The sequence below is a fragment of the Halichoerus grypus genome, chromosome 7, assembly GCF_964656455.1.
Source record: "Halichoerus grypus chromosome 7, mHalGry1.hap1.1, whole genome shotgun sequence".
In the NCBI taxonomy this organism is placed as follows: domain Eukaryota; kingdom Metazoa; phylum Chordata; class Mammalia; order Carnivora; family Phocidae; genus Halichoerus; species Halichoerus grypus.
The window spans coordinates 153,899,735-154,011,156 of record NC_135718.1 but is presented as its reverse complement, the minus strand read 5'-3'; the positions used below and the strand labels follow the sequence as shown (position 1 = coordinate 154,011,156).

The 111,422-nt window shown below is 58.6% G+C and overlaps 6 protein-coding genes and 1 long non-coding RNA gene across 14 annotated transcripts; 5 read left to right on the top strand and 2 right to left on the bottom strand.

Annotated features, from left to right (window-relative positions):
• Window positions 1-5,857: 5,857 nt before the first annotated feature.
• On the bottom strand, window positions 5,858-48,323 carry IQGAP3 (IQ motif containing GTPase activating protein 3). Its single transcript, XM_036118241.2, has 39 exons — window positions 47,947-48,323; window positions 40,686-41,183; window positions 38,530-38,617; window positions 34,244-34,400; window positions 33,531-33,608; window positions 32,263-32,339; window positions 31,289-31,356; window positions 31,087-31,200; window positions 30,696-30,874; window positions 30,227-30,305; window positions 29,540-29,703; window positions 29,066-29,153; window positions 27,107-27,270; window positions 25,595-25,752; window positions 24,251-24,366; window positions 23,988-24,151; window positions 22,389-22,479; window positions 21,418-21,585; window positions 21,192-21,331; window positions 20,942-21,112; window positions 18,242-18,325; window positions 18,017-18,088; window positions 17,848-17,917; window positions 16,329-16,537; window positions 15,586-15,738; window positions 15,201-15,364; window positions 14,653-14,877; window positions 13,624-13,764; window positions 12,836-12,920; window positions 12,205-12,437; window positions 11,822-11,954; window positions 11,627-11,729; window positions 10,916-11,042; window positions 9,975-10,062; window positions 9,164-9,376; window positions 8,463-8,629; window positions 8,083-8,184; window positions 7,601-7,709; window positions 5,858-6,757 (listed from the first exon to the last, which is right to left on the bottom strand). The coding sequence occupies exons 2-39, from the start codon at window positions 40,720-40,722 to the stop codon at window positions 6,644-6,646; spliced, it is 4,893 nt and encodes a 1,630-aa protein (XP_035974134.2). The 5' UTR covers window positions 40,723-41,183; window positions 47,947-48,323; the 3' UTR covers window positions 5,858-6,643.
• On the top strand, window positions 45,127-50,767 carry TTC24 (tetratricopeptide repeat domain 24). The gene is made up of 9 exons (XM_078078682.1): window positions 45,127-46,500; window positions 46,701-46,904; window positions 47,480-47,608; window positions 47,739-47,851; window positions 48,188-48,286; window positions 48,508-48,635; window positions 48,910-49,587; window positions 49,994-50,314; window positions 50,686-50,767. The coding sequence occupies exons 1-9, from the start codon at window positions 45,795-45,797 to the stop codon at window positions 50,765-50,767; spliced, it is 2,460 nt and encodes an 819-aa protein (XP_077934808.1). The 5' UTR covers window positions 45,127-45,794.
• Window positions 50,768-54,405: 3,638 nt separating this feature from the next.
• NAXE (NAD(P)HX epimerase) lies at window positions 54,406-56,644 on the top strand. Of its 2 annotated transcripts, none has more exons than XM_036118303.2 (6): window positions 54,406-54,614; window positions 54,705-54,813; window positions 54,911-54,994; window positions 55,091-55,204; window positions 55,879-56,026; window positions 56,390-56,644. In XM_036118303.2, exons 1-6 carry the CDS (start codon window positions 54,415-54,417, stop codon window positions 56,590-56,592), a joined length of 858 nt encoding a protein of 285 aa, XP_035974196.1. In that variant the 5' UTR covers window positions 54,406-54,414; the 3' UTR covers window positions 56,593-56,644. The 2 variants fall into 2 exon arrangements, with proteins under 2 accessions (XP_035974196.1, XP_035974195.1); XM_036118302.2 differs by having other exon boundaries at window positions 54,409-54,614; window positions 54,911-55,021.
• On the bottom strand, window positions 56,153-60,406 carry GPATCH4 (G-patch domain containing 4). Of its 2 annotated transcripts, none has more exons than XM_036118289.2 (7): window positions 60,269-60,406; window positions 59,718-59,791; window positions 59,523-59,615; window positions 59,335-59,421; window positions 58,610-58,701; window positions 58,312-58,365; window positions 56,153-58,118 (listed from the first exon to the last, which is right to left on the bottom strand). In XM_036118289.2, the coding sequence occupies exons 1-7, from the start codon at window positions 60,345-60,347 to the stop codon at window positions 57,233-57,235; spliced, it is 1,365 nt and encodes a 454-aa protein (XP_035974182.1). In that variant the 5' UTR covers window positions 60,348-60,406; the 3' UTR covers window positions 56,153-57,232. The 2 variants fall into 2 exon arrangements, with proteins under 2 accessions (XP_035974182.1, XP_035974187.1); XM_036118294.2 differs by having other exon boundaries at window positions 58,312-58,362.
• A 12,307-nt stretch (window positions 60,407-72,713) lies between these two features.
• On the top strand, window positions 72,714-77,225 carry HAPLN2 (hyaluronan and proteoglycan link protein 2). 5 transcript variants are annotated; one of them, XM_078078529.1, is made up of 8 exons: window positions 72,784-72,890; window positions 73,039-73,109; window positions 73,449-73,507; window positions 75,380-75,491; window positions 75,707-76,060; window positions 76,195-76,311; window positions 76,438-76,620; window positions 76,888-77,224. In XM_078078529.1, exons 4-8 carry the CDS (start codon window positions 75,404-75,406, stop codon window positions 77,166-77,168), a joined length of 1,023 nt encoding a protein of 340 aa, XP_077934655.1. In that variant the 5' UTR covers window positions 72,784-72,890; window positions 73,039-73,109; window positions 73,449-73,507; window positions 75,380-75,403; the 3' UTR covers window positions 77,169-77,224. The 5 variants fall into 5 exon arrangements, with proteins under 5 accessions (XP_035974189.1, XP_077934655.1, XP_077934656.1 ...); XM_036118297.2 differs by having other exon boundaries at window positions 72,850-72,890; window positions 73,013-73,109; XM_036118296.2 differs by lacking the exon at window positions 73,449-73,507 and having other exon boundaries at window positions 72,714-72,890; window positions 73,013-73,109; window positions 75,816-76,060; window positions 76,888-77,216.
• A 323-nt stretch (window positions 77,226-77,548) lies between these two features.
• On the top strand, window positions 77,549-80,577 carry LOC144382639 (uncharacterized). Its single transcript, XR_013450005.1, has 2 exons — window positions 77,549-79,735; window positions 80,098-80,577. It is a non-coding gene; the product is annotated as an uncharacterized LOC144382639 (long non-coding RNA).
• An 8,182-nt stretch (window positions 80,578-88,759) lies between these two features.
• BCAN (brevican) lies at window positions 88,760-105,947 on the top strand. 2 transcript variants are annotated; one of them, XM_036118265.2, is made up of 14 exons: window positions 88,760-88,956; window positions 92,711-92,820; window positions 93,404-93,778; window positions 94,078-94,252; window positions 95,347-95,474; window positions 95,964-96,257; window positions 98,242-98,475; window positions 98,975-99,622; window positions 102,888-102,995; window positions 103,528-103,686; window positions 104,228-104,310; window positions 104,613-104,757; window positions 105,024-105,214; window positions 105,502-105,947. In XM_036118265.2, exons 2-14 carry the CDS (start codon window positions 92,730-92,732, stop codon window positions 105,607-105,609), a joined length of 2,739 nt encoding a protein of 912 aa, XP_035974158.1. In that variant the 5' UTR covers window positions 88,760-88,956; window positions 92,711-92,729; the 3' UTR covers window positions 105,610-105,947. The 2 variants fall into 2 exon arrangements, with proteins under 2 accessions (XP_035974158.1, XP_035974159.1); XM_036118266.2 differs by lacking the exon at window positions 88,760-88,956 and adding an exon at window positions 91,970-91,988.
• Window positions 105,948-111,422: the final 5,475 nt, after the last annotated feature.

Sequence of the window (111,422 nt, the reverse complement as noted above, 5' to 3'; positions counted from 1 at the left end):
CACCTTTCTCCAGATAGCAGGACGGCTTCCCACTCCTCCTTCCAAGTCAGGCCTGGATGTCTTTTCCTCGGGGAAGCCTCTCCTGGTCGCACTGATGAAAACTGCAGCCCATCCCTCATTCCTCTCCTTCACCCGTGTTGTCCCTGATCCCGCTCTTTCTCCGAAGCACTTACTGCTTCTGACAGAGTGAAGTATCCGTCTTCCCCTGCCCGCTGTTGCTCCGGGAGGGCGCTGGTCCTCGGCTGCTTGGCTTCCTAACGGATCCCAGCGCCTGAGACAGGGACCTGCACCTAAAGGGCGCCCGGGGGGTCCGTCGGTGAAGCGTCTGCCTTCGGCTCAGGTCGTGATCCCAGGGTCCTGGGACCGAGTCCCTCGTTGGGCTCCCTGCTTGGTGGGGGGTCTGCTTCTCCCTCCGTCCCTCCCCCTGCTCATGATGTCTCTCTCTCTCAAATAAATAAATAAAATCTTAAAAAAAAAGTATTTGTCGAAGGACTGAATTTTTTTTATGGGGGAGGGGAGGGGGAGAGAAAGTCTTTTTTTTTTTTAATTTATTTATTTGACAGAGAGAGACACGGTGAGGGGGAACACAAGCAGGGGAAGTGGTTGGTACAGATTTTTCTGGATGCTACGCCACATGTAAAAAGATCCTTTGTAAAGCACACTTCCCTTTTAGAAATAGAGTCCAAGGAAATACACACGGACACAAAGGTTTAGGTACGAGTATGAATCAGGAAGTAATCTGTGTAAGCGACAAAGCGTCAGGCTCAGGAACGTCAGCAAATGGGGAGCCGTTGGGAGGTGCCCCATGGCATTCAGGTTTGTCAGGTGTGGGATGACCTGACCTGGGGGAGATGACAGTCTGACCCCTCTGGGGATCCTGGTGCCAGAAGCTGGTGGCTGTCTCCGCAGGGTGCTGCGAGCGGGTGACTCAGACGAGCTGGCTTCCCTTCCTGGGTGCCACCCTCAGAATTCAAGTTCCCACGGCCCAGGGGAAGGAAGTCTGAGTGTCTGCTCTGGAGTCCTGGGCCCACGGGCCTGGGCGGTGGGAGGCAGATCCGCTAACCGTCAGCCCCACGGTTGCGTGGAGGGGGGGATCAGTTCCCCAGTCAGGAAGAGACCCAGAGAGGACAACACCACGAAGGGTTTGTCACACAGCATTCTTCTATCGAAACATAAACCTTCTAGATGGTTGGGGTTTTTGTTGTTGTTGTTTTAAGTAGGCTTTATGCCCAACTTGGGGCTTAAACTCAGGACCCTGAGATCAAGAGTCGCCTGCTCTACGGGCTGAGCCAGCCTGGCGCCCCTGGAATACCCCATTTAATATGAGAAAGTGTTTACAATGGAAATGGAAATAAACAGGTTTTAAAATAAGATGCATAGCATGATTCTAATTACAAATATGGTTGAAAGAAAAGACATCAAAGTGTTACAAGTGGTTATCATTTTGTAATGGTATCATGAATTATTCTTACTCCTTTTTTGCTTTATAAATATTTCCCAAACTTTCTACGATGAATATATAATTAGGGGAAAAAAAACCCAATAATTTTTTAAAAGTTCATGCTCAGTGCGCCTGGGTGGCTCAGTCGTTAAGCATCTGCCTTCTGCTCAGGTCATGGTCCCAGGGTCCTGGGATCGAGTCCCACATCGGGCTCCCTGCTCCGCGGGAAGCCTGCTTCTCCCTCTCCCACTCCCCCTGCTTCTGTTCCCTCTCTCGCTGTGTCTCTCTGTCAAATAAATAAATAAAATCTTTTTTTTTTTAAAGATCATGACCTGAGCCGAAGGCAGATGCCCAATGACCGAGCCACCCAGGCGCCCCTAAATAAAATCTTTAAAAAAATAAAAAAAGTTCATGCTCTTTGGGGAGCCCGGCTGGCTCCATCTGGAGAGCATGGGACTCTTGATCTCGGGTTGTAAGTTTGAGCCCCACATTGGGTGTAGAGATTACTTAAATAAATAAATGAACAAACTTTAAAGAAAAAAAAAAGTTCCCCCTCGTTGATCTAGTTATTTCTGTTCTAGCATTCTATTCTAAGGCGATAAGTTAGAAATAGAAAGCTCTCGGACACAGATGGCCATTCCAGACTTTAATAGTGAAACTGGAAACCAGCAGCTTACCATTGCAGGGATGTTAACTGCATTAAACGTATGAGCTCCATCATAGACGTGAAGAAATTTTTTTTTTTAAGATTTTATTTATTTATTTGCGAGAGAGAGAATGAGAGACAGAGAGCATGAGAGGGAGGAGGGTCAGAGGGAGAAGCAGACTCCCTGCTGAGGAGGGAACCCGATGCGGGACTCGATCCAGGGACTCCAGGATCATGACCTGAGCTGAAGGCAGTCGCTTAACCAACTGAGCCACCCAGGCGCCCCAACGTGAAGAAATTTTCTGAAGAAATTTTAAAGACACGGAAAGATGTTTCTGATGGCTGAAGGAACACAGCAGGACGTAAAACTGTGCGGACAGCGTGATCTGCGTGGCCGATCAGCACCGGCTCCGACCCGACAGGGCTCCTTCCTCCGTGGCGCCCCCGGGAGCAGCTGTTCCTCAGACCGTCTGTGGTAAAAGCCGCCTTCCTAAAATTTCCACTGTGACGGACTGATCTGTAGATAGATAGATTTCTGAGTCGGCTCCACGCCCAGCGTGGGGCTCGAACTCACGACCCCGGGATCAAGAGTCACCCACTTCCCCCACACACACACCAGCCAGCCGGGCACCCCTGGATGGGTATTTTTGTGAAATGCCGCAAAAATGAGTTACTAGAAAAATGAAATGAGAAAGACCCATAACATAGGAATGAGCTCGATCTTTAATTTTTAGATTCAGTCTTTTTTAGAGTTTTTTAGATTTTTTAGATTTTTTGGTTCACTGCACGCTGGCTGTAGGGGTCGGGGTGCTTGCTCCCCGTTTCTGCGCGCATCGCGGCTCTGGGACAGGGGCCTGCCGCCCCTCTGCGTGCTCACACCGCAGTTCTAGAGCCCGCGTGTGTGCTTCCCTTTCCCCGAGAGCGACAGAGGCTCACGGGAATAACAGCGCAGAAGGAGATGCCCCCTCATCCCTGCTCCCCAAAGGTGACCCCTGCCACGGTTCTCCTGTGTCCCCCCAAACACACACCGGAAACACTCGCACCTCCGGGCTGCGTGAGGGCCTGTCCTGGGGCCGCTCCCCTGAGACCACTGTGGCCACACACGGTCCCGCAACAGACGCTCCCCGGCTCCCCGCCCCGGCCACGGACGTCCATGGGAAGCCCTCCTCGCTGGGTGCGTGCACCTACGGTTTGAAAACTAACAGCTTGCTTGCTTCTTTTTTTAAAAAAGATTTTATTTATTTGCTTATTTTAGAGAGAATGAGAGAGAGAGTGAGCAGGAGGAGGGGCAGAGGGAGAGGGAGAAGCAGACTCCCCCAGGACTCGGTCCCAGGACCCTGCCTTGTCAGGGGCAGACGCTTACCTGACCGTGACGCCCACACCCGGCAAAGTAACAGTTTTCTTGAAACACAACTCGCATACCACAAAATTCACCCTTTTAAGGTATAAAATGGCGTGTGTTTTACTGCGCTCGGAGTTGTGCAGCCATCACTAAATTACGGAACGTTTCCACTGCCCCGAAACGAAGCCCCACACCCACGCGCTGTCACTCCCTTCTCCCCTCTCCCCAGACCCTGGCGACAGCTAATCTACTCTCCGTTCCTACGAATGTGCCATCCTGGACGTCCGCATAATGGAATCATACATACATGACGTGTGTCTGACCTGCGTGCTGCATGTTTTCAAGTCTCCTCCGTGTTATCGCGGATGTCCTGCTTCATCCCTTTCCATGGCTGAACACTATTCCGTTGGTATGGACACACCACCTTTTGTTGATCCGTCCATCAGCTGATGGACATTTGTGTATAGACTTTTGGGTGGACACAGGCTTCCAATTTTCTTGGGTATATACCTAGGAAGGGGAACGGCTGACTCACAGGTTTAACGTTTGGAGGAAATACCAAATTGTTTTCCAAAGTGGCTCCACCATTTTACAACCAGCCCAGCAAACAGGAGCTCTAATCTCTCCACATCCTCACCAACCCTTGTTATTACCGGTGTTACTTTAGCCATCCTAGTGGGGGAAGAGGTGGTTATCTCATTAAAACCTAATTTGCATTTTGCTAATATCTAATGATGTTGAGCATCTTTTCATGTGCTTATTAGCTATTTGTATGTCTTTTTTTTGAGAAATGGCCATTAAAATTCTTTGCCCATTTAATTGTGTTGACTTTTTGAGTTCTAAGAGCTCTTTATACATTCTAGAAGCAAGTCCCTTATTAAGATAGATGATTTGCAAATATCTTCTCCCACTCTGTCGTTTTCTTTTGTTTTCTTGAAGGTGTCCTTTGAAGCATGAGCTAACTTTGATGGAGTCCGCTTTGTCTAGGTTTTGCCGCTTGTCCCTCTGGTGTCCTCAGAAACCACGGCCTGATCGAAGTCATGAAACTTTAGGTTTTCTTCTAAGAGTTTTATGAGTTTTGGCTCTTACGTTTTGGTCTATGATCCATTTCCATGTTTGTTTATGGTGCGAGGTAGGGGTCCAGCTTTGTTGTTCCCTATGTGGATATTCAGTTGTCCCAACACACATTTGGTAGATAGACCGCTCTTTCCCCGTTAAATGGGCTTGGCAACCTGCATGTACGTTTTTGTTGTCAAATTGTCCTCCAAAGAGATTGCTCTTCCCCCAGAGGAGCTAAGTGCCCGTGTCTCAGATTGGCCATCTACGGTTAGGAAGACCTGATGAACTGACGCTCATCAGGGCCCATCAGTAGGGTTGAGCAGTGGGCTTGAGAGAGAGAGTGGCATGAGAGCGTGGGCTGAAGGAAGTGGAAATGCTTCTCTCAGAAAAGACAAAAATGTGGGGGAATATCTCAGACCGAGCAGGCCCGAGTTTACAGCCCTGCTCTGCCCCTTATCGCCTGTTGCATCCTTGGTCGGTCACCCAAACCTCGGGGTCTCAGTTCCAAAGGGAGGGGCGGCTTACCCTCGTGGGGTTGCTGGGAGGAGTAAGTGCATATAAATACACCAGACGTGACAGGCCCTCGAGGACAGTGGCTACGGTGACGTTTCAGTATGCCGAGTACACGGCGGAGATCATGTGATCACCAGGGAGCGTCACAGAGGGACGGTCCCGGAGCCATTTGGTGAGTGCGAGATTTTCAATGATGACTGCTAACGTGTAGAAACCTGGATCCACTATGTGTCACCGTCACCCAGAGCAAGGCGGTACTTGAAGTCTCTGCCGTGACATGTCACGGGAAAGAGAGGACGTGACAGCGAGACAGATCCTGAGTGACAGGCAGGCGGCACCAGGCAAACTTGGGGGTGCCCACTAGGGACTTCTTGGGAGTTCAGAGGTCAGGGCAGGTGTCTCTGTACTGTCCCCTCCTCCCCAGACTTTGTCCGTGTTCCCTGAGAGCAAGGAGGAAAGGAGGCGGCTTTTGTCATGGAAAGGGGATTTTGACCAGAGTGCAGAAGCTACGATACACTAAGGAGCTTCGCGAGAGCACATCTGGGGTCACCCGAAGCCCGGGAAGAGAACCTGCTGGAAACGTGTGCAGAGTGGGTGGGGCAGAACTCAGACGGGTTTCTCCTCTCCGCTTTAGTCTTCAGAGTGCAGCCACTGGGCATGGAAACCTAAGCATTCCTTCCTCCTCCCTGTCCCCTGGGGGAGCGGCCAGAGGGGGAAAGGCCACATCTCCGGAAGCTTTCGGGAGCGCAGGCAGAGTGGGCCCACGTGGGAGGACACCCCAGCCCTCAGAGAAGAGCCGTCCCACAACTCGGGGGCCTGCTCTGCACGAAATGAAGCCAAGGTTTAATAGCAGATGTGGGGTGATAGCTGCTTTTATTCAAATGACATCAGGGGCAGAGGGACAGGAAGGCGGGTGCAGATGGACTGGAACTGCCCAGAAGAGTCGGAGTCCTGAGGGGGAGAGATGCTCCTTGTACCGTAGGAAGTGGACAGATGGGGTCTTCAACGTGCAGGAGTCCTTCCTGCCCCTGACCCAAGGTGCCCTGACGTTAGTGTGAATGTGGGACACGACAACTCCTCTGAGCTCAAAAAGGTGCACAAATTAAAGCCATGATCAAAGCCGCGCAGTGACGCATGGTGCATGTGCTGGGGGAGAATAAATCCCCGAGGGACCCACAAAGGAATGAAATCTGAGCTTGACGGGGGCCATCCTGACCAAGCCGCCACGGGGGGCGGGCAGCAGGGAGAGGGCGCCCGGCCCTGGCTTGGGGGCATGCAGGGAGAAGGGAGGGGGAGGGAACCCAGGCCCCAGGGCAGTGCGGGTCATACTGGGGTGACCACGGGAGGGCAGCAGCCTCCCCCGGGCAAAGGGCAGGCCCCGACCTCATGCCCTACTGGAGGGAGGCGAGGGCTCTGGGGCTTATCAGCCACACGGCCAGACTCAGGGCGAGGCTCCCGTTAGCGGGACACCCTGCCTGTGACCAGCTGGGGGGGGGGGGGTGGGACTCCAGCGCTCAGCCCCGTCCTGAGCCCCGGGGGTCCTGAGCCCCGGGCGGGGGAGCCGCAGGGAAGTGCAGTGGTGAGTGCGGGTCAGACTAGCATCCAGCAGGGAAGAGGGCTCGGGGAGCGCCCACGGCCTCCGTCACTGCCGCAGGAGTTTCTTGTTGAGGAGGAAGATGAGAAGGTTGACGTTGACCCTGGCCTTGTTGAAGAGTTTCATGACAGCTACACCTTCGTACTGGAGCTGTAGGAGGTCCTGCGGAGAGGGCAGGGGTGGGCAGGGGTGAGGGCTCGTGGTGGCGGCCCTGCCAGGCTCCGGAACGCTCTCATGCGGGAGCCTCCTGGCCCACCCAGCAGCGCTGGCCGCCGAGACCCCACTTCACAGAGGAGGGCACCAAGGACGACAAAGCACGGTGACTTAACCAAATGCAAACTCAAGCACGGGGGCTTGAAATATGTTTTATCGTTCAAAAGGTCAAAGAGCAGAACAAAAAAATTTGGGTTTAAAATCACTGCTTCCAGGGGCACCTGGGTGGTTCAGTCGTTGAGCGTCTGCCTTCAGCTCAGGTCACGATCTTGGGGTCCAGGGATCGAGCCCCGCATTGGGCTCCCTGCTCTGCGGGGAGTCTGATTCTCCCCCTCCCTCTGCCCCCCCCATGCATGTGTGAACATGCGCACTCTCTCTCTCAAATAAAGAAAATCTTAAAAAAAAAAAAATCACTGCTTCCCTGAACTCTGGCCTCTGATGGGCCAGCTTCTTCCCCATCGGCCTCAAAGCCTGTACGATTAGGGTAACGCTGTGGGGCCGTGCGCGGGGTGCATGGGGGAGCGTGCATGGTCACGGGCACGGGCTGGGGCTCCCAGTGCTCGTCCCGCTCTGACATCACTAGCCCGAGCCCCGACCTGCTGCTGCGAGGGGCTGGGGACAGAGGGGCTTGGGCTGCGAGACCCTCAGCCTTCTGTTCAGGAACAGGGTACTGACTGGGAGGCGAGTGGAGCTGGTGTCCTCTGAGGCCTAGGGAAAGGATGCGGGCCTACTGTGCTCGGGCCAGCACCCAAGCCCCGCAGGTGGCTGGCGGGCCCATGGGAGGCCCCTCACCTGGTAGTGAAGCTGAAACCGCTCCATGTCCACACCCAGGAACTTGGCGTTTACTTCGAACTTTCCTGCCTCGTCTCCAGGGGTGATGTCAAAGATCACGTTTCTGAAGCTGTCAGGGTCAGGATTCGAAATGGGGACTCGGGTGCCTCTTTCCAGGGCCCCAGCCTTGCTCCTCCACCCACTGAGGCGCGGCCAGACAGCGCTGTGTGTCCCTGAGCCCAGACTTCCCCTGGGTTCCCACGGGCATGGCGGCCTGTCTTCCCTGATCCCTACGCCGCGGACCCACCATCTACCCACCCTTCTCAGCTGTCCGCTCCTCCAGGAAGTGTCCCCAGCGCCCTCTGCCATGGGCCATCTCGGACTGCGCTGGCTCACGTCCCCCGGCCTTAGCTTTCTGCCTGGACGTGTCCCGTCTCCCTCCCCACCGCCGCCGTCCCCACAGCCCCTCCTCCCTCCCCACGCTGGGACACGGCTGGACGTACTGAGAGGTGGGAAGGTCCTCAATCTCCACCAGGACACCCTTCTCCAGGAGCTGGGCGGCGGTGTAACGGAGCGACGGCTGCTTCTTCCCTTTCCCAGGGCTCCTGATTCAAAAAGGCCGCAGAGGATTCACCTTAGCAAGTCTTCAACTCCAAAGACGCTGGTCCTCTGTGTGTCCGCAGGAAGGGGATCAGAGCCCGAGGACCCTCCCTGGTGGAGGACAAGGGGCTGCGCTCGAGCCCGAGGCTCGAAGGCCACGCTCAGACAGGGACCACGCGGTCCTGGGACGGGGTCCCTTTCAAAGCTGGTGGAATGGGGCAAAGGCCCCATGGGCGGGGGTGACAGGTCCCAGGTAGCCTTGGGAGTGCAGGGCAGCACCTACGAGGAGCGGGGGGCCAGGTGGTCCAGGCAGGCCCGGAGGTACTGGCCGTAGTAGTCGCCCTGCTCCTCGTAGAAGGCCGTCTTGGCGTCCAGGCCCTGCAGCGTGGCCTGCAGCTTCCCCAGCTCTGCCTTCCGCCGCTGCCGGTGCCGGCGCTGGTTGCGGATGTCCTGGGGTCGGGGGACCAAGGCAGGGTGAGTTGGCCCCTCTGACAGCAGAGCCTCAGGGCCTGAGCAAGCCCAGGGCACTCCCCGGGAGCGGCTTCAGGAAAGGCAGGAAGAGGCCAATTTCACAGCTGCTTCTCCTAGGAGGAGGGCAAGCTCAAGGACTCCATCCCAAACCCTCGAGGGACCTCCTCGTGGCCTGGCCGGCGCCGAGCAGTAACTGTTTCGAGCCTCCTTGTTTTTTAGTAAAGGAGAGTTGCAAGAAGAGTCCCCTCCCTGAGACCTTCCCTTCGGAAAGGACCCTGCTGTGTAGGTCTGCTGGCTTCCCTGGCTGGTGACAGGTTTGGGTGGACACCTGCCAGAGGGAGGCCTGCCTTTCAGGCACCTGCCCACCCACCCCAGCCCTGCCCTGCCGACACACCCGCATGCGCCTGCGGTGCACCACTGCCCGGCCCCGCCCACACCTGTCCCGCGCACCCCCGCCCCGCCCCCGCCCCACGCCCTTGCGCTTGTCCCCGGACCCCAGCCCCGGGCCGCTACCTTGGCCAGTCCGTCCACCAGCCCCTGGTAGCCGTCGCGGGCACTGACCAGCCCCAGGCCCTCCAGCCGGCGCAGGTTCCGCAGGACGCGCCGTCGCTTGTCCGCCAGCGGCAGGAGGGCGTGCGCGGTCAGCGAGCGGTGCCGGCGCAGGGCCTCCGGGGTCTGGCTCTCGCAGGCCCGGCGCTGGCACGTCAGCCGCTTGTGGGCCGCTTCCTGGGGGACAGAGGAGCTGGAGGGAGCCAGCCGGCGCTGCCTTTCCGCCCCCCGGGGCAGCCCCCCAGCTCCCGGGGGTGGGGCCGGGCGGAGCGGGTGGCTCGGGAAGAGCAGCGGAGGGCGGCATCAGGGACACAGACAGGCCTGCGGTCAGCGCAGGGGGACCCCAACGCGGCTCCGGGACATTCATTCGGGGGTGTTCCTCGCCTGTGTTTGTCCTGTTTGGGACAAGCTTCTACCTGCCTGCCGGCCTCGCCTTTTCCCTGGGAAGCCCGTCGCTTAGACCTCCACCCACTCACTACCTTCTCCCGCCTCCAGGCCTCCCGGCCCCCTCCCCCCCCCCCCCCCCCGCCTGGCGCCAGCCCTCCCGCGCCGTCCAGGACAGCTGCCCAGACCGCCGCCCCCAGCGCCCAGCGCGGCCGCCCGGGGCAGGTGTCCCCGCGGAGCTCGCTCTAGCTGCAGGGGGAGCCCAGCGTCGTTCCGGGGAGCACAGCTGTCGGCTTGCGGCGGGCTGCGGGTGGGTCCGGGGGAAGGAACGGGCGGGGCTGGTAGGCTGGGGGGTGCACACACAGTGCTTGCGGGCGACCTGGCCGCTCACCTGCTCTCTGGTCGCGGGGAGGGACAGCATCTCCTCGAGGGAGTCCCCAGGCTGGAACTGCATGACGTCGGCTAGCATCTGCTTGGTGCTGCAGGAGGCCGGGAGGGGCAGGGAGGGGGCTGGACGTGGGGCTGGCTGGGAACTGAGAGGGAGTGGACCCTGGCCGCGTCATGGCTGCCAGGGGCGCTCGGGACGTCAGGAGACGTCACGGTGGGCTGAGGGGTCTCCGTGTGCGCGCACCGTGCTGCCTCACCCCTGCCCTCTGCCGAGAGGGCCCTCCCACAGACTGTCACCGCGAGTCCTGGGGCTGAAGGACGCGCTCCCTTGTCTGGGAGACCTTCCCCAGCTCCGATGTCCCTTCTGCTGACGGCCACCTTCCCCCCGGGGGCTCTGGCTGTGTGTTCTCACCTGGCCCCACCCTGCCAGGAGGCCTTCGGTGGTAAGACAAAGCTGACCAGCTGGCTCCCTGGTTTACTGGGTGGATGGGTGCGGGGAGGGGGCTGCCGTGCTGCTGCGGGACTGAGGTGGCTACTTGGCTCCTCTTGTGCCCGGATGGCCAGCCAGCCCTGCTGGGCACCCCCCTCACGCTCACAGAACTGGGGACGGGAAGCTCCAGGCCCCTCTCCTGACCATGACTTCCGGCAGGCCACTTCGCCCCCGTGTCTCTGGACCGTACAGCAGGGAAACCATCCCCAACGTCACAGTTGTCCCTCAGGTCAAACAGTAACACGTGAAAAAGCATTTGGTAGACAGCGCGACAGCACGCCAACATCAGGAGCTACCACATCCCAAGTCTCCCCCGGCCTTCAGCCGAAGCCCAGAGCCAAGGCCGAGGGGACACAGAGGCCCGGCGAGGGCAGCGCCACTGAGGCCTCGGGGAGAAGTGCCCGAGGGACGGCAGCCCAGGAAGACGATGGAGGGGCCGAGGCAGCCTCACCCACCTCAGAAGCAGGCTCCGGGCACTGGTGTCGCCCGCGTCCGTCTCTAGCCCTTCGAACTTGTTGGTGAGCATCAGGGACACCTCCAGCTTGCTCAGGTCCGGGCTCCCATCTGCGGCCACGCCCTCCCCTGAGGTGGGGCGACGGATGAGACCAGCGTGTGTGGATGCGCCCGGACGGCCATGCTAGCCGCCTGCCCCGTGCACCTCCGGCCCGGGAGAGGCGTGTCCACACTGTCCAAGGTGGCACCCTGGCCCTCGGCCCTCAGCCCTCAGCACCGATGGGAGGGCTGTCGCCCAGAGCTCAGCCTCCGACCAACACCTTCAGACCAGGGGCCTGGAGTTCCCGGCTCCCAACCTGTCACCACCCCCACCCTGACCTTCCACCCCTGGACCGTTCCTCTCATTCCACAGCTCCTGTCAGAAACCCTTAGAGACTCAAAACAGACCCGCATTCATCCACGTCTCTCTCATGTGATTTGATCAGCCATTTCCATGACGGCACTGGGTCCCCCTACTGTCTGTCCCCTTTCTTCCTAGCAGCCCACGTCCACGTGTCCATCTTAGGACTGGGGAAGAGAGGAGGGGCACGCGCCGACAGGCTCCCTGGCACGCATCCCCGACTTAACAAGAACTCCAGGCCGGGCGTGCTCACCCGCCTGCCCTCCTCCCTGCAGGCCCCCCAGCCGGCCCCCCGGCCCAGCACGGCACGCACCGATGAGGTCAGGGACGGTGGGCAGCTCCCCGAGGTCCTCCAGGAGCTCGTGCAGCGGGTCGCAGTGGTCGGGGGCGACCCAGTCCTGGTGCTCTAGCAGCAGCTGCAGGTTAGAGCAGCGCAGCAGATGCAGGCCCGAGTGGGGCGTTCCTCCGAGGGCCGGCCCCCCCAGCGACCCCCGGCTGCACCTCTCACCCTGTGCGTGTTGACCAGCTCCCCGACGGTGATGTACACTACGGGCTTGGCCACAGCCACCATGTCCGAGTACTCGTCCATCGCAAAGCGCTCTTCTGGCTCCGGGACCTGGCAGGCTCGGCACACGAACCTCCTATCTCCAGAGGAAGGGTATGGGAGGGGTGGGGCAGGCAGCACCCCCCATGCTCTGTTCCCCCCCGCAGTGCCCAAGAGGCCCCCCCACCCCCCCCAGGGTCCTCTCCAGCCCACTGGGCAGTCCTTCCAACAATCCATTCTCCGGCTCGCTAACTACACGCTTCACCTCCATGCGACGCTTCTTCAAGAACTGCAGAGAGGCAGGTGGGGCACGACAGAAGGCAGGAGGAGGAGGAGAAGGGACAGACCTGAACTTGAGGTGCGTCTCCTCCAGGTAGTCGTTCAAGGCCTGCAGGTGTCGGCTCTCCCCGGAGAAGGCCTTGCCCGCCGCAGCATGCTGCAGGACTTGAGCCACAGCCCCGAGCGCGTGCCGCTGGGAGGTGGCCAGGGCGCCGCCCGCGGCCATGGCCACGATGTCGAAGGCGTCGGGGGCCACGACGGCGGGGTTCAGGAAGCGGTAGTACAGGAGGTTGCCGACCACCTGAGGGCAGAGGAAACCATCCCAGGAGCGCCCTGGGGTCTGCCTTGGCGCCCCTGCCCCACTCCCCAGCTCCCGTGGCTGGGAGGGACCACGTGGGCCAACGCTGTCATGTTCCACGAAACACCCACTCAAAGTCACACCGCAAAACGTGAGCAGGAGCCGGGACCGGAACCCAGACCTCCTGACAAGTCCAGGGCTGCCCGCCCTGTTCGCTCACGGCCCAGCTGCCTTTGCATCTGCCAGCAGAAGGCCTGCTGCTGAGCCGGGGCGGAGAAGGCCATCCCGCTGGGATTTTTACAGCACAGGGTTTTCTATCCTTTTGTCTCAGTCCAGGGGTTCACAGGCACCAGGAGGACAAAGGAGAGCTCTGGAATCTGGGGAGGACAGACGGCACTTGCCTTGTAGACCTCGTTTTCCGAGGCATCAGGGAACCTCTCTGCCAGAGTGGTCTTCAGGACCTTGGCCACATACCGCATCCCGTACCTGGGGACAACGTGTGCGTGCGCTGTGGTCCCGCCATCCCGCCAGAGCTCAGCGCCCACAAGTGCTGCCTCCTTACTTGCCCGGGCCTGGCGCACTGGCCCCCACTATCCACAGCCAGTACCCGGGGCTGGTGTGCAGCCTGCGGCCTGGCCTGAGGGCCTTGGCTTTGCCTCTCTCCAGTGTCTCCTGGGGACACCCCAGAGCCCCGGATTCGGCCTGCCTTCCCCCACAGTGGCACCTTCAGCGTGTCCCCTGGGCATGTGACACAGCCAGAACCATGTCTCAGGACGGCCTGGGAGCCTCCGAGGAGGCCAGCCTTGTCTCATCACACAGCACCCGGGAGGGGCAGGGAGGGGCTGCAGGCAGGACGTGAGGACAAGCAGGGACCGGAGTAGGAGCTCCAGTCCTGCCTCCACCGCGAACCAGATGGCGGCTTACAAGACTCACTTCCCCTGCAGGTTTGCTCCCTGCTCTGGAAAACCGAGGCCAGCGTTCTTACTCTCTTTCTAGCTCTGGGTTTTTGTGAGAATCTAGTGAAATGATGTTTGTGGAAGTAGCGTATAATGGTACAGTGATATCCAGACGTGCTAGACTTTATTATCACGATTCCTATTATGGATGTGCCACCGACAAATTCAATCTCCTTCCACCTCCCAGGGTTCAGCTCCCAGGGGCCTGGCTGGGGCGGGGCGGATGCACGTACGGGATCTGCTCCACAGAGGACACGATGGCCACAAGGAACTTGTCAGTCATGGCGAGGAGGCTGCGGAGGGAGATGTCCAATCGTCTCTGGACCTCGGGGTGGCTCAAGGCCTGCTCTGGGGTGACATCGTAGGGGAGGTGGCTGTGGGCAGAGAGCCAAGGTATCAGCCAGAGCCCCTCCCACAGCCTCCCCTCCCGAAGCCCCACCCCCCTGAACTCTTCACCTAATAGCAGGACCCCCCCCGACGCACGTGCACACATGCACACAAATGCACACGCAGACATGTGCACACCCACATGCACACACCCACTAAGGGCAGCCCAGCGTGCTCAAGGGGACCAGGCCAGACCAAGAGAAAGGTCTCCGAAGGAATGGAGCAACGTGGGTGGAAGGTGAAGAAGAAAGAGTTGCAGGGCCCACGGCGGGTGGGCGAGTGCAGGACGGATGGACAAGCCGCAGTGTGTAGAGGACTCCTCGGGAGCTGGAGGCCACGGCTACCCTGCATCTAGTCTTTGGCAGTTGGGGCAATCGGGAAGACGACCTATGAGCCCATATGGCACAGGAGAAGCCCCCAGCACGGGCTGCTCCTCGGCGGCCCTGCTGCCTAGGGACGCACGCACCTGAGCAACGCCCCGTGTCTACAGGCCCAACCCAGCCGCCGCTGCCTTACTGGTCTGCTTATCTGGGAATCTGAACGTTCAGCTATCCCCTGTCAATAAGGAGTCCAGGTCCCAACTCCTGGCCAATTGGACGTAGCATTTGCAAGCAGGACATGGCAATTAAACACATTTGCATACTCATCTGTGTTCATTTTGTGTGAAGCACACCAGCTCCATGTAAATTACCAGAGGGGGCTCGAAAAGGCTACTTTATCTCATCCAATAGGGCGGCCGGCCAATTTGCATCCGTCAGCACGCTCACTGATCCGTCAGCACGCTCACTGATACGTCAGCACGCTCACTGATACGCTGCCCCGGGGAGGCCCCCGAGCGAGCCGGCCCAGGGAGCTCTCCCTGTGCCGATGCTCACCTGCGCTGTCCGGTCTGGGCCTCGCTCTGGTTGATCCAGCTCTTGTACAGGTGAACGGGGTCTGTGTGGATGCTCAGCGTCCTGTCCTCCAGCACATCCTGGATGACTCTGCCCAGGATCTCCCGCAGGGCACTCTGGCCCCGCCCGTTCCGGTAGAACCTCACCACCAGCCTCACCACCGTGGGGTTGCCGGTCACCATGTCCTGGGGCCTCTCCAACTTTGACCTACGGTTCAAGAGGTCACGGAAGCTGGTCTCCTGCCTCTGGGTAGGACAAATAGCTGTTTCCTTCTTGAGATTTTGGCTCTTCAAAGCCCACTCTGGATGCCTCCTCTGAAGGCAGGTCCCAACAGCTGGATCTCGGCCTGTGCGCTAACCTTCCGCCCCGGCCTCCCTCCATACTGTCCTTGGAGAGGTCCTCCGGGCCTCGGGAGGCTGAGAAAAGAGGTCTTCTGATTCCATTTCTCCCCGCCAACCTCCGCAAATTCTCACCGGGCGAAGGAGCCCACAGCGGCAGCCCGGGCGTCCCTCTGCACGTGCGGAGCCTACCTGATCTCCTCCTGGAGCGTGGTCTTGAATAGCTGCAGCAGCAGGTAGGCCTCGCGGCGGTTGGAGGCATAATTGTACAGGCTGAAAATCACGGACTCCACGAACTTGGTGGTTTTGTTCTGCGGCATGTGAAAGATCAGCTTGGCCAGGTAGATGGGTTGTGTCTGCAAGCAGCGGGGGAACGGGAGTGGCTTACGAGGCGCCTGGAGGACTAGCGATCGGACAAAGAAAGGCTCTCCTGCCAGGAGCTTCCTCGGAGGACAAACAGGAGGGCACTGTCTCTGTCTCTGGGGTCAAGGCATTAGGGTTGGGAAAGGGCACCGTACGTGGAGAGAAAGGCCTCGAGGCCCCAGACCCTTCAGGGATGGTGGGGTCCTCTCCTCACCTGGAGCAGGTAGAAGAGGTGTTGGTAAGCTTCTAGCTTCTGCCTTTTCTCTTTGCTCAGCGACTTCAGTCCCTTCTGCTTGTCCAGAACCATCATGCCCGCCAGGTGCTCCTTATTCTTCTTGGTCAGCTTCTTGCAGTGGGAGACCACCTCCTGCAGGGGCAGGGGGTGGGGAGGGAGTGGGGGGAGGGCGGGCCAGCACAGAGCGGAGCGGACGGTCAGCATCGGCACCTCGAAGAGCCGGGACTTTCTGCCGTTCAAGGCATTCACAGCACGAGCGAGAGATCAACAGTTCTGGGACGCGGAGGGCCCCCCACCCCAGCCACCCTGACACTCGGTCTGGCTCCTCCGCTCTCACAGGGGGAGTCCCCACAGAGAACCGGGTCTCCAGGCCCTGACGTCGTGTCTGTGGGTTTTTGCTACTCTGTCTTGAGCTGGAGCTCTCACTCCTCCCCATCGCTGCACGTCTGCCTGCCCATTCACTGTCGGAGGAGCTTCGTGTCTACCTCTACGCTGGCCTGGCAAGGTGCGCACTCAGACTCTCCCTGCTTCCCAAGGAGGAAACAGACCTCGAGATCACACGGGCAGCCCACATCCATGACGAAGAAGCAGAGGCAGGCGCTCTCATTTCACAGCAAGGCTCCGTCCGCCCGGTCACCGGCCCCCACCAATCACCGGAAGGGCAGGGACTGCTGGAGCGAGTCCCCGGGAGCGGCTGGACGCGGGAGGGGCTGGCCCCTCACCTGCAGGGTGATCCGGTTTTTTACCAGCAGGCCGATCTTGATGTCCATGAGGTTGAGGTCCTGCTGCAGCTGCTGATTGGACCGGATCTTCCGGACCACCTCCTCCTGGAGCTTCAGCAGCTCGGCTTCAGCCAGGAAGTCCTCCTGGCTTTGATTCAAGAGGTGGGCAAATCTGCATACCACGCGGAGAGGGGGATGGGGTGCGTGGACTGGCGGGAAGGGGACAGGCGTCAGGACTGGCGGTGCCCTCCCAGAGGCTTTCTCGCCAGCCCCCTGCCTGTTACTAGCCCTTGGTCCCCATCCTACTTGAGGCCAACAGGTCCCCAACGCCCAGCACTTTTCTAACTGGTTCTGCTTGTGCCAAGGGGGCAGTGGAATGCCTTAAGCCAGTCCTGTCCCCAAGCTTCCCAGGTGATAGCCAGCTATGATGGATGAGGGGTCCACCCCTTGCTCGCCCCCAACCAGGGCCCACGCCAGAGACCTCCCAGCCCCAGGTCAGAGCCCTAGCTCCCTCTGACAAACCCCTACTCCAATGTGCTCCTCAGATGGGCTGAGTGCCCACAGTCAGAGAGGGACTGGCGGCACCCCATGGGCAGGACAGGCTCAGAGTGGTTAAGGACATGTAGCCGGCGCCGTGCATTCTACTTGAAGCCCATGAGTGTCGCCTCAGGCCCAGAAGGGAAAAGGCCCACATCTTACAGAACCCAAGGGCTGGAGGCCAACTTGGAAATGGACCCTGGGTCCACCTCACAAAGAGGAGGACCTCCAAGGCTGGGCTTCTGGTCTTTAAGAACAGGAGCCGAGAGCAGCCCAGGACCTGTGTGAGGCTTTAGATGCGCACCCCACAAAGGGGACCGAGGGACAGGACAAGGGAGTGCCATTTGCTGCTGCCACTGAGGTCCCAGCACCGTGTAAGGCTTCACGCATGCGGGCCCACGGAGGGACGGAGCTGGGGGAGCTCCGGGCCACACAAGAAGGCAAAGTGCAAGAAGGCGTGGACTCTAGGGGGAGAAGACCCTTCCCTGTCTGCTTTGGTGGCAGCAATGGGGAGATCACTGAAGCCCGGGACGGCAAGCACCTGCTGAGGGGAGCCTTCCCCGTGACCAGGCTGTTTCTGGGGTGGGCGGGGGCTTTGGCTACAGCCCTCATTCGACGACGTTCCTGTACAGACGTCTCGTACCTTCTCCTTTCCTGCTGTGCGGCCCCGGGAGGGATATCTAGACCTGCCCGACTCCAGGGAAATTCCTGTCTCTCCCTCCAACCTGAGGGATCCCCAAAGGCAGAGCACATGTCCTCACTCCCACATGCACCCCGGGTCCAGAGGCTTGCTCAAGGTTGGGGCATCAGCTGTTGACGAGGAAGGAGCTCAAGAAGGACAGACAACTTCTCCAAAGCCCAATTGTAAGCCATGGAGTGGCATGACCTCTGCTCTGTTGACTATCGAAAGCCACGCGCCCGCAGACAGAGGAGGGAGAATGGGCAGTTTACTCACAGCGAAGAGAGGGGCCCAGCAGCGTACCTAACATCCTGTAGTCATCCCGGGCCTTCTGGGCGCGGAAAAATGCCTGGATCTTCACAATGGACTTAACCTGCCGTGAACGCAGGTGGGGAAAGGCTTACTGGCTGCCCTCGCCTGGTTCTCCTGGGCGAAGGCTGGGCATGGGGACGGGGCAGCAGGATGCACTCACATTCTTCTGGAAGTATCCCAGACGCCTCCGGTATTGCCTCCGAGCTGCCCACATCCGGGCCCAGGCCTGGATCTGAGGACACACGCTGCCTCTGAGCTGCACGCTCGGGCACCGGCCCTCGGACCCGGGCCAGCCATCTCCAGAGGCGGCGAGAGGACTAACGATCGGCTCGGAGGCCCCTCAGGAGACAGGAGCCTCCCCCCTCCCCGCGGCAGCGGCAGCTACCTTGATCACAGCATCCGAGTTTGCTCTGAAATACCGCAGCCGCTCCCGGTACGCCTTCCGCCGCCTGTAACCCCGCCAGTGAGCCTGTGCGTCAGGACAGGAGAGGGGGGGACCTCCGCTGGCCCCCGCCGGCCAGAGAGGCCATCCCGGGGGGCGCGGGGCAGGGGAGGGGGAGGGGAAACCAGCCCCGCTCTCAGAGTATGGCTACCCTCACGGGGAGACCGCGCCAGCCAAGCACACTCTGCAGCACCCTCCCTGGTCCCACACACACGCGTGCAAGCACACACACACACACACACACACACACACACGTGCAATCCACCCCACGCACCGTCACGGAACCCAACTGTAAGACCCAAGCTGTAAAGACATTAACGAGTCTACGCTGACTTCAGGGCACGCACCGGGTCCCCCAGATGCACTCATGTGCAGTCTGGGGAGGCACAGGGGCTCGGACGGAAGGCGTGGGCAGGCACAGAACCTCGCAGCCCACCTCTACTGAGGCCGTGTGGGCCGCAGGCCGCGGAGGCTCCCCTAGCTCACGCTGCTTGCCTCGCCAGCACCCCGCCCCCGCCAGCCTGCCCCCCACGGCGCCCCGCCCCGCTGGTCTGCCCTCAGGGGCTGGGATGACCGGCTCCTCTGTAAACCACACCCACTCTGGTCTCTAAAACACAAACCTGGCAGCTCCCCTCCCCCTTAGGGGCCTCTCCCCTTTCACAGCAAGCTCCTGTGAGATCAGTTTTCCTCAAGAACCACCTGGGCTACATCTCTCAGCCCCAGAGCTTCCCGAAGTTCTCAACCACCTGACCCCATGCGACTCTCCGGTGGTCCCTTCCTTCTTAGTGACTCCAGCCTCTTCAGACGTTGCGCTTCCTTCTAAATGTGCGTGGTGACGCTCTGGCCCCGGGCCCTTGTTTATGCCCCTGACCCCTGCAATCCCTCCTGTCTTTTCAGGCCCACGTGAAACATCTCCTGGGCACTCAGGCCCTGCACGGTCCTCCACCTCGGACACTGCAGCAGACTGGCGTGTTCAGAGCGTTCCCATTCATCCAACAGTCCTCCCAGCCCTTCCTAAAGCCGCTCTGCTGGCCGCATTCCACCCCATGGCTAACCCCGTCGCTCTGTTGGGACAGGATGTAAGAGGCAGCGTGGCCTGGGATGGCAGCTGTCCACCTAGAGCCTGGAGGCCAGGGAGCCCCCCCGCCCCCACCCGAGCGTTTCCTTAGCACTGCTTCCTCTCCTTGCCCAGGCGCGGCTGTCCCTCTCAGGGGACCCCTCTCAGCTCTTCCCCCTTAGAGAAGAGGCCTCCCAGTCTGGACCGGTCAGAAGTCAGGACCTGATGTGCGGCTCAGCCAGGCTCAGAGCTTCCGGGAGCCCCACTTCTGACTCCTACTTCCCCGAGGCTCCGGGCCTCTGCCAGGACCCAGGCCAGAGCCCGCACAGCCCCAGGGCTGGTGGCACACGTGCCCTCTGACCCCGCGCCCTCTCCCGCTGTGGCATTTCAGCTCTTTAGTTTCCGTGTGAAATTCCAGTCCAAGCTCAGGAGGGAGGCATCTCCGTGATCAGACCACTAAATGCTAATTACCAAGGTTCTGTACTGAGTCCTGGGACCAGTGCCCTACAATTTAACACGTTCTAATGGCTGCCACCCACGGAGGGCTCACTGCACTCAGCGCCCCGTGTACTTTCCCGCTGAGCCCGCACAATCCACACGTGAGGTGAGGACTGTCGCTGTGAATAAGAAATGGTGTTGGAGCAGGCTTAGGAGAGGTGCTCAAGGTCGTATGACCCAGAAGCAAGAGGACGAGGGGGCAAACTCCAGCCTCTGACTCTAAAGCCTCAGCCCCCAATCACTACCCTGTGCCCGCTGGCTCGTCCCTGAGGGCCCGCCCGCGCAGCGTCCTCCCACCCCCGGGCTCTTGGGGCTGCCCTCGTGTCCCCGCCATCACAGCATCTAACGTCAGCTGTGCTCCAGGTCCTGCTGCGGGAGCTGTGGTCACTCATGTGTCCCATCGGTCTCCTGCCCTTGCCCGGCCCAGGGGGCATCCTTGCAGACGTTTAGTCAATAAAGAACCTTTGCGCTGCGCATATGTCCGCGCGGCCTTCAGGTCACATCTACTTGGGGTCTGTTCGCTCAACTCCCATCTTTCCTGGCTTGTAAAGCGGGCGGGCCCGAAGCCCATCTTCCCAGTTACTCGTGGGTTCCACCCGCGGCCACACTGGACCAGCCACAGGGCCAGAGGGAGAGAAGAGGGAGCGCGTCGCCTCGGGCTGGTCCACCCTGTCCTGTTTACCCAGCTCGGGAGGTCCTCGTACCTGGAGCCCGTCCTCGGCTTACTAAGTGTCACTCCCACCTCCCCACAGGGGGGCGACAAAGGACTCTTGCTCTGGGGACAGCGAAGGTGACAGTAAGCGCCTGCCAGCCAGGCACCGTTCAGAGGCCCGCACGACAACCCTACACGGAGCTGCTACACCGTCCGCACGCCCATTCTGCAGGTGGGGAAACCTGTCGAGGTCACACGGCTGCCTGTGCCGGAGCTGGGCCCCAAAGCCAGGCAGTCCAGGCTCTAGACAGCACGCTCCGAACCCTACTGCTGAGGCCAGGTCATCCCCCTCCACTCAGCAAAAAGCAAGCAGGAAGGAAGCCCTGAAGCTCAGATAAGCCCGGCCCCGACGACTTCGAAGGCCAGAGCCCGCCACCTGGATCTTGATGACCGCCGGCAGCCAGGTCCTCAGGAAGCGGGAGCGTTCCGCAAACGCCTGCCGGACCAGGAAGCCGCGCAGGCGGGCCTGGAGCTGGATGACGAGGCTGATGTTGGCCTTCCAGAGCTGTTGGCGGTCGTGGGCGGCAGTGACCCTGGTGACGGCCGACTGCAGGCAGGAGAGAGCCTGTGGCACCTGGTGGGTGGGGCCCGTCCCCCGCCCCCTCCGCCGCAGGGCCCCTGCCAACCTGGATCTCCCCCCGAGTCAGGTGGGACGTATTCAGGCGGCAGCCAGCGGGCCGCTCCCAGGTCCCCTGGAAGGTCTGCAGGTGCAAGTAGTAGGCTGAGCCGTCCTTCATGTCGTGTCGGACCCAGAGCGCGGTGTCTCCTGAGCAGAAGCCGAGTGAGGAGAGAAGGCTCGGAGGCGGCGGCGGGGGCCGGCGGAGGCGCAGAGGGTGAGGCCGGGGCCGTTACCTGGGTGCTGCTTCTCTGCCACGGCGTCTTCCAGGACCCGCTGGTAGCTGTCAGCACAGTTGGGCACCACCCCTCGGAGGGCCACGGTGGGGTTCCGTAACACCCGCTCCGTCTGGGCTGCCTTGCCCTCCCTGATGGCCTGATTGATGGCGGCCACACCGAGAGCCACTGACAGGGGCATCGGGAGGGAGTGGTTGGTCCTCACCCATTCCCCAAGTCCCTCCCCTGGGCCCTGTCCTGTCCATGGGGGAGGGATTCAAAAAAGGGGGACACAACCCCCCCATCTGATGGGAAGGGACAGGGCACATCCGAGCATGGGTGCAGACCCAGATGAACACAGCAGCATGCAGCTGTGCCTGGAGGGAAGGGCAGCAGTCGAGGAAGGCTTCCTGGAGGCAGCATGGGGCTGGCTGGGGCTGGGTCAAAGGACAGCCTCAGGCCTCTTGTACAGAAGCTCAAAGGCAGAATGCAGGCAGAGAACCTCAAGGCAGTTTTTTCAGAAGAGAATAAAATCCAAGAAGTGCGACACCTGCCTTCATGTCACTCAGACAGACAAACGGACAGAGGAACCCCAGACGCTACTAGCACCACAGAACGCCGGTGTCTGCACTGGTCCTGCCCACTTGTCCTCAAAGCCAGTCTTTCCTGCCCCCCACGACCGGAGCTGACAGCGGGACCCCAAACTCCAGGTACCAGCACAGGATGGGGTGGACCTTTGGCCACCGCCTGATTTCCCGTGCTCACACTTCGGGGTGAGCACCGGGAAGGCGTGGACTGTGGGCTCTCAGCCCCTGAGACTTCCCTGCCCAGCTGCAGCTAGGAGATCTAGCGTCCAGGCCAAGCGGTGAGGCCCTGCTCTGGTTCTGGCCCACCTCCCCACAGAGGTTGAAAGGGAGAGGGGCTGAGTGTGGAGCCCACACCCCTCCCCCAGCCCTCCCCTGGACTCCTGCGGGGCCCCCAGGCCCATGTACTTCTCTGCGCAGCGTCTGTGTCCTGGTTGGCTCTAGCCACCTCCTGGCGGATCTCTTCTAGCCAGAGCACGGCTCCGGGGTCCCCCGTCGCCTAGGAAGTCGAGATGGGAATGATGAGAGCCCGGGCCAGCCGCCCCAGGCCCCAGGCTCGGCTGCACGAGAACCAAAGTACAGGCAGGCTGCGGGAGCCCCAGGGACAGCCATGCCTGCTCCTTCCACCTGCCACGTGCAGGTGTGGCCTTGTCGCTTCCCGGGGCGCCTGCCGGCTCAGAAGGTTCTTTCCCGGCCTGCTTTCAGGCTGGCCAAGCATCAGCTCGGCTGGGGCGCAGCACTCCCAGAACCCTTGGAAGCCCTCAATATCCTCCACCTTCCGAGCAGCTCACTTCCCTGCCCCTGTGCCCAAGCCACAGCCAGGGAACGTCCACACTGGAGGCTCCCCCTTCCTGCCCCTGCTTCCCATTCCCCTGCGCCCCCATGCACACCCTCTCAGGCCGACCTTGACCCCGACCTCCACCCTGTCCTGTCCACTCCTGCTCTAGACGCTCCTACCGCATGAGGCAGCGCCTGGCTTATACGCGACCACAGGCTCACTCGGCCACATGGTCAGGCAGGGCCCCCACTCCCGTGCCTCACCCAACCCCAACCCCAGACTCTGCTCCCTCCCGATGCTCCTCATTAGCAGAGGGAAGTTTCTAAATAGACATTTGCTCGAACACTATGTTCCAGGCAGCATTCTAAAACACTTTCTTGGGGCGCCTGGGTGGCTCAGTCATTAAGCGTCTGCCTTCAGCTCAGGTCATGATCCCAGGGTCCTGGGATCGAGTCCTGCATCGGGATCCTTCCTCAGCAGGGAGTCTGCTTCTCCCTCTGCCCCTGCTCAGGCTCTCTCCCTCTCTTTCAAATAAATAAATAAAATCTTAAAAAAAAATAAAAATAAAAGTGAAGCACTTTCTTCAGAACCCACATTTGCCCAGCACACAAACACCGCTCGGCAGAGAAGAGCCCAGTCCGTGTGAGCAAGAACTGCCGTCAGCCTGCTCCCAACAGCCCTGACCTGGAGAGAAGGTCCTTATCGGCAAATGCTTGCAGGGGAGTGAACGGTGTGAGACGTATGCAGGGCTGGCCGCCAGGACGCAAACCCAAGCAGCCAGGCCCGCAGGCCTAGCCCCCAACTGCTCGGCACCACACAGAACCCCACCATGCTCTCCGATGCGGGTGATTCCCCCCTTCTGGAAGGTACGGAGGACCAGGATGCACAGTATTTTACGGATGAACAAGCAGAACTCAGAGACATTAGGGATTTGTTGGAGGTCATGTGGTCACTAAGTGTCAGCGCAGAAGTCCAGCCTGGTTGCCTGGCCACCAGGCCTGTGCTCTTGCCACCCACAAGGCCCCGCCATTCTCTGCACGCTGGCAACGGGAGCTCGGGGCAGGGCCCGGCCCAATGGCCACCTTCCCCCACGGCCCCTCCTGCCCTCCACCCCCAGAAGGGACTGTGTCATCAGACTGGGCTCTCCCAGGGTGCATCCTGGGCACAGCTCTACCCACAGGGGATGCTCTTCAGGCTTCAGGGACCAACCCAGCCCACTCAGACCTCACCTGGGCCTTCTGCTTCTTGGCCGCCACGAGGAGGAGATGGTACCGAGGGGCGACAGGAAGGCTGACGTTGTCCAGGCCGGCCGAGGGAAGCAGGAGGGCAGACAGGGTCTTCTCGGGGCTGCCCTGGTCCAGAGCCTCGTTGATGAGGCTGACCGCGAGGACCTCTGGGAAAGAGAGATCTAGGTGGGCACTGGGCGCAGACTTACGGTAAGGGATGGGCTGCGCAGGCCCAGCTGCCTCCCCCTGCCCTGGACTCCACTCACGGTCGGTCTCCTCCTGCACCTGGGCGTTGACCTGGTGCACGGTGGCCTGCAGGTCGTTCCAGCTCAAGACGGCCCCGTCCAGCGCACGTCGCAGCTCCACCAGAGCATCAAAGTAACTAGCAGCAGGGGGAGCAGTGGGTGAGCAGCAGGGGCATCGTCAGCCGGGAGTGAGGGCACTTCTGAACACTGCTCGGCCTCCCGCTCACACATGCTCCTGGTGCTCTTCGCACCCTGTGGGTCGTTCTTTCAAAGCCCCTGTGCTGGTCTCCTCCCTGACGTCTACACGCCCGAGCCTCCCACCGCTCAGGCTGCAAACCCCTATCCCAACCTCCTGGCTCGAGACGCCATATCCTAATGACTCCCCAGAGTACACCTGCAGCCCACTCATGAAGACCAGCTGCCCCCTCATGCCTCCCCGTGAATGCCTGAGGAGCGCCCCAAACCCGACCTGAGCTGAACCCCTGTTCAGCCTATGTCTCCCAGTCCTGCCCACTTCGGCCAACATTCACTCCAACCTCTGAGGACAAAGATCTTGGCGTCAAATCCGACCACACTCTCTCACAGCCCATATCCACACACAACCAGATCCCGTCAGATCCCAAACCAGACTCCCCCTCGCCACCTCCACGGCCCCCGCCCTCGGCCCAGTGTCCCTCACACCGGCCCGGAGGCTGCCTGCTTGTCCGGCCAACCTGGGAGCCCGTCCTCGCTGAGCAGCCAGTGAGCCTGGCAAACGCAGCCCGGGACGCCCCTCCGCGCTGAAGCCCCCCCAGCCCCCGGCTTCCTTCTCGCTCACAGGGAAAGCCAAGGCCACAGCGTGGTCTCTGCTGCTCCACCCTGCCACGCCCAGCACCCGTCTGGCTCCGAGCCTGTGCCCCGTACGCCCCCCGGCAATCACAGAGGCCCTGAGGTCTCTCCCAAAGCCCCCTTACCAACAGGGCCTTCCCTAACCCCCAGCACATCCCCACCGTTCACCCCCTTGGCCCGGGCTGGTTTGGGCCATGGCGTCCTCCCTTCTAGTCCTGCCGTGTTGGCTTCTGTCTGTCCCCCTCCACTAGCAAGTCGGTTGGAGGAGAGCAGGAACTTGGTTTTGTTCACTCTGTTCCCCAGCCCCCGGGACAGTATCTGGCACCCAAGGATCCTCTAGGAAGCGCGGAACATGCAGGAAGGGGGGATGACTGAGCCCTGCTCCCAGGACGAGGCACGGGACGGGCCAAGGAGCTGCGAACAGACCCAGAGAGGGGCCGGGCCCAGCGCAGGGCAGCGCCGAAGGCGGGTCTCCACGCAGAACCGAGTCTTGCCTCCACCGCCCTCCCTCTGGACACGGGGTTAAACCTTCCTCACCGCTGAGCGTTCTCTCCTTCCACCTGGGCCAGGCCCGTGGCGGGGTTCACCAGACTGCTCCAGAAGCCGCCGACGTCCCCGGCCTCCAGGGCCTGGTTGATCAGGACCACGGCCGACAGCATCTCCACAGCGACAAAGAGCTCCTCGTGGCTGAGCTCCTGCAACAGGGGAGCGCCAATTCCCACGGGGCTGGCAACTGGCTTGGGGCCACGCCACCCTGCCCTCAAGGCGCCCCTGCATCCCGGTCTCTAACCCAAGCCCCAGCGGCCTCCTTCACTCACTGGCTAACCGTACCTGATACCCGAGAGCGCTCCCCGCGTGCTCAGTGGGTAAGCGCCTCACACACAGTATCACTCGTCTTCCTAACGGGCCGGGGAGGGAAGTGCCATTAAGATTCCCCTTTCCCAGGTGAGCTCATAGTCATGGAAGTTAAACCCACACTGGGTTCCAGGGCCCACACACGACCAGTGAGCCCCGTGGGCTCCTTGCTGGTTCCTAGCACGCACCAGGAAGTGTGCAAGGCCCCGGGGGACAGAGAGGAGGACAAAGAGGCCCCTCTGTGCCGCACCACACTCCCGAGGCCCTGGCCCCACTCGGTGGCCCAGGCTTCTCCTCCTTTCCAAACCCCAGCGTGAGCTGCTCCGCATGTCCGGAGCACCGTCCGGTCCCCCACAGACAGGATCCCGGCAAGGAGAACCCCAGCAGCGGGGCTTACGCGCGAGGCTCACGGCTAATGCGTGCGGTGACTCTAATCCTCACAACGAGCCCATGTGCTAAATACATTACTGCTCCCGCTTCATGAACTGAGGGGCAGACCAGTCACTCACTTGCCGGAGGTCACAGGTCACAGGGCAAGGAGGCACAGAGCTGGAAGTTACCTCCCAGCACGCGTCCCAGACGGCAGCCGCCCATGTGGAGACCGCGCCCTTCCTCAGGGCCAGGACCAGGGTCATGCTCTAAAATTCCTGCCGTGGGTCTGATTCTGCACGGGGCTCGTCTCTTCCAGGAAGCCTTCCCAGACTTACTCCCAGCTCTGCTCCCTCCATTTCCTAGTCTGAAGTCCTCCAACCCTGACATCATCCCCTTCTCCCTGCCTGTGACTATCTGGACCTCGGGTGTATTCCAGCTCCCAGGAGGGCCGCCCCGCTGTCTGGACACAGGGCGGGGGGGGACACACAGAGCGGTGAGCGGCACGGGCTTCCGTGCTTCTGCGTTCGCTCCCAGCACGGCTGGCTACAGCTGTTGGGAGCCGTGTGCGCCTGTGCATCTCACTCTCCTTGTCTCTAAAACGGAAATCTTACTTACCCGATAATGTTCTCGCAGGGAACATTAAATGATGATTAAATGAGTGTGTGTAGAGCAGTGTCTGCTGGCTAGGCTTTACCTCTTGAAGGGTCTACCCTTGCAGGAGCGCTAGCGCCGAGGACCCGCTAAGGACGGCAAGGACGGCGGCCCACGTCCCTCCCCAGTCCCGCCGAGGGTGCTCGCGCTGGGGGTGTGGCCTGGGCTCACCCCTCCCCGCTGCTGCTGGAGCACCGTCAGCTCGTGCTGGTACGCAGCCGGGGCGCGGGGGTACACTGCAGGCAGCCGGGCCTCGGGGCACGCCAGCGCCTTCACGGTAGCAGCGGCCACCCCGCTCCGGATGGCTCTGTTGATCCTGCACACGGCCTGGAGCACTGCAGGGGAGGAGGGAGAGGGCTGCACAGGCTGGGCACCCAGGGCCCGTCCCACTCTCCTGGCTAAATTGGCAGCTGCTCTTCAAAATTGTTCTGCCTTGGGGTGCGTGGGTGGCCCAGTCACTTGAGCGTCTGACTCTGGGTTTCAGCTCAGGTCATGATCTCAGGGTCCTGAGATGGAGCCCTGGGTCCGTGCTCTGCAGGGGGTCTGCTTGGGACTCTCTCCCTCTGCCCCTCCCCCACATCCCGCATGCTCTCTCTCAAATAAACAAATCTTTTTTTCTTTAAGACTATAGTTTTTTTTTTTTTTTAAAAGATTGTATTTATTTGACAGAGAGAGACATAGCGAGAGAGGGAACACAAGCAGGCAGAGGGAGAGGGAGAAGCAGGCTTCCCGCGGAGCAGGGAGCCTGATGCGGGGCTCGATCCCAGGACCCTGGGATCATGACCTGAGCTGAAGGCAGCCGCTTAACGACTGAGCCACCCAGGCGCCCCTCAAATAAATAAATCTTAAAAAAAAAAAAAAAAGCACAACTGTTCTGTCTTCTGCTAGGTTCAAAAGAAGTTTCTAAGTGTTTAGGAGGAAGAGGTGCTGGGTGGCTTTACAAGGTGCTGGAAGAAGCAACCTGTCAGGCCCAGAGATGGAGCAGCATGGCAGGTCAGAGTGGCCGCCTGATGGAGGGGACAAGACTGGCAGGACTGTGGAGCGCAGCTGAGAAGGGTCAGTCAGGGGCTCCAGGGGCCAAATCTTGCCGACAGCACAAAGGGACAAGCAACCAGCCCCAAAGTGGAACCGTTGGGCCACAAAGAGCAGGAGTAAGCTTGAAGGGGCCATGGGGCATCAGTGGGGTCTCGAACACCAGGGCTTGGGAAATGCCAGATCTGGGCCCTGGCGTCAAGAAGGTGGATCTACGGGGAGAAATGAGGATATGAAGACCAGTCACCCCATGTCAGCGCTGTCTTCCGTCCCCCAGAGCTCCAGCCGTCGGGGGAGCACGGAAGCAGTGGAGGCCGCGCTGGACGCTGTCGCCCGCCCTCCGTGGGTGACAGTGTGCAGAAACGAAACCCAGACAACCAGAGGCCCAGCGGTGGGGCAGGCTGGGCGGCTGGGGAAGAGCAGCCCGTCTGGGCAGAGAAGGGAAGGGAGAAGCGCAGGTCTCATCTGCCTGGCTGAGTGGATGGGACTGAAGTCTAGGCTGAAGCATGGATGGAGGAGCCCAGGAAGGCCTGCAGACGCTCCACAAAGACGTGAACAGCAGGCCTGTGCACCGGCAACGGGAGAGCCGACGACCGCAAGCGGCCAGGCCAGCAGGAAGCGCCTGCGGCTGTGACAGGCCTGGCGGCCACGGGCTCCAGCCCCACGCTCAGCCTCGTCTCGCTCCTGCCGTGGGCGGGCTGACCCCCGGGAGGGACACGGTCACCAACACGCTCCTCCAATAAAGAATTATATCTGCACACAGTGTTTTTAAGGGGAACTGAGTGGGATCATGCGTTTCTCTCTCATCTGGAAAATCACTACACTGGAGAAGCCAAAGTCCTCAAGCAGGTTGAAAGTGGCCACACGCAGGGGAAGTGCCCTGCAGAGAGCCACCTGCCCCAGAGCCAGCCCCGCGGGATGGACCGTCTCGACCCGATGGCCTTCATGAAGCTCGCTGTCCTGTGCCTCCAGGCGGCCTGGGCCGGGCAGGGAGGGGGAGAGGCCCCCGCCAGCAGCGGTCCGCACGGCCCTACGCGGAAGCCCACCCAGGGCCAGAGGCGGCAGTGACGGCCCGGCCAGGCCTCAGGGGAGACTTACTGGCTTGTTCCTGATCACCCTTCACGTTGGCTACAGCCACACCGGCCTGGACCTCCTCCTTTTCCAGAAGATCCAGCAGGCCCAGCTCCTGGGGAGGGGAAGGGGTGAAGCCGAGCGGAGCCCTGGGCCGTGAACCGGCTCCCAGCACCCCCTGACTACCCCGCCCTCGAGCCTCTGCCTCCTTCTCACCCAGCAAGCACTGACACAACTACCCGGACAACAGAGACGCCGCGTCAGGGAGAGGACGAGACTGCCGCGCTGAGGCCCCGCTCCGGCAACAGGGGAGTCTGTCACCGCCCGTCGGGCTGCCCCTGGCTCCCCCCACAGTCTACGCCATTAGGCTTTGGGGTGATGTAATCATTCGCACATGTAGTTGGCACTGCTGAACACCAGCGGGCGCCGGAGGTGCTGCCCAGGCAGAGGCCTGCCCCCAGCCCCCAACCCCCCGAGCAGGGGGCAGTACTGGAGCCTGACCTGTGCTTTCTGTTCTCTGTCTGAGCTCAGCTGCTCCAAGTACCAGTCAGCAAAGTCCCTCCGGACCCCTCGCAGGGCCAGCACAGGGTCCAGAAGGGCCTCCAGCAGGGCGCCAGGGCTCTGTCTTTCTAGCGCATCATCAACAACTTCTAGAGCCCCATGGACTGCAAAAGACCAAGACTCCAGAGTGGACAACATGTGAAAGCCCAGCCCTATTCTTCCCACCGGCCCAGAGCTCCCCCACCCCGCCCCAGCCCCAAACCCTCAGCAGGATCTTTGCAGCCTTCCCACAGCACCGTCCCAGACCCTCAGGACGTCCTGCCCCAAACAGGCCGATGCCTCCTCCATCCTGAGCCTTCCAGCAGCCCCTCCCACCCCCACCCCTCCCCCATCCATTCCTCACACCTCCCTCTCAAGAAGGACCCAGTCTGGCTGCCCCTGGCCCCAAGAGCTGGAAGGTCTGTTCTTGCCTCTGCGCTCCCCGTGGATCTCCATCCAAACAGAAACGCTCTCAACGGGGCCGCCTCTCTAGACATGGACGGCCATACAGCCCAGCATGTGCTGCTTCTTGACTTGGATCTTTCCCTGAGACATGAGGGCTGGCCCAAGCGAGAGCCACCCCCAAACTGCCCGATATGGGGGCTCACCCCGAGAGCACCCCAAGACCTCACGGCCCACTTCTCTCACCGTTGACGTGGTTGATGTTGCCTTGGATCTCAGCCTGAGTCAGGAAGCTATCGTACACGTCCCGGCTCTCTCCACCATCCTGCACCGAGAGCGAGGCCTGGGACATGGGCTCCTCCCTGTTTGTCTCTTCTCCCCCCCACCCCACCCCCCACTCTGCCCCAGCCGGGCAGTCTGGCCAGGATTCTGGGGAACCCAGGGCTCCAGGCCTGCCTTTGGCATCTCCTGTTGGTCTCATCCAGTCCTACGTCCCCATCTCAGCCCACCCCGAACATCCAGGCCCCAGAACCCCCTCCTGCCTTCTCCTCTGAATCCTCATTATTCTCCCCGGTGCTTTCCTCTTTCTCTACAAGAACCCACAAGCGACACTTTCCCTCAGCAACTCTGGGGCGTGGGACAGGACACACAGGAGTCCCGTCCGCTGCAGGTCTTCCGGGCCACCCAGCGCTCAGCGCCCGAGTCTCCTCCTTACACGGGTCTGGGCACTGGCGGCCTTCTCCGCCTTGGCCTGGGCCAGTAGCTCCTGGTAGATGGCCGCCAGAGGCTCTCGAAGATTCACCAGCAGGGCACTGGGATTCTGCAAGGCAGCCAGGGTGTCCTCGACCACCCCTCGTTCCACGGCCTCGTTGATGGCAAGGACAGCTGCGTGGACTGGGAGGGGTGCAAAAACAAGGTCAGGAGGCCAGACAAACCCCAGACCGCTGCAGCATGGCCAGCCGCAGCCTCTCTGATGTCATTCCCTTTTCCCACCCAGGAGGCCTGGCAGCCCTGCCTACTGATGAGAGGCACCCAGAATCCATCTGAGGCCCAGAGTCCTCCCGTTCTCACTGAGCCCACCCCCGCAGGCAGAGCCCAGCCCCTACCTGCAGCCTCGTCCAGCGACAGCTCATTGGCCAGAATGCCCCCGAGCTTGCTGAAGGCAGGCAGCTGGAGGCCGTATTTGGCCAGCTCAGAGGCCATGTTGCTGAGTTCCTCGGCTGCAACAACACCACACGCGCCTTTCCTCAGGGCCAGAGCCCCCGAGACCCAGCCCACACAAGCGGCAGGGGCACGAGCTGGGCTCACCTGAGAATTTCACTTTCCCATACAGATCATGTATCTGAGGGGCCAGTCCCAGCCGGAAGAGGAAGAGACTGGAAAAGAAGGGAAGGCATTGGGGCTTATTTATGTGGACGCGCTGGACGCATGGGTCTGCACGAGATGCCACAGGGACCTGGACGTGGGGACCAAGGCCCCCCGATCCACAGGGAGTGGCATTATTGGAACTGAGCCTGAGAAAAGTGCTATAGGAGAGACAGGATGCTCAAGAGGTCGGGTGACCAGGACCCCCAGAGAAGGGCGCACGGCCGTAGCAGCTGTTCAGAGATGGGGCGTCGTAAGCAGAGACCTGCAGGACCAGGCACAGGGACGTGGGAAACGAAGTCAGGAGGAGGCGACGTGGCAGACACAGGGACAGTTTGGTCACTTTAAGATTTAGCCACTGGTTGCTAATGGCTGGCCGTGGGTAGAACCAGACAGCCGTCACCACTCCTACTACGTGACTTGCACGCGACACTCTTGATGGGGTCTGTTCTGATTCCTCTGTGCCCAGTCACAAGTGGAAGACCCTTCCCTGCTGCCCTTTTCTTCACCCCCATGAGTCCCACACACACACACACGTGTCCACAAAGGCACATGAGGGGCGCCTGGGCGGCTCCATTGGTGAAGCGTCTGCCCTCGGCTCAGGTCGTGATCTCAGGGTCCTGGGATCGAGTCCCCAGTTGGCGGTGGGCGGGGGCGTTCCTGCTCAGCAGGGAGTCCGCTTCTCCCTCTCCCTCTGCCCCTCCCACCCGCGCGTGCGTACGCTCTCTCTCTTTCAAATAAAATCTTTAAAAACACACACATGAATCTAGACACAACTATAAAAATCTAAAGTCTCCCTCTCCTAAGAAGTGCTCCTTGTGGCCTACCCGCCCTCCTTCCTGCTCCAACATCTGTTGCCAACTGTTGGTTGCCTCCACCGAGAGGAAACTGGAGGACAAAAGTTTGGGGTCTCTCACCTGAGCGCGTGGATGCAGTAGATCACCCGGGGCATGTTCTTCTTGTCGTAGATGTCTGTGGTCTCCGGGAAGAAGGTCTGGAGGGGAAGCCAGCAGGTCACTGCCGTTGGAAAGTCGCAGCACCAGCCATAGAGGGGGGCTGAGGCACGGTGTTCCTCTCCCACCTGGGTGGGCCGTGGGCCCCTCTGTTGCCTGGGGCTTCTCGGTCAGTCTCCCCAGCCATTTACAGCCGGCACTGCACCCACACCCTCAGTGTTAAAGAAAGGCCCTGGGGCCACATACTGAGCCAAAGCCCAGCCAAACACACAGGCGGGGTGGTCGAGGTTACAGGCTGTATCCTCCGGGAGAAAGAGGCCCCCCGTCCATCCTAGAGACACAGCGAGCCTGGGCCCCTCGCCTTGGACTCTCGCCGGACAGGTGGCCATGCTCCCACGGAGGCCCAACGAGGCACATGCTATCCGGGACCACAAAGGGGGCAGCGCACTCATCCCTGCCTCTAGGCCAGCGGCCTCTGAGCAGCGGGGGCCCTCGGAGGCATGGCCGTGCCCCCTGGTGACTAGTGAGGTCTAACCTCAGAACCTCTTGGCTACCTCAGATTCCTAGGAGACGTCACGGGGTTCCCGCCTCACTGAGGACAGACGCCTCTGTTGCCCCTGCCTCCCACCAAGCCTTTCTTTACTGCCGCCTCCTCTCTCAGTTCCCCGGAAGAGACACACTGTAGAGTCCTAGCGTGCCCTAATGCGGCCGGTTCTCTACAATTCGCAGAGGGAACCGTGCAGATCATCCGGTCCTCCCGACAAACCGTCCGTGGATCACCATGCCCCTTTTACAGTGAAGAAACATGTAAGGTCCAAAGAGCCAGGTGACATGCAGGACGTGTCCAGCAGGGCTCCGGGGCCCAGGCTTCCGAGTCCACCCCGGGGGACGTGGCCTGCGTGCCCCTGCTTCGCGCCCTGAAACTGGCGGGAAGGAGCGGCTAACGCGAGCCCATCTCCGGGGCCACACAGGGGTCTCGCTCACTAATGGGGACGCTGCAGCTTGGGTGAGGGAGCCTCCATCTCCCTCCACTTGCCCCCCACCCACAGGAGGGGCAGCGCCAAGCGGCATGGTTGAGAGACCAGCAGCGCCACCAAAACCCTCTGATTAAGTTTGTTCAGGAGACGCAGGACGGTGAGGGCTGAAGGGTCCCAGGGAGACAAAGCATGCATGCGGGGACTGGGGGCTGGTGCAGAGCAAAGATGAACCCCGATCCTGAGGCCCAGTGTTACCGAAGGCAGGCCGACGTGGGCTATTGCAGACAGCCAAAAGTTGATGTTGTCCGTGTGCCGGAAGTGCAAGCCGGTTGCCTGAAAGGGAAGGGAAGAGACGAGAATCTATTTCTATGGTTCTCAGGGTTCCCTGTGGGCAGAGCCCAGACCACAGCTTGGAGGCCTGAGGGCAGAGGGAGCCAGAGGACCCTGGCCTATTGGTTTCTCATATTCCGTCCCCTGGCCCCCCAGGACAGATGGAAACTGCCAGGAATGGCTGAGCTGGCAGGACATTTAGGAAGGAAGGCACAGATGTGGAATTAACAACCCAGGAAGGGTTCCGAGGAAAGGGGAGTCCGGAGGTGAGGCGGGAAGGAGACAAGGGCTGGACCGGGCTGGCCATGGTGCAGGGAATGGGCAGTGGGCCCGGGAGTACCGTTATGGTGGCAAAGCCCACAAGCCTCTGAGTGTCAACTTGCTTAGAAGTCTCCTACCTGGGGCATCTCAGGGCCCACCTAGCAAGAGTCCCTTGCTGCTAAAGCCCGCACGCAGTCTCCGGCCAGGGACCCCAGCCACTCCTGTTGGCCCCGTGCCGTGATTGATAGGGCCCCCTTTCATCCTCAACCGTGTCCAGGTCTGGACAGTAAATTATACGGTCACCCTACCGCCACAGCCTTGAGGAGAAGGGGGAGTTGAGCGCAAGCGGCTGGAAGGTAGAGACCGCCCTTCCCCACCTGGTACCGCAGCTGCTCCACATCATAGATCTTCTTCAAGGGAACCACGGCGGGCGCAAAGCAGTGGCCCAGCTTGGCCAGCAGCACTCCATTCCGGAGGCTCTCCTCCAGCTGCCCCGGGGAAGGAAGCTCCTCCTTCAGGCAGGCCTCCATCCAGCTGAAAACACAAGAGCAGGACAGCGCCTGCCACCCACTCCGGCACCTGCCCCCACCCCGACAGAGGGGCCTCCTGTGGGGACGCTGCAGCTTCGGTCAGGGAGCTGTCCCTGTCGCTGTCCCTGCCCCCACTCCCGGCTCCCCTTCTGCCCGCGGTCTGGCTGCTACCACCTGACCCCAAGCCGCCGCAGCACTGGAATGGCCAGTCGTCAGCCCCTGCTCACCCCCGGAAATCTTCCCTGACAGATCCTGAGCCTGTGATCCACGGGGAGGCCCTTACCCGTTGCATGCTAGGCCGTCTCTCAGTGTGGTCAGCATGACTGTCACACCCCACCGCTCACTGCTCTCACTGCGTGTTTTCTGAGAACCCAGGCCTGAAGGTCACGTCTACACAGCTCAGAGCCTAGCTCTGATGACGACGGGGGTCGTGGGGAACCCCCGGGGTTGATGGGAGGGAGCAGCACAAAGGGACAGAAAGGCCAGGGCCCTTGGAATCGGAAGAGCAGCTTTGCACACCATCTGCCCCCCAACACCTCTCGGAGCCTCACTGTGTAACCTGCGAACTGAAGAGAGCGCGGCCGCACTCCCCGCCTCAGGGGGCAGCTGCCGGGGCCGCACAGGGGGTGCGCGAGCTGACAAGTGTGAGCACGCCGGGGGGGGGGGGGGAACACGTGAAGCATACTGTTACTGATGGTGGCCCGGGGGGCACGGGGCCTCCAAACTTGTCCCCGCATGGACGCCTACAGGAAAGCCTCCATCTTCAGAGACAGCCGGTCACACCTCGCTCTACGCCTTTCCAGCCACACACACCTGCTGTCCTGTCTCCCCACGCTGCCTGCTTTTCTGGAGACCGTTAAAAATATACTATGGATTACAAGGAAAGAATGAAGCATTTTATGCTGCCTTAGAGGCGGAAACACAGGGTAGAGAGGAGCAAGCCGGCGGACACAAGGAAGCAAACAAACCCAGAACGGAAGGCGTCTACACAGCAGACAAGCTGGTTTCTTCACCAAGTCGGTGACATAAAGAACTGCAACGGGGAGGTGGGGCTGTTCTGGATTAAAGAAGATTTAAGAGACACAACAACCAAATGTAATATGTGAGCTTTGTTAGATCCTTATTTGAATAAGCCAACTGAAAAACAGATTATTTTTCCAGACAATCAGGAAAATTTGAAAATGGCCAGGTGTTGATCTTCCAAGGATTAACAAATAACTTCTCTGGGTATTAGGATGGTGCTGTGGTTATTACGTGAGCAGACGTCCATATGTTTAGAGACAGGCGCTGAAGAATATAGGGGGATAGAAGGATGTGGTGCTGTCTTTGCTCACAGACGGCATGACCGTCTAGGTGGAAAATCTGAAAGAAGGCAACACAGAACCTCACACAAGGCTGTGGGACACAAGGTTAACACACAAAAGTCAGTCACGGTCCTATGCACTGCAGTGAACAAGTGGGATTTGGAATTAAAAACACAATACGGTTTCCGTTAGCACCCCAAAATGAAATACTTAGATACAAATCCAACAAAATACGTACAAGATCTCTGAGGAAAACTATGAAACCCTAATGAGTAAGAGCAAAAGAAAACCAAACTAAGTGGAAAGATACCCCACACTCGTGGGCGGGAAGGGTCTATGGATTCAGTGCAATCCCAAGCAGACTCCCATTTTGCAGATATCAAGATACTGAATTGAAGGTTTGTATGGAGAGCCAAAAGATCCAGAATGGCCAACACCATGCTGCAGGCAGAGAACAAAGTTGGAGGACTGACACCGCCCACCTTAGCCACAGTAATCAAGAGTGTGCTTTCAGTGAAAGTTAGACAGACCAGTGGAACAGAATGAAGAGAAACAGACCCACAGAACAACAGTCAACTGATCTTTGACGAAGGAGCAGAACAATCCAATGGAGCAGAGAGCGTCTCTTCAACAAATGGCGCTGAACAACTAGACGTCCACATGCAAAAGAAATAAATCTAGACGTAGACTTTACACCCTTCACAGAAATCAACTCAAAATGGATCAACTTAAAGGTAAAATGCCAAACTATAAAACTCCTAGAACACAGGGGAAAACCTAGGTGACCTTCAGTGCGGTCATGACTTTTTATTTTTTAATTTAAAGTCTATTTTTTTTTAGTAATCTCTCTGCTCAACTTGGGGCTTGAACTCATAACCCCAAGATCAAGAGTTGCACGCCCTACTGACTGAGCCAGCTGGGTGCCGCTGGCAACGACTCCCTGCCCACCCCCACCCCGGGCAATGACATTTGAGACACAACACCAAAGACACGATCACTGACAGAAATAAGTGATAAGCTGGACTTAATTAAAATGAAAAATTTCTGGGGCGCCTGGGTGGCTCAGTTGGTTAAGTCTCTGCCTTCGTGGGGAGCCTGGGTGGCTCAGTCGTTAAGTGTCTGCCTTGGGCTCAGGTCATGATCCCGGAGTCCCGGGATTGAGCCCCGCATCGGGCTCCCTGCTCAGTGGGGAGTCTGCTTCTCCCTCTGCCCCTTGCCCACCCTGCTCATGTGCTCTCTTGCTCTCTCTCAAGTAAATAAATAAAATCTTAAAAATAAATAAATAAATGAAATGAAAAACTTCTGTTCTAGAAAAGAGAATGAGAAGACAAGACACACTCTGGGAGAAAATATCTGCAAAACATACATCTGGTAAAAGACGAGTATCTGAAATACACAAAGAATGGGGTGCCTGGCTGGCTCAGTCAGTGAGGTCATGCAACTCTTGATCTCGGGGTCATGAGTTTGAGCCCCACGTTGGGCGCAGAGATTACTAAAACAGACACACACACACACACAACTCAAAACTCAACAAAAAAAGAACAAACAACTGACTAAAATATGGGCCACAGACACCTTGCCAAAGAAGATGCACAGATGGGAACTAAGCATCTGGAAAGACGCTCCCCACTATATGTCATCAGGGAAGTGCAAATGAAAGCAATGAGATTCCACGGCACACCTGTTAGAATGACCGAAATCTGGACCCCTGACAACACTGGATGCTGACGAGGACGTGCGGGAACAGGAGTTCTCGGTCACTGCTCCTGGGAATGCGAGATGCTGCGGCCACTTTGGAAGAAGTTTAGTGACTTCTTTCTTTTTTTTTTTTTTAAGATTTTATTTATTTATTTGACAAAGAGAGAGAGAGCAGGAACACAAGCAGGGAGAGTGGGAGAGGGAGAAGCAGGCTTCCCGCCGAGCAGGGAGCCCGATGCGGGGCTCGATCCCAGGACTCTGGGACCATGACCTGAGCCGAAGGCAGACGCCCAACGACTGAGCCACCCAGGCGCCCCAGTTTAGTGATTTCTTACAAAACTAAACATATTCCTGCCGTACGATGCAGCAATCATGCTCCTTGCTAATTACCCAAAGGAGTTAAAACACATGTCCACACAAAAACCTGCACACAGATATTTACAGTAGCTTCATTCATAACCGCCAAAACTTGGAAGCAACCGAGATGTCCTTCAGTAGGTGACAGATTAATAAACTGCGGTACATCCAGACAATGGAAAATCCTTCAGCGCTAAAAAGAAATGAGCTGTCGAGCCCTGAGAAGACATGGAGGAACTTCAAATGCACACGACTAAGTGAAAGAAGCCGGTCTGCAAAGGCTCGTACCGTATGATTCCAACTGTGGAGAAACTATGGAGACAGAAGAGAGGAGTGGCTGCCAAGGGGTGGGATGGGGGACAAAGAGGCAGAGCATAGAGGATTTTTAGGGCAGTGAAATTACTCTAAGATACTATAATGGTGGATACATATCATTCACCATTTGTCCAAACCCATAGAATGTACACCACCAAGAGTGATCCCTAAGGTCAACCACGGACTTGGGGAGACTACGTGTCCAGGTGAGTTCATCAGTTGTAACAAATGTGCCACGCTTACGGATGTTGACAGTGAGGGCTGGGGGTACCTGGGGGTACCTCTATCTTCCTCTTGTTGCTGAACCTGAAACTGTTCTAACAAAATAAAGTCTTAAAAAAAAAAAACAAAAAAAGAACGGACTCCTCTCCTTCTGTATCAGCAAGGGGGCAGGTGCCTGGGGTGGGCAGGGTGGGAAAGCACAAGGGGGGGACCAGAAGGGGCAGGCCCCCCGCTCACCGCTTGGCTTCCTCCAGCCGACAGAGGTACTGATAGGCAACAGCCTGCCGCCTCTGCTCATCCATCTCCTCAGCTGTGAGGCGCTCACCTGAGGAGTGAAGGGGGACAAGGTCGAGGAGAGGAGCGTTAGACAAAGGGCCATGGCACCGAAGCTTCTTCTCAGCGGACTTTCTTGGGCAACTCTGCCCAGAGACCTGAAGCACCTCTCGTACATCCGTCCCCCCCTTCCTGACACCCCTGGCTCCAATCTCCGGCCTGCATCCCATAAAGCTGCCCTGGTCGGCACCCCTTAACAGGGGGCTCCCCTGTGTCAGAGGCGCTCCCTCCTCTTTCCCTCCAGCCATCTCCTGACCCCTCCTTCCCATCTATTTCAAGTCCTTCCCTCAGGGCTCCCAGCACAGATGTCCAGACTCCTCCACGGCTGGGAACGTAGCCCCTTATTTTATCCCTAACAGCCCCTGAGTTCTCCAAGACCTGGACCCCTCCCAGAGGCTAGGCTAACAGGACCAAATGGGACTCATCATTCAACAACCATTCATTCATGCACTACCTTCTATCTGTCAGGCCCTGGGCTAGTGGATCCTTACCCTCAAGAAATACAGATTAGCATTAGAAAAGAAAAACATATAAGGGAAAAATTCCAATTCCTAAAGTGACAAGTTTGATTATAATCACAGATGATGCAAGCAGCAGACGAAACAAAGGGTTCTACCCATGAGGAGGATCTTAAAGAATGAACAGGTGGGAAGGCGGAAAGGTAGTTCAACAAAGGGAACCATGTGGAAAAGGGCACTCACTTGGGATTAAGTGGAAGGACAGAGAATCTTAAAAGATCACAAAGATATCTTTACTCTCCGTTTTGGTATAAGTCACCTGAGCAGGAAAATAATCTCCAAGCTAAATAAAATACAGACAGTCCTCTGATCCCCAAATCTGTTAGATGAGACAGCACACATATTCCGCCTTGGCCTCAGCCTCCTTTTCTCCTCCCCTTTCACTGTCCCCCACCTTTCGAGTCTCCTTAGAGAAAACAATACAAAATCAGACAGGGAGAGAGAAAGTTGTACACATACACACACAAGAAGTAAACATAAGGGGCTGAAGAGAGACAAGTCTGTCTTTGACCCAACACTTCATGTTAATCCTACTCTTCATCTTATGTCCTTATATTGCATATCCTGCAACATGATTTGGACGAGGGGCAGGGCTTACTGGAATCGGCAGTTAAGCAAGTTAACACACACACACACACACACACACACACACACACACACCCCGTCCACGTTCAGATCCGAAAGCTCCAGCCAACTGCAGAAAACCCATCAGTTCCCATAAGGGTGTGTACAAGGAACAAGCGCTGGTTGCTAAGCACGGAAAATAAACCAGTAAGCGAATGACATCACCTCAGAGTTATGAGCTGAGGCTGTGCGAGGCGGGCAGGGTTTGTACACACACACGCACACACACGCACACACACACGCGCGCGCACACACACGCACACACGCACGCACACACACGAGCCTCCTGTGCTTCTCAGGTCTGGAACTAGCTTTCCTTCCACAGAGGCGAGGACACGGACTTGGTGTTTCGAACCCGACCGGCGAGGAAGGGGAAGGGCGGGAAGGAGCCCGTGCCCTTCGAGCAGCAGGTCGGCAGCAGCCTGTCTGCCGCCGATCCCGGACCCCAGTCTCTTTCTAAAGCAGCGCTTTCGCAAGCGCGGTCCGCGCCCCCCCTGCACGATGACCTGGGGCGCGGGAAGAAGCCACGGCGCTCGTTACAATGCAGACACGGGCCTCGACCCGCTGGGGCTGAAGCCGCGGAAACAAGCCTCGCGGCCAATTCCCACGACGGCTGGAGACGCGGCCTCAACGCGGCATCGAAAGCCAAGCTCCCGGGCGTCCCGGCCCTGGAGGCGCCTGGCAAGCGTGCCTGCCGTCCGTAACTGCTGCCTTCTCATGGGGCCACCCAGCCCACCCACATTCGCCCAGCCCCAGAATCTGGGGACGAGGGAGAAAGCTCTGGAAGCTCTGAAGCGCGGCGGAGTCGGGGGGCGTCTCGCCGCTCCCGGTTCCACCCGAGCCCGCCGGAGACCCGACCGGGGCTCCCTCCCCGCGGGGCGCAGGCCCGCCGCCCTCCTCGGCCCCCTCTGCACTCACACAGCGCGGGGCCCGCGCCCGCTCTCCGCCGCTCCATGTTCCTCCTCCTTCCAGGTTTGAATCTCCCGCCGCCGGGCCGCCGCCCTCACCGTCGCCGCAGCCGGACAGCACTTCCGGCCCGAGCCGCGGGGGCCGCTGGGATTTGTAGTTCCAGGCAGCGCAGGCGCCACGGCAGGAGCGCCGCCAGGTGCGGAGGAGGAGGCCCTCGGGGGCAGTGGGAGCAGCCTTCCGCTCCCCGCCCAGCGGTCCTGTTCCTCTAGGGCTCCTCGGCTGCCCTTGCCGCCATCGTTTCGCCCTAGTGTTCCCACGAACGCCGCTCCGCCTCCCGTAGCCTTCTCGGCTCCTGCTAGCTTGCAGGCCACCTTGCACCGAACTAGATGGTGCGGATGCGGAGAGAAATCCGCATAATTAGGGGCCCCTGGCTGGGTCAGTCGGTAGAGCATGTTACTCTTGATCTGGGGGTTGTAGGTTCGAGCCCCACGTTGGGTGTAGAGATTACTGAAAAAATAAAAATAAAAAAGTCAGCATAATTAATGCCCTAAAGCCTGCTGTTCTGGAATGAATGACAGACATAAAGTCAAATACATTGGAGGTCAGCCATATTCAGAGGGATGAGGTCACTGCTGCAATGAGGTTAAGGGCAGTGAAGGGCAGGAAGACTTCCTAGTGGAGGTGACAGCTGATCTGGGTTGGAGAGGGAGCAAGAATTCATCAGCCTGAAGGAGAGGCATTTCGGTCAGCGAAAGAGCACGTGTGAGAGCAAGGAGGGAGTTCAGGAAATGAAAATCAGTGCAGTTGCACAGACAGACAGGGCTCAGTCAGGGAGAGGCGGGAAGAGAGCCTGGAGGGGCACGGGCAGCGGCGGCAGCGGGCTGAGGAGCAGCCACAAGCCCAAGGGCACGTTCCACATAGGTCAAGGGCAGGTTCGTATGTTAGGAGGACTCCTTTTGCAGCAGGGGCTTGGAGCAGGGTGAGGCTGGGGCAGAGACCAACGGAGCAGCAGTAGCAGCACAGGCGAAAGACAGTCAGGTCTGAACTAGTAAAAACGTGATGACACCTGCCCTAAAATTTTTTTTGCTATATTATCTAATAGGCCTCCCCCATCCGGTATTTCTCCTTTTGCCCTCCCTCCCACCCACCAATGCCCCAGTCAAGCGGCAAAGCAGCCTAGGCTCCTAGCCTCAGGGGAGAGATTTGAAAGGGTAGAAAACCGAAAATATCCAAACCTTCAGAGGAACAGAGGAGACTCAGGGCTGAGACAAAATGGAAGGAGATGTGGGGTTTGAAGAGGGTGGGCGTTCCCTGAGACCAGAAGGGTCTCCTTTGCTCACCACGCAGGAAAGTAGAGAGAATCTAGACTCCTGGTGACAGAGGTCCCACTCCCTGCTTTCTGGGAAGGACCTGGGCAGCCCAGGACAGGGAACAGTTGTGTAATGAGGCCCTTATGTGCAGAAACCCCCAACCCAGCCAGAAAGGAAGGACCCGGATGAGCTACCCCCCTTCTACTTGGATTGAGGGCCCCTGGGCCTGAGAGGGCCAGGTGGATTGTAAATAGGTGGCTAAGGACCCGATGGGCCTTCCCTCTCAAGTCTTAGCATCTCATACTCCCTCCAACTTGGCCTCCACCGTGGGAGAAAGGAGGGGGCAATCCCAGCTTACTCACACTGTGTTCACCATCCAGGGCAACAGGGGCTGGAAACAGGGCCTGCGGAGATGTATTTCTCGCAAACGGGCCGCACTGGGCACCACTCCTGCAGTGACAGGCGCTGAGTGTTCATTGTACGCTGGAGCCTCATTTAGCCTCATCTTGTCTGATCTTCGTAATACGGATGAGGGAACTGAGGCTCAGGAATGTCACACAGCTAAAAACCAGTGGGGCCGGGACACAGACTCAGAGAGTGCTGCTCCAGGCTTCAGTTCCCACAGCTGTGCCTCCTCCACGGCTGGGGCTGCGACACCGCAGGGACGGGTGGGCGCTCTGCGGAGAGGGCTCAGGGGCTGACCCGGCGGCAGGGCTGAGCCCAGGAGCAGAGAGGGTCACGGACCTCCCGCCGTGCCAGCTGACAGACCGGGTTCCTGGTGGACCGGCTAACACCGGGGACAGGGGATGCGTAGATGGGGGGAAACGGGAACTTTGCGTGGACAAGCCAAGGCTAGAATCTACATTTAGAAATGACTGGTGGGAAAATCAGAGCAGCGGATGGAAGGTTCATGGAAGTGTCTATACAGTAAGAGAGCGAAGGGCAGAGGGGTGGGGACTGTTTGCGTTCAGGGGGTGGACAGAGGGCCCAGCAAAGGAGACGGGGAAGAAAAGGAGCCAGGACACAGTGGAGCCTGGAAGCCAAGTGAGGAGGAATATGTCACCTAAAGTGGGAATCAGGGGCGCCTGGGGGGCTCAGTCGTTAAGCATCTGCCTTCCGCTCAGGTCATGATCCCAGGGTCCTGGGATCAAGCCCCACATCAGGCTCCCTGCTCGGCGGGAAGCCTGCTTCTCCCTCTCCCACTCCCCCTGCTTGTGATTCCTCTCTCGCTGTGTCTCTCTCTGTCAAATAAATAAATAAAATCTTTAAACAAAAATAAATAAAGTGGAAATCAAACAAGCAGATGATTCAGAAACGATCCCTAGGTCATTGAGAGGTCAGCGGAACTTGGCGAGCGTAGTTTCAGTCCCTGCCCCCTCCCCAAATCTCTCCCTTTAAGGGAAGCCTGCTGAGTGGCCATGGGCTGAGCTGCCCGGCCCTGGCCAGGCTCTGGTGGTGTCCTGGAGGCTGGCGCGTGGGCAGCTGAGAAAGCCCGCCTCGGCCGTGGGCCCCGCCGGTGGCACCCAGCGCAGTATGGGCCCACAGCAGGCCCTCAGCAAAGGCTGCCCAGTGCAGGGGGCCCTAGCGACTTCCCTGTAATTTTTTTTTATTATTATTTATTCATTGGAGACACAGAGATACTGAGAGAGAGAGAGCATGCGGAGGGGGAGAGGCAGAGGGAGAGGGAGAAGCAGGCTTCCTGCTGAGCAAGGAGCCTGACACGGGGCTCGATCCCAGGACCCCGGGATTATGGCCTGAGCTGAAGGCAGATGCTTAACATCTGAGCCACCCAGGCGCCCCCTTCCTTGTAATTTTGTTTCTGGCAAAGGCCTCCTTACTTAAAAGAGACCTCTCTGCCGGCAAATGAGGACATTTGCTCTGTGCTGCAGGCCACCCTGCGTGAGTTAGCGCCGTAGGTGCCCGTCGTCCTGGGGCCTGCTCTCCTCTCATCAAGCAGAACGTGGAGGTTGTAGATCAGCAGAGCTGGGAAAAGGATTCGGGGGCCGAGAGACTCTTCTGATGACCACCAACCTTTAACCCTGCTCCCGAATGTGAAATGTACCCCACAGAAGCACAGTGCGTAGGTGTGTGTGTGCACACACGTACGTGTGTCTGGGTTTGTGTGAAAGCGTTCACATCTAGGACCACCCAGGCCCCATTAAAGCTTGCAATCACAGTGCAGTGGAAGGAACCCCAGGCTAATTAGCCCGGAATCAGAAAACCAGGGGTCTGATCCCAGCTACACAGCTGCTCTGTGCCCTCAGGCAGGTCCCACCTGCTTTCCGAGCCTGGTCCCCTCCTCCCTAGAATGAGAGTGTGGGACAGACGATCCCTGAGGTTGTAACTGGTAACAAGCCATCACACTTTGATTCCTTGCTTTCGGTGGGAGATTGAGAGGTGTGTGCAGGGGTGAAGGGGGAAGTAGGGGGCAGGAAGGGCGATGGAATCCAGGTAACTGCCCGACCACTGTCAGTGATGCAGCACTAAGATAGGGCACCTGAGCTGTCCATCAAAAAATTCCTAGGAGTGGAGGGCGGTGCCTGGTTGTCTAGTAACCCCAGGGCTCTGAGCTCAGAGCTTGGCGAGGTAACCCAAGCCAGAGGGACCATTCCAGAAAGCCAGCCGCAGAGAAGATCGAGGGAGGTAAGGCATCCTGTGGCTGGGGCCCCAAGGCCTGGTGGGGGTAGCTAGGAATGCCCCAGGGATGAGGGCCTTGAAGGCAAGATTCCTAGGTGTTCTTAGTTGCAGAGGGAATTTCTTTAAAAAGAGAATCACCTCTTCCTGCCTCTCCTAAAAAAGAGGGGGAAGGGCGAAGGAAAGGGGAGGGGCTGAGAGCCCAGGCCTGAGTCTTTGCCACCCCTTTCCCTGGCTCCTGGGAGGAGAGTTCAGGAAAAGGCTTTGCCTTTCCAGGGGAGAGATCCTGATGGGGAAAAGCATATTGGAGACCAGAGCAGGGTGCTGGGGGACCAGAACTAGCCAGCCATGGAGAAAGAGGTCCCCTGAGATAGGGCGTGGGCAGTGAATGGAGAGACAGCATCCTCCCTGCCAAGCTGACTCCTTGCCAATTCAATAGCCTGTTCAGCTCTGTGTCCCTAGTGCCCTGTGGCTCCTGGTACACAGCAGATGCTCACCCAGTGTCTGCTCAACTGCCTTGATCTACACCTTGGCATCAGGTAGCAGGAGCACCTGTCCTTGTGAGCGGAAGGGTGTCTGTGGAACAGTGTGAAGGAGGTAATGGAGAGAGGCCCTGCATACTCTGGTCATCTGTCTGTCCATTTATTCCTTCAGTGAGGATTTTTTAAATTGTGGTAACATATATATAATATGACTTTTACTTTGCTAAGCCATTTCTAAGTGCACAGCTCAGTGGCTTTAGGGACACTTGCATCATTGGATGAACATTTGTGGGGACCTACTACGTGCCAGCCCCTTCACGCTGCTCCAGATCTAGTAGAGGAGATAGACCAGAAAGTCGGCAACCTTAACCCGGCATGGTCAGTGCTGCGAGAGACATGGGCGCAGGTTCTCTGGGAGTCCAGGAGGACCAGGAGCTTGGGGGAGCAGGCTTTCTGGAGGGCGCTCTTACTTGAACTGGGTCCCGAAGGACTAAGACTGAGCTGGGACATTGGAGTAAGGGTTGATACGGCCCCAGGAGGATTGATGAAGCAAAGTAAGATGGCAGAGAGAAGTCCTTGAAACCCTGAGGTCACAACAGGGCAGGGGTGGAGCTGAATTACGCTGGAGGGATCCTGCTTTGGAGGAAGCCAAGGGTGACATCCTGACCCCTCTGCTCCCCATTGTCAGCACTATGTCTTTCTCCAACCCTGAGGATGCCCTCCAAGAGCCTGAGCCGGAGCCCTCAACCTCCAAGAAGAAAAAGAAGAAGAGAAAGCAGCCACAACAAGAGGCCAGCATCCAAGCCCTCACCAGGGCTGGCCACGGAGCCCTACTGGCTGGCCGGAACCACAAAGCTTTGACCAGCTTCCAGAGGGCCTTCATCCTGGCCTCTGAGGCCCCACAAACTCGGGACACCCCTGTTCTCCGGGCCTGTGCCTTCAACCTGGGGGCCGCCTACGTGGAGACTGGGGACCCAGCCAGAGGCCTTGAGCTGCTCCTGCGAGCCCAACCTCAAGAGAAGGCGCAGGGCGGGTGTCATGGAGACCAGTGCTTCAACGTGGCTTTGGCCTACCAGGCCCTGGGCAAGCTGCCTCAAGCTTTGGCTTGGTACCACAGGGCCTTGGGTCACTACCGGCCACTCGGTGACCAGGGGCAAGCCCAGGCAAAAATGGGAGCCTGCTACCAGGCTCTGGGACAGCCTGAGCTAGCCGCCCGCTGTCTGCAGGAGGCCAGCCGGGCCTATGCCCAAGCAGGGCAGCCCCAGGCTGCAGCCCTGGCCGCAGGGGCTGTGGCGGGGTGCATGCTGGAGAGCGGGCGGCACGGGGTCGTTGAGGTGGTGCGGGTGCTGGAGGAGAGCCAGAGGCTTGCCGAGAGGAGCCCCGAGCGGGGACTGCTGGGTGAGGCCCTTGGGCAGAGGAGGCGTGGGGCCTGGGGACATTCAGACCAGGTGATGCTCTGAGAGGTGGGGTGCAGGCAGAGGCTGCTCTGAGGGCAGGGGAGAGGGGTGGAGGACCCCAGGAGAGCGGGACAGGGGCTATACCAATCAGCATCAGCAGCATCTGACCTGGCTACCGGTGACCCTGGCCATGCCCTCCAGGGCAGCTCTATAACGACCTCGGCCTGAGCTACTCCCAGCTCCGACTGTTCCCGCTAGCAGCAGAGGCCTTCCTGCGGGCCCTGCCCCTGTGCCGGGGGCCAGGAGAGGAGGCCACGGTGCTGAGAAACCTCGGGGCGGCCCACAGTGCCCTCGGCAACTATCAGGAAGCCCGGGACTTTCACCAGAAGGCCGCTGACCTGCACGGTGGGTACCAGGGCCTGGGGAATGGGATAGGGACTCACAGGGGCTCCAGCTGGGGCTCAAGGCGGAAGAGTGGACAGACCTTTAGGACAGGGTATGGGGCCGGGAAGCCTAGAACCAGGGGTGAGGGCTGGGGGTGCAGGAGAGGGGTAGGCAGACAGGACGGGGGTGAGGGCCCGGACGCCGAGGCCTGGGGTTGGGAAGGCGGCAGTGGGCAGTGGGAAGAGCCCCAGCCGGGAGGGCAGGCCTCCTCCCACTGAATGGTTGTGTGACATTCAGCGAGTGGTGTCGGCTTTCCGAGCTTCAGTTTCCACCCAGGTAAGAAGGGAGCCACTGATACCTGCCCCGCCTGCCTCACCGGGTTGTCGCATGGCTCCAGCCAGCCGGGGGTGGGGGTGGGGGTGGGGGTGGGGGACATGCGTTCACGCCCAAACTCAGGCCTGAGGGAGGCTGGTTATTGAGAGCTGAGGTCTCTGGGGTGCATCTGGAGGCGTGCTGGGGCTGAGCACCAGGACTCCTGGGTGCCCGCCCTGGTTGCTGGGGGACGCCTCAGCAGCCAAGGCCCCCTCTGTCATCAGGCTCTGTGGGGCAGCGGCGGGAGCAGGGCCGGAGCTTCGGCAGCCTAGCATTTGCACTGAGCCAGCTGGGGGACCACAGAGCAGCCCGAGACAGCTACCTGCATGCCCTGCAGGCTGCCCGGGACACCGGTGAGGGCTTAGCAGGTGGCTTGGCAAGGGGGCCAGGCCGAGGGTCCCGGGGACTGGTGGCGAGACCTCTGGAAGGGAGGGTCAGTGGTGCGGGGACCCATGAGAGGACCTCCCGGGCTCCCTTCCCCAGGGGACACGAAGGGGCAGTGGCAGGCCTGCGAGGGGCTGGGGGCTGCGGCAGCCAGGCTGGGGCAGCACGACCAGGCCTTGCGCTACTATAAGGAAGCTCTGGCCCGGAGTCAGGTGAGACCCCCCATCCCAGGACCTAACTCTTCCTACTACGCTTCGTCTGCTGACCGTCCTGCCTTCTGTCTTCTCCTTGCCATCCGTCCACTCACCAAACACGCATCGGGCACACTGTGCGCCAGGTCCCAGGACACTGCTGTGAGGAAGAGCTTGTCTCTTCACGGTTCTGGGCAGGCGGTAACAGGATCCTGGCAAGGGCGCGGGGATGGGGTAGAAAAGAAAGGAAGACAAAGCCCCCTTCCCTCCTCCCTCTCCAGTTTCTTGCTTCCCCAATCCCAGAGGACCGCGTAGCCCAGACCTTCCCCATCCCCCCATTATCCACCCTCTCCCCAGAAGGAGCCAGACTCTGTGCAGGATCGGCTGGTGGCCAAGCTGGCAGACGCCATGAGGACCCACTTGGCCCAGGCTGGGCTTGTCCCCACCTACACCCTGGTGAGATGACCCCTCAGACAGGGAGCTTGGGGTGCGGAGAGGTGGCCCCGAGAAGGAGGTGGTGGCAAGCAGAGCTGACCCCTCAGGGATGCTGCACTGGCCCGTGTGTTCATCTGCCCCGGAGCCCGCGTAGGGGACACAGATCACTTTTCCCAGGACACCCGGGGGTGGGGAGGTGGGCAGGGGATTCTGGCCTGTCTCCCAGCACTAGGCTGTGCCAGGCCTTTGCCTGGGTGGTAACAAGCCCAGCAGTTGAGCACAGAGATGCAATCAAGGATGCTGAGCCCTACCGCCCCGAGGAGGCGGAAACCGGCCAGTCCTTGGCTGCAGTTCTCCAAAAGGCCACAGGGTGGGGGCAGTGCTCCAGCGAGGTTCCCCTTCGGGCTGCCCTGGCTGGGGGCGCTTCTCCGGGGGTCTCCACCGCCCCCTCCCTCTCTGGCTCCCCCAACCTCTCTCTGCCTCCCAAGCCTCTCTGCAGGTCCTGTGCCTCACACCCTGAGATACCCTCAGGCAACCAACCTCCCACCCAGGAATTAAAATTATACTTTGATATTTATTCTACTTATTTAATGGGGTTTATGGCTTCTCTTAAAGACCAGGACACTGTATTTATAATTTGTGAGCAAAATTAAATTAGTCTGGTCCGAGCAGAGGACTGGCAGCCACCAGCTTTCTGGGACTTTGCCCGTGGAGGCCCCAGGCGGGTGGGGTGGAGGCCGGGCTCTGGCCAGGCCTGATAGTCGGGAGCCTGGTTCTGACTTGAGAGTCACTAGCAGAATCCTCACCACGGATTTCCACTCTCAGATGGGTGGCAGGCCCCAGGCTGCCCATAGCACGTCTGTGTCTCTGTGGGGCCGTGGCCTGTGCAGAGAACGCACACTCGCGGATACACCCCTAGCTGGTTCCCCTTGCTCCCCACCATTCCCAGACTTCGGCGCTGGGGAGGCCCCAGGTTCCAGGTGCAGCCAGGCCCCCAGCCAGGGCGGGAAGGGGCAGAGCAGAAGTGCTGCACAGGTGAGTGGGGCGGGGCTGGGGCTCCAGGGTTGGGGGGGACACACTGGAGGTGTGCAGCCACCGGGTGGGGGGCTGGGGTCTGCACGTACCCCAGGGAGGAGGGGCTGGCCCAGTGCCGCTCTGCCCCCTGCTCCCCGCCCCTCTAGGCCTTCGGGCGGGTGGGAAGAAGAAGAGTGCGTGGAGGGCCAGGAGGAGAGAGAGGACCAGCCGCCACCCGATGTCCCCGTGGCGTCTTGGGCACAGAGACTGGAGTGTGAGTGGGAGCAGGCCGACCCCAACTGTGCATCTCCTCCCTGAAAATGGGAGTGCTCCCCCAACACCTTCCGTTCCCAGAGGCCCCTGCCCTGGTCTGCCACGGAGGCCGACCAGCCCTCTCCCCTGTCCCGTTCATGTCTCAAGACCCTGGCCAGTTTCCCTGAACCCTTCCACAGTCACCTCTCCTCCTGGCTTGCGTGGCTTCCTTAGCCTCTAGAACTGTGCATCTTAGAGCACCAAGTTTTATTGAAAGCCTACTGCCAGGTGCTGGGTGCTGATCTTGCCCTAGCTCACTGTTTACCAGCTCCCCCAGAGGCTTCAACCTCTGGGGGCAGAGCCCCTGGCTACTTGCTATACGGACTGGAATTCCCTGTTTGGTTTATAGTGTGTTTGCCTCCGGGCAGCAGAGAGTTGCAGTTAAACACCTGTCCTGAACAGACTGTTGGCTTTGGTGCAACCTCCGTGTCAACGACCAGGGCACGCATCCCAGCACCCACCGCCCTGGCTCTTCTCCCAAGCTTTCTCTTTCCACCGTGTGATTCTTGGTGCAGAGAGGCCTGTGATAAATGTGCCTGTCTCTCTCCATCCAGGTCCAGGACCCGGGGCCCATCTCCTGCTTGGAGGCCAAGGCCCCCTCCAAATGGAGCAGCCTGGCATTCTGGTACCCAATGGCCCCCAGGCCAATAGGTGGGTCCCTGGGGGAGGGGAAGAGGCCTGGAGAATGGATAAAAGGAGTAGGAGAGGATGTGGCTTTGGATGGTTTTAATGGAACACGATCATGATCACCGTTCAAACCAGAGCAAGATGTGGTCCAGTGCTTGTGGGTCTAGTGTTTGGAGCCTCTCTGTGTTTGGCCTTGAACAATATGAACAATGCTCACCCAGCTCTGGAAGCCTGGGGCGTCCCCTGTCTCCTGCACAGCCTGACTGGAGGCCTCCCAGAGAGGGAGAATCCTGCTGAACTGAACAGGGTCGGGGGTGGGAGCGTGTGCTCAAGCCTCCCTCTCCTGCCCTGGGGCCCAGCAGCCGAGATGAGGGCCAGGGAGGGCAACGGGACCTGCAGCGAGAGCAGGCTGCCCTCTGCTCTGTCCCCAGCCACCCCACGGGCAAGCCCCTCCCTGCCTCCCACAGGTCGTCCAGATGGCCCAGGGAAACCCCCTGCAGAAACCCTCAGAGGAGACCCACGGAGTCTGGCTTCTGTGTGATAATGTGACCCCACTCTGCTGGCCCTGAATGTGGCCTCTGTGTGACCCCCCCCAACACACAAACATTAGGGGTTTCTGGGATCAAGCCTCTTCCCGGTTGTTCAGGGCCCTATGGACACAGAATGGAACACCACCAGCACGTGGGGTCCTGTGTCCGCGGAACAGGGCCTTTGCAGTCTGGGCGCTGAGGTGTTCAGTTTGCTCCTTGTTGGGAGTTTTGGACTCAACAGGCAAAAGAAAAAAGGGAAAACGGACAGTGAATTTCCCCTTCTTCCTTCTGGATCCAGACCTCATGATTGCTGAGGCCCTTTCCAGTTCTAAAAGCTGTGACATCTTGGTCAGGAGGCTGCCGTCACCGACTGTCTCCAGACCTCCATCTTCTCGAAGGGGAAATGGGATCTAAACTACAGAGGACACATCTTAGCCCACTGATGGACTCCACCGCCTCCATGACAGTCGCGGGTTGGGGGGGCAGCTCAGGCCTGTCGGACGCTGCTGTCAGCGGCCACATTTTGTAAGATGTGCTCATCACTCAGCACACACCACACTCTGCTCTGAGCGCTTCCCGAGTGTTTTCTCCTGCAGTCCTCACAGCAGATGAGCCCCTTCCACAGCCGAGGAAACGAGTGTGTCCTCCCCGGCCGCACGACTACTACGTGGGGAAGCCGGGATTCAAACCCGGGCAGGGAGCACCTTCTAGAATGCCGTGCAGTCCTGCTACCCCACTTACACTAATGCTTACCAGGAGTCGATTGTGTTGGTACCAAATGTGCTTAGGCTGGGTGTATGCGTTCTTGTAATTCGTGATTGGATTAAATATTACATAAATTGATGAACTAAGTGTGAAAACAGGCACTGTTTGTATGAAAACGAAGTTGAATCCTTGGAAGTCTTGATTAAGGTGAGTCAATTCAAAAACTGTTGAATTAGATGGGAGCAAGGCGATTATCACATTTTGGGGCAAAATAGTAAAAATCTAGGTGAATTTTTGCACTTGGATTGCTTCAAACACGCCACTAACTGTTCCACCTCAAGGAAGCAAACTGGAAATTGCAGGTGCCCCGTGATGAGGTTCCTGCGGAAGGATGGAGAGCTCCAGCCCCGGGCTCAGGGAGAAGACCCTGGCCGCACTTTGACAGATGGCAAACGGATGCATTTTTCAGTTGAAATAAAACAGCCCATCCCCCATAGTAGAAGAGGGCTTCTACTACACCGTGACCCACTTCACCCTGAGATCTTGAGGACCTAGCATGTGCCGAGCACGGGACGGGCAGCCGGGGACGCGGCCGCTCACCTTCCTTACTAGCACCTTGTCAGGCATTCACGATGTCTTGCTGGGACGCAGGCTCACCCGCTGTAAGACAGGCTACGCAGCCCCGCCTTTAAGTTCCTGTCTCATGACAGCAGCCCCGGCTCACGGAGCCCGCGGAGTCCGCACGCGCTCTGCCGTCCTCGACACGGGACTCCCACGCCCTGGCCTAAAATGGCTGCCCGGCCGCGGCAGAGCGCCCTCTCCCGGCCGGGAAGGGAGAAGGGAAGGACAGGAACACAGGCCCTTTTTCAAAGGGAGGACCAGGCAGTTGCACGTCACCTCTGCTCAGCCCTCATTGGCCAGCGTGTAGTCACATGCAGGCGCCTTGCTGCTGCAAGGGAGAGTGGGAAATGTAGTGTGTGGCTGGGCAGCCACGTGGCCAGACACAACTCAGGGGTTCTGTTGCCAAAGGAAGAGAAGAGAATGGATTTTGAGGAACAGGTAGCAGCACCTACCACATGGGAATATTGCCACTGGGTCAGGCCAACTCCGTATCAACCGTCCCTGGCTCTACCACTTAATAGCTGTTTGATCTTAGGAAAATGACCTCTCTGTGCTATAATGTGAGGATAAAACTCCGTCATAGGATTGACAGGATGAAATATCAGCAGGGGCTCGATCCCTATGTCCTTCCTAAATTGGTTTTAAAGGCATTTCCCAAAGAAACTCTACAAGTCTGAAAGGCAGTGGTAAGATGGAGTAGGTCTTCGGCTCCGCCTTCCTGGGGACAGCCCTCCGGTGGTTGTTTCATAAATTCTGGGGGCGTGTGGTGGGGTATGCGTGTGTCACTATTTTATTCTTACACCCCATCAGAAGGAAGTCAGCAGTGACCATGCTTTACCTATTTCCACACTTGTGGAGGGCAGTGCCTTACGGAAAGCTGCTTTCTAGCTCAAGCTGCTTGGATCCTAGCTCCACGGACAGCTATCACCCTATCGTTGGGCATGCCAGTCAACATCTTGGAGCCTTAGTTTCCTCATCTGTAAAATGAGAATAATAACAGGGTTGCCTCAAGGATAAAATGAGCTGATTCATGTTAGCATGTGGCACGTGCTCAAAAGAACATGCTTCACCGTGTGTTTTAGAAATGAATCTTCAGGGGGTGCCTGGATGGCTCAGTCAGAAGAGTGTATGACTCTTGATCTCAGGGTCGTGAGTTCAAGCCTCATGTTGGGTGTAGAGATTACTTAAATAAAGGTAAAAAAAAAAAGAATCTTCAGAATCTCTCCAAATGAATAGTTCTATAGGGAGTCTTGACTTGAGTAATAAATATATACAAGTAAAGCTACCTAGGGGCGCCTGGCTGGTTCAGTCCAAAGAGCGTGTGACTCTTGATCTCGGGGTTGTGAGTTAAAAGTAAAATCTTTAAAAAAATAAATAAACAAAATAAAAGTAATCTCTACACCCAAGGCGTGGCTCAAACTCATGACCTGGAGATCACCAGCTGCATGCTCCTCCCACTGAGCCAGCCAGGCGCCCCACCATAGGTATGATCTTGATAAAGGGGGGGTAAATATTATGATCAGGGAAATGCAGCATGCTATCCTGGTAAGCAGAGGTAGGTGGAGGCAGCTAATGTACTTGGAACAGGGGTCCTAAATTACACTGTAAACAGCAGTCCAACCGGCCTTAGGGTTAACTTATTTCAAGCTTCTGCGCTCCTTGCTTGCTGACCTGAGTCCCTTAGTCTGTAGCAGAACACCTCCTTTCCTTGAGGAGCGAAGGACCAGACTCTCCGGAACACTAAGCCTGCTCAGGGTCATGTGCACAAACGATTAACCGCCTGGGCACCAGCTTCTCCCTCACCGAGTCCCCACATTTCTGACACCCTCCCCTTCAAAACGCTCAGGCCTCGCCCGGATCGAAGATGGGCTTTGGGGTGTTCGTCCACCCTGTTACCAGGTCGCCTGCTTGCTGACTAAAGCCACCCCTCCTCCCCCCCACCCCCCGCGCTCGTCCCTCTAGTATGGACCGTGCACCCGAAGCGCCCCAGCCCGGAACCGCCGGCAGCGTAAACGAGGACGCGAGCTCCGTTCCCCGCGCGTTGCTCGCGGGCGCCGGGCCGGCTCTGCAAGCGCGGGCACCCGTGAATCGCGTGCTCGCAGGACGCCGAGACCAGGGGTGCCCCCGTCCACTCAGCCGCGAAGTGCCAGGGCAGGAACCCGGGCTGCCTGCCCCGCCACCAGGCCCGCGAAGGGGTCAACCGCGCCCGTGGTGCTCCACCCACGTGACCGGCAGCGAGGGACCCCGCCCCCCCGAATGCGCGGCCCGGCGTCCGCGCTCTCGCGAAGGGGCGGGGCGAGCCCGCGGCCCCGCCTTCAGGGGGCGGAGCGGGCGCCGCACATGCGCCGGGCGAGCTTCATGTCCGCGCTGCGGGCGCTGCTGGGGTTCGGGCTGCTGGCCGCGGGCTCGCAGCTGCGGCGCGTCCCGGGCCGGGCGGGCGCCTGCCGCGCGGGGCCCGCGTGGTGGGGGACGCGGCGGCCACACTCGGGCGGCCCCGGGGAGCCGGCGGGCATGGCGAGCCCGGCAGTGAAGTACCTGAGGTAGGCGAGGCTTGGGCGGGCTCGCCCGGGGGCGGGAGCTGGGACGGGCCGCGCGCAGGGCGCCCGGACTGAGGCTGTGGGTGTCCGCAGCCAGGAGGAGGCCCAGGCCGTGGACGAGGAGCTGTTTAACGAGTACCAGTTCAGCGTGGACCAACTAATGGAGCTGGCTGGGCTGAGCTGCGCCACGGCCATTGCCAAGGTCAGGGGCCTGGGCACAGCCGAGTGGCGGGGACAGCGGGCCAGGGTGGCCCGGGCCTCCCAGAGCCCCTCTGACTGCCCTCTGACCCCGCCTCCAGGCCTATCCCCCCTCGTCCATGTCCCGGAGCCCCCCCGCGGTCCTGGTCATCTGCGGGCCCGGGAATAACGGAGGAGACGGCCTGGTGTGTGCGCGGCACCTCAGACTCTTCGTGAGTATGTGGGCGGGGGCGGCGGGGCTTCCGGATCCGGGCTTGGACGACCCCTCTCCTTTCCTCTAGGGCTACCAGCCAACCATTTATTATCCCAAAAGGCCGAACAAGCCACTCTTCACCGCACTGGTGACCCAGTGTCAGAAAATGGACATCCCTTTCCTTGGTGAAATGCCCCCAGAGGTAGGTGGCTCCAGCGGGGGTGCCCTCCTCCTCCCCCAACCACCGCCTGTGTCCTGCTCTTCCTCTGTTCCCTGGCCGAGCTCACTTGCTGATCTTCCTCTCCGGAGGGTGGACTCTTCAGTTATGGGGGGGGGGGTGCCTGAACTGTGCTGTATGAGTAGGGGGGAGCCCCTGCCCCCTTCACTTCCACGTCACTCCTTTCTCCCTGAGGTCAGGACCTGTCCTGTAGGCAGTAAACACGCTGGCCACTCCTTTCAGGGGCTGAAGTGACTGCCTCGTCCTAAACCCTTTCTGCAGGGACAGGGACTTAAGGATGGGAAATGAGAACTTTGTTTTTAAGTTTAACACATTCTACACATAAAGAGACTGGGATGGTGCAGAGAAGGCCAGTGGCTTGTCCTAACTGCCAGCCTTAGGCGGGAGTCCCACACTGTACCGCCCCCGTGGCGGCAGACACTCACAACAGAAAGCGTGTCTGGACTCAGCTTGCCCGAAATCAGTGACCAACCTGCATTGAAGTCTAGGCCCCAGAATGCCCAGACATTTCATCTGAATGAGATGAAATGATGTTTGTGCCTCTGCGAGTGGCGCGTGCAAAGGATCGTCGTCTCTCATTAAGGGCCGTCTGTGCAGCTGCTGACTCTGACGTGCTTTCCCCTCCTGCCCCACCACAGCCCATGCTGATCGACGAACTGTACGAGCTGGTCGTGGATGCCATCTTTGGCTTCAGCTTCAAAGGCGATGTTCGGGAGCCATTCCGTGGCATCCTGGGTGTCCTGAATGGGCTCACGGTGCCCATTGCGAGCATCGACATTCCCTCAGGTGCTGGGTCCAAGGAAGTTGGGGAGGGGGGGATTGGGGCTGGGACCCCGCCCTGTCTGGAGACAGGTACCTAGGAGTCCTCGTTGTTGACCCAAGGCTCAGACCACGCTTAAAGTAAGTTGAGTCTAGAGGGGCAGAACACAGCTTTATAGACTCCACAAAAGGGCCAGGGAGCAGAGTTCAGGACTGCCCTTATATGTTGGATCCAAGAGACCAAAGCCCAGGAGTACATGGAGCTTCAAGGATGCAAGTTCCTTGGGAGGGGACACAGAGGGCCTCCCACTCCTTCAGGACTAGGGTAGAGCAGGGTATGGAAGAGGAGTAGACCTCTTCCTCTCTTCCTGAAAACCACCTTCTTTCCAGGATGGGATGTGGAGAAGGGGAACTCTGAAGGGATCCAGCCAGACTTGCTCATCTCCCTGACAGCACCCAAAAAGTCTGCCACCCAGTTCACCGGTCGCTACCACTACCTAGGAGGTCGTTTTGTGCCACCTGCTCTGGAACAGAAGTACCAGCTGAATCTGCCACCCTACCCCGACACTGAGTGTGTCTACCGTCTGCAGTGAGGGAAGACGGGTGGGCTTTCCTCCCAATAAAGACTTAGTGCCCCTCTCCTGAGCTGTGGAGTCCTGGGAGCTTTCGGCAGTAAAGGTTAAGGGGTGGCAGGAGCCAGGGAGCGACACGGTGCTACCTCTCCGGGGGAACAAAACGGGCAAGGGGGGCGGCTGTGGCATTTGGGCAAATGAAAACGATTTTCAAACGCAGAAAAAAGCTCCCAAGTGAGGTTCTCTGAGCTTTCCCCTTTCCTTCAACAGGGTAGCAAGACTATGGGAGGTTAACTGAAGGAATTTCTTTGGAGGCATCCAAGGAAACTAATTTGTATTTGGGATGTTCCCAGGCCGGGAGTGGAGATGCCAGTCGGGACTTACACACAGGCTGGGAGCCTGAGCTGATGTTGAATCATTGACTCTAAGGCTGGGGCTGGCGGCCTGTGGGCTGGATGCCACCTCACACTGGCCGCGTTTGCAGGTGGCATGTCCCTCCAGAGGGTGTCTGCATCCTGCCACTGCCTGGCTCCCATGGGCACCTGAACCCTCGCTCTCTCTCCACACTGTCCGCACCCAACTCTGCGCAGCTGGAGTTCAGGGGTCAGCTTCCTCCTTGGGAGGGGCTCCTCACTGCGAGGGTGCAGGAGACCCTGTCGACTCAGGTCTCAGGCGTCAACTCCTCAAAAGGAGTCCGTGGAGCCCCACCTTGACCCGACCTTCGGGCTCTCTTCTGTTTCTTCCTTCTTGCTCTCTGGTCGGGGCTGACTCCAGCTCTTTCCTGCTGCCTCCTCTTACCTCTGCTGCTTGAGCCAGTGTGTGCCCCGCTCTCTGCCCCCCTAGTCCTGCCCCCCTCTTCATCCCCTTCATCCCTCACATCCTCTTCCTGGGACCTCTGTCTTTTCTTCTTGCTTTTCCCCTCACGGTGCGCTCTGCTTGCTGCTTCCCCGGCCCCACCGTCTGCAGCAGCCCCCTCCACTGCTGCTTCTGTGTTTAAGGCCCCCTCCTCCGGCTGCCGCCGCCTCTTGCGTCTGCGGCAAGGCTCAGCGCATGCCTGACTCTCCACCTGCTCTGTCCCCGCACTGGCCGCAGCCTCCTGGCCGCCTGCCCCTCTGTCTGGGACCGCCATCTCCTCTGCACGGTGCTGCCTCTTCTTCTTCTTCCTGCGGGGCGGGTCAGCTTGCTCCCTGCTCTCCCACTCTCCAGATCCACTCGTTCCTGCGGCCTCTCCGTCCGCGTTCGCGACAGCCGCTCCGTCCCACTCATCTGCCACCACTGCTTCTGGCTTCTGTCTTTTCTTCTTCCTGCTTCTCCCGCCGGCCTGGCCTGCATCTTCTGGGCATTCCTCTTCTGCACTCCCGGCGGTTGCTGCAGCCTTTCTCTCCTCTCTCTGCTTCCTTTTCTTTTTCTTTTTTTTGGGGAGCTTGCTCTCAGACTGCAATTGAGGGGTCCCAGGGTCCTGTCCTTTGAGACGAGCCAGGAAGGCCTGCTCCTGGGCCTCCAACCGGGCAAGCTTAGCCTTCATCGTGATCCCAAGGCGAGCAGCCCTGAAACAGGGGGCCCAGGTCAGAGCGAGGTACGGGGAAAACAGGCCTAGTCCTCGCAGTTGCAGGCACCACTGGTGTGTGTGTGGCGGGGAATCCTTCCCCTGGCGGGAGAAGCGCACAGAAGGGGCACAGACCATCCTCAAGGGCTTGTGATGGGGAGGAGAGAGAGCCCAAGGAGCTAACCACTACTTACTTGTGTGCCGTGCGCCCCTCACAGGCTCGGAGCAGCATCTCATCGGCCAGACTGCTGGGGGGAGATCAGGAATCACAAACAACTCGTGCGCAGGCCTGAGCTCTCCTGCTCTCTAACACATCCCTTCAACACTGAGCTCCCTTTCAGGACCTGGCACTTTCTAGGTGCAGGAGAAGCAAAGATTAGTACAACACGGTTCCACCCGAAGAAGCCCAGTCAGGCCTGAGGCTTGGTCCCTTCTCTTGAGATTCAAAGGCCTTTCCTCCCACACACCCCCAGCACTAAAATGAGGTCTCACATCGTTGGAGGCTTGGGCCCCTGGTTGTCGTCATCATTGTGGCTCTCCAGGTCCTTGTCTGGCTTCTCCCCACCTGCAGTCAGTGTGGCCGTCTAGAAGGAGCAATCATGGGGGCAGACAAAGCCCATTCAACACCACTGCCAACCCCTCTTCCCTCCCGGAAGCCCTGGAGAACTGGTAGCCACAGGCAGAAACTTGCCGCCCCCGACACAGCTCCCTGCAGACCCAGAGAGGTGGGCTGCAGCTGGGGGAGGGGGGGGAGCCATCAGTGGGCAGACCAAGAAGGGAGGGGGAGTGCTCCGGGTCATCAGGTCCTCCTGGTGTCCCCTGGGGGTCATCCGTGGTGCTTCTCAGCGCCCTCCCCCACACCTCCCGCAGTGCTTGTATCTAAGCAGACTGAGAACCTACTACGGGCCAATGGGTTGGGATACAGTAGAACGGGAACAAGACCGGTCAGCCCAGATGGATCTACAAGTGGGGCGAAGGGAGGATGACAGAACACGGGCAATCATAAAGTGTCGCCTGTGCTGGAAGAGGGATACTGATCAGACTTCAGGGTTTGGGGACGTTTCAGGAACTCTGCTCTGGAAGACCACCAAAAGTGGACAGGTGAAGGGAGAAAGGCAGCAGAATGCTGCAGGCAGGCAGTGGGAAAAGCATGTGCAAAAACTTGCAGGTGAAAAAAAGTGGAAAGGATGGACCCTCTCACCCCCAGCCCCTAATACCTTCACAAACTTCTGATACAGCATGTTGGGCTTGGGATGATTACGACGGGTGGTCTCCTTAGAAAGATGCCTTATCCGTACTCCATCCTGTGGGGAGGTATCAGTGAGTGGGTGACGTGGGTGTGCCCTTCACCCCCACACGTCCCAGGCCCTCGTGGTCCACACGCCCATCAATTAGCACCCCATACCTGCCCAGTTTCCACAACCAAGCTGGCCGCAGTCTTGTTGAAGAGCTCACTCCACCAGTGGTCTGTGAACTCCCTGGCAGGGTCATGTCCCAGCTGCCAGAGGAAGAAGTATGAACTCCAAGGACCTGTCCCTGCCCTGTCTCTGGGGTCCCCCTCTCCATCCACACTGACCTCCCTCAGCCTGCCCAGTCTTACCCCGTGAGTGTCCTGCTTCAGTGTCACCTTGAGGGCCTGGGTGATGCCATTCTCCTTCCGGCCCAGACCTTTGCCTGGAGGACAGGGAGCGACGTGGTTTATCCTCCTGCCTGCCCCGAGACCTCACAGGCACCAGCCCGTGCCGCTCCTTGCCACACCACACACCGAGCGTGCTGTGCCTACACTGTCCCTGGGGGTGCCCTCCAGCCCCCTCTTTCTGGTGCCTGTCCATGCAGTGTCCCTGCCTTTGTCTGAGCCTGAGCCATCTTCTCCTTCATGATTCTTTCAGGACAGAAGTCATGACCCTTCCTCCCTCCCCCAGTCCTCCCAAACACTTCTTTCTCATGACCCACTATCAAATTTCTTCCACTTGCCCATTTTCTGGAAAAGTCAGAAATTTTCTTCCACAAATTCCCCTTTAAACTGGCTTTTCCTCCTCCAGCTGAATGGGCTACATACAAGTAGCCCAGGATGAACGTTACTCCCCTGGGCACGAGGTGGGCAGGGAGCTGGGGGGATGTGGAAGGGCCCCCCCCCCCCCCAGGGATGACCTTGTGTCCATCCATGCTTTAGCAGCTGCTCCTCAGCAAACTTCATCCCACGACTCTTGACCTCTGGGGTGATGCTCATGGTGAGAGAGGAGTCCCGATCCGCAGGCCCTCACCACAGAAGGTGACGTTGTCATCATCCTTTTAAGAGAAAAGGAGAAAGTGCCCAAATCACCCATCAGATCCATCCTGACTGCTCTCATAAAAATTCTTTTCTGAACCTGGGGCAGAGACAAAGGAAGGAGGTTGGTCTTTGGGGGAGCTCCCTGTCTGACCATAGAGAGATCATCAGCATGTCCAAAAGTCAAGGAGGACTGGTGTTATTAATAACACCTAAATTTACGGAGAGCTCACCACATGATTATTTCGTTTAATTCTCCCAGCTCAGGAGGAGTTCCTAACGTTCCATTCAGGAAAGCATTATTATCCCTCCTTTACAAATGAGCAAACGTGACTTGCTCTGGGTCACACAGCTAATATGTGTAAGAACGCAACCAGACGGCTTGTCTGTAGAGTCCCACTCTTTACCACCACGTGGTAACAGCTCCCGAGATTCACTGCCACGTAAAAACAAAAAAGTAAGGGGTTTTTAACCTGAGTTATGAGAATACTCAACGGAGCCCATGTCTTACACCCACGCTCCAGCACTCTATCCTCTCAAGTGTGGGGGCTCCACACCTCTTCCCCACTGCCGCTCTTCAGCCTTGCTGGAACACCCCTTTTGAAACTGTCCAGCTTAGGAACGCACCCTTACTGAGCATTTCGTGCATAACAGGTAGATTACACATACTGTTGTATTGTCTTATTTAATCCTGATCGTCCTGTGGATAGCTATTATCTTTAATTTACAAACAAAGAAAACAAAGCCTGGGTCACGTAGCTAATAAGAGATGGAACTGAAATACAAGCCCAGGCTGCCTGCCTCCGACGTGGCCTCTTTCTATCCTATCACAGTTACTACTTGCATTTCTTTATAGTCATGCAGGTGCTCCGCCTTTTGGAGCCCAGAATGGCATTATCCAACTTATATACAAATCTGCCTCTGAAATGGTTAAGCTGGCTTATCACACAAGACACACAAAACTAAGACCACCACTGCTGACTTAACTCACTAAAGTTAACTTGTATTAAGGTAATTTATTATAAGGCGCCTGGGTGGCTCAGTCGGTTAAGCGTCTGCCTTCGGCTCGGGTGACGATACCGGGCTCTGAGACTGAAGAGTAGCAAATTCAGGATGACTTACATTTCTGTTCACGTTTCTACTGTGAGGGATGATTACCTGAAAACGTGATACCTTGAGAGTCCTGACAGAAAAGCACTAAGTGATGAAATGGCTCTATCTTGCTTCTTGAATTTGTAAGAAAAGTAAAATTCAAACACTGGGGCCTTTAAGACCACCTCAAAACCCAGCCTCCTCCCGGAAGTTACCTCTGATCTATCAGCCCCCAGATTTTAATAACAACAACAACATCTAACACTAAGTCATTTACTCGATGCCAGCCTGCTAATTGCTTTACACAGATCATCTTATTTCATCCTCCCGACAGCCTATTAGGAAGAGTTATTACCGACATTTGCAAACAAATCGCAGAGAAGTTTATTCCTTGCCCAAATCCAATAGCTGGCAAGTAGCGGACCCAGGCTCTCAGGCGTCCAGCACTGCTGTTCTTCATTGCCCCTCGGCCTCTTACAGCTCGTTGTTTCCTGACCTAAGGTTTACCACCGCACTCATTCGAAACTACACGCCCTGGAAATCGGAGTCGGGCTTTATTCAGGACGCCACGCACTTAATGCAGGAGTGCGAATGCGCTCAGTCGCTATGACACGGGTGCTCTCACCTACTGACGATGGTAACTGTGGACAGAAGCAACGAGGCCCCAGGCTGTGCGCCGCAGTCTCGTGAAGGCTGCGAGCGCGCTTTCTGGAACCACCTCCTCTCCGGGCAACCTGAGCTTTCTAATTAAAGCGGCCCGGGGCCACTCCTCTGACAGCGGTTCCAAAGGGCCGCTCTGTCCCTGGCCTCCTTGCTCGTGAGGTCTAAATGCAGCCCTCCTGCCGCAGTTCCACCCGGTAAGGCTACTGTCCTGCTCCCACCTTCACTCCTGAGCCCGGCCTCCGACCGCCACCGTCCGGGGGGCGGTAGCCGCTTACCGTCACCGCGGGGCCCTCTCCGCGCGAACACGTGCGTCCTCCGGCCTGCGCGCCGCCATCTTCCCGGAAGTTCGGGGTCGGTCCCTCTAGGCTGCCGATACCATAGAGGCGCATGCGTGGCCGGGACTCCAGGTGTGGGGGGGGCACTCTTGATTGCACTGTTGCCGCGGAAACTCGCCCGCGCGCGCCCGTTTCCGGGGCTTCGGGGGTGTTCTACTTCCGGCCAGGCTGCAGCCCCCGGGCGGCCGAGGGACTCGTCCTGACCGGCCCTCGGGACGCCGAGAACGGCTTTGGCTGCGATGCTGCTCTAGTCCCGGACCCAGAGATGGGGAAGGAAGCCCCGGGCAGCGCGCAGCGGCGGCCCGAGCGGGGCGGGGCGGCGAGGGAGGAGCTCCTCGGGGGTGGTTTGCGGGGATGAATACTCAGCCGCGGGCACAGTCGTTGGGAGGTTTCAGTAGGTTCACCAAACGCTGTGCGGGCACCTGCCCCGTTGGAACTGTTGATGCGAAGATGCGGAAGACGCGCGCCCTGACTCCGGGAGCACCTGCTCTGGCCGGGGCCGTAGGGACGCTGCGTGGGGCTGGAGCGGGGGGGCGGGGGGCACGGAGCTAGATGCGGATCCCGGATCGCGCGCGGGGCTGGGGACCTTGCACTTGCCTGGTAGGTGTGAGGCTCCTCTGAGCAAACTTCGCTAACTGCAGAGAAGGTGCACATGCCCCATCCACACAAACTGTGCCTAGGCCTGCCTCGCCCACCCACCCAAGAACTAAAACCTGAACCCCCCCCCGCCCACCTCCCTATCTCAGTATTTAGGGTAACTCAAGTGCGCACCTCCCCCAGGAACCACAAAGAGAAAAACCAGCATTTCCAGGTAAAGCTTTGTCGCATTGCTCAGTTTATCACACTCATCTTCATCAAATTTTCCCGTAAAATTAACTTTACTTTTATTAATTATTTGGGGGGGGGGCAGAGGGAGAGAGAGAATCTCAAGCGGACTCCACGCCCAGTGCCGGCAGCCTGGGGCTCCATCTCCCCACCCTGAGATCATGACCTGAGCCCAGATCAAGAGTTTGAGGCTTAACCAACTGAGCCACCCAGGCGTCCCTAACTTTACTTTTTAAAATATGCTACATGGGGACATTGGTTTAAATGATGGATCTTGCTTAGTGGAATTCTAGAGGCATCAGCGATATGGGATGCTTGGAAGGTACTCCTCAGAGGCTACTTCAGTAGGGGAACATTCTGTGAATGGGAGTCACATCTGAGTCCTTTTCCCATTCTGCCACTGATTGTGAGACCTTGAACAAGTCACTTCTCAAGAGCACCCTTTCCTTGGTCTGTAAAATTGGACTATTGGACTAGTTCAATCATTTTTACAAACTTGGACTTACTGTGCTATTTCGGGCTGCTGAGGGAATTCCACAGACCGGGCTTCAGCTTCCACCATGTCCCCTTCCATCTCTCTGTCCCCTCCACCTATCCAAGGCCATGTATCATACCGTGGTCATGGCAGAGGTTTGGAAGCTCCGGAATGAGGCAACCTCAAGGGCCCTTTCCAGCTAACAGTTTGTGTGTGGCACGCTTTGCAGCCACGCCACAAGCCTAGTGGCCACAGTTCTCTGACTCAAGTTTCCTAGTCTGACCTAGGGCGTGAGCTCCTTGTTCTGCCTGCCTCACTCATCCAGAAGCATTTATTAAGGGTCTTCTGTAGACCAAGGGCTGGAGGTATAAAAATGTCCAGCCCTTGTCCTGTTGGGCCTCACAATCTTGTGGGGATATAACAAGTTACCAAGCATTTATGTCACCGAGAGCTCCGGCCAGGTTAGGACAGTGCTGGGGCCCCAGTGCAGGGCCCCTGGGAGGAGCTTTCTGAAGGAGCCCCCTTGAGGGTGGAGGCCTGGCCCTGGGGATTGTGTGGGATTGCAAGAGAAATGGGCCTCAAGGAGTTCCAAGTTGCATGGGTCTCACGCCTCCTCACAAGAGTGGGAATAAAGGCCGTTAGGACAGAACAAGCGTACATGACTATGTACATGATCTGATATGCAGACAGCAAGATGCATAGAAGTTACAGTAATATTTAAAAATGGAGAAATTGTAAAGAACCTAAATATCCCACAAAAGGAGAAAGGCTAAATAAATTAGTGTAACTGTACAATGGACTAATACGTAGCCTTAAAAAAGGATGCTGAAGAAGGACTCAATAACTTGGGGGAAGTATCTACGATATAATTAAAGTGAAAAAAGCAGATACAAAATGGTACCTATATAGTAAGGGCTCAACTGTGTTAGAAATCCATACGTAATAGCATCAGAAGGAATAAAACACTTAAGAATTTAATAAAGGAAATGTAAGACTTGTACATGAAAACTACAAACTGAAAGAAATTAAGGAAGATCTAAATAAGTGGAAAGATGCCTGTGTTCATGGATGGAAAGACTTACTGATGTTTTAGGTCACATTATTGTCCAAATTGGTCTCCAGATTCCATACAATCTCCATCAAAATCCCAGCTGGCTTTTTTGCATAAATTGACAAGCCAATCCTAAAATTCATATGGAAATTCAAGGGGCCCAGAATAGCCAAAATATACTCAAGAAAGAACAAAATTGAAGGACAAATTCTTCACTATTTCAAAATTAACTACAAAGCTACAGTCATCAAGAGTGTGGTTCTGGCATAGGATAGATATATAGATCAATGGAATAGAATTCAGAGTCCAGAAATAAACCCATACATTTATGGGCAATTAATTTGCAACAAGGATGCCAGGACAATTCAGTGGGGAGAGAATACTCTTTTCTTTTTTCTTTTCTTTTTTTTTTTTTAAGATTTTATTTATTTATTTATTAGAGAGCGAGCGAGAGAGAAACAGTGTGAGAGAGGAGAGGGTCAGAGGGAGAAGCAGGCTCCCCGCTGAGCCGGGAGCCCGATGTGGGACTCAATCCCAGGACCCTGGGATCATGACCTGAGCCGAAGGCAGACGGTTAACGACTGAGCCACCCAGGCGCCCCGAGAATACTCTTTTTAACAAATGGTGCTGGGACAACTGGATAGCCAGATGCAAAAATTAAATAAATAAAATAAATAAATAAATAAAGTTGGAGCCCTCCCTCATATCATATGCAAAAACTAACTCAGAATGGATCAAAGAACTAAAGCTCTTTTTTTTTTTAAGATTTTATTTATTTGAGAGAGAGAATGAGAGAGAGAGCACATGAGAGGGGGGAGAGTCAGAGGGAGAAGCAGACCCCCCGCTGAGCAGGGAGCCCGATGCGGGACTCAATCCCGGGACTCCAGGATCATGACCTGAGCCGAAGACAGTCGCCCAACCAACTGAGCCACCCAGGCACCCAGAACTAAAGCTCTTAAAATTAAAACTTCTGTGCTCCAAAGGACACTATCAAGAAATTCAAAGACAGGGACACTTGGGTGGCTCAGTTGGTTAAGCATCTGCCTTCGGCTCAGGTCTTGATCCCAGCGTCCTGGGATAGAGTCCTGCATCAGGCTCCCTGCTCAGCAGGGAGCCTGCTTCTCCCTCTGCCTGCCACTCCCCCTGCTTGTGCTCGCTCTCTCTCCCTGACAAATAAATAAATAAATTTATTTATTTATTTATTTATTTATTTATTAAATAAAATCTTTAAAAAAATTCAAAGAATCACAGAATAGGAGAAAATATTTGCAAATCATATGTCTGATAAGGCTCTAATATCCAGAATATATAAAGAACTCTTACAAGTCAACAATAAAAAGACAACACAATTTAAAAATGGACAGAAGAGGGGTGCCTGGGTGGCTCAGTCCGTTAAGCGGCTGCCTTCGGCTCAGGTCATGATCCTGGGGTCTTGGGATCGAGCCGCACATCTGGCTCCCTGCTCAGCGGAGAGCCTGTTTCTCCCTCTCCATCTGCCTGCCACTCTGCCTACTCGTGCTCTCTCTCTCTCTCTGTCAAATAAATAAATAAAATCTTTAAAAAAAAATAAAAATGGACAGAAGATTTGAAAACACATTTCTCCAAAGACCTACAAATGGCAAATAAGCTGATGAAAAGATGCCCAACCTTACTAGTCACCAGGGAAATGCAAATGAAAACCACAATGGGACAGCATTTCACACCTACTAGGATAACTGTAATTTTTTTTTATAGGGTAATAGCACATGTTGGAGAGGATGTGGAGAAATTGGAACACTCATGTCTTGCTGGTGGGAATGTAAAATGGAGCAGCTGTCTTGAAAAACAGTTTGAAAGTTCCTGAGAAAGTTAAATATAGAATTACCATAGGACTCAGGGATCCCACTCCTGGGTATGCGCCCAAAGAGAACTGAAAACAAAACTTGTATGTTAATAGAAGCATTATTTATAATACTGAAACAGTGGAAACAACCCAAATGTCTATTAACTGAGGAATGGATAAAAGAAACACAGTAGACCCACAAAATGGAATATTACTTGGCCATCTAAAGGAATGGCGCACTGGGACACTCCACAACATGGAGAAAACTTGGAAACATGTCAAATTTAAAGAACCAGAGACAAAGGCCACATACATGCCATGTCCAGAATAGGCAAATCCATAGACACAGTTCAGTTTGGGAGGGGGCTTTGGGGAGTGGCTGATACGGGTACAGGGCTTCTTTTTGGATTGATGAATTGTTCTGGAATTAGTGTTGGCAGTTAAATTCATGAATATCCTAAAAATGACTGAATTGTACTTTAAAAGGTGAATTTTATGGTATGTGAATTTTATCTTTAAAAAATGCATAGGCACACTAGAGCAAGGGAAGAACACTAACCTGTTACGTGCAGTGAATCCTAGGTAAGGGGATTACAGGTAAGCCTTTCCTCCTCTTTGTACCTTTCCCCTGAGTTTCAAAAAAAAAAAAATTAAGATCTATTTATTTATTTGAGAGAGAGAGAACACGAGCTGGAGGGGCAGAGGGAGAGGGAGAGAGACTCTCAAGCGGACTCCGCCCTGAGCGCGGAGCCCAACGCGGGGCTGGATCCCAGGACCCTGAGATCATGACCTCAGCCGAAACCAAGAGTTTGAGGCTTAACCACCTGAGCCACCCAGGCGCCCTCAGTTTTTCTGCAATTAGCATATATTACTTTATCAGGAAAAAGAATAAAACAGCAATGTGTACAACTCAGAGTTAGTGCTGAGGGCCTGGGGGTGGAGAAGAGGAGAAATACCGTCCGCGGCAGAAGCGCAGGAGGAAACGAGCGCCGCCCTGGGATTACCAACTCCATCCTTTCCGGGTTTCCGGGGTGGAATTAAATGCTCCAGGTACCAGGTTCACTTTCCGTGCGGGGTTTAAATCCCGGGCGGCTTCTCACAATCACACGGCGGCGCCAACAAGGCCTGTGGCTCGGGGACCGCCGGGTCGCCCCTGTCCCTCCGCCTCTTGCCGGGTCTGTTTTTCTGCTGGTGAAACGCGACGCTGCGCGCGCAGAACTAGCTTGTGGTCGCACCTACAGCGCGGGATTTTTAAGAGCCTGTGTCAGGAGCACCGGTCACCGAACAGACTGCTTTTCTTTCCGTGTAGAGAAGAAGGGGTCCTGCTCTCAGACTGTTTCGGAGACCGATTCTACTTCCCGATCCTCCGCCTAGGCCGCCGCTGGCTTTTCCGCTTCGTTGACTGAGTTCACGGTAATAAAAACACTACAACCCTTCGGGTGCGGTATTTAGAATGGTGGTTTACGGTTTAACTAACATCCTCCTATGATCGTCACCGAGATCCCATGTCCTATGTAGTTGTCTCTATTCGTAGGGACGCCCGCCGCGGGCCCCACGGCGCACAGCGGGGACGGATGCGGGGAACGGGTGCGGGGACGGATGTGCGGGACCGGTGCGGGGACGGGTGCGGGGACGGATGTGCGGGACCGGTGCGGGGACGGGTGCGCGGACGGGTGCGGGGACGGGTGCGGGGACGGATGTGCGGGACCGGTGCGGGGACGGGTGCGGGGACGGATGTGCGGGACCGGTGCGGGGACGGGTGCGCGGACGGGTGCGGGGACGGATGCGAGGAACGGGTGCGCGGACGGATGTGGGGGACCGGTGCGGGGACGGGTGCGCGGACGGATGCGGGGACGCGGTCCCAGCTACGGCCCGTGTGCGGGTTCGGCCCACCCCACGCGTGTTCCTCTGAGGCTCCGTCGCCACCTGCGCTTGCTGCCCCCCTCCGCTCCCTTCCGGGTCAAGGCCTGAGCCTCAGTCTCTGTCCCTCCAGCGCTTGTGTCCGCCTCTCTCCGGCCTCAGTGTCCCCCTTGAAGGGGCTTGGAGCCCGCGGGTGGGGATGCTGGCCGCGGGCGTGGGGCGGGGACAGCGGGCGGAGGGTGGGCGGCAGGGGGCCCGCTGTCCCCCCGCAGCTCTCCGGCCACCTCTGGAGTCACCCTGGAGGAGGACAGTCCTCAGGGTAGCAGACGCGTCCATTTGGGTTGCTTCTTTTCTATCTTTAAAGTGCAGTACTTGCAGACACGTCAGTAGAATCGCCGTGGGACCGTCTCTGCACCGACGCGCGTGGAGGCGGAGGGGCGCGCTCGAAGGAACCGCCAGGACCCCGACCTCGCCTTTCTCCACGCACCTGCCGCCCCGGAACCCGAGAAAGAGGCTTCGAGAGGTCGGGACTCCGCGCCCTCCGAACTAGAGCCCAGCGGAGCACGCGAGGGCTGCCCGGGGTTCCCGCCGCCCCGCGCGGGCCTCTCTGAGCAGCAGCCTCAGCCCCGCCCCGCGCCCCCTGCTGGGCCTCGGGCGCATTGCACGTCACCGCCGCAGTCAAGGCTCCAACTTCGCGCACGTTGTAAGGTTCTTTTCCTTTCCTTTTTTTTAAAAGATTTTTATTTATTCATTTGACAGACAGCGAGAGAGGGAACACAAGCAGGGGGAGTGGGAGAGGGAGAAGCACGCTCCCGGCAGAGCAGGGATCCCGATGTGGGGCTCGATCCCAGGATCCCGGGATTGTGACCTGAGCCGAAGGCGGGCGCTTAACCAACCGTGCCACTCGTTTTTTGTAGCCCCCCCCCCAAGATGTCTAACTAGTTGTCCCAACCTCTGGCACCCTGAATATCCCACAACAGGCATCTGGTTACCTAAGGTGCTTGGAAGCCAGACTCGGGAATGCTATGCAGACGCAGGAGGGAATGAGCAAGCGGTACGTCATGTGCTCACGGGACAGAGGCTCACCACATATTATTAGGTGAGAAGAGCAAAGTAGGGAACAGCTTGTATGATATGATCTCCGTTGGATTAAAAAAGAACATAGGGCGCCTGGGTGGCTCAGTCAGTTAAGCATAAGATTCTTGATTTCAGCTCAGGTCATGATCTTAGGGTGCCCTAAGATGCCCTAAGGGTCCCCTGCCCCCAACCATGCCCTCAGAATAGAGATGGTTGATGAACCTGCACGTTGGCCCGCTTGAGAAGAGGACAAGGTGACCCCTCCCATTCCATTCCTTTGAGACTTTGCAGAGCCAGGAGGAAGCTGCCCACATAGCCAGCCAATGCCTCCCTCTGGACATGTTCAGCTCCAGTTTCGAGGTCCTGGACAGTCCTGAAGTGGGCACCATGACGCCCACTTCTCAGGAGCCCCAAGTAAAGGGGCTGGAGTGAAGGCCAGGAGACGGAGCTCTGTCCAGGACCTCCAGGCAGGGCAGGGCCCCCCAGATGAGGTAGTCTCCTGCCGAGGCTCCGCAGGGCATCTGAGGCAGGGGATGAGTCCTGATGCTCCGCACAGAGACAGAAATAGAGGGAGTGAGAGGGAGCGGTCCTGAGTGGAAAACGTGCCTTCGCTAAAGGCTGACTTTCCCTGCCTCACCCCCACATCCTCCTGCAGTGACGCTGGGATCCAGCCCCACAGGGCACCTCAGCCTGGGCCAGAAAGAAGCGTGGCCTGGGGCTTCCAGGGAGGAGGAGAAGGTGAGGGACCTCTGCCTCGGGGAGGCAGGGAGGTGGCTGAGGCAGCTGTGTGTGAACTTCATGAGAAGGAGAGGAGGTCCTGCCAGTCACCCTCAGCCTCTCCCTGCAACCCCCTAAAGTGCCATCTTGCCAACGCTCCCCATCCCTCATGCAAGATCCCGATAGTACACTGGCACCGGCTTGCCATCAGCAGGGGTCAAGAAGGTGGGTCAGCTGACGCCGCCTGGAGGCCGGAAGCCGCGTCTGGGCGCTAGAGGAAGAGAAGTCAGGACTCCATGCTTGGACCGATCATCCCCGTACCCCCCCGCCCCCCATCTCAGTTGGTAGAGGCAAAGACCTCCACTCAGGAGAGCAAGCCCAGCACCGGCCCTCCTGCTGAGCTGAGTCGGGGGGGGGGGGGGGGGGGGGGACGAAAGCGCCCTTGAGCAAAGTGAGTGCTGTCTGGCTGGCCAACACACATTTATTCCTGCTCCTGCTCTGGTCCTTCCCCACTCCGTCCTCTCAGGGTCCTTTCTGCCTCCATCAAAGAGCTCCAGGCCTTCCTCCCTGCCACACTCAGCCTTTTATCAGTTCACATACCTGTGGCTTCCAAACCCTCATTCAGAAGCGATCTGGGGAGAAAGGAGGGTGGGAGTGAGCCCGGGGTGGGGAGAAAGGAGGGTGGGAGTGAGCCCGGGTGGTGGCAGAACCTCTGTGTCCCCCTCTCTGCCGGAGGCTGTTTGTCTGAGCTGGCTGGAGGCCAATGAGATGCACAGGATCAGGGTGTCCTGGCCCTGAGACAGGGGCTGTTTGTCTTCTCTGCTCTGGGAGGAGGAGGGACGGCCCAGGAACAGTGATGGAGGAGAGGGAAGACACTCCATCAAACCCCAGAGGGGCGCATGCAGGTGGGGTGGGCTCCCTGTTGTGAGATGTGGCCCTGGCGAAAAGCCCTGCAGCTCCCTGACTTGGAGAATCCGGGAGAGACAACGAAGAGGGATGAGCGGGAACTGCAGCGAGTCCCAGGCTTGACTGCACAGCTGCCTTCCGTGCTGGTTTGTCCCTCTCCCACCCGGCGCCTCCTCTTCGTCAGGTGCCCGAAGAAGCTAGGTGTCCTGAGGTCCCCTCCGGTTCCAAAAGCGCATGATCTTAGTAATGCGAAGCTACTGATGTAGGGCTGCTGGGCGGAGAGAAAAGAAGGCTGCGAGGCCATTGGAAGCTGGAACCGTTTCTAAATGGTTATTCCTGGAGGGAGTCCTGCACTGACAGCAAACAAAAAAGAAACAGGCTTATCCTGGGTGTTGAAGTGTTCTGTGTAAGGAGCACCCGGGTGGCTCAGCCAGTTAAGCATCTGACTGTTGGTTTCAGTTCAGGTCCTGATCTCATGGGTTGTGGGATCGAGCCCCATGTGGGGCTCTGTGCTCAGTAGGGGTCTGCTTGAATATTCTCTCCCTCTGAGCCTTCCCCCACTCCTGCTCTCTCTCTCTCAAATAAATAAAAATTCTTTTAAAAAAGAGTTTATTTATTTATCTGACAGAGAGAGAGAGAGAAAGCACAAGCAGGGGGGAGGGCCAGAGGGAGAAGCAGGCCAAAGGGAGAAGCAGGCCAGAGGGAGAAGCAGGCTCCAATGCGGGTGGACCCCAGGACCCTGGGATCATGACCTGAGCCGAAGGCAGACGCTTCACCGACTGAGCCACCCAGGCGCCCCAATAACAAAATCTTTAGGAATGTTCCATATGTTGATCTGGAGGTTAGTTCCACGGTGTGTACCATGTAAATGTTACTGAGCTGTCTGCGTAAGATCTGTGCCCCTTGCACGCACATGTACACTGTACCTCGACAGAAAGTTTTGAACAGTGAGCGTGGACTCCAGCAAGAGCTTAGACTCCAGGGGAGACTGTGGAGATGTGTGTTCCCACCCAGGGAGGTTAAGGACCTCCCTTCTCTTGAGAATTTACACCAAGAGGTGGTGGGACAAATGAGCTGACCTCTCTTTTGGAGAGCTTTCCAAAATCCTTCTCAGAAATTCCCATTTTCCTCCCAGGCACAGAGACCCCTCCTTGTTGCCAAGCTGCCTGCGGTCTCTCCCACTGCAATTCCAAGCATACACTCTGCCCTCCGTGGAGCCCGGCCATCCCTGGCCTCACACCAAATCTCTCCCGAGGCTTGAAGCTTGAGGATGGAAGGGGCCCCATTTCAACCTTCTCACCAACCAGCCCCCCCCCCACTCTCTTTTCCCTGGGGATGTCCATCCTGTTCGGAGCCTGCCCCCACCTAGGCCCTTTTTCCGGTGGTGTGTGCCAGCCGGTCCTGCATCCCACATCCCCAGCTGTTGACATTTCGTTGCCTTTGCCCACAGGATAAAGAAAGGGCCCCTGTTATTCAACAATAGGGGGAAAGACAGAGACAATGAGAAATTGTGCTTCCGATGGGGTGGGGCCAGAAAAGGAAAGGACAGGCAGACGGACAGACAGGGGGCTGGACAGAAGGGGTCCGGTTTCTTGAAGCCGCTGGAGGTCCTGGAAGTCTGGTTCCCACCTTGAGAGCCTCTTCCCACAGGCAATGCACACCCAGGCTCCGGAGGACAGAGGTGAGGACTCTGTGGGGCAAGGGGAGGGCGTGCTGCTTGGATGAGGCCCATGTGGAAACGCAGAGACCGCGGGAGCTTGACCATGGGTCTGTGAGCTCATCCTCAGTCATCCTCACGCACAGCGGCCCAACGTCTTCATACCCACCAGTCCGTCTGCTCCTTCTCCGGGCCAAGAACATCTAGAAGAAGCCAGGCACCCCACCCTCCACATTCCTCCAGGTAATCTTTCCCGGGTGCCTCCTTCACTCCACCCCCTCGGGGGTCCCCACCCCTGGCCCCAAGCGCCACATCTTCCCCAGGCCCAGGACAGTGAGCAGTGCAGACGTAGTGCTGGGCCACGGGCTGGACACCAGTCACTTAGCCTGGCTTGGTGGACTGAAAGGTGGAAAAGTTTTCTCAGCGCCTTGGCTGCTTCTGTGAGCTCAGGGCAGAAGCCTCTCCTCAAAGGTGCAAAAGGAGAGACCCCACTGATCAGGTGCCCAAGTCCCAGGGCTCTAAGGTGCTTGGACCTGCCTGGGGCCCAGGCACCTCCTTCACTGGAACCTCTTCCTGGAGCAGGGCAAAAGGCAGCCAGTCCCTGTCGCTCCCATCTCTGTGAAGAGACCGGCTTCTAACAGGTAGGCACTGGGGGCTGTTGGCTTTCTCATTCTCTGCAAGGGCTACAAAGAGGGTATGTGTGTGTCTGCTCTGAAATGCAGAAATACAGCCCAGTGGTTAAGAAGGAGCTTGAGCCTGCGGTCAAATCCGGGTTCAGATCCCAGCAAACCTTCTCTTACTAGCTGTGTGACCTCACTCAAGTCTCCTATAATTTGTACAACTTTAAGCGGGAGTAAAAGGGACGCGTAATCACTCCCACCTCACGTCCTTGCTGAGAGGAGTAAATACAAGATACACGTGGGAAGTGCTGGGGCGGTCTCACGCAGGTCTCCTGGTGGGTGTCCCCCCCACCCCCCGCCGCCACTCTTCTCACCAGGCCGGCGGGCACAGGTGCACAGGGCGTGTCCCCGCCCAGGTACCTGCCCTCTAGCGGCCGGGAAGCCCTCGGAGCCCAGCCCCCATTTCTCCCGGGGCAAGCGGGGCGTGGCCTTCAGTTGCAGGAAGAGGAGCTCAGCCCCTTGGCTTCCGACTCTCCCCACGTCCCAGCTCACCTTCCCAGAATCCTTAGTGCGGGCTCATTCACTAACATGCACACACGTTTATTTAGCACCTACTGTGTGCCAGAAGCTATGCTGAGTGCTGCAGATAATAGCTAACACGTACATGGCACTTACTACACACCATACACGATTTTAAGCATTTTACGCGTGTTCCTTCGGTGAGATAGGTGGGAATTATTATCCACATGTTTACTGATGAGGACACTAAGGAAGAGAGAAGTAAATAACTCGTTCAAAGTCATGCAATTAGCACTTGGAAGAATCAGGGTTAGAAAACGAGTAAAGCTAGGTTAAGGTGTCCTCAGCCCTATTTTTAAAAAATGGTCAAGTTGATAAAGAACAGATAACAATAAAGAAGGGAAAAATCGGGGGGCGCCTGGTTGAATCAGTCTGCAGAGCCTGCGACTCTTGATTTCAGGGTCGTGAGTTTGAGCCCCACATTGGGCATGGAGTCTACTTAATAAAATAAAGAAAAGAAAAAGAAGGGGAAAATACACTCCTGGAATAGAAAACTGTGTTTGGAATTAGTTCTATAACTGAAATCACCGGAAGCCTCCCTGATGCAGTCCACAGTGCGTAGGTATTACTTGCAAATCCGCACTGCTAGTGCCGCTGCTAACAAAAGCACTTCCAAGAACGAGTGCCCAGGCCGGTGCAGCCGGGGACCCAGAAGAGCAGCTCACGGCGCACTACAGTGCGGCCAGCCAGGGAAGAGGAGGGGTTTCCCAGAGGAGGTGAGGCCGACAGTGATGCCTGGGAGAAGGAGGTGAGAGTGAATTCGGACTCTTTTGGAGCCAGAAGTCCAAGGTGTCTGGAACACAGTGCTGAGGGCGCAGCTGGTCGGAGGCAATGTGGAAGGCACAGGGAGAGGCGGGATCCCAGAGGGCCCTGCAAGCCGCGGTTAGGAGACCAGACTTTATCCTCAGGGCAAAGGGAGCCAGTGCTTTAAGCAGGAGAGGGACAAGTGTTTGCTCTGGCTCCCCTGGAGGACGGAGTTGGGAGAGGTGAGACTGCGGGGGCGGGCCGGGTGGCAGGACTCCGGAAGCTGCACCTGTGATGGGTCGGGGCGGGGAGGCGGCGCCAACTCTGGACCTGGCGTCTGAAGGGAGGGGCGGAAGGGGGACGGCCCGGGAGGCCTGGGGGAAGGGAGTTTGTTACTGCCCCTTCCCCCATCACCTTCTTTTGGCCTCTTCCAGCCCCCTGCTCTTCCCCCACGCTTTCCAGCTGGACAGTCCCCTCTAAGGGATCCCTGCTGGATGGGAGTTCATCTCCAATCCTGCTCCCTCCCCCCATTCCTAGTCCCAAGAAATGCCCACTCTTTGTGCCCTGCAGACGGCGCTGGGCTGACTCGCCATCATGCCAGGCCCGCTCAGTCTCCCAACACTCTGCCATTTCCTTCTCCTTTGGGCCTTCGCCATCTTCCACAAAGCCCTGGGGGACACAGGTAAGACCTCAGCCCCGCCCAGAATTTGGGGAACGGTGGGGGAGAGGCTCCAGGTGTGGGGAAAGTGGATGGGGCAGCTGTTGGAGGTGCTCAGGGAGGGCCATTGTTGAGTGCGCAACGGAGGAGACGGTTGGAGGAGTCTGGGGAGTAGAGTCTGAATGGGCACTTGCAGTGGGGGTCAGGGGGTTCCTGCCACTGTGGCCCCCTCTGCTCAGCACCCCACCCTGGCCCCCACTACCTCCTGCCCCCCATCCACGAGGTCATTCACTCTCGTCGTGGGGCCACGGCCACGCTGCCCTGCGTCCTGGGCGCCCCGCCTCCCAGCTACAAGGTACGCTGGAGCAAAGTGGAGCCGGGGGAGCTCCGGGAAACTCTGATCCTCATCACCAACGGCCCGCAAGCCCGGGGCTACGGGCCCCTGGGGGGTCGCGCCAGGATGCGGAGGGGGCATCGGCTGGACGCCTCCCTGGTCATCGAGGGCGTGCGCCTGGAGGACGAGGGCAGGTACCGCTGTGAGCTTATCAACGGCATCGAGGACGAGAGCGTGGCGCTGACCCTGCGCCTGGAGGGTGAGGCCCTTGGGTTCCCCGCCGCCCCCTCCTCTCCTACGGGGCTCTGGCCGCCCCAGCTCGGGTCTCCCAGGGCTCCCCCCGCCCGCCGCCGGGGTCCCCCAGCCCTCTCCAGGATGTCCGCCTCCCGCCAGGTGTGGTGTTTCCCTACCAGCCCAGCCGGGGCCGGTACCAGTTCAATTACTACGAGGCGAAACAAGCGTGCGAGGAGCAGGACGGGCGTCTGGCCACCTACGCGCAGCTGTACCAGGGTGAGCGGCCGCCCCGCGCAGCGCCCAGGCCTCTCCGGGAGGTACCCGGCCCCGCGGGGGCGAGCTCCGGTCAGGCTTCTGAGGGGACCCCTCTAACCCCGGACCCCGTCTCCCCCTGCCCGCCAGCGTGGACCGAGGGCCTGGACTGGTGCAACGCGGGCTGGCTGCTCGAGGGCTCGGTGCGCTACCCGGTGCTCACGGCGCGCGCCCCGTGCGGCGGCCCGGGGCGGCCGGGGATCCGCAGCTACGGGCCCCGCGACCGGAAGCGCGACCGCTACGACGCCTTCTGCTTCACTTCCATGACCGCAGGTGAGGACGCGGGGTGGCAGGCGGGCGGCGGAGCGGGGATGAGAGCCCGCGCCTGCGGCTCCGACGGCGACGTGGGGCGGGTCTGGAGAGCGCCGCGCGGGGCGGGATGCGCGCGTCCGGAGGGGGCCCGGCCTCGCCGTCGAGACCGCGCGTGGTGCCCTCCGCCGCCGCGCCCGCCAGGCTCCCCCCTCCCCCGCCCCACTGCGACCCCGCCTCGGTCCCGGGGAGGCTTCGGCCGGGCGGGTGGTGACGCGCCCCGCTCCGCAGGCCACGTGTTCTTCGTGCCCGGGCGGCTGACGCTGTCGGAAGCGCACGCGGCGTGCAGGCGGCGCGGGGCCACGGTGGCCAAGGTCGGGCACCTCTACGCCGCCTGGAAGTTCTCGGGGCTGGACCAGTGCGACGGCGGCTGGCTGGCGGACGGCAGCGTGCGCTTCCCCATCACGTCGCCGCGGCCGCGCTGCGGGGGCCTCCCCGACCCGGGCGTGCGCAGCTTCGGCTTCCCGCGAGCCCAGCAGGCGGCCTTCGGGACCTACTGCTACTCGGAGTAGGGCCGCCGCCGTCCCCGTCCCGCAGCCCACCACGGCCGGGGGTCCCGGCGGGCCGGGCGTCGGAGGGGAGGTGGCGACGCCTGGCGGGACCTCGGACGCGCGGATCCCGCCAGGCCGGCGGCCGTTCGCGCGCTCCCGCGGCCGCTGCTGGGGGCGGACGGGCGCCCAGGGCATTAACCGACTTCTGTGCCCAGCAGCCCAGTAACTTGAGGACTTTCTGCGTCTAGTCGGAGGTGGAGGGGGGTAGGGGGGTGGGTGGAGGGGGTGGGGGTGTCTCGGGCCCAGCCGGCCGGCCGCGCGCCGAGGTAGGCGGTCAGAGGTGGGGCTCCTGCTTCGGGGGGCGAGCCTGCCGGACCGTGGGGATGGCGGGGAGGGGGCCCCACAGGTGGAGGGGGGACTGCAGGCCCCGCGGGCAGCCTAACCCGGCGTGGACGTGGGAGAACGCGGGTGCTATTGCTCCGGGGCCCACGCGGGGGCGCCACGCACCCACCTGAGACTCTGGTTCCAGTCTCCCGGAGCGCACGACAGAACCAGCAAAGATGGACCTAAACATATTTAGGAATGTGTTCATATCCTGCCAGTCTCCGGTCCTGTATAGGAGGCTCAAACCACTGTTCAGCTGACGGGAGACCGACCCTGCGCAGGGAGGAGGCGACCCGCAGCCCCGCCACCGAGCCCACCGCGTGGCTGGTACCTGGTGTGCGCTCGCCACCCCCTAGGCGAGAGGGGGACGGACCAGGAGCATTAACATCTGGCTAAAGGAAACGTACCAGTAACTCAAGAGACAAGCTCAAATGCCATTAATTCGTTTTTCTTTAGTATATATGTTATTTTAATTAATTAGTTTGTTTATTCATTTTACTGTTCAAGCAATCTAACTCCACCACAACAAGCTTGGGCTGGTGCATGATTACTGGAGCAAAGGGTACGAACTTTGCTTGATACGTGTCGTGAAATTGCTTTCCAGGAGGATTCTTGCTGTAATTGCTAAAGAGAATTCATCCCGTGGGATTTTATATAAAGGAACGAACGGCATCTTCAGTAACTCTCACCCCGCAGACGGAGAATCTGTGGCAGTTCGCAAGCTCTGCTTTCCTCTGCTTGGCTGTGGGATGCGAATATCGGCCTCCGGAGTTTGCCCCGAGGGGTAACTGAAACAATGTGTGTGCGGGGCGCCACGTGCCTGGCACACAATAGAGGTGCTTGCGAATGGTACCTGTCATAACTGATGATTATTACGGTAACACTAATGATAACAGAACATCAACAGTAATTATTGTTGGGGTTCTTCCGCTAGCCTGTAGGATTGGTTGCTGTACGGCGCTGTGTTCGTCAGGATACACTCAGCCATGCTGTGGTAACAACCTCCAAACAGCAGTGGCTTAAAACAAGATCATTTCTCCCTTAGGCTACCTGTGCATCGTGGTCAACAAGGGGCTTCTTCTTATCTTAGTTATTCAGGGACCCAGGCTGATAGAGCAGCCACCATCTTCAACGCTGCCAATCACCACACCAGGAGGGAAAAGTGGAAAGAGCTCTGGGAGGTCTTACACCCGCAGTGAATAGCTGTGGCCCAGAGAGGCACCTGTCTGTTCTGTGGACAACAGTTTCTCTAGAACTAATTGCACGGCTTCGCTCAACCACAAGGGGGGGCAGGAAAGAGCAACCCTGCTCAGGCGCAGAAGTAAACCGGCAACTGGCCCTGCAGGACCAGCCCCAGCTCCACCACGGGCACTGAGGGCGGCAGCCTGGATTCTGGAACATGCTGGCAGCCACCTCCTCCTCCACGGCCCTTCTGGGTTTGCTAAGTTCTGGTCTGTTATGGAGTCAGAGCCCCAGGAAGTCAAGATGCTGGGCCCCACAGCTTCCCTGAAGGAAGATGGCTTTCCTTCTGTACGATGCCCTCAACTTTGTCCAGAGACCAGATGGGAAATGGTCACAGGAACTTTCCATTTGCTGCAAAGCCTTGTTTTTCCACCCACGAAAACACATGCCCACTAATTTTTACAACTACTCTCCACACTGCTATTACAATTTTATTATTATTATTATTATGGAGAACTTCAAACATACGCAAAAAGAGAGAGACTAGGATAGTGGACCACTTCATCATCCAGCTTGACCATTTCAAAACTCCACCCTTCTGGTTTCATGAATTCCCTCACTTGTGTTCGTTTGTGCTGGAGTATTTTAAAGCAAATCTCAGACAGCCTATTATTTCACCTGTTAATTCTCACTATGTATTTCTAACATAGAGTGACTTTTAAAAATAACCATAATTCCATTATCACATCCCCCCTCAACTGACATTATCTAATATATACTTCACGATCAATTTCCCTTGAATGTCTAAAAAATATAATTTGATAGTTGATTTGCCCAAACCAGGATCCAAGTAAGGGCTATACATTGCATTTGATGAATTTTTCTTGGTTAATTTTTATTTATTTATTTTTAAAGATTTTATTTATTCATTTAGAGAGAATGAGAGAGAGTGAGCTCACGCAAACAGGTGGAGGGGCAAGAGAGAATCTCAAGCGGACTCCTCGCTGAGCACGGAGCCCCAGGTGGGGCTCGATCTCGGATCCTGAGATCATGACCTGAGCCAAAATCAAGAGTTGGACGTTCAACTAACTGAGCCACCCAGGTGCCCCTTGGTTAATTTTTTTAAAAATATCTTTTAAATTGTAATACTTCTTCCTCCTTCATGTTTTCTATGCCATTTTGTTTGTTTGTTTAGGAAACTGGGTTGTTTTCCTGTCGAGTCTCCCACATTCTAGATCAGGCTGAGTGTAGCCTTGTAGTGTCATTTCACATGTTCCTCTGTCCCCTGTCATCATATTTAGAAGTTTGATTAGACGTATGTTCACTTTTTCTCCCAGGAGTATTTCATAGGTAAGACTGTATGTTTCCTCTTTCGTCACATCAGGAGGCACACGGTGTCTGGTTGTTGATGCTACGGTTGATCAGTAAATTCTGCTGCTGTCGGCCTGATCCATTCATTACAAAGTTCCTCATTGCACCAGTTGCCTATGGCTGTTGCAATGAATTACCACAAACATGATGGCTTGTGGCAACAGAAGTGTGTTCTTCTACTGGCCTGGAGGTCGGAAGTCTAAACTCCCGGTGTTGGCAGTGTGGCCCTCCGTCCGTAGATGCTGAGGAGAATTCTTCCTTACTTCTTCCTTCTTCTGGTGGCAGGCGGCATTCCTTGGTGTCTCTGGCTGCATTGCTCCTATCTCTGTCTGTCTGTGGTCACATTGCTTCCTCCTCTTTGTGTATCTGGGTCTCCTCTTCTTCTTTCCTGAGGACACTTGTCATTGGATTTACCCCACCTGGCTAATCCAGGATGATCTCATCTCAAAACCATTGACTGACTTTTGGGAATAAATTCATGTTATGAGTTACATCCACAAAGACCCTTTTTCCAAACAAGTTAACATTCACGGGTTTCAGGGATTAGGAGGTAGACATATCTTTTTGTGGCCACCACCTGACCCAGTACACCCACACCTTTTTATCTAATGGCTACTGGTGATCATTGTCTAGATGCATTATTTCATTAGGAGCACAAAATAGAGACATTCTAATTTTGTCATTCTTCCTTCCTTTATGATTAGCTGTGAACTCTTCCATAAAGAAAAATGTCCCTCATCGATGATTGTCACCCTGACTTAGATCCATTCAGGAAAGGTAGGATCAACGCCTGATTCTCTCCCATAAGTCTTAGCTAGGTACCTACGGAATGAAGCTTTGCATCCCCCCAAATCCATATGTTAAAGCCCTAATCCCCAGTGTGATGGTTTTGGACATGGGGCCTTTGGGAGGTAATCCCATGATGACAGTCTTGCCCTTATAAGAAGGGATTCGGGAGAGCTTGCTTCTCTCCCCGTGCTCCCCCACAGGTGACTCTGGTGGGAAGGCCGCCGTCTGCAGGGCAATAAGTGAGCCCTCACCAGACACCAGATCTGCTGCCCCCAGTGCTGAGAGAAATGCATGTTTGTTATTTAAACTTTCCAGTCCGTGGTAACTTGTTACAGCAGCCTGAGCTAAGACAGTGGGGTTCCCTAAAACCAGATGTCAAGTCAAAGCTTTCAGTATGAGCAGTTTATTTGGGGGGTCATGCTAAGAGGCTCCGCTGGGGGGCTGGAGACGTGAGGCAGGAGGGGGGAGGAAGGCAAGGAAGGGTGTGAGAGAGAGCGGGCAGAGCGGCTGGTCCCGTCCTGCTGGGGAGCCCTGGAAGGCGGTGTGGAGCCTGTCCCAGAAGATCCCACCTGACGGGCAAAGACAGTGGGGTCATAGATGTGGGCCTCCTGTCTGAAAGTTGACGGCTGCTCCAGGGAGCCCTCACCCATCAGCATCGCTGGCTAGCTCAGCGCACACAGGCTCCCACGGCCAGAATATAGCCCTCAGGCAGAGTCACAGATGTCGCCGTCGGCCTGTGGGGTTGGGTGCTGGAGGGTCGGGTCACAGTTGAGGTCCACCCTCCGCACTGCTCAGATCCACGTGTCCCCGTGTCCACTCTGCCCTGTCACTGAGTCCTCAGGGCGGCGGCTGGGCTGTGACCAATATCAGTATTCCACATCTCCTTCCTCCACGGTTCCTCTGTTGTCTGTGGGGCTCTCACAGTAGAAAAGCCCGGACCTTCACCCCCGAGGGCCTTTCCTTCCCATGCCTTCGACTGGCCAGCATTCTGCACCTGCGGTCATGCTTCCCACCGGACATGGGCTAATCAAGAGCAAACGTCTTCGCCAGTGTAATTCTTTTCTTTGCCTGTTGGTGAATTGGCATGAGGTTCCCAAAGGGACCCAGAGGCTGCTAGCACCTTAGGTCTGGTGGTACCCTTACCGTGACCCCTGGCAGACACATCTCCCACCCTAGGGACTAGGGCTTCTGATCCTACCGAGCCTAAAGATATAGGGACGGGAAGCACGAATTCCCCTAGTGGGTCACTGGGGCTGACAGTGAGAAGCTCATGGCTCTTTCCATCCCTTGGTACCCACGATTTCTAGCCATCCGGGCTACAGCACCATATAATGGCATTGGTTCAAAGTGTAGACTGCATTTTAAAGTCCAGTGCCCTGATCCCAGATGATGTTCCCCCCAAGTTGGTATTTAGATGTGCTGTAAAGAGGCCATACCCATGTACCCCCGGGGTTGGCATCTTCGAGGTGATGTGGTATATGGCAGGGCCAATGGATGCTGCGGTCTTGGGCCCATTGTCACATTTCCTTCACTGTCAAGTGGATCCCCTTGGTTAGAGGTGATACTATGTGGGATCTCATAGGGATAAACCATTTCCTTTGTGTCCTTGGATATGGGTACTGGCCAAGGCACTTGGGCAGGGAAGGTAAATCCATATCCAGAATGTGCATAACCCCAGGAAGGAGATAGTGTTCCCCGATCCAGATTGAAAGAGGTACATTGTAGTCGATATGCTTCCCAGTGGCTGGTTGATCTCCTTGAGGGATGGGACCGCTTGAGGGCTCAGCACCCATCTGTGCTGCTCACGGGCCAAGCATCCAGCCGTGGTGGTTGCTAGATCGGCCCTGGAGAGAGAGAGCCGTGCCGACTTCTATCCACTGCCATAACCACGCCATTCACCGACCTCGTGCGGGCACTGGCCCCAGGCGGGGGGGGGCGAGGGGGAAGGGAGGGAGGGAGGACAAAGCCTGGCTGTTCTGTCCCCCTGGCTGTGAATGCTTGTGAGTGGGACTGCCATAGAACAGTGCCCGCTCCTGCAAGGCCATCCACAGCTCTCCCTCTACTTCCTTATCTCCCACCTTCCTGTCATGCCCTTTCCTGGCCTGACCAGCCAGCCAAGACATGCGCCACTGCCCAAGAGTCCTACATACCCCTCCCCTGCAAACTAGGGTGGCCAGCGTGCTGCTCGGAACCTCCCCCCGGTCAGCTCACATCGGTGATCAGAGTGACCCGTCCATGAAGCAGGCCTGGGCTTCTTCCTGCCCTGAAGCCTGATCACAGTGGCGCCCCGCGAGGTTACGGGGGAGCTGAGAGCAAGGCAGGGGCGCCACAGACATAGGGCCCATGGGGGTCTGGCTTCCCGCTCTCGTATTGCCGAGCCCTCTGAGCACACTCACACCCGATCACAAACGTCCCACTGGGGATCGCTGCTGTGCCCACCACGTGTGCTCGTGACTTGGTGGCTCTGAATCCCCAGATCTTGATAGGACAGTGAGGCAGGGGAGGGAAGGAATCCAATAGATCATTGAGTAAACAGTCCCAACACCTGGGACAGGTGCCAACTGTGCGCAGCTGGAGCTCAAAGCTGCTGGGAGTGAGGGGAGACCGGGGGGCTTGCCTCACACCGCTCCCACCTGAGGGGGGCTGGGGCTCTGGTCTACAGCTCCCCTTCTGCCACTGGCTGAGGCTGTTTCCAGGCCATCAACTCCTGCGCATGTCTGACTTGCTGTCCACCTGTCCAGCAGAAGATGTCCTCAGGCAGTCAGCAGCCTTTGGTCTGTTGAGGTGACCGCTAAGGGGACACGGGTGGGCACCAACAGGGTCCGATACACCCTCTTAATCTTCACAATTGTGAGTCGGTGCCTCATCAATGTCCAAAGGTGACCGGAGATTTTCTTTTTTAGTATCATGATGAACTCTTATACTTTATAGATTTGATATGCTTTAATCTCTTGTGGTCATTATTCATTTTATTTTTGAAAATACATTGTGTACATGAACACTTATGTGTGTGCTTTATTTATTTATTTTTTTAAAGATCTTATTTATTTGTCAGGGAGAGAGCACGTGCACAAGCAGGGGGAGGGGCAGAGGGAGAAGCAGGCTCCCCCCTGCGCAGGGAGCCTGACACGAGACTTGATACCAGGACCCTGGGATTGTGACCTGAGCCGAAGGCAGATGCTTAACCAACTGAGCCAGCCAGGTGCCCTATCATTATTCATTTTAATGCTGACATGTCATCCTGGCGGGTGGAAGTCTTCGAAAGGTGGCTACTGGGTCCTTTGGACATGAGCCTGACCTGAGTCTCAAAACTTCCTTGATTCACAAGCATGACAAGCTGTGCCTCCCCTCACTGGGGCATCTCCAAAGAGGCCTGGTTCCTGGGAGCGGAAAGTACCATTTAGAGACAACAGCCCCGCGTTACTGGGGAACAGAGGACACTCTAGGCCCCAGGAGCACTCAGCGTCACTGGGTGGGGGGCGGGGGGGTCACTGCTTCGAAGCCTTTTCCGCAGACATAAAAATCGTGACTTCCCACTGTTATCTTCAATTCACACGAGAGATTAGCAGTTTGGCTTAACTCTCCTTTTCTCACACTGAAACTCTTCGTTCTGAACACATTCCTATAATTACTTCTTTGCTTTATCACAGTAAAGTAGTGCCTTCTGCAATACCAGTGCCAACGTTGTGATTTCTTCATGGTTCTTTTCGTTCTTAGGGATGAATAGTCAACATGCTGAGTTCGATAATCACCTGAAAGAAAATTGTTCCCTGTGGCTTGCCTCCAGCTTCACATACAATCACGGGCCCTTGTTTCACCTTGTTTTAGATTTTTAGGAATTGCATCCCTATTCTGCTTTTTTAATTTAGTCTAAAATTAATTTAATTATTCCAAATTTAACTTTATGTTTCAATTATATAATATGTTTATGTGGTTCCAATGTCAAAGCCAGAAAACAAGGGGCGCCTGGGTGGCTCCCTCAGTTGGCGTCTGCCTTCGATTCCGGTCATGATCCCAGGATCTTGGGATCGAGCTCCGCATCGCATCGGGCTCCCTGCTCAGCGGGGAGCCTGCTTCTCCCTCTCCTCCCCACTCGTGCTCTGTCGCTATCTCTGTCTCTCTCTCTCAAATAAATCAATACAATCTTAAAAAAAAAACCCAGAAAACAGGATGCTGTTGCCATTTTACAGGTGAAGAAGCTCGCAGACATGAGTCACTGCCCCAGCGCTCGCTGCCCGGCTGCAGGGAGAGGGCCTGCAAGGGGCCCGCAGATGGGACGGCTTTCTCCAGGAGATTTGGATGGTCTCAGGGTTGAGCCCTCCAGTTCCTTCAGCTGTTCTTTGGGGAACAGTCTGGTGGTCCCCTCTGAACACAGGACTCTGCTCCCCTGGCAGCAAGGGTCTGTCCGCTCCTGCTCAGGGGCTCCCCGAAATGCTGTTCGTTCAGCCTGTAGGTCCCACCTCTGTCTCCTCGCCAGCCCCCCTCCCCGGCCACCCCCACTGGCCTTCAGCTGCAGGAGCCCTCAGAACGTTGCTGGCCCCTCGCTCGTCTGGGCCGGGGTCCTGTGCTTCCTGGCCCCTTTCAGAAGTTATCAAAGCCACCATTCTCCAGCACAGCTGTGCCGGCATCTGGAGCTGTGTGTACGCAGCCCCACTCCCACGTCCCGGTGGCAGAGGATCCGGGTGCCTATCAGAGACGAACTGAGCTGCCTGGGCCCCACCTCCAAGTCTGGGAAAGTGGGGACAGGTACTCAAGCGGCCAGAAGGACAGGCTCTCCCAGTGGCCACTGTGTCTGGGCATCCAGTGAGGAAGGTCAGGGGCTAATACTGGAGGTGGGGGGAGCCAGGGACGCAAGGGTCTTGGCGGGGGGCTGGCTCTCTTTCCTTAACTTGGGTCATGGCCTCAGCGTTGGCCTGGGTACGGGCGATGGTGGGGGAGGGGGAGGGGAAGAGGCAGGAGATGGATTGTTCTCCTCCGGAGAGACTGGAAAACTCCCCAGGGCCCAGGAGGTTGGGAGGCGAGCCAGCTGGGCTGCCCCCACTCTCCCTCCTTCTCTCTCTCTCTCTCTCTCTCTGCCTCCACCATTTCTGTCCCCTGAGAGACAGCTGGGGCCCTGGCAGGAACCCTGGCCTGGGCGTCCGTCGGTCAGGAGACTTGCTTTTGGTCATGGTCAGCCAATTGCGTGCTGTGTGACCCTAGACAGTTGCTTCACCTCTGGGTCTGTCTCCTTGTCCAGAAGATACTACAGCTCCCTGAGATATTCTCCTTCTGTTCCTGGGGCAGGAAGTTCTACTTGAAATCTGACTTTAATTCTTACTGCTTCGTTTGATCCTGTTTGCTTTCAGCCAGTCCCTGAGGGTCCCTTTCTGAGACCTTGGTGAGGTCCTGGTTCTTGCCTCTTCTCAGGAAGGGATAGAAATGGGTGGTGGTGGGTGTCAAATGGCCAGGGACCAGGTGCAAGTAAAGTTCAGAAAGACAGTCCCTGACCAGCCAGTGCCAGTTAGACTGCAGTGTGAATCCTCAGAGCTGGAAATGGTGCAAGAGTCTTGGGGAGGCACTCATTGCCTCCCCCGGGAAATCCTCAGGGAACGACTCCTCTCTCAGATAATGAGCCCTCTCAGATAATAATCCATGGGGGAGTGCCCCCCAACCTCCTGGCCAGGAGATCCACGGAGATTGGGGCCTGTGTGTATGTGCACGCGTATGTGTGTGTTGGTGTGTGTGTGTGAGACTAGCAAAGGAAAAGAACTAGATTTTGCTGAGTTCGCCCATGGGCCAGTAGGATAGACATTACCCAGTGCCAGAGATACTCTGCAGCCCGTTATTGAGAAGAGGAAACAATTGCAGACAAAGGAAGCCCTTCGCAAGGTTTGGCCGATGCAGATGGCAAGCCAGGCGTTTGACCTCAGGGCCCACGCCTCCGGAGTCCCGCCTCTCATCAGTCTTTGCAGAGGCAGCTCCCTGTTCCCACACCGCGTCTGGTTTCCCACCAGGGGGCTGCCTCTTGGAACAGACGGTCTGGTACCAGCCCTGGTCCAGTCCCAGCTGCTGCTGGCCTCAGTCAAGGTCGGACTCCCCCAGGGCACCAGACTGTGTGCCCACACTTCTAGTCATGAGGGGAGGTGGCAAGGAAGGTCACTTTCTCTGTCTTTCCCCATCACAGCCAGGTTTCCCCGCGGCAAGAACGGTGGTTACATGCGAACCACCACCAGGATTGAATTTCAGCCACTTGGTTGCCTGGCTGGGCTCAGGCCCCAGGTGGAGCTGATCTCAGCCCAGGTGGGGGCAGGCTGGATCAGGCAACCATGCTGAGACTGTCCTGGGGGAGGCGGGATCTCGTTCAGCTCGGGTTGCAAGGTCTGAGGGGAGCAAAGGGAGGTCCTGGGGCTATCAGTGCTGCTCAGATCTGCCCCAAGGCCAGATCCCCCCTCTCCACGGGAGGACTTGGTCCTAAAATAGTGCCTGGTCCATAGTGGACATTCAGTTAATATTTATGTAATGAAAGGAATAAACGGAGGTCCCTCCTTCCCCAGACTCTGCCAGGCACCTTGTTCTGTCCTTCCAGGCTCACACCACTGCCGGGGTCATTTTATTTACTAAAGGACCCTACCACCCGCCACCCCCAGGTCTCCCTATACTGTCTCTTCAGTAGATGGGTGTCCAGGGAAGGGCCAGAGTTCTACCTTTAGATCCTCAAAGATTTGGGGAGGAGTTAATTGTGAGCTTCTCAGAAGCCAGTCCACAGCCCTGGGAGCAGAAGACGGGCAGCTGGGGCATCAACAGAGGGCAGTCCAGAGTCCCTACAGGAGGGAGGGACTTGGGTGCAGTCTAAACGGAAGAACAGGGACCTGTCCTGAGGATGATTTGCACTGCAGGCACCCCGCGTTACTTGGGATATTTGGGGGGTGTGCTGGAGATTATGGGGATCAAATCCCCCAACAAGCTGTCCTTGGTGCCACCACTGGTATCCAGGGGAGAGATTCCAGGCATCTGGCTGTCCTGCTCCCAAACTGTGCCAGGGGCTCTGCTTCAAGTCCCAGGAGGGAGGGGGGATGAGAGGGGGAGAGGGGCAGAGAGAGCCTGGGAAAGCAGAGGGACCGAGAGGCTCTGGAGCTGGGGAGGGGGCGTCATTGGTATTCTGAGGAGTCCCCCAAGGCTGGGCAGCACTCAAGGCCCACCCCCTGGCACCAGGCGGCACATTCATCGGCAGCAGCGCTGGCCAGCGGGCCCTCTGTGTTCCTGGCAACGCCTGTGTCTTGCACATTGGTTCGCAGGACCAGTGTGCCCATTCACAGGGCCGCCCCTCCCCCACACCACGTCAGGAGAGTCCCTGACTCGCTTTGCTTAACCCGTGAATCTGCAGCCTAACCTCCATCCCTCCAGCTGCAAAGTCAGCTCCTCCTCTGTTCAGGGAGTGGGAGCACCACCAGAGACAAAACCCAATCAGAGCTTCCGACAGGGAGGTGGCTATGGTCCTTTGCACCTCATCCTGCCTCCAAAAAAGAGCTTCCCTCCCCCGTTTTTCTGCTCCCGTCATCCTTCCCCTTACTGTCCAAGTCTGAGGCCCTCCTCCTCGCCCCTTGCCCAACGGGAAGTCCCTCCGGCTGTCTAACTTCCATCCGTCCAGCTGCAACATCATCCTCCAGCTCCGCGAGCGCTCCCTCCCCGCCCCTTCTGCCCTCCCTCCCTCCCTACTCCAAGTCCCCGGCTTCTCCTCTCTAGAACGATGTCCTACTTCGCACGTCCTTGCTCTCGCTGCTGCCGCCGGGAACGGACGCAGAGGAGGCAGCGGGTCGCGTGACCTTCCCGAGCCCCCCGCGACTCCGGCCAGGGGGCGGGGGCCGCCCCGGGGAGGGGCGGGGCGGGGGTAAGAAAGGAGGTTTTGTGCGGCGCCCGGCGGCCCGGCGCTCTCTTCCGAACGTCCTGCGGGCCCGGCCTCTCCCTGCGCCCGCGCAGTGCCCGCCGCAGTCGGCTGCAGCCGCAGGACCGAGCGTGGACCCGGAGGAGAGCCGGGAGGACAGCCCGGAGGAGGCGGCAAACTTGGCAGTGCAGCACCCTCGCCCCGGCCCCCGGCCGCCTGCAGGTAGGTGAGCGCGAGCGCAGCCGGGCCGCCCGGACCCGGGAGGGAGGGAGCCGGGGGCGCCCGCCGGCAGCCCGCGGTCCGCGCCCCCGGGCCCCGCAGCCTTGGTCTCCCGCGGCGCCCCGGCCGGCTGACCAGGCCAGCCCCCGAGCGCCCGCCGCCGCCTCGGGCCCTGCCGCCCGCACCCCTCCGCCACGTGCGGCCCGACTGCGTCCCAGAGTCCGCGGGCTGATGGGAACGCCCCCCGGGTCCCCGCGGCCTCCCTGCTGCGCGCTCCCGTGCCAGCCCCCAGCCCAGACTTCCGACTTTGTGCCGGGCGGGCGGGCGGGCGGCGGGGGGAGCGGGAAGCAGCCCCTTCTGGGGGCCCCTCCCCGGAGCCCGCGGGACAGCCACAGCAGGTGGTCCGGTGGTCCCAACTCTGCCACTCACTTGCTGTGTGACCTTGGGCAAGTTAGTTGACTTCCCTGAACCTCGGGCTTCTCAGCGGTGTGAACGTATAGACAGTATTTTTCTCAAAGTTAAGGTTGTCCATGGGAAGCATTTTTAAGAGGCCTGGCTCAGGTAGATGGTCAGTAACCATTAGCTGGAATTCCGGTTACCACTCCTGTTTTCCTTTCTAGCACTGCCGGTGGGCTGGGGACACCCCCCCCCCCAGGTCTTTCTATGTCCCGCTCCTAAACTCCTTTTGGAATAGCTGTGCCCACATGCTTCCAACAGGACCAAGAGATTTGCCATCAGTTTTGTTAGCACCGTTAATATCTGCATGACTTCTATTCCAGATAAAAGCAGTAAGATCAAGGGACACTCAGCCATGGCCCGCCCACCCCCACCCAGCCCTGCCCCCACAGCGGTACCAGCGCTGGATGCTAACTTGGCAGCATCCACCTCCCAGATTCTGAACTAGGAGGAGCCGCAGTGGCTTGGCTGGGATGTTAATTGTATTACTAGCTGTGCTTCCGATAAATGGGACTATTTATGGGATGCCTGTAGCTAGTCCTGCAGGCCCCGCCAATGCCTGGCTGCTGTCGGTTCGGGCTGCTGCTCCCACGGCCGCTAAGGGGACAGTGAGAGCTTTCCTCCTGCTGCCCCCGCTGGGTACTGGAGCCTGGTTCCTATAGGGCAGACCTTGGACTGCCAGCCGGGGCGGGGGGGGCATTCAGCATGGAGATGGTGGGTGTAGGGTGTGCACACACACACACACACACACCACCTGGTCTTAATCCTCTGTGGATTGGGCCTGCGAAGCCTGTGAGGGAGCTGGACGTCCCGGTCAGACAGGAATGATAATGTAACAAGAGGGAAGTTTCCTGAACAGCTTGGGAAACGCAAGGCAAGGGCAGAAATCCTGGAGCTGGAGCAGGAAAGAATGAGCTGGAGAGAGGGATGGTGTGGCATCAGAGGAAGGGACAGGAAGCCTGCTGATGCCGAGCTCTCTAGGTTAGAGATGGAGAGGGTGTCCTGCTCTGGAGGACGGCAGAGGGGGTGGAGGAGGCCAAGGCCCGCTCCCCACCCCAACCCCAGGTCTGAGGCTAGTGCAGGTTGAGGGGATGCCATAGTTTTCTCAGGACACCTAGCTACCCCAGGATGGAGCTGAGGCCCAAGCTCGGTGGGATTAGCAGTGGGCTGGGGGACAGTGCAGAAGCGTCTGATCATGAGAACCATATAATCCAGGCACCCTCTTGGCCCCTCTGTTCAGTGACTCCCATTCCTGGAGGTAGGGGTGGGATGACCCCCATATTCCAGTGTGGCCAGGTCTTCATCAGCCTCAGACCTTCTCCCTTCATTCCCTCACCTTCAAAACAGAGATGAAAGGGGGGTCCAGGGCGTGGGTCCCAGAGTGGCTCCAGATATATGGGTTTCTGGGCCACCTGTCGGAGAGCTGGGACCCAGGTCTGTGAGCAGCTCCAGCTCCAGCTTGAAGAGAGGGGAGGGAGGGCGCCGGAAAGGGGCCTGGCCCAGCTCAAATGCAAGGCAAACGGTCTGCCCAGCGTCTGGCAGGCCCTGGCTGCTCATGCCAAATGGTCCCCCCCCACCCCAGAAAGCAGTCCTCCCAAGGGCCCCCATGCCCAGAGCTGGTCTCAGCAGCCTCTGACCTGGCCCCATGGAGAGAGACCCTGGATGTCTGGCTCCTGTCACTCCTTCCCCCAGTCTGACCCCGAGGAAATGAAGCCCAGCCGGGGTGGGGGGAATGGAGGTGTTGTAGGTGGGAGGCATTCCAAGGAGGAACTGAGATCCCTGGGAGAATTTGGGAGAAGAGAGAAATTTCCCAGCAGCTCAGGCTCAGGAAGGGGGTAGACATGCAGGAAGGCAGAGCCTGAGAGCGCTAAGTAGATGGAGGTGGAACAATGGGCCTGGAGTGGGAACGAACCTGATCGCTAGGAAGTCTTGCCTGTAGTCTAACTTGCATCCCTCCTGCTGCACCGTTGGCCTAGTCCTTGGTAGACCTGGGTCTTCGTGCTTTTCTCCTAGCCCGACCCTTACAGATGTTGTTAGACGCCAGCTCTGCAGCCTTCCCTCCCTCAGGCACATTGGCCTGGCACCTGACTTGGCTTTGCTGGGGACCAGGGTCAGCCCTATCCCTCTCTGGGTCCCATTTCTCAATGTCACCCCCCCATCCCTCCATTATGAAAGTGTAACTGCCTTGAGATCTTCAGAGGACTATTCTGGGTTCTCAGAGTGTCTGATAACCAAGGGCAAGAGGGACATGGCCCCTCCCATTTAGTCTCACCCTCCTTTAGCCCACCCCCCAGCCTAGGGCTGGGGTGGGGGAAGGGAGAGGCTGGATGGAGGCCAGACTGGCAGAGACAGGGGCTTTGTCCCAGCTGGTTTCTGAGCCAGGAGATCCGGTGGGAAAGCCCGTGCCAGGCAGAAAGGAAGGCTGGGAAGAAGAAGGGAGAAGGCAGCCAAGGAGGGGGTGGAGGATGCTAGGAGTAAAGAGTTTCCTTATAAGTAACAGTGGGGTAGGGCTAGAGAGAAGTTGTGCATTGCCCAGGTTCAGTCTAGGAGGCCCTCCTGGAGGAGGCTAGGTGGCTATGGTACTCAGGGAGGAAGGGATGGGAAGGGAATATTGGAGGGGTGCTGGGGGAGGGGGAGGCTCTGGGTTCAAGGAAGGAGTCTGGCATGGGAAGAGCACAGGGAATTGTTTTTTTTTTTTTTTAAAGATTTTATTTATTTATTTGACAGAGAGAGACACAGCGAGAGAGGGAACACAAGCAGGGGGAGTGGGAGAGGGAGAAGCAGGCTTCCCACTGAGCAGAGAGCCCGACGCGGGGCTCGATCCCGGGACACTGGGATCATGACCTGAGCCGAAGGCAGACGCTTAACGACTGAGCCACCCAGGCGCCCCATGAGCACAGGGAATTGTTAAGTTAATAGCACCCACCACTCATGTATAAGCATTTATTGAGCCCCTATGGTGTGCCTGGTGCTGTGCATCCGTACGGGGGCTTTAGGATAGGAAGCGCTCTAAAGCCCATAGCTTCATCACAACCCAGGAGGGTTGCTGACCTTCACAAGTCAGCAAAGACCCGAAGGGGTTAAGGAACTTGCCTTAAGTCACTCAGCAAGTTGACTAGATCCCGGGTCTTGGTTCCTAGGAAGAATCCCCCAGTGGGGAGACAGGATCAGAAACAAGGGAGTTAACAGTGAGGTGGGGACAGTGGGCTTCTTGGGTGACAATATGTGCGAGTCCACATGGATGTGGTCGGGAGCCAGGGGAAGTCCATCTTGAAGTCTAACCCCGTCTTTCCTCCTCAAGTCCCTCCACCAGCCTGAGCATGGCCCTACTGTTCCTGCTCCTGCTGGCAGCCCTGGCCCTGACCCAGGGTCCTGCGGCCTCAGCTGATGCCCTGGAGGGGGACAGCTCAGGTAAGCAACCCCACTCAGAGTCACTGTCTCTGTCTCCTGCATCGCCCCTGTGGAAGGGGGTGGCCTTGGAGGACCTGGGGAGAGAGAGGATTGGGGGCACTGTGGGGAAAGGTCCGGTCTGGGACACTTGGAAATAAAGGGATGAGCTGTGGGCTCTGGGTAAGGCAGGGAAAACTTGGGGGAGGGCTGGGAAGGGACAGTAGGTGCAAGGCTGCTGATCTCTAGGGTATGGGACCAGTGGATGGGGCTGGGAGGCAGAAAGGGGTAGAGTGGGGAGAAATCCTGAAGGTGAGTCTGAGGAAAACAGAGGGGAAATTTTGAGGCCAGAGCTGGAGGACCCGGGACCAGGTTAGACCTGGGGCGGGCCCCGGGGATCCTGGGATGGCACTGGGCCACTCTTGGGAGGAACTGACTGGGAGACTTGGGGAAGGATCTGTAGAGGGTCTGGGGTGGGTCTGGGGTCCTAGAGCGGGCATGCGGGAGGGGTGGGTGGGAGGAATACGGGCAGGCTCAGAAACCGGGTGGGACCCTGCGGACCCACACGCCAAGTTCCAGCCGGCCCCATCCACCCGCCCACCCACAGAGGACCGGGCCTTCCGCGTGCGCATCGCAGGCGACGGACCAGTGCAGGGCGTGCTGGGCGGCGCCCTCACCATCCCGTGCCACCTTCACTACCTGCGGCCGCCGCCGAGCCGCCGGGCCGTGCTGGGCTCCCCGCGGGTCAAGTGGACCTTCCTGTCCGGGGGCCGTGAGGCCGAGGTGCTGGTGGCGCGGGGGCTGCGCGTCAAGGTGAGCGAGGCCTACCGGTTCCGCGTGGCGCTGCCCGCCTACCCGGCGTCACTCACCGACGTGTCCCTGGTGCTGAGCGAGCTGCGGCCCAACGACTCGGGCATCTACCGCTGCGAAGTCCAGCACGGCATTGACGACAGCAGCGATGCTGTGGAGGTCAAGGTCAAAGGTGAGGGGCAGGACAGAGGGAGGTTCCCGCAGGGAGGGAGCCCTCCGTCCGAGGGGGGAAGCAAGCACACGTGGAAGGCGCTCACTGAGCTGGAAAAGGAGTGAGCAGATACAGGCCTTGGTGACCTCCGCTCTCTCTCCGGGTGGAGGAAATCCTACTCACAGTCTAGCTGAAGCCCCTCATGCTGCAGACTGAACGCAATTTGGACTTGACCCTTTGTGTGCAGGGGAGTGACAAGGAGGGTGAGGGGAGGCCAGTGTGGGGGTGGTCCTGCCTCAGGGCTCCTCTCTATCCCCCAGGGGTCGTCTTTCTCTACCGGAAAGGCTCTGCCCGCTATGCTTTCTCCTTCGTGGGGGCCCAGGAGGCCTGTGCCCGCATCGGAGCCCGCATCGCCACCCCGGAGCAGCTCTACGCTGCCTACCTCGGGGGCTATGAGCAGTGTGACGCTGGCTGGCTGTCCGACCAGACCGTGAGGTGGGTGGGGGGCTGAGGACCAGACCGTGAGGTGGGGGGGGCTGAGGACCAGACCGTGAGGTGGGTGGGGGGCTGAGGACCAGACCGTGAGGTGGGGGGGGGCTGAGGACCAGTCCGTGAGGTGGGTGGGGGGCTGAGGACCAGACTGTGAGGTGGGGGGGGCTGAGGACCAGACCGTGAGGTGGGTGGGGGGCTGAGGACCAGACCGTGAGGTGGGAGGGGGCTGAGGACCAGACCGTGAGGTGGGAGGGGGCTGAGGACCAGACCGTGAGGTGGGGGGGGCTGAGGACCAGACCGTGAGGTGGGGGTGGGGCTGAGGACCAGACCGTGAGGTGGGTGGGGGGCTGAGGACCAGACCGTGAGGTGGGTGGGGGGCTGAGGACCAGACCGTGAGGTGGGTGGGGGGCTGAGGACCAGACCGTGAGGTGGGGGGGGGCTGAGGACCAGACCGTGAGGTGGGGGGGGGCTGAGGACCAGACCGTGAGGTGGGGGGGGGCTGAGGACCAGACCGTGAGGTGGGTGGGGGGCTGAGGACCAGACCGTGAGGTGGGGGGGGCTGAGGACCAGACCGTGAGGTGAGGGGTGGCTGAGGACCAGACCGTGAAGTGGGGGGGGGCTGAGGACCAGACCGTGAGGTGGGGGGGGGCTGAGGACCAGACCGTGAGGTGGGTGGGGGGCTGAGGACCAGACCGTGAGGTGGGTGGGGGGCTGAGGACCAGACCGTGAGGTGGGTGGGGGGCTGAGGACCAGACCGTGAGGTGGGTGGGGGGCTGAGGACCAGACCGTGAGGTGGGTGGGGGGCTGAGGACCAGACCGTGAGGTGGGGGGGGGCTGAGGACCAGACTGTGAGGTGGGGGGGGCTGAGGACCAGGGGTTTCTAGTTGTGTCTGAGGTGGGCCCTGGTTTTGCAGGGGGCTTCCTGCTGTCTCAGGCTAGCCATCCGGGGCCCCCTGCCTCCGGGCAATGAGGTTGGCCTGCCCTGGGGGGTGTCCCTGCAGAACCGGGAAGACAGCTGGCTGCATTGAAAGGCAGTGTGGTTCAGGAGGGGCATCCCTGGAGGGCTCCCTGATGAAGGCGTCTGTACTCGCTCCCAGGTATCCCATACAGACCCCACGAGAGGCCTGTTATGGAGACATGGATGGCTTCCCTGGGGTCCGGAACTACGGCGTGGTGGACCCGGACGACCTCTATGACGTCTACTGCTATGCCGAAGACCTAAATGGTGATCGGGGGTGAGGGGTTCTTGGGGTTCTCTGCCCTCGTCCAGCGCTGTCCAGAGGTCCTCCTGGGGCCTTGCTGGACCTGTCGTCCCTCATGTGTTCAAGCGGGCATCCAGGGGGCATCCAAAGAAACAACCCAGGTCCCACCCTGCGGACACTGTCATGGAAGCAAGTTCATGGCCAAAGCCTGGGCAGGTGGCCGGAGACTGGCTCTGGGTCTCACCCTGCTGCCACCTGCTGCGCATCTCTCTACCTCTTAGCATCTCTGGGCCTCACTCCTTCTTTGCGGATGAGGAAGTGGAGCCAGGCCCCTCGGAGTAGTGACATCTATCCCGAGGCTCTACCCGAGCTTTGACCTGAAATAGGGTAGTTGATGCCCTGTCTCAGATGCGGAGACAGAGGCCTGGAGAAGCCAGCCGAGGGTCTCTGCGGGAGCCCAGGGTGGAAGGGGCTCCCAGCTTCCGGTGACCCAGCCTCGTCTCCCCTCCCAGGAGAGCTGTTCCTGGGCGCCCCTCCAGACAAGCTGACGCTGGAGGAGGCACGGGCGTACTGCCGGGAGCGGGGTGCGGAGATCGCCACCACGGGCCAGCTGTACGCAGCCTGGGATGGCGGCCTGGACCGCTGCAGCCCAGGCTGGCTGGCTGATGGCAGCGTGCGCTACCCCATCGTCAGGCCCAGCCAGCGCTGCGGGGGCGGCCTGCCGGGCGTCAAGACGCTCTTCCTCTTCCCCAACCAGACTGGCTTCCCCAACAAGCACAGCCGCTTCAACGTCTACTGCTTCCGAGGTGAGCGACCTCCCTGCAGAGGCTGAGACGGCCCGCTGTCTGTCAGGGACACAGAGCTGAGCCGGGGCCCCACCGCGGCTCGGACCCACGTTTCTCCGGTCTTGGCCGCTTGCCTGAAGGAGCCCTGGGTGACGCTCGGCTTGGCACCTAAGGTCCTCGTTCTGCTTATGCCTTCTGGCTTGAGCTGTGTGGCCTCGGGGAGCACCTGCCTCTCTGTGCCCCCTCACCTGCCTTCCCTTCAGCCATCCACGGCTTGCCTCTCCAGGGTCAAAGCCACCTCTTCCGTTTTGGGCGGTTGGAGAGGTTTCCATTTCTGGTCAGCTCATTAGTAGAGCAGAGATGACGGACATTCTCTGAATCCAATGAATTGTCTGCTCCAGTTAACATCGTGCCCTCAAGAGCCCTCACGGGGCTTCCAGAACCTTCAGCTTGAGGGTGTCAGATCTTTAACCACCAAGTGTTGATGGACAGACACAATTCCCCCCACAGGGAGCAGGTCCTCAAAGACAGTTGGGTGTAGAGATGGCTTTCTGACCACATCTTATATTGAGGGCTGACGGGAAAGCAGTGCCTGGGACCCCCAGAGGCACAAGGCCCAGATCAAGGGTGGCTGACAGTCATGGGGTGTCTGGGTCTTCACTGCACTTGTGAGCCCGCAGTACTGGTACAGGGCTGGAGGCAGAAATGAAAGGAGAATCCCCTTACCTTCAGGGAGCTCCTGGTCTGAAGGGGAAAGACACTTCTTCTGCCATGGGAGCCTCCAGTCCAAGAGAAGATAAGATGCCTTGCTCCCAGCATGAGGAGAGACTGAGAGAAAAGCATCACTTCTGCTGGGACAGATCTCCAAATATATTTAGTCCGGGGCAAGGGAGCGGTGGGGAAGTGAAGTCCATAGGAAGGCAGGTCCATCTGGGAAGGCCAACTGGAAGAGGGATGATGATGACGATCACAATTGCAGGGAACATGTCTTTGCACTGCTCATGACTATGTGCCGAGCACTGTCCCAGAAAGACTCAGAAAGAGCAGCTAAATGGAGAGGAGGGGGAGGGAGAGGATGACCGGTTGGGAACAGGTGGAGGACAGAGGCGGGCAAGGGCATGGCTTTGCTCGCCTGGCAGGAGCAAGGCTCACTGGAGCAGGTGATGGGGGCAGGACGTGCTGTGCCGTCACGTCTGGCTGAGCACCCACAGCCCTCGGGGCTTTTCTTAGCCCGATGCCACCATCGCTTCATTGGTTTTCTGATCTTGGTTCTCTTCTCCAAAGACAGGTAATCCTTTCTAAAGCTCCAGTTGTTTGAAGGGAGCAGCTCCCTGAAGGATGGGATAGCCCCTGTCTTTGCCCTCCTGCCCCAATGCTGAGACCCTCAGGTGGTGACTGCTGAATGTCCTTCCCGCACTCCGCCCTTCAGCTCTCCTGGGTGTTGGTCACCTGTCCCCTTCCATTTCAAAAGTCTTGGGAGCCCTGGGAGCCCTCACACCTTGCTCCAAGAGCAGGGTCCCAAGGTGCTGAGACCACCTCTCTATCCTTCTGCCTCCATCTCCTTACTCAAGGGACTGTCTCTCTCCTGAGCCTTTCCTGACCACTCTATCTAAAGTAGTATTCCCCACCATTCTGTCTCCTGACTCTGCCTAATTGTTCTTTATATGATAACATTATAATATATGTTTTTTTGTTTGTTATCTGTAGCTAGGCTATAAACTCCCTTAGGGCAGGAGGCTTGCTCACTGTTCTTCACTGTATCCTCAGTGCCCAGAAGAATGCTTGGCATGTCAGAGTGGGCCCTTGATTAATTCTTGAGGAACAAGTGATGAACTCCCTCAGTGCTCCCTGGGTCCCCTGGGTCCTCCACAGGAAGGATGAGTGAGAATTGAGAGAGTCTCATGGTCTTTGAGTCCAGTGCTGAGACTGTGGGTCTGTCCACGGCTGTGGCTAGAGGGCAGAGCCACCTGGTTAACCTCCCACTGGCACTTCCCTCCTGACACAGACTCTCCCCAGCCGTCCGCCACGCCTGAGGCCTCAGGCCCAGCATTGGACCCAGCCTCTAATGGGCTGGAGGCCATTGTCACGGTGACAGAGACCCTGGAGGAACTTCAGCTGCCTCGGGAAACTGTGGAGAGCGAGTCCCGGGGAGCCATTTACTCCATCCCCATCGTGGAGGATGGCGCGGATGGAAGCTCCACTCCAGAAGACCCAGCAGAGGCCCCGAGGACCCTCCTCGGTAACTGGAGTCCCCTAGTAAGAGAAGGTGGGGGTGAAGGTGTAAGCCCAGGGTGCTGCTGGGCTTACGGCTGGCACGACTTGTCCTGTTCTTTCTCAGCATCTCCTCGATGCAGGGCATCTCTCCAGTAATCTCCCAACCCTTGCCTTTCCAGCACATTCCACTCCCAACTCTCTGGGTCTGGGGAGGAGGGTGCTCCCTCCTTTGTTCCCTCCTCCCCCTTAGCTACCCAAAATAGACTAGAGGATTTCAAGCCTAGGAGAGAGAGATACAATGACTGTGTTTTTTCCCTGGGCTGATGAGTGCTCACAGAGCCTTCTCCAGGTAGTCTCAGTATTGCTGCTCAAGCTGAAGGTCTTCTGGTGGGGAGCAAAGACAGCCTATCCCAGGGGCAGCCTTTCCCCTCGCCCCCAGGCCTCCCCTTCCCACCCCTCCCCTGCAGCGTTCCGGTCGGGGGCTGGTGCTGTCCCTGGTGCTGAACCATCTGTGCTTTGTCTAGAATTCGAAGCGCAATCCATTGTACCTCCCCTGGGGTCCTCAGAAGAGGAAGGCAAGGCTTTGGAGGAAGAAGAGAAATACACAGATGAAGAAGAGAAAGAAGAGGAGGAAGAGGAGGAGGTGGAAGATGAGGCCCTGTGGGCCTGGCCCAGCGAGCTCAGCAGCCCAGACCCAGAGACTCCTCTCCACACTGAGCTAGCCCTAGAGGAATCGCTCTCCCACGCATCCCCACCACCAGCGAGTGCAGTCCTACAGCCTGGTGCATCACCACCTCCCGATGGAGAACCAGAGGCTCCCAGGCCTCCAAGGGTCCTTGGACCACCCACTGAGACTCTACCCACTCCCAGGAACGGGAAACTGGCATCCCCGCCACCTTCCACTCCGGTCGGGGAGAGAGAGGTGGGGGAGGAGGCTGGTGGTCCTGAGCTGTCTGGGGTCCCTCGAGGAGAGAATGAGGAGACAGGGAGCTCTGAGGATACCCCTGCCCTGCTTCCAGCCACACGGGCCCCTGAGAGTGCCAGGGAACTGGAGGCCCCCTCTGAAGAGAATTCTGGAAGAACTGTCCCAACAGGGACCTCAGTGCGGGTTCAGCCAGTGCTGCCCACTGACAGCGCCAGCCAAGGTGGAGTGGCCGTGGCCCCCTCATCAGGTAACTTTGCCCAAGGCTCGACCTTCCTCTTTCTCCTCCTTCCCTTTCTCCCCCTTAAGCTCTGGGTCACATGACCTATGGTCCTTTAACCCCCGTTGTCCCAGCCTCTCCTATCCTTTGCCTTCGTTCTCCTACACACGTCTACCTGCAGGTGTCCAGTCTTGGATGCCGCACCTGTGACATCCATCCCCGCTCTCTGATTTCTCACCTCATGACCCCCAACTCCGTGGCCCCACCCTGTGACTCCAGCCTCACCACTGACCACCTGGGGCCCTTTCCTGCCCTTGGCTCTCCACCTGTGACTCACCGGCCCCACAGATCACCCCCAGCCTCATGCACCTTAAGTGCCCTGGGGGCTTATTGTACTCTTTGGGGCCCAGGCCCCTCTCCTGCTACCCCCTCCCCCTCCAGTGTGCCATCCCCCTCAGCCACCCCACTGATATCAGGGAAGCCTGGGATTACATCCCTGCCCTCAGCCTCTGGGGTCTAGGAGAGCCCTTATCCCCGCAGAGCCTTAAGCGACTACTTCTGTGAAGTATTTTTTCGACTGTTTCATGGAAAACAAGCCTTGGAAATAAATCTCTGTTAAACCACTTTATAACCAAAACTCTGGCACCCTCTGTCTCCATCCCCAGCTGTCTGCCCTTTTCATTCCTTGGATTTGTGTTGCGGGCAACTCTCTGATGCTCCCCTTCGCACCCTGTTTCTCCCTCTCCTCTCTCCCTTGCTCTCTGCGCCTCTCTGCCTCCTCCTCTTCATCCTCAGTGAGTGCATTTTCCTGTCCTCCCTTCTAACACGCTCACTGGTCCCTCATCCTCCCCTCTCAGGCTCTCCTCTGCCTTCCTTCTTGACTGCCACGAGCCCAAATCTGAATGTACAGAGGAGTCAGGGTCCATCAGTCTGCGGGACTGCCGGGAGTTGTAGTCCCGCACTCCTGATGGGGAGAAACCTCCGCCAGCCTGAGAGTGTGTGTGCACTTGTATTCACTTCTGATCCATCTTGGTGGCTCCCTTCTAGAGCTATACATACAGACTAGTGATGGAGGAAGTCCATCTTAGTGTAGAAGCCCATCCCTGGCACCCGGGTACCCCAGCCTCCCCCATCACAACTCAGCAGGGGGACGGGATCTAACTTTCATCCCACTGCCCACAGCCACCCCCTCCTTCACTGGCCCCTGCACTAATGACCACCTCACCCCTCGGAAGAATGGTCTCACTCTCCTTGAACCCAAAGGATCTCAAAGTCCCTGATGCTGGAGAAGACACAAACCAGGAGGCGAGGATGGAGAGGAAATGTAGAGGGGAAGGAGTGTGGAGTTAGGTTCTGGGGTCTGAGAGAAGTCCCACTGACACAGGGAAGGTTGAGCTTCCCAATGGAGACCCTGGAGAAGGCTGGGGTCCTCCCAGTCCCAGGACCGTCCTTCCTAGATGGTCCAGGGTGGGCTAGGGGCCCCTGCATCACACCCAGCCTTGCCCATTTCAACCATTGGCTCCCTGCCCAGCTGGCCTTGGAGTTGGGTGCTGTGTGGGTTGGGAGGGGGTTTGGTGGGAAGAGAAGCAGCAGCGGAGTCTCTGGGGTATCTTAGTTACCCCACCAGGAGGCGGAGGGGTGTCCTCTGGCCTGCTATTGCAGCAGGAGGGAAGAGCTTTCTGGTCGTGTATAGTAGGTGGCCCCAAGAGGGGGAGGAAGGAAGAGCAGAATGTCTCCAGAAGAGTTCCTTCACGTCCACTCTGTCCGTCCTAGGTCAGGTTCTTCCCCCTACAGCCAGGGGAGGGACCTCATGGCCTGGGTGGGGAAGCAAGTTTGGAAGTCTCTGTCCCCCAGGAAAGTGTGAGGAATGGAAGGGGCTTTAGGACACCTACCCTCTGTGGGGCCTGGTGCTTCATGGGTTAAGTAAAACAGCTCCCCTCCCCCTTTGCCTGGGGAGCTAGTGCTGGCAGCTTGGAAGAAACTATTGGCAGGCTAGGAGGGGAGGTGACAGAGTGGGTGCTGGAACAGCTGGTTCATTTCACCCCAAACAGCTAGGTCATCCCAGCAAAATTCTTGGGATCACCTCCAGCTTCTCCTCCCCCTTCTAGCCCGAGGGAAGCACAGTGGGCCTTGCCCTTGGCTGCTAGGGGTATGGCCTGCTCTGAAGAGTCCCGCTCAGGGCTGATTTCCCCTCCCAAGCTGAAAGCCCAGCCCTGCACTGTCAGTCTGTGGGGCCATCTTCCCCTTCCTGGACCAGAAGGGGTGAAATCTGCCCATCCAGCCCTCAGGCCTGGTCTAAGGGCAGCCGCCTCCCATCCCAGGATCCAAAGGAGGAGAGTCCAGAGGAGAAGGCAGGTGACCCAGCCAGACAACAGATGGCAGGCCTTCAGGGTCCTGTGTCAGTCTAAGAAGACTGCCTGGAGGAGAGAGTGCCAGAAGAAGGGAGAGAGATGGATCGGAGGGGTTTCTAGGCTGGGGAACGTGCAGAAAGCCCGAAGTGGAGGGGAGTCTGGGGAGATAAGAGGGGAGGCAAGAGGCTGCATGGTGCTGAGTGTGAGGAGCTGGCACTGTAGGACTGTGGGAGCCCACAGCTTCATTCCTGGGGGGCGGGCGGCGATGAGGGCAGAGTCAGGGAAATAACGTTGGTGCTTCACTGTGATAGTGCTTCCCATTGGTGCTTCTGGGGTTGACTTTACCCCCTCCTGTAGACAGCAGAAGAATAGCTAGCCTGCCCCCACCCCCAAACGTCAGGTCCCAGAAGCAGTAAGGGACCAGCTTCAGCTCTCTGTCGCTATGGTGGCTGTCCTCTCCTCCGGTTTCACCCAGCCCACCTAAACTGTACAGAACTGTCAGGGACCTGGCCCCAAGACAAGCGGGTGGGGGACTAGCCTCCAGGCCCAGAGGGGTAAAGTGACCTGCGCAATGTCACTCAGCAGAGCCAGGAGCGAGATGAGAGTCCAGCTCTCATGACCCACAGCCCAGTGTCTTTCCCTTTCGTGGGGTTGGGTTCTGGGGGCCTTCCTGGCCACTTTCCCCCAGCCTGTTACCCTGGGTCCACACTGGTGGCCACGGCAATGGCCAGCACAGGGCTGAGACGATGCTGAAGGAGAGGTGCTGAGGGGGGTCAGCATGGGAGAGGAACCCAGAACTTAGGGTTGGGCTGACGGTTAAGGTGCCGTGAGAGCTCCCAAGACAAGACGGTCTGGGCTGTGGGCTCTCTGAACCCTCTTCTGGGGGGCTCAGGCCGCAGAGCTGTGCCCCCTGCTCCCCCCACCTCACTTCTCTCCCCCCTCAGGTGACTGTGTCCCCAGCCCGTGCCACAATGGTGGGACGTGCTTGGAGGAGGAGGAGGGGATCCGCTGCCTGTGTTTGCCTGGCTATGGGGGGGACCTGTGTGATGTTGGTGAGTGTGTTGAGGGGCGGTGGGGGGGTAGAGCTGAGGCCTGGACCCTGCCGCAGTGTGCTAGCTCTGCACCCCAGAGGGAGGGCACCGGTTTGGGCCTTGTCATTAATGAATCCCCATTTTAGGCAAATCACATAACCTCTCTGAGCCCTACCCTCGATTTCCTCATCTGTTAAGTGGACCACACATACCTTTCTCAAGCGGTCCCCCAGCGAGGAGTGCACAGCGTGCACCTGCCTCTGGCCCTACTTGCCAGTTCTCTTCTGGGAAGAGAGGAGGGCACAGCCCTTCTCTAGGATGGATTTTGCGGAGACCCAGTCCGGGACTCCCGCCCTCGCCCTCGTTGGTCCCTGGCGCTCAGAGGACGAAACCATCAAGGCCCCCTGCACTGGGGCCTCTCGGGGCTCCTCCTCGCCCCCATTCCCCGGGGCCCTTGGGCCCCCGGCCTCCTGCCCCTGAGCCCCGCCCCCTGAGGCTGCGGCGGGAGGGCCGTGGCCCCTCCCGCCTCAGTGAGCCACCCCTCTGTGCCCAGGCCTCCGCTTCTGCAGCCCCGGCTGGGACGTCTTCCAGGGGGCCTGCTACAAGCACTTCTCCACGCGGAGCAGCTGGGAGGAGGCGGAGACCCGGTGCCGGATGCACGGCGCGCACCTGGCCAGCATCAGCACGCCCGAGGAGCAGGACTTCATCAACAGTGGGCTGGGGGCGGGGCTGGGGGGGACCCCGTCACCTGCTCTCTCTCCCTCACTCATTAACCGATCATTGATCACGAGTGAGTGTGTGAATTAATTACCTCCCTTGTTCATTAATCCGGGGACTCAGGACTTGGTTCACTTCGTTCATTCCTTCCGGCTCCCGTTCTCCCTCCCTCCCCCGCCCTCCGCGCGTGGGTAGGGGGGCTTCAGCAGGACCCGGCTGAGGCCGGCGCAGGAGGTACACCCGCACCAGCCCGACGCCCCCTGCGGCCCCTCCCCGCCTCCCTGGCTCTGCCACCTCCATCGGCCTCCCCCACTCTCTCTCCAGTTTCCCTTTTCTGGCCCTGCTGATATTTTTCTTCTCCCCCATCCCTTCCGCCCGGCCCGGGCCGTGCCTTCTATGCGTCCGCGGGCCGAGGTTGGACGGACCGATTGGAAAACCGGGAAGCGCGGGCTGGGTCTGGCGGGAACGGGGAGCGGCGCCACCTGCTGGCAGCGGGGCTCACTGCACACCTGCGTCCGCCCGCGCTTCCTCCCCAGGTCGGTACCGCGAGTACCAGTGGATCGGGCTCAACGACCGGACCATCGAAGGCGATTTCCTGTGGTCAGATGGCGTCCCCCTGGTGAGAGGCTCCGGCTGCCCTTTAGCTGGCTAGGTCGCTTCTTCCAAGCCCTTCTGCCCTCCACCCCCAGTGACCTCATCCCTCACCCTCCTTTTCCTGGTCCCTTCTCTGTCCCTCTTCTCCCTGGGCCGGCCTCCCTTCCTTGCGTTCCTCTCTCCTCCCATCATCCCTCCCCCCAAAGCCCGCGACCTGTCCTTTCACCTCCTGGGCCCCCTGTTTTCTAGTGCCCCTCCCACCCTCCTTCTCGGGCACTCTAGGTCCATCTCTCCCCCTCAACCCCCCCCTCCACCGCGTCCCCCCAGCTCTATGAGAACTGGAATCCTGGGCAGCCTGACAGCTACTTCCTGTCCGGAGAGAACTGCGTGGTCATGGTGTGGCATGATCAGGGACAATGGAGTGATGTACCCTGCAACTACCACCTGTCCTACACCTGCAAGATGGGGCTGGGTAAGGCCGGGCAAGGGGGAGGAGGGGAGCCAAGACAACCCGCGACTGGGGTGTGTGTAGGAGGAGGGGGCAAAGCTACAGAGGAGTCAGAAATGTGTCCCAGGCCATGGGCAAGGGGGAGATAACAAATGAGGTGGGTCCACTAGGAACCTCTGCTCTTTTTTGCATCACATTGTGGCCCTCCCCACCCCCCCGCCGCATCCCGATTCTGGGAACTGTCACCCACAGAGCCAGGCTCCCAGTTCTTGACTGTGTCCCCCCTGCAGTGTCCTGTGGGCCTCCACCAGAGCTGCCCCTGGCTCAAGTGTTTGGCCGCCCACGGCTGCGCTATGAAGTAGACACGGTGCTTCGTTACCAGTGCCGGGAGGGGCTGACCCAGCGCAACCTGCCCCTGATCCGCTGCCAGGAGAATGGTCACTGGGAGCCCCCCCAGATCTCCTGTGTGCCCCGCAGGCCTGTGAGTGCTGGGAGGATGCCGGTGGGGGGGCTAGCCAACAGTAGCCCTGGGCTCTAGTCCCAGTTCCACCAGCCACTGGCTGTGGGACCTTGCTCCCATCGCTGCCACCTTCTGAGGCAACGGGGGGGGGGGGGATGCTCTGGGATCCCTTTCAGTGCTGAAGTCTGAGAGCACTGGCCACACTCTGGCCCGGGCAAGTGTTTTGATGAGACCATGACCCCAGAGGGCAGGCTCTGAGACACAGGGAGGAGCCCAGCATAGAGGCTGAGTGTGCCTGTCTTTCCCAGGCTCGAGCTCTGCACCCACTGAAGGCCCCAGAAGGACATCAAGGGAGGCTCCTGGGACCCTGGAAGGCACTGCTGACCCCTCCTTCCAGTCCCGCTCCGGGTCCCTAGAGAGCAGGGCCTTCAACACTGCCGCCCCCAGCACTGCCCTCTCCCCCCATCCTCTTCCCACTGCAGGAAGTGACAACAGGAGAGGGGTGGAGCTGGAGTCCAGGGGTTTGTGGGAAGTACCAGGGCAGCTCCCTCTCACCCCTACCCTGGGATCAGGTTTCTCCCCCAGGGCCTCAAGGAAGACCCTAAGTGCCTCAACTGCCCTCTCCTTGCCATCCTGTCCCCTCTGTTCCCCTGGGAGGCACGTGGTCCACCCACTCTCAGATTTCCCAGGGAATGGGTTTGCAGGATGGAGTACCTGTAAAACCAGCAGGAAATAAAGCTGCGTTTGATGCTTCTGTATGAGAGAGAGAGAGGAGAGTGGGGTTGGGCTGGGCCTCCCAGGATACTGATTAGATTCTGAAGGTCAGAGAAGTCCCCAAGATGTCAGTGGAGAGAACAGTGCTGGCACGGAATAGCGGCCCAGTACCGATTTACGGAATGAAGGAGCTCACGGGGGCTGGGGGACAGGATCAGGGTGTTTGGAAGGAGCTGGAGTGACAGCGTGTCCAGTCAAGCAGACCTGGACAGTCTGGGAGGGAGAGGGACGGAGCGCCCACAGAGGAAGGCGGGGAGGCGGCCCAGTTCGGAGGTTCCCAAAGGGGGGGTTTCTCTCGAGGGTGAGGGTGAAGGGAATGCAGGTCTGGGGGCCAGACTGCAGGAGGGCTTACTTCCAGCAGAGGAAGCAGAGACGGGAGCATGGGGCAGCAAGACACGGGCCGGGCAGACGTCCCCAGCCCTGCTGTGCGCTGGGCTCCGGGAAGGACCTGGTAGTTCTCCCGGCTGTGACCGGCAGAGGGCGCTGCAAGGCAGCCTGAGAGTGCCGTGTGCGCGTGCGTGACTGGGGCCGGGCGGGAGGAGCCACAGGAGTCCGGGAGGCCGCCAGGGGGCGCCGCGACCTCTCGTTCGGAGCAGCGGGGGTGGGGAAGGGGGTAGCGGGCTGGCGGGCGGAGGGTGACTTCCGGCCAGGCTGCGCTGGCCCCGGGGGCTGTGAGTCAGCGGAGGTTGGGATGGTGAGGTCACTCTCGGAACTGGGGAGAGGAGGACGGGCCGTGCGTGCGTGTGTCCCTCACCGCGGCGCACGGCACCGTGCCCTCCTGGGCCTTCGCGGTGGGGGGACCCCTGCCGCCGCGGGGCCGGCCCAGGATACAGGCACACGCATGCACACCGCGTCACGCGCGTCCGCTGGCGCCTGCCCGTCATCACTCACCCACAGGGCAGCTCCGATTCCTTTTCCTGGAAGTCGGGAAAACCTGCACACCTCAGAGGCAGGAGGCAGATCGGAGGAGCAAGAGGGCCGGGAGCCATGGGGAGAGACCCGGGACAGCGAGGCGAGGCCGGGCGGGTGCCGCGCGGCCCAGCTCGGGCCTTCTCCACCCTGCACGGACACCCCAGGCCGGCGGCCTCGGACGCGAGCATGACTTCCAGGCCCACACACGCCGCCTTCCTCTCCTCACCAGGGCTCACCGGCCCCACGCTCCGCCCTCCCCACACAACCCAGCCACCTTGGCGAGGGAATGGGGCTGTTTCCTCAGGAGCGACAGGGAGGAAGACGATCCTGGGGCCAGAGTAGACCCCACTTCATTCTGTACTACCCTGCGACTGCCTCGTCAGTGCGTTGTTAGGGACGGCAGGCGTTTAGCGGGAATTGAGTGGCTCAAGACCAAGATGGCCCCTTGCAGTTGGGCCTGAAGAGAAGGCTGAGGAAGCGGCAGTGCCCGTCCTGGGCTCCTAAGGGGGGTTGTCTGAGAAACAGAGCCTCACAGAGATGGAGTCGAGACGGCAGGGGGATCCCCCAGAGGGCTCCTGGCGGGGAGCTGGCGGGGCTTTGGTTTCCCTCCCGTCACCAACACTTCCTCACTGAGTCTCCCCCACGGCTGCAGGCAGGGGTCCTGTAGGCAGGGGTCCACCGTCTGACGTGTGGATGAGGACAGTCCCAGAGGTTGACACAGGGCGGGAACTGGAGTGCTCCCCCCCCCCAACACCTGCTGTAGCAAGTCTGCCGGAAACGGAAGCCTTCCCCTGGCTTTGCCGGGCTTCCTGGAGGAGGGGGAGCTGCTGCAGGGATGACTCAGCACTGGGAACGGAATCCAGCCCTGACCCCCGCGCGTGTGTGTGCACGTGGGGGGGCAGGGGAGATGGCTGGGGAGGGGGATCAGCACCTCACGCTCATGGGGGGCCCTGGAGGAGGGGGAGCTGCTGCAGGGATGACTCAGCACTGGGAACGGAATCCAGCCCTGACCCCCCCCCCCCCCCCGCGCGTGTGTGTGCACGTGGGGGGCAGGGGAGATGGCTGGGGAGGGGGATCAGCACCTCATGCTCATGGGGGGCCCAGCCTGCCCCTCTAGGAACTGCCGAGCCCCCTGAGGGGTGGTTACCTTCTCTTTCCTACATGTCTAACGTGGGGAGCCCTTAGGGCTTCCCGTTCTCTTGGGAGGAGGTCAGAGTGAATGGATAGAAGTGGAGAAGGAGGGAGGGGCCCAAGGGCTTGGTGAGATGGACTGTCCAGGTGCCCTCCCACTACCATGGTCCCCGGCATTCCCCCAGACTGCTCTGACCCCCACCCCGCCTCCCCATTCCTCCCCCGTCCCCACCTCCCCACCCCCAACTCCCACACATGGCCCTGACCTCACTGGGGCCTTTGTCCCAGCCTCAGCCGCGTCTGTAGGACTGTCTCCTGCGCAGGGAGAGAAAGGGCCCCATTGTCCTGGCTGCCCAAAGACTTCCAAAAATGCTCAGCCGGTCAGACCCCCGGGGCTGGGAGGGCTCACCCCGGGGACTGCAGTCCGATCCCGGCCTGAAGTGAGGACCCAGGTGCCCTGGCTCCCATCTGCCTCCCCCAGACCACACAGTCCTTCCTGAGATCTCACTTCCACTCTCACTTCCACTCCGCCTGCTACAAAGCAGCCGGCTTCCTCCTGGGAAGGAAGAACTGAAAGACTCAGCAGCAGAGCACGAGGAAGGGGTGGGGAAGCGGGGGAAAGACAGGAAAAGAGGGAGAAGGAGGAAGAATGTGAGGACGCTCGCCCACCGGAGGACTCTGGCCTCTAATTAATCGTCTGAGTGGGTGGATCTGCAGCCTGTGTGTTTATTCCCTGATGGTTTTCCTTTAGTCTTTGGCTAGCTTGTTAGCCGAGGGAGGGCTGTTGACCACTTGGGACTGAGGCATTTAAGGGGAGCAGTCCACAGCCCCCTGACCTGTGTTCTGTGGACCCCAAGAGGTGTCTAGGGACTCTTAGGAGCATTGGCAGGGGACATCTCTCTGTGCCTCAGTTTCCCCATCAAGGTGAGCTGAAATTCTCTGTGACATGTGAAGTGAATAGAAAAGGAAGGAGCCCAGGAGAGACCAAGGGATTTGGGAGTTGGCAAGGAACCAGGGAGAGGGAGAAAAGCAGGTAGCAGATGTGGAGAGGCAAAACTGGGGCGACAGGGAGAGAGAGTGGGCTTGTGAGTGGTGAGCAAGACTGAGCAAGGGCCCGGGAGGGGCCAGAGCCAGTGAGGCATCTCCCCAGCCCCGAAGCCTCCAGCCACCCTTCCTGGGACCCTGGGGCCCTGGCTTGTCAGCAGCTGAGCCCACAGCTGCTGAGAGCTGGTTCCTCGATGGTGGCCCCCCGGCATCTGCCTCGGTTTATTTCTGGAGCCGCAGCTGAGTCATAGGGGTGGGCAGGGAGAATGGCGCTGGAGGAGGGGAGCTTGCGGCTCCTGGACAAGACTGGAGGGGCCTATGGGGTCTGGGCCCCCTCCCATTGTCAGGTTACAGGAGGGCCGTCCACCCTGGGGACCTGGGAAGAATGGGGCCTGGGGAAGACGTGGGAAAGCAGGAGCCAGGCCCATTGCTCCTGGAATTTGAAGAGACAAGTGTGATCTGGGTGTGGGGGTGCTAGGTTGGAAAGGGGCCCCCCAGCAGGGACAGAAGCAGAGACGTGGATGTGAGACAGGAAACAGCTCCCTGTTTCCTTCTGCTTCCTGCCCCAGACTCGGGGCGGGGGGGGCCTCACCTTAGGCCATTCTGTCCCTCCTCCTTCATTCAGTCCCTTCCTGGTTCAGTCCCTTGAGACTCTTCTGTCTTTCTAAGGTGGGCCCGCAGACTCAGGAACAGGCGCCTGGGTCCTTTCTTTACCCACTCGCGCTGCTGCGTTCACAAGAAGCGTCTCTTTCCCCAGCTCCCAGGGAGACCCATCCCGCTGTGGGACCCGTCTCCCCCCAAGCAGAGCCTCTGCTGCAGGGTGGGAGCGGGGCCCGGGGGACCCGGGGGCCCGTCCCCAAGCCCAGAGTCTTCTTGGGTTTCCTGGGCTCGGGTGGGCTTGGTCTCCGTCCCCTCCCCTCGCTGTGGGCAGCCCAGAGGGCACATTCCAGCTGAAATTAAACCACATTCCTTCTTGCCTGCCTGCCAGGGACACCACTGCAGACACAGCAGCTGGGACACCAAAGGGTCAAGCGGCAGCAGCTGGTCCCCCAGGAGGGGCGGGGCGGGGCACAGGGAGCTGAGGGGCCAGGGCGTTTGGAAGCAATGGATGAACTCTAAGTGTTTGATCTGAAGAGGCCCCAGCGAGAGGGGCAGCCAGCAGGGGGCGGTGTAAGGTTAGACCCCAGGGAGCCACAGCCTCATGGAGCCTCGGGCGGCGGGGCCCCAGCGCTGCCTTCTCAGACGACCCTGGACGACACCCTCCCCACCCCTGCACTGGGCGCGCACAGCCGGCAGGAAGCCCGACGGCCCTTTAAGAGGCCCCCCTCGGAGCTCCCTTGGCCCGAGCCCAAAGCCCAGGCCTTTGATTCCCTCGGAGACCCAGCGGGTGGCCCCGAGGTGGCAGAGCAGGGACAGCATCAGCCTGGCTGAACAGAGCGCTCAGCCCCTGACCTCACCCTCTGGCGCCTCGGCCTGCGCGGCCTTATAAGGAAGTGCCCCATACAAACCGAGGAAGCCACCTCCGGCCCCCCACCCCGCCCCCACCCCGTTCCGAGGCTATATTTACCCGGCAGAGGCCCCAGAATAACCTCCCGCTTGTCCTCGTGTTGGGGGGGGGGTGCTGGGGGGTGGGGTGCTGCCTGTTCGCTCTCTCCTCTGGGGACTCCACCCTCCGAAACGCTTCCTGTCGTCTGACCTCATCACAGTTCCTTCCTTCATTCATTCCCTACCTGTTTGCTGAGCACCCTGGGCCCCCAGAGACCCTGGGCTGGACAAAGTCCGCGCTCTCCTGGAACTTTCTGAGAGGACGGGTCCGCTGAGCTGTGGGCCCCGGGGCCCTCCCGCTCCCTGGCCTCTCTGCGGGTAGGTACCTGGGAGCTCTGTCCTGGGCTCTCTCTGGGTGCCCCCCAGGCCACCCACCCTCCTGCTCTTGTCTCCACCCTGGCCCTCTCTCCTGAACTCCGAGGCAGCTCCTCCGGATTCTCCAGCTCAGAAGATGGGACCCCCTTCTTCCAGCTGCCACACCCCCTCCGTCCCCCACAGTGGGCCCCCAAGAGCTGAGATCCTGCTTCCCTTACTGCTGTCCTCTTCGTGCCCACTGCCACCAGCGCCCCTGCTCGGACCACTGCAGTAGCTTCCCCGAAGCCCATCCTGGCCCAGCCACCACAGGTTATATTGAAAATGCAAACCTGGTCCTGCCGCCCGCCCGTGCCTTCAAGCCCATCAGAGGCTCCTCACTCCCCCCGGAAGACGTGCACACTTCCCGGCCGCCTGGCAAGGCCTCAGCCCAGAGACTCAGACTCTCCTTAGCCTCCGTGTGAACCTTCTTCCCCCTCACCCTCCACCTCTGGCCACACATGCCTTCCCT

Coding starts and splice junctions, on each gene's coding strand:
- IQGAP3 (XM_036118241.2), bottom strand. CDS start 40,722: ATGGAGCGGCGGAGAGCGGGCGCGGGCCCCGCGCTGT. Junction 18,089..18,241: donor ACTCGGATGCTGTGATCAAG/GTAGCTGCCGCT, acceptor GTGTGTCCTCAG/ATCCAGGCCTGGGCCCGGAT. Junction 12,921..13,623: donor TCCTCTGTGGAGCAGATCCC/GTACGTGCATCC, acceptor CGTTGTCCCCAG/GTACGGGATGCGGTATGTGG.
- TTC24 (XM_078078682.1), top strand. CDS start 45,795: ATGTCTTTCTCCAACCCTGAGGATGCCCTCCAAGAGCCTGAGCCGGAG. Junction 47,609..47,738: donor GCAGGCTGCCCGGGACACCG/GTGAGGGCTTAG, acceptor TCCCTTCCCCAG/GGGACACGAAGGGGCAGTGG. Junction 50,315..50,685: donor AGAGGATGTGGCTTTGGATG/GTTTTAATGGAA, acceptor TGCCTCCCACAG/GTCGTCCAGATGGCCCAGGG.
- NAXE (XM_036118302.2), top strand. CDS start 54,415: ATGCGCCGGGCGAGCTTCATGTCCGCGCTGCGGGCGCTGCTGGGGTTC. Junction 54,814..54,910: donor GCGCCACGGCCATTGCCAAG/GTCAGGGGCCTG, acceptor CCCCGCCTCCAG/GCCTATCCCCCCTCGTCCAT. Junction 55,205..55,878: donor TTGGTGAAATGCCCCCAGAG/GTAGGTGGCTCC, acceptor GCCCCACCACAG/CCCATGCTGATCGACGAACT.
- GPATCH4 (XM_036118289.2), bottom strand. CDS start 60,347: ATGAGCATCACCCCAGAGGTCAAGAGTCGTGGGATGAAGTTTGCTGAG. Junction 58,702..59,334: donor TGTATCAGAAGTTTGTGAAG/GTATTAGGGGCT, acceptor TGCTCCTTCTAG/ACGGCCACACTGACTGCAGG. Junction 58,119..58,311: donor GAGGGGCGCACGGCACACAA/GTAAGTAGTGGT, acceptor CCCCTGTTTCAG/GGCTGCTCGCCTTGGGATCA.
- HAPLN2 (XM_036118296.2), top strand. CDS start 72,729: ATGGGGTGGGGCCAGAAAAGGAAAGGACAGGCAGACGGACAGACAGGG. Junction 76,061..76,194: donor GCTGACCCTGCGCCTGGAGG/GTGAGGCCCTTG, acceptor GCCTCCCGCCAG/GTGTGGTGTTTCCCTACCAG. Junction 76,621..76,887: donor CTTCACTTCCATGACCGCAG/GTGAGGACGCGG, acceptor CCCGCTCCGCAG/GCCACGTGTTCTTCGTGCCC.
- BCAN (XM_036118265.2), top strand. CDS start 92,730: ATGGCCCTACTGTTCCTGCTCCTGCTGGCAGCCCTGGCCCTGACCCAG. Junction 103,687..104,227: donor GGAGCAGGACTTCATCAACA/GTGGGCTGGGGG, acceptor CTTCCTCCCCAG/GTCGGTACCGCGAGTACCAG. Junction 104,758..105,023: donor CACCTGCAAGATGGGGCTGG/GTAAGGCCGGGC, acceptor TCCCCCCTGCAG/TGTCCTGTGGGCCTCCACCA.